General features: G+C 37.3%; 1 protein-coding gene across 1 annotated transcript; it reads right to left on the bottom strand.

Annotated features, from left to right (window-relative positions):
- Window positions 1-13,114: 13,114 nt before the first annotated feature.
- FGF10 (fibroblast growth factor 10) lies at window positions 13,115-72,245 on the bottom strand. Its single transcript, XM_088540312.1, has 5 exons — window positions 72,086-72,245; window positions 71,897-71,971; window positions 71,239-71,800; window positions 16,837-16,940; window positions 13,115-13,315 (listed from the first exon to the last, which is right to left on the bottom strand). Exons 3-5 carry the CDS (start codon window positions 71,570-71,572, stop codon window positions 13,118-13,120), a joined length of 636 nt encoding a protein of 211 aa, XP_088396438.1. The 5' UTR covers window positions 71,573-71,800; window positions 71,897-71,971; window positions 72,086-72,245; the 3' UTR covers window positions 13,115-13,117.
- Between the last annotated feature and the right edge of the window lie 71,934 nt (window positions 72,246-144,179).

Here is a 144,179-nt window from a genome sequence, read left to right on the forward strand (position 1 = left end):
GGAGCTAATCCTAGCTGGCACAAGTCTGAGCAAACTAAGTAAACTAAACTCTTGCCTCTATGGAATGTATAGGAAAACCCAGGCAAATTATCTTGTCTCTCACTTCCTGGTTCTAAAGAAGCAATCTGATTAACTAAAGTTTTAGAGCAGGAGTAGAAGCTGGTGGATAGTAAGGGTGGTAAGCAGAGAGATGAGATTCTCAGCTTATGAGTTTTGGCTCTGGACTGCAATTATCATGGTCTAGATTAAAATTTATCTGCAGTGACTGGATGACTTCCATGCAGTCCTCTCTGCCATTCAGGCAAACTAGGACCTTAGTGAAATAAAGCTATGAAGTGAGATCACAGCTGAGAGAAAATTTTCATTCACTGTCAGAATTACATGAATTCATGTATGGACTGAGCAAGAACCAGCTTGGCAAAGACAGGAAGAAAGATGAGGACACAGGTACAAGTGAATGGTCATTTATAAACAAGGCAAAAGTCATTCCAGGAAGTTAACAAAAGCAGCATTACTTGTAAGAGTTTGGAAGTGATCGCTTCGTACTACCTGGTATTTGTAAGGACTTCTAAGGAAAGAAGTTTTCTGAAAGATATAGAAATAGGAGATAAGTTATCATGAATGATAAATATGATAAGCAGTTTAAAAAACATAATCTCCAGAGGAAGTATGAAAGTATTTAGTTTGTTTAGTCTGGAAAAGAGAAGAATGAGGAAGGGGTATGATAACAACCTTCAAACGCATAAAAGGTTAGGACAAAGAAGATGATAAGCAATTGTTTTCTTCCCTGCAGAAGGCAGAACATGAATTAATCAGCTTAATTTGTAGCAAGAGAAATTTATATTAGATATTAGAAGAGATTTTATCATCAAAAAAATAGTTTAACACTAAAGTAAACTACTTAGAGAAGCAATAGAATTTCTATAATTAGTGATGTTAAAACTGTCAGATAAACTTCTGTCAGAGATGGTCTAGGTAATTTATTCTACCTTAGACAAAAGGGCTGAAACAGAAAACTCCTTGATCTTTTTCAGAACTCCATCTCTCCGATAAAGTAACACAATAGGAACTAGACAAGAAGAAAATGAACTGTAACTTTTCACAGAGATTGAGAAATTCCTCACTTGGTAGTTTTTCTGAAGCTGCAAAATTTTGTACATGACATTATAAACAGTGATTACAAACAATAAGAACAGCCTGGAGTTTCTTATTTGTTATGAATTAATAAAAATAATGGGCTTAATGATTAAATGAATGATTTCAGACGCAAACCTCCAGCTAGTTAGACATATTGTTAGGCATATTACAGATTGTAATTCATACAATGCATAGAAAATTGTAATTCAAAAAGCCATATGGGATAACTTGAGCGTATATAAGGATCATATAATTCCAGTTGCAGGATTTGTGAGCGAGGGAATTAAAGCTTAATAATAACTAACAGGCTGAAAAGAGAATTTAGATTTCCTTAAGTAAATTAGATTTTCATTAATAAGATAACTTTGAAAGATAAAATTAACTGTCTAGATATACTACATTTTATAAACATTCCATTTAGCAACATGTCATACTATACCATACTGCAGTTAAAAACATCAGCACTGTGAAACAGCAGTAAAACATATTAAAGGATTTGCTAACTGACAAACAATAGGAATAATCTGAGAAAAAAAAAAAACTGAAAAGATGCACTTACACAGGCATTCCAGGAATATTCACAGTAGGGCTGATGCTAGACAGGATTTTATTCAGTGATCTGGAAATAAATGTAAGCTTCTTGCATACACATATAGGTTAAGCCCATAACAAGCATTTTCTGGGTTAATCTCATCCTCAGACTTATAAATAAGGATGATAAAGCTAGAAAGTCCTGTTTTTCTTGTGCATAATAGGATTTTGTAAACAGTACAGATGCTGATAAGCAAAGAATCTTGAAAGCAAGCAGAGGAGAAGGGCTGTACATTATGCTGAACAACCAAAAGCTTTCTTCTTAGGTAATGAGAAAGATTGAGAGTGACTTGATTCCAGTCGTTCACAGAAAGTAAAACACTCGCTGTGACTGCTTTTTAAGTCCAGAGGAACAAGAAGTAATTGAAACTGAAGATGAGCATTAAAGCCTGACAAATATAAAATGTAAATAAAGTACATAATGGGAGCAAAATTAGGCTCTTATCTCTTCGAGGACTCCTGTCAAGACAAGATCTGTTTCAAGAAGGTATGCTTTAGTAAAGGACAAATTATTATGTAATGAGCTACAAACTTACTCAGCTATATATAGCCACAACTGAGAAATCTTCCAAAGAAGGAACATTGATGTTATGTTAGATGAAAAGAGCTGCAAAAGCAAAAATCTTCTCATAGATTTTTGAAATTCAGTGATAGAGATCTGTCTTGCCATGCAGGCTATCTTGGCTCCCTGTTCCCATTGGTAGTGCCTGTGTTGGCATGTTGTCCACATCATGTGCCTGGGGAAATATAAAGTGCTGCACAAGTCCAGTCAATGCTTTGACTTCATACGCTATGGGCTATATGTCTCTGCAAGAAAATAATAAGGCCAAGAGTCTTATTACTCTTGTTCAGTTTAACCTAGGTGGCAAAATCTGTTGCGGATTTCACGCTCAATAAAAAAAAAACAGGAAACGGCACAAGATTTCTATGTATTGCAATAGTACTGCCAGCTGTCCCCTGTTTAATTAGGGCCACCCTAGTTACATGGTGCTGCTTTAAATGTAATCTGGCTCAAGTTAAGAAAACATTCCATATTTACTTAAAACACAATAATGTTACCAGCAAAATGTTTACAACATGAAGAATCTGGGAGGGACTGAAATAAACAAAAATCACATTTAATTTAATAATTAGAACCAAATAGCAGCTTACTTCTAGGACCTGGTTTGAAGAAAATCTGAACTTCTCCCTCAGGCTGATGCACTGCCCCAAATTTAAAATGAACCTTTTCTGTGAGGTTCTGCAAAATTAATTTAACTCCTTCTTTCTAGTAGTCCTTATTTGCACTCCTGTGCTTCTTGTTTTAACCGGGTTTAAATTCTTCTGTTGCTTCTGTGATATGACGTCTCTGCTCGCCCAGTGATTTGCTGCAGTGATCCAGTATGCATGAAACCTCACTTATACCACCTTGTTGGGGTTAGGCTGTGTCTCTCAAGGTTAAGGCTCTAATTTTACTCTACAAGTCTGACATGAGCCCTTTCAGCCTCATGTGATATCATAGACCTGAGTTAGCACTTAAAAAGAGATTAGAGTCAGATTTTCAGTCAAAGATTTTTGCCTCTAGATCTATTACCCTCCGTTTCTTCCAGCTCTTCATCTGACACAGTTGATCATTACGTTTATGTGCAACATTGATCATTATCAAGATAATCATCTTTTCCTTCTCTGAAATATATGTAATATTTTCTTCTAAAGCGCTGTTGTGTTTTCATAATTGCTATGGTTTTCTCAGTGATTTTATTTTCTAAGCTAAAATAATGACATTCTGTATAGAGACTGTTTGAAAATGGCAAATAATAATTTATTTATTATTTAATTTAATTTATTTATTATTATATCTTCCTGACCCTATTAAAGGAGAAAGATGCATTGTGTTCAGGTAAGATCATGACTACATTCTTTAAACACTATGTCATCTTGCTGTTTGCTCCAGACACCAGTCATGTTGTGGTCTTCATTACATCTACTAAGGACACTCTTACTAGGATTGTTCTACTGTCACAGCGCTTTGCATCCTTTGAATCTCATTACATCTTTGACCACCCTTTAGGAAGAGGGTGCCATTAAGGCTTTCCCTGTTATGCCTTGTATGGTTTACCTCTCTCATCATACTAACAATAGTAGTTGTCTCTCTCTTAGTAGGTCTGTGTTTTCTTTCATATTCATTCTTTTGAACCGAGGAAAAAATTCCTCCATGGCTGCTACTTTATTTTATTATAAATCTCTTCTTAAAGTCTACCTTTTCAGTAAGGACCACAACCCCTCCTTTCCTTTAGAGGTTAGAGGTATGCATACCAATATTTAGATTTCCATGATAATAGAATTCCATCTGTTTCTCATTCTTTGTCATATTCTACCTCATGAGAAAAGTGGATTGTAATCATATTGGAGTAGAAAAATGTCTTCTCTCTTACCTTTCTACTTGGTACCCAAAATAACAGTTCTGGTAACAGCAGTAGCTCATTATACTGTTGCTATGAATAGTATGACTTTAAGATGTAAGGTTGTGTAGTATGGGTTTATAAGAGCTGTGAACACTATAGATGGGCATATTTTACATGGAGGGTGACTATGCTATCTTCCTATTTAAGAATATAGTGGCAGGTGATAACATCAGTGCTCCTACAGTGTGAAAAAAATGAAACCTGCATAAAGAGCTCAGCAAGGAACAGACGGAAGTATATATGTGTGGTATTTATGACTACAAAGTAAAAATATTTTTACATATTTTATAACTTACCGTTGAATCAATTTAAGAAAATGGAGTTTGGGTTGTGCAGCATATTTTATTTTATAAATATATGTTAACATATGTGTATATACATATATCATGTTATATTTTCTGATATATCCATGTCTTGTTTGATGTACAACAATTAACTGAAAAAAAAATCCCTGTTCTCCCTATATTTTAATTATTCTGAACCCTTGCTACACTTAGGTAGAGTCTAAACAGTAACCGAATAGTCTTAAACAATGGTTATTTCTATCTTCCTTACGGGCATCCTTTTCCGGCTTGTGTAAAATGGTGATACTGAGTGTGAGAAGAAATTGTGACTGAAGTCTCCCCAGTATAAGCAGGAATCTGTATGTAATACAGGTCCAGTCTATCACTTGGTTAACTACCACACATTTCAAAAAGGACAAAAGAAAATAAACATGAAATGAGCTCTAGAAATGATTAAGCTCCAATTACATCAAAGACTTACTTTATATAGAACAAACTGATTTATTAGTTAATTTATATTACTCTTAGTGATAGCTGAAATGAGTAAAGGTTGTTGGACAGTGTCTACTAGTCAACAGATACTAGGACACACCACATCTTGAGGAGGAGTGGGTTAATGGAGATGTTTATTTGCTGCTGTACTATCCTTTCAAGAACCACTGAAAAATATAGCAATTATCTATAAAAATTATCTGTTGTTTTTGTGTAAGTCAAAAGGAGATGACTATTGACCTTTGTATATTATCAAAACTGCCAGGGTTGGTCTCAGTTCTTGCAATCAATGTGCAGTGGAAGCTCGAGTCAGATCCAGATTGCTTCTCACTGTGATGGTTAGCAAAATAAAGAAGAAAATATCATCTAGCTAAAATTTCCCGTCTGAATATGTGCACTGCTGAAAAAATTTACACTGAGGCTACTTTTCTTCACTCTCTATCTCTCTAATTATTATTATTATTTTTGTTAGAAATATTCTAACTATTTATGCTACTTATGTATTCTTCCTGTTTGGCACTACAAATGCACTTGTATAAAGTAACTATGGGGGACTGGATGACTCTGGGATTTTTAATAGGATTTGCTCATTTTTCCATCTTGACCTTGATCCTATTTGTAATAACTGAAAGTTACTACTGCCCTTGATTGCCTAATATTTTGTATAGATTCAGTCAATGGCTTAACAGAAACATAGAAATTAGCACTGTGAGGGACCTTGGAAAAGAGCTAGTCCATCTCCCTGTCAGTGGCTACCATAGCCTTAAATCTCTGACAGGAAATTTTATAATCTTCCTAAACAATTTATTTTAGTGCCTTCAGTGCCAGGAAAGTTTTTCCAAATATTTAATTTTACATTTTGATTGTTTCAGTTCAAACCTTTGTTCTTGTCCTGTTCCACCTGTCTGTGGTGGAAAAAAAAAAGGAGCAAAGTATTTCTTTCCTACTTGCAGAATCTTTTTACATATATCAGAAGTCTTGTCTTGGTTCCACTCAAGTACTTAATATAGCAGAGCAGTCCAACTAGACAGATATCAAAATCAACACTAGAAGTTTTGACTGATCTCATCAGATTTGAAGTACCATCTAATGGTTCTGGGAATTTAACAGCTTCATTAGAAATAGGGTTCTACCTCAAAGTTAAATGAGGCATAGATGTAAAGGGCAGCATAGAAATGCTGCCATATGACAGTTACAAGCACTGTGGCTTTTGAGAAGAGCTCATCACTAGGATTATGAATAAAGGATTATTTTGCAGAACTTATTACTGGATACCTCATTTTTACTGCAGTTTAATTTAGTAATTAAAAGTTTTAGAGCAGAAATATTTTTATATTTCTAACATAGTGTCGTACTTTTCTATATGTTCTGTAAGTAGGGATTAGAGTCTACTACTCCAGGCAGTGTCTTGATTTTCTTGCATGCAGAAAGTAGAGGCAGAATAGATGCTGAGCCTCTGGCTTTCTGGGGTGTGCTGTATATAGATCATGCCACAAATGACTGATCTACTTGCAGTCAGCCTGAATGGTACTGGACATGAGCAGCTACTGCAGTACTGCTAATGTATTGATCTGCATAAAAGCAGTGACTAGGTGTGGATTTTGGAAGCCTAGAAGCAGAAATTACTGAATATGAGAATAGCCTTATAGTGCCAGACTAAAAACTATCCTCTAATATGTCTAATATCTCCAACAGTGAGTTTAAAGTATAGCAAGGGAAAGAGCAGAAGAATGGAGCTGTTTTGTATTTCCCTAGAATACAAATAGAGTCGGATTCTAAGAAGCTCAAGGACTTTCTGGGCCAAAATTCGTGTCTTGTGACTCAGTGAACAAGGTGAAACAACTTTCTGAAGCTCTCTCAGGCCCATTGGGCAAAACATATGTCAAGTCTGGGAAAATATTATGCGTATCAGGCTTAGCGTCATGCAAAAATACCTGTCACATGCATGCTGAAGAGCAGTCTGTTTTCTTGCGTTATAGATGATTTTCAGCAATCTTATGCAGCCTTCTACAGGATGCTTTTCATGCTTTTCGCATGATGCTCTTCATATGAAATTTTCTCATATGTGAACTTCAATACATAGTACTTGGTGCTAGAATGCACCTCATGCTGCATTTCATTTCAAGTATAATGAGATTAAAACCACTCTAGTATTAGAACTCTGACAAAATGACCTGGACAAACATTGTAAGACTGAGGGAAAGAGAATCACACTATAGCCATAGGTGACTTAAAAAGTCAGTAGCTATCTCCTCTGACTGGGTAGAATTTGCTGCACATTCCTCATCTCTGCACATCATCAGAGTCAGGTCTGCTGTGACTTTAAGAAGAAGAAAATGGTTTAGACTAGAGCAGCCAGAAGACTGGGACACCCATCTTCTGGAACTGACTTCCTCAGCCCGGAGGCCCTAGCATTCACTTGATTATGGCTTTCAATATGAATATAGGCTAAAACCTGCTGCAGTTTTCTGTATCAAAGCGCTTCAACTGCCCTATCACTGCACCTTCCCCCTGTACCTCCCAATTACTGCAAAAATGCAATAATTATGTCTATCAGGACTTTTCTCTCAAACTTTATCATTTATCTCTGAGCATTTAACAAACAATCTGTTAAATAAGTAATGAATTAAGTCTTATCTGTCTCTGTGAAGCAAAGATTTGCTTATTTAATAGAATAAGCAGGACTGTATCTCTTCTATTAAAGCTAGAATCTATTTAGCAAAGTATAATCTATGTTTAAGTGGATATAAACTTTATGCTGCATCATTAGCACTCAGTAAATCAAATCATCTGACCGCAAGGAAGAGACTCTTCTTTAATAAGATTGCAGATATCTCTATTGTATTTCATCACTGAAGTAAGATCCAGTGAAAGACCAACACTGATCCTGAACTAGCTACTGATTGAGGAAAGCAATTAAGCTTGTAAAGAACATAACAACACCATATCCTTTCCTTTCCTGAAAAGCGAAAGCAGAAGCATAACACATTTTAATTAATTTGTAACATTTCTTGTGCAGAGTGGTTGTTATAAAAGTAAAGCCATGATCAGAATGCCTTTAGATTTTTAACCTATATTTGCATGTTTAATATTAAGTGTATGGGTAGTTTCAGATGAGCCAACAGTAATAAAAGCACAGTCCCATCAATAGGTCTATGAATCACATTCTATATGGAATCAAAAATATGAGTCGGCTGCTTGTGGCAGTAATGACAGTATAGTGCAATCATCAGCCATGCAAGCTGCCTAGGTGAACCATTTATGAATCTTGTTTGGGGTGTATCTACATGAAAATAAAAGGAAGAATTAATAGAAAATTACCTTACAAATACTGGACAAGAATTATGCTGCAAATAGGGTAAGAGTAAGCTGAAAACTCCATTTTTCAAAATGATTAAATAAAGAATTTATAGAGCTGAGGAAAAAAAGAAACTTCACTTTTATTTATTTTTGTGGACTACTATATTTCTTCCCACTCACTGAATGAGTATACTTCACTGAATAAGGCAAAATTCTGAATATTGTATATTGGAAGAATCTGGAATCTGTTTTTCATATTTACAGCTATATAAAAAGCAGAGTTTCAGGTCCAAACTTGCATTTCATATAAGCCTTTTCCCAGGCTTATATGAAAACTTCTAACAGATGAAATGGTTAAAGAAGTTAATTTAGCAATAAGTTCAACACAATTAGATCCATCCAAAAAAAAAAAAAAAAAGACTTTAACATCATTAAAAGCATAAAAGCAATCCACTGAATAATTTGGATGGAAAATAGCAAGTCTGGATCTTGGATGAAAGGCTATGTTGAACTTTCAATGGTATAAAGGACCTGCAATATCTTGATCTGTTATTTATTAGTTTATCTTGAGATAAATTATATTCTGAGTTTGATGTAGATATAGACTCTGTTTTATTTTTCTCTCTGTAGTCTATTATCTAAATAATATCAGTGCTCTACATATTTAGCACAGAACAGTGCTCTGAAGTACTCCATGCTCATTTCTTCAGGTATCATGTTGCTTGTCTCTTTGTATTTGGGTGATGGAATGATCCTGCATGTATTTCTTATGTTACCACCAACATATCCAGTTATTCAATTGCATGAGTTAGTATTTACCATTAGTGACACAAGTATATACAGTTTTGTTAAAGGTTCTGGTGAGGAATTTCAGGAGTCCAAATGCTTCCCATTTGTTTTGCGGCAAGCTGGACTGCCGCAATATAATACACTCCTTAATCAATTAGTTGAGACTCAGTCAAAGTGCTAATAATCTTTCTTTGACAGTCACATGTCCTCTCTATGTTGCTGAGGTGGGCAAAGAACATACTACATTTTTTTGTTCCGGGAGGAGTGAGTGTGAGGATATTAATCAGGCACCTGTGATTCACTGTGCATCATTAGAAATTGACAGTTCCAAGTAGTTAATACCAAAACCTGTTACCCAAAACGTCTCAGCTAGTTAAAAAATGAGGTTCAAATAATCTCAGTGAGAAAATTAATCTCTAAATAATTATATGGTAGGTCAACCTCCCTTTTTTCATATTCAATTTCATGCCTATAAGGCAGTAGGAAAAGGACAATTTTTTGAATATGTTTATGTATTATTGACAGTTGCCCTGAAATTTTTTCAGACAATGAGCTTTTATTGAAATATTATCAGTAATCATACTCTGACTTTTTCACCATATAACATATATTTGTGTTATGTTTTACTTTTTCTTCTCCAATGTAGTAAGAAATTCTGCCCCACAACCTAACAAGTAAATAATGACACTTGATACTTCAGTGTGTGATGTCATCCTGCATTAAAGATCACTCCGTGCAGCAGTTGTGATTGTGTGAATATAGACAACCCATTTCAGAAGAGATCTGAAATAAATATTTGTGATCATACACTGCTATTTTTTGTGTTACTATCGCTTACTAACCTTTAGTGAACTTAATAACCTGAAATCTTTTGAACTAAGTCTTATATAAAATGCAACTATTTTTATGTATCTAAAGTTTACTCAAAAATGTGAGTACGTGTTCTTCTTCCTAAAGCCCTTCATTCTTTCATCAAGTGTGCTTGTTTTAAATTCATTGCTTTTTCCACTGTATTAACTAGGTGAACCTGAATACTTAGGTTAAGAATCTAAAGCATTTGGTTGTTATTAGTTGGAGATAGCTGACTCACACATGCAAAAAATTAAAGAAACTTTACAAATGTTCAAGTGATTTTTGTTTTGTTTTGGGACTATACAGCACCAAACCACATCCTGTAGTACAACAGATCTTTTGACTTTTTGTTTTGGTTGTGCAGTGTTTCAGGTTAATAAAAAACAAGTAGAATAATTTCTATCCCCAGCATTTTATTATTTTTATTTAAATATAACATAGTATACATTGTTGTTCAGTGATTTTTATTTACTTTTTCTTTTTTAAATCCCCTTGTTTTCCTTTTGCTCAGGAGTCTCTTCTGTTGAAGGTGATATAAAACAGAACTTATGGTTTAGATCTGTGATACTCTGGATAGACTGTCTGTAGTTCAGTCCTACCACAATGGGTGTTGAAGTATGTCTGTCAAGAGTGCAGGAATTATCAATTTCTTCGACGTTTTTTTTGTTTTGGTTAAATCACAGAAACCACTATTCATGTCGCAAATCGCTCCTCATATTTTCCATTTTCAGACGCTGAGCAGCACAGTGTTTTCAGTCCTGAAACTGATTCAAACATGTTTATGTATAATCAATCCCCTGACCTAGTAATCTAGGTAGTTCTGTCAAAAGAGAACCTCCTTTGTATCTTAAATGTTCTTAAAGTGGTTCTCCAATGCCCAAGCAAACATTAAATGTTCACTGTGGGTGGTCCACTATGTCCTGTCATTTTTAATTATTGATTACAAAATTTAAACAACAGAAACTCCCTTTTATCATGACAGTTAAGTTTTGCTAATCATCTGCAATTTCACTTATAATCTGAAAATGTTACTTCCCTTTTTTGAAAAATCTCATTTGCTAAGGAGCAAGCTGAAGATAAAAGTCCATGAAATACAATGTTAGTTATGAACTAAAATGTTCTGTCTCAATAACTTTCTGATTTTAAAACAGCTGGCTTTATTTGAGGACAGGAAATGCAATCTTACCATGTAGTGTTTTGTGGGAAAGTTATTTTTTGCCTTTTTTTAACAGCCAATATTTAAATAACAGATTAAAATTGAAGTGCTGGTTAAAAATTGACTTAAATAAGTTATATAAGATCCCAACAACACCAGCCTTTATAGAGGTTAAACATTTTCAAAAAGAAACATTAAGCAAGGCTCTCCTTTGTACCAAAATACAGTTTCCAAACAATAAAAATAAAATCAACTTTTTCACAACAAGAAAATATCGAAGATAAAACTGCAGTATCAATATAATCTCATAGTTATCACTTAAAGTATTTAGAACAAAATAATATTATACTACTTTGTTTCTTACTACAGACACTGCAAAGGCTTATTTATTTATTTAGTGGAATACAATGTGAAGACAGTGGTACAAATTGGTTGATGTACTGTTTTCTATTTACCTGCTCTAACAAAATGAATCTCAATATGGTTACATTGATGAGCTATCCAGAGCTCTCTAAGTTACAGAGTAAAGCAAAACATAAAACAAATCTTATGTACCTTTAATTGAGCAGACTTCATATGCTTAACTTTATTATACTGCACTTGCTCAAGTTAAGCCATGGGACTAGTAACACTTCATAACAATGTGCTGGATATTATGTATTTTGAGCCTTCAGTTACTATGATGGATATGAAAGGCATGCTAAAGCTGGACACCAGCATGGCTTTTTGGTTGGCTCCCATATATAGTATATATGTAACTAATAATCTCTGATAAATGCATGAGAATGATTTTGCATCCTCTCCCTCAGTCCTTATTTAGGTATTGCTCCCACTATATGCTGGTGACTCTATAAGCTGGTAACAAGGATGAATGAGTGTGTTAACTAAGGAAAACAGGACTGTGTTGCCTTCTCCCTCACCTTTCATAGGCCAAATTTTACACTTGAGCATTATATCCTACTTAATTCTAACAACTGTGATTTCAGTGATTTTTAGCAGGGCTCTGCACATCTAGGTTCCAGCCCAATCCTTGATGCAAAATCTTTCACTGATTGCAGTAGATTAAATATTAGTTCCAAACTGAAATCAAAGGCAAGTGGATATACACTCAGATGTATTGTTACCCAAGTATAGATATGGCCCCTTCTCTCAATTTTGAAACAGCAGAAAGACCCTTTCGACAAAGTATTCCGTGAAGTTTTTCTTGAGTGCTGAAACCCTCTCCAACATAGAGATAGCCAGTACCATAAATTCAAGCACTGCTTGTTTGGTCTTTTTGCTTAAGTGCAAGATAGTTTAGGAAAAAAAAAAAAAGATTATACACATTAAATTCTGCCTTTAAAGCCTTGTCCATTACCTATTCTCAGAGTACGTATGACGTTTTGACAATTTGATATTTATCTACCTCTTGTGAGTATGGAGAAAGGGAAAATAACAAAGAAGCAAATGAGGAAAACATTTCAAACGAAAAGATATTTAACATCCTATTAAATAAATAATTTAGAGAGAAATAAAAAGGAATGAAGCTAGAACATACAAGCAAACCATACTATTCGTTTTGTTAGAACAGTTTCATACTACTTTGCTTATATTCCTTAATCCTATCCATTCTTCCACACAAGGCTTCTCCATAAATGTTTTAATTTGTGCATATGATCCAAGTGCTTCCAGTAAACGCTTGCATGTCTAACTGTTTATTGGATCATTAGGCTTGAATTGAGCAATTAAGGTCTTTGTTATGAGTTAGTATTCATAAATAACTTTCCCCTCAATGATCATTCAACAGATTGTCTCTCGTCCCTTAAGTTCTATCTCAGAGATATAATAAAAATTGTTCACACTGGCAATCACTTTTCTCTCATTTGATCCAACTTGTATCTTGATGTGATACTAAACTAATTAAAAGTATTTCATGTGCCAGCATTGAGTACAAAACTTTCAAAGGTATCCCCTGCTCTCTTTCAAACAAGCAGATGTCTGCACTGCTTCTTCACACTTTTTCTTCAAGAGGTTTTTGAAATATTGTTGAAAAAGAGCCTTTGGTTCAGCTGCATCTAAAACAGTACCCTCATCTATGACATTACTACCATTGGAAGAAAGTGAGCTGAAGTGTTTTTCCTCCTTGTTTTCTGCCCTCTCTTTGTGGCTCCTCGTCCATTCAAAGCTACAAACATTTGCCTTCCATTGTGCTTCCAATTTAAGGATGCATATGTGTTATATCCATTTTCTTCTATTCTTTCCTTCAGTTTGCAATCACTGTTAAACTCCTTCTGTTAAAAAAGGAAAATAAATACATAAATTTACAATAAAAACAATGTTTCAGAGTTGCAACATACTGAAGTTAAATAGTTCTAAAAATATTTTGAACAATTTCAATGTTTTAAATAAGACATCCTCTTAGGATTCTACAATGTATTTACAGAAATATTTAACTGCGTCTGTAGCATGTAAAGCAAAATCAGATAGTCTGCAGAAATTTAAACAGTAAACATATAATCAATTACACAATATATAATTGAGGTAATAGAATGATATAATTCATTGTTGCTTGAAATGAAACTGCTCTGAACTGGAATATGGCAGCAATACTAAAATAAACTCCAAGTCATAAAGTCAAAGTAGCAATCTTGGAATCATTCATCATATTTCAGCTCTAGCAAATACAAACCTTAAATATCTTGAATGAGATTATTAATACCACATGTTAAATAAATCAGCATGGTGTAGGCCTACTTCTTATTTAAGGCAAGATCCTTTACACTACTGTGACTGTGAGAAAAGGCCTTCTGAATTGTTGCAAATCACTGCTGTGCTATTCTTATAATGGTTACGAGGCCTGTGTACTTTGCTGAGCTCAATAGGGCCTTAGCCAAAAAGAGGAAACACGGATCACTCTATGTCTTCCTGAGAAAATCTTCACTATAATCTTACAAGCAATTATGTTTTTGGTGCCAACAGTTAATGGTTTCTACTTTTCAAGAGAATCACTTGTCCATTTGCTAGGAAGGATATAAAATGCAAGCATGTAGAGAGCATATGGGAGAGACTTTCTTTTTCTATAATGTTAAATATGCTTACACTGATCTGTCTCTCCATAATGAAGACAAGAATACTTATTTTCACAAATAATTCCTACATATGAAAGAAGCAGTGTGATTAAGTTACTTATATTTCATTTAGAAAGCTTTTGAAGTAGGACATTTTAGGTAATTAAAATGACTCCCAAAATTAGTGTTTCTGCTGTTCCTGCGTTTCAGAAAACAAGAAGTTATTTCGCAGCTCACAAACAAAAGCATGTCAGAATCTCAGTGTCATCTACTTACGCACTTGTAGTGTTTTGAAGATGCCTATCATGAAGACAACAGAAATGTGTGTCTAAATGCTAAAACATTTTTTATGCTGCGTATAAGGTTTTCAGGAGCATTTTATTTTTGATGACGATCAAAGTCTTTAGAAATTCAGATAATAAGGATAATAATATCCATATTAACAATATGAATATTGTTCAGGTGGAATTGAAGGTGGAATATGGAGGACAGTAAAAAATTTAAAAATATATCTCCACTGCCTATTCATCCAAATTAGAATTTTTAAACTAGTTAATATTCAATAATTTGGTATAGTAAGAATTTTAAAGTCAATAATTAATGTTTTACTTAGTTTCTATTAAGACCACAGAACACACATTTTCTTAACAGGATTGCACATGCCATTCAAGATTAATTTTACTTCCACTCTCTTCTTTACTTTTGGAATTATTAATCAGTTGAAAAATGAATGTTGGGAAAAGCACCGTGAGGAGACGACGCTCTCTAAAAGGACTCTTAATACTCCTTGCATTCATAAAGCCACATATAGGTCATTTAACTTCACTTGTTCTAATATGCCTCTTCTATGTCAAGGTATTGATGGTTGACCATCAAAATTCTCAACCAGAGAAATTTCTTCCATCTGCTAACACTTCAGTGAAAAAATCAAATTTAAGGCAATCAAATTGCAGTATGTTTGATAAACACAGAGACATTATTACTTGACTTGTTTCCGCCGATGCAGAATTGTACTGGAATCCACTTTTATCTTTATTCTTAGAAGATACAGAGAGAACAGATGATGCTGTGATGTGGTTAAGAAATCTCATTGGTAGGGGTCATTAGTCCGGGACTGCTTTCCTCGTTTCAAACAAATTTCAGTGTAATCCAGCATGAATGTGTATTGTGCACATGCTTAAGAGTGTTTTTAAAGTTTTTATTGGTTCTGCTTTTCCTATCAATCTTCAAGCTGACACACTGTGGCAATATGAGTCTAACTGCAAGTCTTGGGCGTATGGAAAAAATAATAACACACACATTCTCAAAATCCCTGAAGTATTATGGAACATGTTCTGATAAGTCATTTAACTGTGATTTTATTATGTGAATATTGAAAAATTATCTCAGTTGGAAATCAGTGAATGGGACTTACTGGTAGCTGGTAGTACTTTGACAGTGAGTCAATACACCCTTATCTCTCTCAGTGATGCAGGATTGAGCATTGATCATGCTGCTCTCCTGTCCAGTGTAAGTTTAGAAATTAAATTTCACACTTAGGAGGAAATTAAGAAAGACCATTCTGTTCCAATCTTTCTTTCCTTAGTGCCATTACTTAATATGACTCAGGTGTTTAGAAGTTTAGAAGTAACCTTATGAATGATAAATGACTAGACACAGTACAGATGAAGGAAAAAAATATATGGTTCATATGAGCTGAACCCACCCAGTATAAATGCTTCCTTAACAATAACAACGAAAAATTATTTCACCCCACTTGAGTCAGTGGATTCAGTCTTAGTGGTGAGTCTAGCAGCCTCAGACTGGCATTGCTTCATCAGTGTCAGCATAAGTAGGTTTAGCTGCACTGCCTGAGATTAAACTCTGTGTCAATAGCCTTGAAGTGTGTCCATTAAGGCCTGTGGGTGTTTTGAACACTGAGTAGTCTGAAGATTGGCTCATACTCTTTATAGATGGCTTGAATAAGTTTAGATTTTTGTGGGTTCAAACTCTCTGCAACAGGCAAAAGTTGCAAAACTATAAATCAAACCATATGTAATACCAGACCAATCTGGTGTCCATGCCACCTTATGCAGGCGTTTGTATAGAGTTCTGTAGTCTGATTTATTAGATCGTGTTCCTGGCCACTAAAAATATTTGGATGGCTACTGTTTTTTACTAAACATCTGAACTTATACACATGCAGTATATATGGATAGTTTTCAAATGACCCCAGATTCTGCTCAACTGTAGGTCTATACGCCTCCTGATATAAAACTCCATTTTCCTGTATTCCTTGTAATCCTATATATTAATTAATATAGTTCATTTAAAGCAGACTACTCTGGCAATCTCTGTGCCCTCAGTCTGGGAATTTGGTATGTCTGCTCCACCAGTTAAATTTCCAAGCTTTGAGGTACTCTTCATTCCCTCCACATTATTGACAAATGTGACTCATAAATAGCCCTAACAATTACATTTTGAAGGACTTTCCACTTGGCCACTACTTGATAGGAAACCTACCTGAAACAGCTGTCATGATAAATACCAGCAGCTGCCTTGCTATGATAAGAGCATAACAAGCAATGGGGAGTTTGTATAGAGGGGAGGTGTTGGTTTATTAGAGGATAAAATGGTGGAAGAACAGCTAATTTCAGCTCTAATTAGTAGTAATGCTCAGACAAATGTGCTTTTGAGTAGGTAAGAGAGGGAGCTGTGCTGACTACACCAAACCATTTTGAAGGTTAAAAAAAGAAAGTACTTACAGAGCCATACACTTTTCCTTTTTTGTTCATGGCTAAATAATAGTTGCTTTTAATGGACTTAACTGCCACAACTCCAATTTCCACAGATGTTATCTCCAATATGCCTAAAAAATAAAAATTGAGATATTTAATCACTTCATTAAAGGATGTCTTTTACTATAGAAAATGAGCAATAAGCCTGAAAAATATCAAGCTTCTAATAAACTGACCAACAAACTTTAGCAACATTCTTCTGCAAAACATTGCAAGAATATACACAAACATTGTTTCAATTAACATGTTTCCCTTGCTAACCCTGCATTATAAATCCCACAAATACAGAAACAGCTCCATTTTTCTTAGCATAGATTTTACTAAAATTTATCAGAAGAGACATCTGAACCACAGCATTAAATTAAATCTATAGCATATGTCAATAGAATGTTAGATTTACCCTAGCCTTCAAAACCAGTGGTAAACTATTTATTCCTTGTAGGATGTTTAGATAAACTAAATCTCTTGGCTGTGTTGTGCTGATAAATTCATTTTTGGCAAGTGTGTTGACATTTTGGGATATAGTAAGACTAACCCTAACGGCCACATTATCTTTGTCTTTCAGATATCAGAAACATTTTGCTCTGTTTGTAATAAATATGATTAAGGGTTTTTTTTTCTCTTTAAAACAAACTCTTTCTGGGATACTGGATGGCTCAAGGGGCCAGTAATAGGAGACAGAGCTTTTCATGTCTGTATTTTCAGTCCAAATGCATACTGCTTTGGGAGCAGTGGAAGTCATGACAAGTTGCATAATGGCTTCAGAGATTCCCTTTCAGTTATTAGGGCAGTAATTGAATGGCTATGTTGTTTGGGCAGCATGTTTTAATCTGGGGTAAATATAGCTCCAAACAGATAATTTTTAAAATACTTTATCAGATAAGATGCCTGGCTCTAACTTTTCTCCTGATACTAAAGTTGTAGTAGTCAAAACAATAGCCCATCTAACCCAGTGGTCACACAGTTGCCACTCCTGGAGAGATTACAGGAGAGGTAGAAATTTTACAGAAAAACACCTCGGACCAGGCCAACAGAAAATATGAGGAATAGATCAGCTGGAATGGTGATAAAAAGCCAACAACTTTAACAACAACAACAAAAAATATTTATGGTAATTTCCTTCCAAATATGTGCTGTGTCTTTTGCCTTCCTTGATTTTCTACAGGAGCATTCAATTATGCCCTAAAATATCTGTGCCCAAAATCAAGCACAAGTAAGTGGATTACAACTACTGGAGCATGAGAACGTAGTATAAACACTATCACAATACCTCCTTTATTTTTGTGTGACTGAAAGATTTTTACTTTTCAGTGAATTCCTTCTATGTTCAATTAATTGCTGTAATGTCAACTGTGTTACTAGTTAAAATAGTCTGGGTCCATCTCTAACAACAGCACCCTCCCTCCCCCCCCCCAAAAAAAACTGATTTTGACTGATAAGGGTTATTATTACTTGCTTTATGAGGAAACAGATTAAAACAGATTTTTTTGTCATATTATCATTGTAACAATAACACTATATTAGGTCAATTCAATCCAGTAAAATACTTGGGAAATTTTTGAGTGCAGCTGAAGTAGAATAGTGCTTAAAAATGGAACTATTGCTGAATCAGCCCCTTTTAAATGTTTTGTGGATGAATGATCTTGTTATACTGCTTTTCAATGCAGTAACAAAGTCTATGCAACAAAAGTGTTTGTATAATCCATGAAAATATGGCAGATTCATTTTTACATACTTTGATAACCGTGTTATACTCCATTACAATCCTTAAGGGGCTGGTTGAGAAGAAGTCATGAGGAGAAATATTAGTGCATTTACATTAAATACTACAGGAATTAGTCTGGTTATAATTTGTGCTGATTTAATGGACCAAATGTAGCTGAATTCTTCAGAACTAGCATTAGTTTGATGAAATACAAGCATGAAATACCTAAGATCCATCTGATCATTGTATTTGCATTGTTTCCTGTTTTTGAAATTGTATTTGAAAAATGTTGCATTACTTTTGGAGATAAGTAGGCAAATTCTAACTTCTGCAGTCTTTTGTGGGAAAGGGCAATTTCAGCTGATAGTTTTATTTCAAATAAATGTAATCTATTATCTCCTGGGTGCAAGGGATCTAACTTGGTACTTATTTACTCTGCTTTTATTTATAACACCCAGAGACTTTTATGCAGTTGTGTGCTTGTTACAAGCACTGATCTGTCTTTTGCCTAGGTTGCAAATTATTCAGCATTATTTATAGATTTTGCTCTCAAGAAGATTCACTCGTGAGTTTGACAGAACTCTGTTGAAGCTAATGGAAATCTTTCTACAAGTTTCAGGCAAAAATTCCAGCATTTAGAATTTGACATGGATCTACAAACAGAAGTTATAATGTCTTTCAGGAACTTTGGACCAGACTGGATTCAAATGATTTGACGTAAGGCTGAAAATACATTTTCCTTACTCTTGTGTCACTAAATTTGTCCAGAAAATCCAAAGAAAAGAAATTGAGGCCTTCACTGTAAGGCTCAAAACTGTAAATAGTGGTTTTACCATCTAATGTAACCGACTTATTTGAGGGTAGAATAAATTATGCTCTATTCACCTACTGATTTTGTTACTGGCCATGAGCCAGGCTTGGATTTCCTAGTGCAATAAGAATAATAGACAATTTCCATGGGTTCTGAGGATAATACTCTGTAAATTAGTTTCATATTCTTCAAGTGCTATAGGTTTGAAGATAAAGCCTTATACATAATCACAATCTGAAAGGATGCCAGGATATCATCAAGTCTACCCCACTGCAGGCAGTTAGGGTAGCTGCTCTTGATGGATAGTTGTTTCAAAAGTTGAGATTCTACAACCTCCCAGGTTTGTTATCTTTGATAAATTGCTCCTACTTGCTTTTCTCTGAAGAATGAAGCACAAAAGACTTGTCAAACTTCGACTCTTTCAGCATCACCTGCTTCTTTCTTTCTTTGAGTACTGGACCACTTTGTCTACTCTTCAGTTTACACTAATGTACTTATAAAATGCTATCTTCATTTCCTTGTATGTGATTTTATGCCATGTTTTGAGCTCTGGCATTTTAATGGTTTAAGATTTATGAATACAATAAAATGTATAAAGAAAATAATTTCCATTTAATAACTTGACTTGCAACTAGACTTGATAATGAGAAGTACAAAAAATTAATATTCTACAGTGGGGAAATTCTCATTAGTAGTTCCTCTCTTCTAGTTCCATGGCCTTTAGAAATTTGAAAAGGTTTATAAGTTAATAATAATGATAATAATAAATACTGTAGCTGTCATTATGGTTTTAAAACAGACAATACACATTTTATAGTTGTATCACACAAACAAAACAAAAAAAACCTCCAGAAAATCTTGGAACCTTTATGAAAATATGTCAAGCAATTATTTAGAAAACAGATAATTTGGCAGAGTATCAGATATTTCATCAAGGCACTACAGCATTGGACCCAAACAAGCTCTGCAGAAAGAATAGAATCACTTGATTTTGGGACCAAATTGGACTTCTTTGCATTGTGAAACAGCGACCAATTTTCTGTAGCTGTCATTTCTATAATGAGTTACTAGAATGCACTTTAAATGCCTGAAACACTAGACAATGTAGAGAAAGAGGATCATTTCTATCTTCCTTCCCCATTCTGAGCCTTCTGCTTTCAGAGAGGAAATACACGTGGCAATCCACATGCAGTCCCTCCCTCCCTTGCCTTCTGCTTGCAGAAATACCGCAGATGAAGGGTGAGTTCAGTTGGATGGAATGTGATGATGACTGAGAGCTTCTGTAACTTTTCCCAAATGGTGACAAGACACTGCTGTGCCTTCAAAGGCAGCTGCTACTCTTGAATAATTAGAGAGAAATAGTTTGGGCAACATTCCTGCAAGATAATTTACTGAAGTTTGACTCTTTTTACTCTACTGAGATTTTTTGGAGGGATTCCTTTGACTGGCAGAGGCTTAGGTCAAATTCATTGGTTATAACATGTAATATTAAAGATGTGATAATTCAAAAAGCTTCCCTCAGTGGATGGCTTAAAAGAGAGTGGTCTGAAGAAGTGAGAAGATTGGCTGGATATTGCCATGAAAGAGATGAGCAAAGTACAAGGCCATTGAGTCCTTTGCCTTTCTGCTTCATTATTTACATGTACACAAAGCAAATTGAAAACAGTCCCAAAGGAAGAAAAAACGCTGTTCTCATTTTTATTTGTTTTGCCAAAATGCTGCTGACAAGATAAAGGAAGGTGGTGTGTAGAAGACAGGACATACCTAAGAAGCTGAAACTGAGGTGAGGAAGTGCCTTTTGGAAGCACTTTTAATACATCAAAGCAGTTCCACTGATCTATACTGATTTTAGGGTGGTCTTTGTAAGCCAATTTAAGATACAAATCTCACAACAAAATTATTTCCCTATATCCAGGCATATCCAGTAAAACCCACAATGCCATAATTATGTCCAGAATCCCAAATAAAAAACATCCTGAACCACAACCTGAGCTTTGACTTAAAATCAGAGCTTTACATAAAGCTAAAATCTGTTCAGTGCTTTTTATTTTTATTGTTATATAATGTTTGCCCAGACTTCCTCCCTGTCTGCTGTAAATCAGAAGTGAAAGTACTGAGCTAACACAGCATGTCAGATCCCAGCATTGCAGGATTAGATATCTTGTAGAATAGGCACAGTGAGAGTGTCAGAATTCATTATGTGAATTGTTATTGGGAGAGAGGAGCTATAATTGACAACTGATACTGAACCAAGGCATGGTGGCCATTCATATGCCAAAATAAAAAAAAAAAAGAAGGAAATGAAACAACCATTCCACACTTTGTATACATAAAATTAAAAACAGGCTTGTAGTTACCTGATTTGTTAGCTCTGACGACAAAGAAGTTTCAGCCTTCTCTCCCTTCCCCCAGATACTTATTCTGTGCTGAAGTTCACTAACCTTTCAAATATAACTGTTTGTGGAGCAGCAATATAAACAAAATCACTGGAATGATCTGGTTTGGAAAGAACTCTCAATAGAAAACAAATCAATCTAAAATCCTAAGGACTAAACAATCCAAGTTTTTGCAGTCATTCCTACTAGGTCCTTCTATAATAGACCTTCTATTGCTATTTTATGGACTATTTCCAATTGGCTATTTTTTCTGGAGAAAGGTTCCCAAGACTGGACTGGTATTCTAACTAAGACTCGATGGGTACTGAATAGAGCAAAAGGATTGCTTCATGTGTTTATAAGAAAACTTGGATCCCAGTTCAAATCCTAATCGAAACTTGGCAGCTCATATGTATTTCCATTTAGTAGACAGGACCATGCATTCAGGGTTACTGCCAAGTCTTAAATTTGTAGGTCTTCCCAGAAATATACAGGAGAGTGTAGAGCTTAAAAGAGATCAGTAGAACTGAAGAAACTCTCCCAGTATATGAATATACCTATTCATAATCTGTGTAGAATCCTGAGTTGTCTTTCATGATCATTATGTTCACCCTCTGCGTTTTATCATTGGCCTATGAATAAGACAGCAATCTGAAAAGAACCGGCTGGAGTAAAGGCTGTGCCATTTGTCGCCCATCCTAACACACAATGAAAGGATAACAGGCAGTAGCAGTGCAGAATAAACAGTCAAAAGGCATGGTGACTGCTAGGAGAAGTACCCATCCATCATCTGCAATCTCAGGAAAGACAGGCCTTGACTGCTGCAGTGGGGGAGTCTGAAGGATTAGAGGGTTGTCAAAAGTTCCTAGCAGATACAGTATTCTGCAAGATACAGATACTGTATCTGCAAATGAGGCATTTTGCAGATACAAATTTGCAAATGAGGCCCAAATTAGAATTAAACTGGGTTAATTGCTGAAGAGGCACTAACAGGTACAAGCTGACTGAAGGAGCTTTAGTACCACAGTAGTCAAAGTACAAACAGGTGAGAAAAAACATCCTTATGAGATGATGCGTGGAAGCTAATGGCTTAAGAACCTCTGTGTACTGCAGATAGTCTCTACTGCTTGTCTCTCGGTAGTAAATATCCAAATGAGAGCTCTGTTGCTTCCTCCTGCAAATATGTGACATATACTGTAGCTGTTATCCAGGTTAGGGCTGCTCAACTGCTTGTCAAAATGAGACAATTGTTTCTCTCACTAGTTCTTTTATTCTGTTATTCTGGGGCCTTATTTAGTCTTATGATAAATCTCAACTTGAGTCCCTATTTTGCAATGAGATTGCAAAAGCATGCTCTTCCAAGGACTAGCTCTAGTCTCAAATGCTTATCATATTGTGGAAGGTGGGAAATGGAGGGCAACTCACTATACCACGGCGCTGGGAATGTGCAGTGCACTGCCCGCACCAGCCAGGGCCTCTGGAAATCTGTGTCAACAAAGAGACCCTAGGTAAAGGTTGCAGACTCAAACAGTGACTGCCACGTGGTGCTCTACCAATAACTCACTGTAAGTCTAAGGGGTTGGATGCATTCAGCTTTGTTTGTTAAAGAACACTAACTTCTGCACCTGCTCAAAAGAGATTTTGAAATTTTAAGGAAAATATTCTTGTGGCCTACTTTAATTATTTAGCAAAAGTTGGAAGGTTTGAAACTGATTTTGAAAACATCAAGATAAAAAGTTGGCAGTGAAAAAGAAATCGCTTCTTGTGCCAGTTAATGGCAACAAGTGATAGATAAACTCCAAACTGGGAACTAACAAGTAATGTATGAGAAATGAATCATGTAATCATAGATATAAAAGCCAAACTCTATTTTCGGTTATAATCTAGAGTTATACATTGGATGCCTACACCACGTACAGTTCCTGGCACTGTCCTACTGCTACTGTTTTTCTCTGAAAAGTGTGGGATCCCATTCTCTATGCAATCATAAACTTGCCAAATACACTATCTACCACAACATTTAATTTTTGGTTCTAGTAAGTTTTGTCTGTGTTTGCCTGACAGGAAAGAAAGGGATCCACGGTATTTTAAAACACGGGATCCATGTGTTTATAATGCAAGACTAAGTGCTGCAGGACATCTATAACGGTCACTCTTCTTCACGTAATTATTGCAGGTGGCAGTTACTCATCAGCACTTTAAGCACTTTTCTTCTATAATGCCACAACTATTCCTATTGCTCAGTCAGAACAACATTTTTAAGGAAACTTCATAATGATTGTGGGCACAGAATGAATATTTCTGAAGCACAGATTAGGACAACTTTACTGTAAGGGTAATCAATATTAAGAAAAAAACTGCAAAAAATATTTCTGTTGTTTATCCTTTGTAGTTTTCTCTCCCATCCTCCAAATGCTTGTTTTCTTAGCAAACCTGCATGTGATCAAGTAAAAGGCAAATGTTTTTGGCTGATACTCAGTTACATTGTTTGGAACAATGCTGTGACCAGTCGTAGATTGCAAGTAGTTAATAATTCTTGTGAGGTGCCTTGCAAACAAACTACTGCCTGAGCTTTCTCAGACAAAATATTTATTGAAAGAGACGATTAATATTGGCACTTCTTATTGGATAATCTTGGAGTAAATAAAGAGACAAAGTGCGTGCAGTAAGAAACTCTTTGTGAGTTGTTACTACATAAGAAGATGTTTAGTAATTGAAAAGAACTAGATGATCTCTGATTATCAGTTTGTCTCTTTATTTATCTTATGTTATAATCTACCAAAAGGAAACCATTCAATAACTGCATTAATTTTTCATATTATACTGACCTGTGATCAGCTTCATATTTTTTAATTCTAGGTTTGTACTTTATTGTGCATATCCTGTATGCTTTCTTCATCATCAAAGGTAGGCAGAAACACTAAAGCAAGTAACAAGGTCTGTGCTCTTGCACACAGATGTAAACTATTGCCTGCTATAGTGTGAGCACCTGATGTATCTCTTTCACAGTGTTTTCATCTTTAATACTTGACTGTCTCCAAACCTGGCTGGACTGCGTATCTTTAGTCTTCTAGCACAAACAGTTTTTTTTGTGTAAACTCTGATGATCAGTGATAAGTACTGTCTTCTTAAACATTCATTCAACACCTCATCCAAAAGCAAGATGACAAAATCATCAATCTTGAACAGAAACTTAAAAGGCTGATCTGCAGAGCACAATCACTTCACACCCTTTGGCTTTCATTATCCTCAAGTCTCCTAAATTGTTTTCCATCCTGCCTGCTGACACCCTCAGATAACAGTTAACAAGCATGTTTTGCACACAGGATTACGTGATCTAGTTGCACACACTTGCGCCTCATGTGTTATCCTTTTGTAAAAACTCTGTTTCCTGAGTCTGAGTTCCTGAAGTCTTTTCTTAAAATATATGATCCTTTTGCACAATATCCACAAAACTACACAATATGAGGACAATATGATAAAGAAGGTTTCAAACATTCTTTCCTCCTTTTCTACTCAATCTTCCATATTTAAAAACAAGCAAGAAATCCTAATCAACCATCCAAACCTAGGCATCCGCTTTACCTTAAAGTGAATGTAATATCAGTTGTGATTCCTGCCAAATCCTTGTTAGATAATCTGTAGAAGGCTAGCATGTACAGAACCTTCTTTCTCCTCTACTTTTATCTCAGCTATACTTTCACCTAGGCTCCTGTTCAGCAGTGCACAAGGAATCTATGTGGTTGGTGAAAACTGACTAATAATCATATTCACATCTTGTGGGATCTGCTGATGCATCCATACCTGACTCTTGGTTTAAGTTTCTTCTGATTAGTATTTAACTCATAGACTTTAGACTTTAACTCATAGCCAGAAGACTAGTTTTGTCCTTTCTTGGTTCTAAGTGTCTGACACATTGCAAAAGCAATGTGCTCTCTGTATGGTCTCATGGCAAGGGAAGGGGAGACATTCTCTGATAAGGCATGAAGGTTTGTAAGGAACCAAATCTGTCTTGCCCTTGTCTGCAGTGCCTCTCAGGAGTGGAGTCTGGCCTGAATAATCCATCTGAATAGAGGTTTTGTCTCTGAAGAAAATAGTTAATACCAAAGGAAGCTAAGAGTGAACTAAAGTATGTGCAGTATGAATTATCAGCAGTGCTGGATGCAAATCCATTTGGGGAGCTAAGTCAGTTGGCAATGCAGACTTAGCCTTAGACAACTACAGGGATGAGCTGTTGAAGAGCAGAACTCTTGCATGTTAACACAGACTCCTGAGAAACTTCAGAGCTACAGTGCTCCACAGGCAGTCTGGGCAAATATAATAAATTTAGAACTTTCTATGCCCAGTGATTTATTGCTTGTGCATGAACCAAGTCTATATCAGCTTTATGGTACCCATGTTGTTCACTTATATATGGATAGCAATAAACAAATAAATGATTAAAACAGGGAAAAAAATAATTTTTTTTCAGGAAAGTAATCAGTATAGTTCTGGAGGTATCTGTATTCAACATACAATGCTCACATGATAAAGCCTACTGATTTTACTACACTACTCATGATAGTAAATATGAAGGGGAACTGGGAAGAACTGCAGAAGAATCTCAGGATACTAGCCAACATGGCAGTAAAATACCAGATGAAATTCAATGTAGATGAATGTGAAGTGATGGATACAGGGAAGAGTAATGTTAATTTTATAAGCCTGGAATGATCTATGGCCTAGCTATTCCTTCTCAGTTTTCTAATAAATAAGTCCTATGAAGACTTCAGGTCACTACTAAGCAGTGGTTACAGAAGCAAATGAAAGTTATGCACAGGAAAGGAAACAATATTTAAATCCACCCATGCTTGCAGTTTGAATACCATGTGCTGCCCTAATGTCAAAAAAAAAGCCTGGAAAAACTTCAGGAAAGGACAATGTATAAATATAATATATATAATGTCAAATATAAGCAGCAGCTATTTTTTGAGTAATGACTCAAGATACATCTAAAGAGCAACTGGCATGACCATAGGTCTAGAAAACAAGGTTTGTAAAGGTAAATTAAATAAATTAGTATGGCTTATCTTAAAAAGAGGTGACCAGAAACAGAGGGTGTAACTTTCATATACTTGAAAAGTAATTGCAAAGAGGAGAGAAACACTTCATACTCCTTGTCTATGCAAGAGACGATAGAAACACTGATGAATAACAAGAATAACTGAACAAAAGAGTAAGAGAGGTATTAGGTATTAGGATATTATTTTAACAAGGATGGTGACTTGAGACTTCTTTCAGCCCTATAAATCTGTGGTTCTATATACTAGAAGCTAATCAAATGCTTCTGAAAATCTTGCGCTTGCTGTACTGTTGGGCTTGGGCATTATTCCATAGAGTACTTGCAACACTTCCAGAAAAATTGACTTTCAGCATCTCTGAAAGCTGGACTCTTACCTATACTTTATACAAGATTAAAAATGTATATTTCACAAAGCAGGCTTAGAGATGGAAAGTGTTCTACATAACAAACTTGGAAAATATAATTCTTAGTGTCTATGTTCCTGTTTTCACTTCTGGTGAATTATTTTCTTTCTGCTCACCATTTTTGCATACAACTAAGAATCACAGCAGCTGCTTTTAAACTGTCACTCTATCTATTTATTTATTTTGCTGTTTTGCAATCTGTGTGTGCCAAGACGATGCTCTTGGAGCTTCTTGCTGTGTATAAAAAAAGCCCACAATAATCAACAAAAAGACACTGCTAAATCTACTGCTATGCATCTCTACAATCATAATTCACGTCCAAGGTATTATACGTCAATCAGACTGCCTGACCCCAATCATTCCCGCCTGTCCGCTGTCAAGCATCTATGAAAAAATTAGATTCCCTGAAGTAGGCAGAAGGAAACAAATCCAGCCTCTGATTTAAAAAAAAAGGAGAGAGAGAGAGAGGAGAGAGGAGAGCTCTGTATCAGAATAGAAATTATATCACCAATATTTCCTTCTTTTTGGCAACATAATGACACCAATAAGTTTTCAAGTTATTAGTAATTTTCATATTCCTTATGTTTCATGTACCTACTGAACCACAGGTTGTACTCTGTGAATTCTTTAGCAAGATAAGGAGGAAGAAATCCTAGTTTGCCGGTTCGCTAGCACCAAAATACAATAGTTTCGATACAAGAAATTCCAATAATTTGACACAAGGTTCTACAAGCCATCAGAGCCACTACTGCAAATGTCAGCTTACAAGGCCCCCATGCACAGTGCCCTCAACAGGCACTGTTGTGCCCTCAACAAGCATGGTTGTTTTGAATATCAATCTCTGATTTCCATGATAATTCCAATGTTGTGGGACATACAAAAGACAGATTGATGGCCACATTGCCAAATTGAGGCAATTCCTGAACACAGTCAAGCAAATTGTAAGACTCCAAAGACTGACCTAGACTTATCTAATATTCGTCCTTCCTTTTTAAACACCATTTCTACAGGAGATATCAGGCTAGTCTATAACTGACTAGACTGGCATAACTCTCTACTGGTTTTTCGTAGCATGGGAACTAATCATAGAATCATAGAATGCTTAAGGTTGGAAGGGACCTCTAGAGGTCATCTAGTCCAAACCCCCTGCACACGCAGGGTCACCTAGAGCACGTGGCACAGGACTGCGTCCAAGCGGGTTTGGAAGATCTCCAGAGAAGGAGACTCCACAACCTCTCTGGGCAGCCTGTTCCAGTGCTCTGTCACCCTCACTGTTAAAAAAATTTTCCTTAAGTTCCTGTGGAACTTTTGGTGCTCCAGTTTGTGGCCGTTACCTCTAGTTCTGTCAGTGGCCACCACTGAAAAGAGACCAGCACCATCCTTTGCACTCCCTCCCTTGAGGTACTTATAGACACTGATTAGATCCCCTCTCAGCCTTCTCTTCTCCAGGCTGAACAGGCCCAGCTCCCTCAGCCTCTCCTCATAGGGCAGATGTTCCAGGCCCCTGATCATCCTTGTGGCCCTGCGCTGGACTCTCTCCAGCAGCTCCACATCCCTCTTGTACTGCGGAGCGCAGAACTGGACACAATACTCCAGATGTGGCCTCAGCAGGGCTGAGTAGAGGGGCAGGATCACCTCAGGTGTCCAAGCACATTGGGTTTTGAAGATAATTTGTCTCTTTCCTGCTTGCTTGGCTATTATCTCATAACCTCTAGAGCTTAGTTTACATGACATCTCCAAGTCATTCGTTATCAAACCTGAATGAAAATTTCTAGCATGTGTGAAAGGCGAAGACAACTAACATGAATGCACAAACCTTGCTTCCTTAAGAATTCTGGCTAAGAAGTAACAACTAGACTACAGCAAGTCCCTGGTGGATTTATTACAGGATGACCCTTCTAATGTCTTCCTACTCAACCTTCATAAAGTATTTATTACAGTATTCTTCAAAAAAAGACTAATACCTGTTTACTTAACAGACATAGTACCAAGTGCTATTTCCCTTTATATACTTACACATATTCATATATACAACTGCATTAGTGTAGAGTATGTTTCTATACATATCTTAAGAATATGTATTCTTCATCACCCTGAAGGAGTGTGATGCTCATTCTGGAATGGTCAGGTAACAGCCGCTAGGATCATTTTTGTGTCCAGTTCTGGGTCCCACCGTACAAGAGGGATATGGAGCTGCTGGAGAGAGTCCAGCGCAGGGCTATGAGCATGATCAGGGTCCTGGAACATCTGCCCTATGAGGAGAGACTGAGGATGCTGGGCCTGTTCAGCCTGGAGAAGAGAAGGCTGAGAGGGGACCTGATCAGTGTCTGTAAGTACCTCAAGGGAGGGAGTGCAAAGGATGGTGCTGGTCTCTTTTCAGTGGTGGCCACTGACAGAACTAGAGGTAACGGCCACAAACTGGAGCACCAAAAGTTCCACAGGAACTTAAGCAAAAATTTCTTAACAGTGAGGGTGACAGAGCACTGGAACAGGCTGCCCAGAGAGGTTGTGGAGTCTCCTTCTCTGGAGATCTTCCAAACCCGCTTGGACGCAGTCCTGTGCCACGTGCTCTAGGTGTCCCTGCATGTGCAAGGGGTTTGGACTAGATGACCTCCAGAGGTCCCTTCCTTAAGCATTCTATGATTCTATGATTTTTACAAGCCAGTGAATCTCATTGCTTTAAGTAACTGATAATTTTGCAGTATTTACTCTTGAATTCCACTTCAGTCTTTTATTCAGATAGGCCACATGTTTATTAAGAGCAAACTTTTCTCAATCTTAACTGATCTGAGTATCAATCTCTGATTTCCATCATAATAATTGAAGTGTTTATGAACATATAAAGGATTGCCGTACAGTAATTTCCATTGGAAAAGGCCTTTGGAGGTCATCTGTTCCTAACTCCCTGCTCAACAAGGACTACTTCAAAGTTCTATTAAGTTGTTCAGATTTTTCTTTTTGGTATCTATGCTGCCTTTCATGTGGCTGTTCCAGAAAAGAGTGAAGTGAATTCCATGACTGAGGATCCTTAAAATCCATCTTTGTCAACAATCTCTTCCAAAAGTCTATCTACCATGTGCAAACTGAAACCAGTAGAAGTCAGAGGACAGAAGAGGAATTAGATTCAGAATATGGTCCTGATTCCCCTGTAAGTGAATTAGAAGCATTCAGCTTGGAGAAGATCATGGAATTTTCACAAAAAGGTGGCTAATGGAGCACAGTAAAACATATGCAAGAAGACAATGACAGATGATTCTGATTTCTCTTCCAACATGTGGATTAGGTTACATCCACACAAGCACTATGCTTTCATCTCAAATAGTTGTGAAGGTGAAGGCTTCTGGAGGTCTCATACTCTAATTATACCTGACTTAGAATTCACTTAACTTAGACTAACACACATAGGAAGTCAAGTTCTGTTAGCCATTCCACCTTTCACCTTACCACACATCTGGGAAATATTCAGATCAAGATCATAACCTTGCATCTTGGCATTAGCTACCTAAAAAAAAACATTAAGATATCACCAACAATTTGCCTTTGACTGAGAAAATCAGAAGCATATTTGAGATGTAAACACTGCTGTGACACTAATATTTCTGGTAATGATTAAAGGCCACTAATTTTATTAAAATAGAATAAACCAAAAGTGACAGTCTTAGTCCATGCCCATTTTAAGTTAAAACAAGATAAGGAAATCTCAGTGGGGTATATCATATTCTGAAAGAGGTGGAAAGCTGGGAATATTTAGATGAGTATTTTCAATGAGATCTACAAATGAAAAGCAGTATGTCTATAAAGTACTGTAGCAAATTTGTGGTTACACAGCAGAAGTGGGGATAGGACCCAGATCTTCTTGCTATAACAAGCCTCTCTATCACTTCAACTTGGAATTGTCCTTAACAGTAAACAGGCTAGACCTAACCAAGCCCTGGAACCTATGCTGTAGCATAGCATTCATTAACCACTTTATTTCATATTCATTAGCCATTTTTGTATGTCATCACCACCACCATTATTGTTTTATTCTAAGAAAAAACATTAGAAGTTAGATATTGGTATACGTAGGAGTTTAAGGGGTCTTTAAACTTTAAGGAGCTCTGGCTAGATACACTTACAGAAACAGAGAGATTTCAGGCTGCCTTTCCCCTTTGAATTCCAAATCAATCTTTAGATCTTGGCTCCAAAGTTGGGCCTAAATTAGGAAGGATTTCCTGTTACAGTCGTATTTGCGAACCTTCCTCATTTCCAAAGTTATTTTCTGTGCTGGGGTTTCTGCTCTTTTTAAAAAAAAAAAAAAAGAAAAAAAGGAAAAAAAAAAAAAGCAATGACTACCTAATGTAAAATACACAGAGACTGAGCAGTGAACATTTTGTGGGACCTGAAGCCAAGAAAATTCTTCAGGAATAAAGAACAACATTTTAATGAAAAATGTTGATCAGCCTTTGGAAGCAGCTGTCAAAGAAAATTGGGGATTCTCTATATCTTGATTTGACTGATGCCTTTTGGGGCTTTTTGTATAGTTAAGTATTATAAAAATCTGCTGTGTATGACCAAATTATTGACTATTTATTTATTTACTCCTTGTCTTCAAGTTGTACTTTCAGGTTAGAGTTATTTTGAAAAATGAAATTTCTCTCCAGGAATAAGTGTTCCCCAGGCTATCAAATTTTCCCATCAATAAACCGAAAATTACTGACTCTCTTAAATCATGAATCTGTATGTGCTGTTAAAGGTGTTGAAATGAGATATAGCACAGGTTTAGAAAAGCATCTGTCCCATATGTTTATTTTCTTAAGCCTATGATGTGTTTCAAATACCAGTGTAGTCCCCTTCTCATCTTCCCCATTACTGTGCAAGTTCAGAGAAAAACAAAGAGGCTGAACTGTAATTAAAGCTTCCTAGCTGCTTTGAATTGCAATGTAAAGTTTTAGTATAGTTTTATTTATCAGAAATAGTATAATATCTTAGCAAAATACACTACTATTTTTGTTAATTTTTGACCACCTATCTACTGCAGACAAAATAATTGAGGGTGGTGTAAATAAAATATATCTGCTTTGGGGACAGCTGGAGCTATACTGGCTATATATATGTAGGACTTTTTGTGAAATATTCAGCTGTATAAACTAAGTGTAACAAGCAAGTGCAGGGCAGAAAACCCTAACTGTGAAGGAATTTGTTTCAAAATGAAAATAATGATTTTATTTAAAGCCAGATTTGAAAATCATTGCTCTTCAAAAAAAGTTACATACATCTCTACACTGATTCATGAAGGTACTAGGTAGGTAACTCTCTAGAAAGGGTAAATACAGAGACAAAGACTCCAGTGGCAAATATCACACCCCAAAAAGGAGGTAGAGGGGAATGGAGGAACACAGCCTGCAAAATCCAAATATTTATTTTTAAATTAATTTATAGAAAAATTACCAGATTTAACTAGGTAGTCAGCTGTTGAACTTTAATACTAAAAGTTAGTCATTTAAGGACAAAGCGCCTTCAATCCTGCCATCTTTACCCATCAAGATTCTCCATCCTCATTGTTTTGCCATGTCTGGAACTACAGGATAACACAGTGCGACATTGTAAAATGACAAAAAGAGCAAGTCTACAATTAGTTCTAACTGCATACAGCTAAAATAGTGAATACTGACTTACATTTAAAGTAACCTTGGCATTCATTTCCTTCAAACAAGCAGCTGAGTGAAATACAACTTTTTGAACATCTGTGACAATAAAATTCAAAGAAGTGGTACATATGTATGATGTGCAGAAACAACATGTAAAACTGCATGTGTAGGTACTGGATATAGGAATTCAAGTGCTGGAAAGGAAAGAAAAATACCACAGTACAAACTGAAAACAGCTCTTCTCAAATCCTTGGAATCCATTAGCACTTATGAACAGAGAAACTTCACTAATATCACTTAGCAGTGATACTAAAACAACAATGTAAAGTTTCTGAGGTGGTACAAAGAATTTGTCAACTTAAAACAATTAAGAATCAGAAGAATCAGTATTGAGTATGTGATGAGCGTGTGATGCATTTCCAAAGCAGGCTAGGAGATTGCACTGATTTATCTAAATCACATAATTTGAATACAACATCTTAAGACACTGACTCTGCAGATAAGACCAGAATTTTCTTAATTTCCTTTTGCTGACCCTCTGTCTATTCCATCTCACTTGTCTCCATGCCTTTCTTTTCTCTACCTTTTCTCTGATTTGGTTTTCCAGGAAGAGAGACTACTCTGCCTCTAGTACTCTTTCCTTTAGCTTACTTAGCACTTTCACTGCTTAACAAAACTATGTCTGAAAATAAATAAATAAATAAACAAGCAAAAACTGTATTTAGAGCCATCATGTGATTCACAGGAAATTTCTTTTATGATGGGATTAGCATCAGAGATTTCTAGGTGTTGCCACAATGCAGATACAATGCAGGTTATTTTGCTAGAGATTATTGCTTAAGTAAGCAATAAAATCGATACTCCTGCAATTTAAACACTCAGCTAAGCACTCATATTCCAGTTCAGTACATAGCATAAGTAAAATGCAGCAATTTATCTCAAAGCCACACTGTCTTGAGAAACAGCACATTGGTGCAATTCCTGCTGGATAGCTCCTGGGTATTGACCTCTGGATTCCAGGGGCCTCCTGCATCCTGCATTTCCTGTGAGATGCTCTGGAGTCGGTTCATAGGGTGATCCAGCTCTGTAACTTCACCACTAGTTAGTTGGGAGCTACTTTGAACAGCTCTGGAGCACCGTGGAGAAAAAATACATTCCAGAAGAAATCCCACTCATGCTGTTGGAGTCTTTCTGCTTCTCCTGCATTATGGCACTCTGTCTTTATGAGGTCCACTGGTTTGAGTGACCATTGTGTCTTCAAGTGGTATTTATGAACTGCTATGTGCTTGTGATGACCTGACCTGAACAATTTTACATATCCTTTTATGTACAAGCAACACAAAATATAAATCATTTCCAAATTCAACAGTAAAATCCAACAGTTACAAGTCAAATCTTTATCTAAGTTTGAACCTTCAATATCTACATGCATCTTGTTCATAACATTAAAGTACATATAGGAAAACATTGAGTTCTTTCATGTGTATATCTGTGTTTAAATCTATCACCAGATTCATTATTTTCTTCATGATGTAAAAATATACACCTAACTGTGTCAATGTTAACTAGTGAAAGCTAGTGAAAGTTCATGAAGACATTTATAAATATCCCACATACAAGTTAGGAAACTATTCCTAAGATCAGAAGCATATACAAATGGCTGTGAAATCCCTGGTATATTTCATATCAAAACCCAAGTCATTACATAGTTATCAATTTTTTCATGCTTACAAATTATTTTGAATGCTTACAAAGCACAATATTTGATAAAAAATATTTCTGATACCTAAAATGTCAAAGAAAAAGAAAAGTTGCAGCATCACCCATACAGACAAAGTTAAAATGACCTCTTCTAAATACTTAATGTAGTCAAGGGCACAGGGTGAATTTGCTTCTCTTAAAATTTGATATATTTCAGCACAGGCGAGAGGCACCATTCATCTTCTCTTCTCCTATTTCTACCCACAAGACAGATGTCAATGTTGTCTAATGGATAGATCTGGTCTAAGCTATTTCCCATCTGGAGACAGTCCAAACAAAAGAAATAACAGCTCAACTAGAGGAGCGTGCCTTTTAAAAAGTATTTGAAGGTTTTCACTAATTATCATGATCTTTTCAGCTCAGCTATGTTTATTCAGCTTATAGCAAAAACCATGAAAAAGATGTTTTGATATTAGTAACATAGATAACATACACATATATCCATATATGCTAAAGACCCTAATATCTATTTATAATTAATATTAGGCTCATTAATACAGGTTTGTATTCTCATGCTACAGAAATTTTCCTCATCAGCTATCCCAAGGCATGATTTTTCAGGAATCTCATCACTAAGCAGAAGCATCACCAAGAGACATGAATAGAGAATAACTAAGGAAAACTGAAATTAAGAGACTGCACTGCTGCTTCAGCACAGGGCTGAAGCGTGCTCATATAGCACATTCACAGGCCTACTCTTAAAGGCATCATAAGGGCATCATCAAAAAATTGGTCTGTACATGGACACTTCATTAATAAAAAAGAGATCACAACGAAACATTTGGCTGGCTTTTCTGAAAAGGAGTTGCGAAATGTAATTATGAAATGTAGTGTCTCAAAGTGGACGTACAAAACAACTGGAATATATAGCTTTTTCCTCCTGTGAGTAATGTTCAGGGCTAGCAAAGTCAGTCGTGATAGCAGTTTTTGTAGATGTATATCTGCTATACTTAAGTTTCAAGTTTGTTCTCTTACTTGTCCACATAAAATATATTCTCTTTGTAGCATGGAAGTCTTGTCAACATTGGAAACAATCTACTGCCTGAAAAAAGACTGGTGTCCCTTAAAACATTGTGAATAATAAAGATCAGATCTTACTGGATATTGCAGAATTAGTAGTAGATATTACAGGACACAAGGACGTTTACATCTCACCATACAGCTTTGCCATGTTCATTTCAGCTTTATTTTTTTTCAGTACAGTTGGTAAGTGAGAAATGCACCATGACGTCTAGGATTGGCATGAATTATCGAAGTTTGGTTCTGTGTTAGCTCTGCTCCCATTAAAGTTCGCTGCTGAATTTCTTGCAACCTTTCACCCCGTACTTTTATAGTAGTTTTGTCAGTGTTCATTATTGAAGGTTTGGCCTTGAATGACTCCCTCCAGGTATCAGGTGCTAAGTAAGTTTTGAAAGGCAGTTTACAGTCACCCTCTTTCGCTCTACCAGAATAGGGTCCACACACACCACCAGTAAGAACAAGCAAATGCTGTTTTTCACTGATATAAGACAGGAACTCCCAGCCCCAGCTCATCTTATTGCCAGTTTCTTGTCTCTGTGCAAGTTCAAAATGAAGGTGGTAACAGCTGTGTCAGATGTTTTAGAAAGCTTTATAAAGAATTTATATATTCATACAAATACATAAAGCTATTTGGACATCCATGCTGTGAGTCTTTAAGATGTAAGAACAGACAATCTTCTGATTTCAGTGTGTTATACAAAAATTTGAATAGCTTTTGGCCTTTGAATCATGGAATTTGCTTAAATAATATTACAACACTACCCATTATTAAAAGCATCCACCACGCTCTTGTTTTATAGGTGAAAACATACAATTCTGTAGCTATTTTTAAAATTAAAAAAAAATCTAATTTAAATATCTGTCTTAGTTTTACACAAATATTTAATGGGAGAGTTCAGACATATGACAATATACACTAAGGCTGATACTAAAACTATGCAATTTAAATGAAGCAGTATATTTACTACTGCATGCTAATGAATGTTAGTGATCTCAAACTACTAAAATGCTAAAGGATGTTGATAAAATACCTTGCATCAGAGTTTGAACAGAGAAAATAACTTTTTCACTGTGATTTATTCAGCTTATTCTTGTCAGAGACTCATTCATTCAAAGCTTAGAAGCATTTGGGATTTTGAAAGAAAGCAACACATATAAAAGGAAGAAATCAGTGGTTAAAAATAAGGTGTCATAAAATGAGATTATTAGTTTTAAAAGCCTAAAGGGCATGGCAGCAAGAAACAATCAGTGCAGTTCACTAACCACAATTACTTATTTTGCATAATAAATTAGTTCAGACTAAATGTTTAACATGTTTTGACAAATTACTGTCTATGTATCCAACATATTTAATGCAATTTAACTGACAAAACAATGTTAAATTGTTGGTTTGAATGTTCTTATTTACATGCTAATTTCTTTCCAAATGTGGTCTGACAAAAGCCATATGTAAATGATTAGCTTGTAAACTTATCATCCACCATTTTCTAGAAAAATGAAGAAGAAAAAATAGGAATTTGAATAATTGTTCTTAAACCATATAGCTATACATAAAAAAATTCTGCAGATGCTTCGTGGTTAGCAAAGAAGTGTTAAACAGCACAAAGCAATGAAAACAGACAAAATAATGAAAAAAGAATAAAAAAAACCAAAACAATTATTATATTTTTTTTCTATTGGAAAGCAAAGCTGAGATAAGCTACTTCATGTCAATCAACTACATCATATAAACTGTTCAAAAACTGATATGCTTAAATGTTGTTTAAATTTTTCTTGAAAGTATATTTCAAAACTCTCTTTTAGTACGAGGTTTAAAACTCAAATTCCAGTCTAAGCCTTCAAAGCATCAATTTTAACCTTTTTGCTTCTGTACCATTGCGCTCTCGGTGTCTGCAGGCATATCTGTATCTCTTGCCATATCTGCAGGGTTACTGCTCTTTATCTTCCTGCTTAGATATATTAACAGAGACCACTCACATCCTATTCAGTTTTTCTTTTTCTTGGTTAAACAAGTCAGGTTTTATCAATCTGGTAGAACTCCATTACAGAACTCTCCAAAGATTCTACTCTGCCCCAACTCCCCTTTCTTTTTCTCTCTTTTTTTTTTTTTTTAAGGAGGCTTGTACACTTTATTTCAGATTATATCTTAAAAGTACTGTATAAAATGAGTCACAATTTCTCCTCCTCTACAGGAAATATCTAACATAGATTGCTGGAGACTTGCATTTATATTTTTCATGGCAGCATCACAGTAGCAAGAGTGTCCTCTGAAATACTTCATTCTGGATGACTTATAGTTGCCCTATAATATATATTCTTGTTATTAATCCATATGGGTATATCTTGCTCTTAATACTACTAAATTTCCTTCCAACTCTCCAGTCAACAATGTTATCAAATGTTTCCTATCTACTACTACTGCTTTATATTAACAAGACTTCCCAATGTCACATCACCAAATTTAATTTGTTGTCTGAGTTACTACCGCATTGAAAATGTATCAACTCTACTAAAGCCCAGTCAGATAAATGAGATCTAATCTGGATCTTTTCCTCATTCAGAAAAAAAACAATCACTAATAGAAGCAAGGGATGAGTGTAGTAAGGGAAAAATAAGAGAAAATGATTGCTCTTCCGGTGTAAAACTGCCTAAGCTGAAATTAACTTACACATTTACACAAGTTCAGACTTTATCTATAACTGTATCTGTACATGCTCTTGTACAAACTATCAAAAGCAAGTGCCTTGCTTCTTTGCAACTACAAGAGGACTTTTCCTAGCACAGAAAGCTTGGACTGCCTATGGATGCAGGGGTCTGTGTGTATAGAGAGACTATGGTATTATTAATTTTATCTAATTAACATTTTAATATCAAGATAAGAAACAGCCCTTCCAGATCTCATTCAAGATATCTCATTTTGCAGAGCTCTGTATTCACACTCATTAATGACTCCTGGTCTCAAAGGTTTCTATCCTAAATATGTATTGACAAGATTCAACAAATACCAAAGTGAGCCCCAGTTAACATTGAGATAGAGTGATGAGATCAATTGGTAACGGTATTCTCTGCATATTGGAATATGTGAATTGAAAGCAGAGACTGGTATTGAAAGTCGAGACTGGTATAATGGTATTTACAGACTTTCAGAAAGCAGAACTCTTCTCACAGGTGAGAAGGAAAAGATGAGAATAAGCAGTAACAGTTGGAAAAGTTGCAGTAACAGTCTATAATGACTAACAAGGCTAGCAAAGCCCTAATAAAACTTTCTGGAGACAACAGTCTTCAGAATTCATATCAATGGACTTTATTCAATGAGTCATAGCTTTGTACTAAGACTATCTCTTTGTGCAGATAAAAATATTTTAAAGAAAAATCCTGGGCATAATAATGCCCGAGTGAGAAAAATGAGTTGGAAATTGTTTCAGGGAACAATTGGTGGGAGATGAGAGAGAGCAATCACAGTGAGATCATCTCCAGATGTCAGAGACCTGAATCTTTGAGGGCAGCTATGTGTCCAGTAAGGCCCTTTGAGACTAAACTGTGTTCAGAATAAGATGTTATCAAGTTCAAAGTTACATTGAAATTGCTATCCACTATCATTTTTCAGGAGGATACATGCTCATCTCCGAGGCAAAGGAAGAAATTTGATCCCTTGTCATCCATCCTAAGTATACAATTTTTTTTATGGATCATTAAAGTTTGGAAACACAGAATAGGAATCTTCTAGAGTATTCTGAGAAGGGATATAACAATCTCTGCCCTTTCCAATCATTTTATCTAAGCTAAAACACATTTTAATTCAAAATCCTACTTCTAACAAATATTATGCCAAGTCAGCCATGTTAGAAGTTGATTTATCTGGAACTGTAATTAAACTTGATTCAAAAACTCTGGGTAAAAGCTAAGGTAAGGAATAACTCTTGAAGACAAGCAGCTTGAAAAACAAGATAGAAAACTCAGGTCTATGTTTGACAGGGTTTTCCTTCTCAGAAAGGTACAAAGGTGGGTACCTGCTAGGCACAAAAACGTACCTGCTTTTTAATACCACATTATAACAAACTGGGGATGGACCCTCTATTTTACAAAACAATCTACATATAGAAATGACATCCTTGTAACAAAGTTAACTGCTTTTATCCTCCAACTGTGAACCAGAAGTGCAGTCTAAGTAATCTAAGAAAATAATCTTTCATTTAAGATTCATTAGGAATTAGATTTAAAGTTCACTGGAGTCAGTGGAAACACTTCCATTACTTTAGTCTAGGCACTTAATTGCACGTATGTCAGTGACGTCCACTTTCTCACAACTCAAATTCAACTCTCAATCAGAATAAATATTATGTTATCACAGTCTGAAAATAAACACATAAAGCAGAAAACTTCAGAAAAATAAAGCACATCAAAATTCCATGTTAATGTATCTTGTTGATCAGCTATGTCTGTGCAGATATGGCCAGCAGTTGTTTTTTATCATTCTGCAATGAAGGACGCGTTTCCTATTTGACCTTTTAAGGAGTAATATTTGAATACCAAAATGTAAATAACAAAAATAATACCAAGCCTTCCTGCCTTAGAAACAAAAACTTGTGTAATTCAGTAAAACAAAAGGATCAAATCCTCAACTACTCAAAATAAAAGCCAGAAAAGAATACTCTTTCATGCCTCGATAAGATCTTATTCTGTGTACTCAATATTGATTATTTGTGCAGCATATGAGCTTTTAATTAGTTTCTCAGACATTGAGTTGTTCGGATTTTGTGAGCAGGATGATAAATAAAGGCACCGGTGTCACATAAGAGCCTAGTGAGGTTTTGGTTTCTGGAATTTCTGTGATTTAATGACTTTCAAGTGCAGATCTTCAGAGCTTTTGTCACCCACCGAACACTTACTAGTAGTCCACAAAGAACTAATGCCCAGAAAATGTCTTTCCTCTCTGTCTCTATCTGTAACAACAAATTAAGAGGCAACAAAAAATTACAAAAAAAAGAAAATGTCCACAATTCCAAAAAAAAGCTACGGCACCCAAGAATCTGTTCCAAATTACTGTTCGTTTGTAAACTGCAATGCTATTGCTGTGACTGCATAAAATAAAATGCCACTGTAAGACAAAAAAGTGAAGGTTCGTACTGCTGCAAATGAGGACATCTCTCTACTAAGATCTATTTCATACTAGGAAGACCTTTGGGAATGCCTCTGCCAGTGACTTCAATGTAGGGCAATACTTTATGAACTGAATATTTTGTATGAGTTGGAGTTGATATGGCATCTTAACACTTGAAGACTGTGAAAGTTTGTTGAAGTTTCCATCCCAAGCGCCATTCTTTTTCAGAAGTCAATTATTTAAATTTCAGAGCAATAACACCCATATCCCTGGCCCTGTTCCCAATGAAGTCAATGACAAAACTACTGCTCGCTTGAAGGAGAGCAACATCAACTCCTGCAAATCCAGCTGCTGCTTTCTCACTCTGGTGTAGTACAGTGAACAGATGCACAAAATCCACCGAGGATAACGACTTTGTCAGAAAATTAACTTTTGTCAACTTAGGAAAGAAAATGAAAGCCATATATTTTGCTACTATGTATCTATCACTGATAAGAGATTCTATCACAGTGTCATGGGAAGGTAATTTTAATTTAGATTCTAAAGAAAGGCTTGGATTTTAAGCAGCAGTTCTTTTGTGCTTTCCACTGAATAAACAGGAGGGTAGATCAGAATTATGCAAACCGTTTAGAAATCAAAGAAACTTGTTCTCTTTTAAGGTTTATTCTCAGAGTTTTCCTTCTAAAGGAAAGTAACTAATCGTGTCCAGAGCAAGGCTTGCTCCAGAACCCGTTCCTGTTCTAGTTAATCTTCTCTCAAATTCAGGTATAACTAGACACAGAAACTTTTTGTGATCCAAGAAGTGAATGTCTCATTTTGTATTGAGAAGGTCCTTACAATAATTACAAGAAATTCTGATATCCCTAGTTGGATGAAAGCTATTCACATCCCTTCTTCTTGCCCATTTTTTGCTCTCTGCTTTCTAACACACAAGCAAAGGATTCTGGACTAGAGACAAGGCTAACAAAGTGCACCTGGCAAAACTAGCCTTGTAGTACTGGAATCTAAGTCCCTAATAAAATAAATATACATATATATACATATATATATAAATCACTTATATATATATGCATATATATATATATAATATCAACAAATGACTAGCAATAATGAAATAACAATTTGGCATCCTTTAGATGAACTTACAAAGATCTTCAATACTTCTTTTTATGAGAAGACTAAATCATAAACTTTACTACCAAAGGATACTAGCTGGGGTCCCTAGCTTGTAAAACATATCAAAAAATAAGGGCAATTTTTCTTTTGATTGCAGCTGTCCAGAACCAAACTTTCAATGGATGTTTTATTGGGGAAAAGCAAGTCTCATTCATTGTAGCTTGTTTACATATACACTTGCACTTAGTTTTAATTCACAACCTCTATTATTCTAAAGGTTGGAAATGTAGAGATGACTTGAACCAAAGTAAAAGGAATTCTGAATTCCAAATTCAACTGACAGACTTGCTTCAGTATGTATTTGTAACTGTCCCTATTTATTTGTTTTTTTTTTTTTGCCTGAAACAGTATTTGTCAGAGAAAGATAAATGGCACTATATGAATGGAGATGTTTAGAATTTTCTTCAGAATTTAAACTTAATATTTCTTGTTTTGCTTGCACTTTCACTATGCTAAGCAGTAGCATTCACGAAATAACAAAACATGGTAAGATACCAATTTAGGTCCATCTATAGGGTAGATATATGACCATGTAATTTTAAACAGTTAAAATTATTTTGAAAATATTATTGAAATTAAAAACAAACCCCCCAACTTAGCCAGATTACAGAAGCTGGCATGTCATTGTGAGTTTTTTGCAAGGACACCCACACTGCTAATAAGTTTCACAAATCAGGTGAGATATTTATATAGTTCTGTTAGGGGCTACTGTTTTAGAAAGCATTTTGGTCTACAGGCATGAAACCTGCAAGGCACATCATGAAATGAGGGACAGCTTTCTACGTGCTGCTGCTTAAAGTCTTAAGCTGTGATGGGAGTGGGGTCACGGTACTCTAAGCCCTTGACAAGAGAAGAAGAGATGACTGCTGGATGTCTCCAGACACAACATTTGTCATCGAACCAGACCTTAATTGAAGCCCTTGTGCCGGTAGGCATAAATGTCTTTCACTTCTTAAGTCTTATTTTAAGAACTCCTAAGAGGGGATAGGATAGGATACATATATTGTACCTTATTCTTTCCCTTCTCTCTTCCCCCCAATATAACAAGAACATTTTTTCCTCCAGTCAAGAGAATACATTGTATTTTGCCAAAGAGGTATCTCCTAGCTAAGCTAAGATCCATTTCTTTTGGATTGGGACCAAAAGACTTTTCAATCCCTTGGAGCATATTAATACAAAAGGCAGGTACGCTGCTTAAATTCCTGGATTCATATGCACAAGCTAATGTGGGACACTCAGTCTGGTTCGGGCCAATCTTTATATAAGGGAAGACACTGTCAAACAGATATTTATCAATTTCAGGGTGACTCTGCTGCTCTCAGACTTTTGTGCTATGAGTTTCTAAAAAGTTCTGACTTAAGAAGACAGAGATGGTGGATTTTGACTGCTGTCTGCCCCCTGCTATGTACACAGAACCATGCGGTACTCTCATTTGCAGGAGTCAGCCAGAGGGCTCTGCTTTTGTTGCTTCTGCTGTGCTTTCTGCATGGCTGAGGTTTTCAACCCTCAGAGAGTCACCAGTTTGCCTCCAGGCTGCAGTTTGTAATGAAAGTCTCAGTGCCAGGACTTTGTACATTCTATTCTGCCTCTAGCCAGGATGAGGAAATCTTTAAAAGTAATTATCCAATTTTAAAGACAAAAAGTAACAAATGGGTATCCAAGGAGCTGTAAGACTCAGTATGGGCTGTTTCCTCATAAGGTTAATATTGGCCTACACACACCACACTATCTTAATCACCACTAAGCTTAGTGGTGATTAAGATTGAAAGCTCTGCAGTGCAAAAGAGAAATAAATCTGTATTGAGGAAAACTGCTTTGGTGGGAAACCCGGCCTGTACACATTGCCACCCACAAAGCCATACAAGGGTTACATGGGTAAATATGTGTCTGGCAGCAAGAGTTGAGAGGGAAACCATCTCCTGAAGTCCAGGAAATATTTCAAGATTACACAAATTTTCTCATTCTGCATCATTTAGGCTGACCATGCCACTGCTACCACAGGAATCAGATGGTGGGCACATTTGTGATCAAAGCAAAATATGCTGTGAAACAAAAAAGATAGTGACAGAATACAATTCAAAATCAACAGTATTAAGGGGAAAAAAAAAAGAAAAAAAAAGGATGATTTTCTTACCACTAGAGTCTCGGAGAAAACTGAGATTAGGAAAACCCTAATCAGGGTCATGATAACACGGCAAAAATAACATAAAAAATATTGTTTTGGACAGTGTAATGTAATGGACTGGATAATGTAATGGACAAAGCCCAGAAGAGCAGCAACACACTTCCCTTTTCTTTTTTCAAAGGTGAATTCTTCACCAGTGATCCAGTCACTGGACAATTATCAGTGGAGTGAGGAAATTCCTAGAGATCCAGAGATCCAGACCACCAGATCCAGACCACCAGAATCAAGAGGGCAGCCTGCTGTGACAGGAGAAATCCTGTCACAACAACAAAAACTGTGTTGTTCCCAACATATGGTCTTGATCCAACCATAGATCGAACTGCATTCCCACGGCAAAGGGATTGTGATGTGAATCTCTTTAAGCTCCTGTATTCACTCTGATGAAATGTTTTCATATGTATTGACAACCACATTAACAGAGTGTCTATGAACTATTTGATACTGCATCATTGCCAATATCTTTGAAAATTTAACTTAAAACCTAGAAAATCTACAACTACATATAACTCAAAACTTAGGGATATTGAAAAACTATTTTAAAATTTCTCCAGCATGAAGGTAGCATTCAGAATGACATGAAAAATGTAAACTTTCTCTCTAAAAGCTCCATAAGACTACCAGGTACAGGGTGAAAGTTCTCTTGACCTGGCATAATCATATGACTTGTCATGGATAGCCTGAGAAAGTTTAGGAGGACAACCAGAGAAGAACATAAATACAGAATGACATTAACAACGGTGATGATAACAGGTGAATTTTTCTGCATTTTTGAACCATCATTAATAGCAGAAGCCTGAAACTAAGAACACTGCATATGAAAAAAGTATGACTTCACTTACCACACCGTTGGTTCAGTTAATAATCAAGTTTATTTCTCACATAGACATGTAGTTTGATTGTGTTATCCTGCTCTATCACATGCAAAGCTCTACAAGACTTTTATTGCTTCTTGTGCTTCCAGAACTAATTAATTCCATTAATTAGCTTATGTTGCTGCAGCTTTGAAAATGTAAAATATAAGTGCTAAGTATTCTGTTTAACAGGGTGATTAGGATTACATTTAACTTTACAACTTTGAGTAAAATACTTGTAGCATTCAGGATAAAGATTTTTTCTTTTTTTAACGATAAGGAAGAGTGCAGTGCTGGCTCTGTATTTCTCTGGCACCCCTCATACATAACAAAATAATCTTTGCTCCATAACCTCTTTATCTGTAAAAAGGCAGAACAGATTGACAGTTTTCTCCAAGGCTGTAAGACACCTTGGAATGCTGTGTTTGAAGGCAATGCTGCAACATCATTTCAACTAAATGTTCCTCCTGTGTATATAGGAAAGACTCCATCAAAGCACACTGATGAACTTGAGTACCCCATGGTGTCTGATGTATACAATGCAAATACTTTAGTAGCAGTGAAACATTATCCAGCTGTCTCTTCTAAGCTTTCAATCCTGTTTAGCAGGAAGCCAAACGGTCCTAGGCTGTTACATAAATTTGGTGACATCTGAAAGAAGTGGTGTGGTCAGTTGGACAGACAAGTTCTGCATGGGAATATGTCATATTAGGAAAGTTATAAAGCAGCTGGAGATTTAATACAGAATCTGTGATGGATAAAATCCAGGGCTACCGGCTCTGCTACTGCCTGCCCTTAGTCACACCATCTCTACTCAGCCAACACATGCAACATATTAACAACCCAATAATTAGTACACATTCCTATCTGCTGCTTAAAACTTTACTCCCAGATGCCGCTTTGGTCTGATCTCAATTTTATTACCTTTGATGATTCCCTGTACTTCATAATACCAGGCTCCATTGCTATTCATTAGATGCAACAGTGACTAGGCAGACAGTAGCTTACGCCAGGCTTCTATCAGGAATGTCCGTGCTCTTATTTCACGTGGCTAACTTTTGTAAATTCTTGTAAGTCCTTCTTCCAAATCCCTGCAATATGTGTTAATGTGTTTGTGCATCTAGGCAAAACAACTGCAGCCATAAGAACAATCATACAGCGAGGTAATAGTCAAAGGATTAGTTAAGAAAAAATCACTAAAAGCTATTTTTTAGCAAACCACCTTGCATAAAGTAATACCTGTTATTTGACCTATTCTTTCTTTAATTACATTTATATGCGCACACACAGACACACACACACTCTTTCTAATTCTTGAGATTTTATTCCACAAATAATATTGCAAGACACCTATCATTCTTCTACAACTGGCAGTCAGATCTGGTCATCTTGTATAAATAAAGAACTAAGAAAATGCTCATGAGAAGCATTCTCTGTTTATAATTTTAAGCAACCAGATCTCTCATCTCTTATCTTATTGCTCTTGTCCTTGTCTTTCCTTTCTTATCTACTCCTAACTATTTTGTTGCTGTGTATATGAGAGTGAAATTATTTGGCACAACTTTCTGGACAGCAGCTATAAATGCTTGAATGTGTGAAAAACTATGCACATTTGGACACCATCAGTGGATACCCAGAGGCTTAGCTTCCAGTATGAAAGATTTTACAGTTCTTAAAATACAGAAGGTAAGATTTCATACAAGCAGTCAGGATTTTGCTTAAATAGGTGTAAACTAAATAATGGTTTAAAACATCTTTACCTGCTTCCATGTTTATTGGTACAGCAAAATATACTATGTGGAGGGGGGGAAAATATCTGGTTTGTAACAAGTGGAAATATTAACAGCAAAGCTAGAAATTGTGCAGCTTACTATATATTGACTTTAATGATTTTTTTTTAGGACTGAGCAAGCATTTATACAAATCATTCAAGAGAGAACAGGGCCCATATTCTTGTTTATGTGGAAATCTTACCAAATCTTAATTCTTCATTTTGAATTTGTATTCAGGGCCACACAACATAAAAAGCTTATGTTTAAAATAAACACATAATATTACAGGAAACAGTTACATGAGGCCTTTACGACAGCAGTATCTTTCAGATGGCTAAAAGGCAGTAGATGTTTTCCACCTTGGCTTCAGCAAGGCATTTGACACTGTCTCCACGGTATCCTCACAAGCAAGCTTGGGAAATGCTCAATAGATGAGTGGACAGTAAGGTGGTTTGAGAAGTGGCTGAATGGCAGAGCTCAGAGGGTTGTGATCAGTGGTGCGAAGTCTCCCAGGGGTCAATACTGGCTCTAGTATTGTGCAATTTATTCACCAGTGACCTGGATGAAGTGACAGGGTGCAACCTTGGCAATTTTGCTGATGATAAAAATCTGGGAGTAGTGCTGCCATTTAGAGGGCCCTGCACAGGCTAGAGGGCAGATAGGAACCTCATGAAGTTCAACAAAGAAGGGATTTGCAAGATCCTGCACTGAGGGAGAAATAACCTCAGGCACCAGTACATGCCGGGCCGGGGGCTAATCTGCTGGAGAGCAGCTCTACAGAGAAGGACCTGGATATCCTGCTGGACAAGTAGTTGCCTATGAGCCAGCAATGTGTGCTCATGGCCAAGAAGGCAAATAAGGTGCTGGGATGCACCAGAAAGCACAGTGCCAACAGGTCCAGGGAAGTGATCCTTTCTCTCTACTCAGCCCTGGTGAGGGTGCTTCTGGAGTACTATGTCCAGTTCTGGGCTTGCCAGTACAAGACGGACATGGAAATGGTGGAACGAGTCTAGTAGAAAGCTACCAAAATAATTAGTGTCTAGAGCATGGGACTCTCCAGCTCGAAGAAGAGTGTGCGTGTGGATGCATGAATCTTATTGGTATATGCAAGTATACCAATAAGGAAAGGGTGGGTGTAGAGAAGCTGGGGCTAGACCATTTTCAGTGGTGTCCAGTGATAGGATGAGAGACAGCAGGCACAAATTGAAATATAGGAAAATCTATTTGAACATTAGGAAGCACTTTGCTGTGAGAGTGACTGAGCATTAGAAGAGGTTACACAGAGAAGTTGTGGAATCTCCTTCCTGTGAGGCATTAAAACCCACATGAACACAGTCCTGGGCAATATGTTCTAGCTGATCCTGCTTGAGCAAGAGTAGATGATCTCCAGGATTCCTTTCAACTCTGACCGTCTTGTGAAATGCATTGTCCTATTAAATTTTGACATACTTATTATTTTTTTAGAAGAGAGTTGAATTGTACCTTCAAATCTTGAAGATATTCCTAGCTATATTTCCAGTCTAGTCTTCTCTTTTTTTGGTATGTTATTTAGAAAGCTGTTGTCTAACCTTGCACAGTCAATATGAATGTAATAATGGTGCAATGGTTTCACTTCTAATATATATGATGAGCAGTTTTTCAGCATGGATGTTCACATCATGTTCCATTTCAAGTTATATCTTACAGTATCCTACATACTCATGGGAGGGGATGAACAAACAAAAACAACAAACTACTCAAATTTCTCAGATTGGACAATGAAAAATTAAGTGTGAGCATCCAGTGAAGGTGTCAAACTAAACAAGGGACAAACGGAGCTTGTTTACCACACTCTTACAAAAACAAACAAACAAAAAATACTACTTATGAAACATATGCCTGGTCATCTTGATAATGGAAAAATAAACAACAATCATAACTCATAAAAGCTGGAGTGTGCAGATTTTGTCCAACTGAAAGCACTTTGGGAAAATGCAAGGAAACCAAGCTGATCCTGCAAACTCTTCCATTGCCATGAGAATTATCAAAGTGACCCTAATAGGGATGTAATATAAATAATGATAACCCTTTAAATTGTACATGCACTGTAATTTACACGATATGGAAAAGGCTGTTCTGGGGACCAAAATCTCATCTGATGCAAGACCACATGTGCATTAATTCCCATGGGTCAACTTGCACCACTGAATACTTTTATTTTTTAACATGCACGATGTGCTAAAAAACCCTTTTCTCAGCACATTACTCTCTTGGCACGAACAACTGAACAACTTTCTCACCTGTGTAAAAGGGGAGATGGCTACACAGATTATCACTAACAGAGATTAATAGCTCCACTTTAGACGGTTCTGTTAGAAAACAAACTCTTTCCAAGTTGTTTTCATAGAAGAGCTAGCCATCAAATAGCAGCTAATTGCTATTTACAGGCATTATTATATCAACAACAGCTTAGCCTGTTTCAGTTAATTTGTAGAATTCAGCTTTCCTTCCACCCACTCTCCCCATGAACAGTATTAAATATAAACTCAGTTTAATAATACTCTGCCAAAATTTTATAATTTCATTAACTGGACTACCTAACACTCTTTTATTACACAATGCACTAGATGATATAAACATAATTTTGGCATATGTGCATTTTAATTCAAAAACAGAGTTGGACAGCACAATACAACATTTGGCAAATGACAATCTTATCTTGGCTTTTGTAGTAATAATGTCTAAACAAAAGTAGACATTTACTGGCAAAAGCAAACAGCAGAACTCATGGCTTTTCCTTTTCACAATTCACAGTATCATGCTGGCATTTGTTATACATTTCTAAGCACATTTTGACATCTAAAAATGTCCCACATCATATCTCAATGTAATGACTGTTTTACATTATATTTTTGTATCTAATCCACTTAAAAATGATGATCCAATTATTTTTGGTACAAAAGAATTCCTTAGAAATTCTAGTAATTAAATCTAGCAACTTGGAGAATTCCTTGAGTGTCCTACGATTTTTTTTTTGCTGTGATCTCATCTAGGGAAATTCAAGACAGCTCCTATGCAAGCAGTGTCCAAGTTGCTTGAAGCTTACGAGCCATATCAAACAGATTTAAAAGATTATTGAGTTGCTGCTCTGAAGAAGCACGAATGAGGTGAGACAGAAGTGAATTGCCACGCTTTAAGCTCACTGGCTGACCTTCGAACCCTTCCTCAACTTGTTCCTCCAAAGCTTAAAGCTGCCTCTTCTTTTTAAGAAAAATGAATAAAGAAAATGGTTTTAGAATGTAAGAAAATGCCTTAAGAAGAGATAGAGTAATAGAAGTGAGCAAGTACTTGCACAGTCATTTCTCTGTCTTATACAAGAGATAACTGATTTCACTGGATTTTGCAGTTTGCATTGAATAAAACAATCTTGAGTGAGATATGATCGTACTAAGAATTTTTTTTGTCTGAAAAGTTCACATATCTGTTTTTAAACTGATAGGCTAAAGTGATTTTATTCAAAGTTAACAATGTTGTACCAGTGTGTTCTCACTGCACTTTTTTAATACACTTGTTTCATCAGTTTTAGTATTTTCTTTATACAAGTTAGTTTCTAGGTTGATGTGAATTTTTCATGGAACAACAGAGAACAAGAAATTGTTGAACTAGCAAAATGTGATCACAGAACCTCAAAAACTGTTGATAAGAACAGGATGTGCTGGTGTTCTACCAATATTAATTCAAACTATTAAAAAGAAAAAAAAAAGATTAGGCACTTCAGATAACAACAAAAAGCGACTGGAAAACCACATAGATATAGATGCTAAATATTTTGAGGATATGTAGGAATCTTCTAGTACATATGAAAGAAATACCGTGCACAATACGTGGAGGTGACCAACAAACTTGAACGCAAAACTGACTCATCTGAAGTAGAGTCATGTGTGAGAGCTTCAAAATCCAAGCACACAGAGCAGGAGATGGGCAACTGCAATTCTGCTTTGCTAATGATAGTTTCTGCTAGAATGTTCACACAGTGTACTAGGAGCGGCAACTGATATGGATAGTACTGGAAACTTTCAGGTTTCTCACCTGTGTAAAAGGGGAGATGGCTTTGTAGCCTCTTAGTACAGTTTCACCTATAATCCACAGTTCCCTATCAGAGAAGAGCAAAAAGCTTGTTCAGGCCCAATTGCAACATTTCACAGAGACGTCATTGATTAAAGCCAGACATGCAGACAGTAAAAGAAAAGGAAAACAGAAAACAACAACAAAAAAAGTCATGTGGTGCCCATTATCCCCATATATCAGCTGCAATGGTCCACACTTCTATGACATCCTGAAGCATCAAGGGAGTTCTAAGAATAGCTTTGGTTGATATATCTATCTATGAATGTCAGGAACAAGTGAAATTATACCTAATGGCTTCAGGAAGCACTGTATTGAAAAGATCTGTCACGATATGAAAAAAACAAACAAACAAACCACCAACACATCCTCCTCAACACAGAAACAAGAGATCAGTACAGATTATATCAAATGCAAATACATAGAAACATGAAGTACATTATTTCCTAAAGAGGTGTTTTTAATACAAATATGTGTGTACCATAGAAAACAGACTACTATGAAATAAAGCCCTGGTTCCTCAGCTTGTGCAGTATTCAGAAAAAAAAAATGCCAGCTGTTTTTCTACTCCTGAAAAAAGGTGAGAGGAGACACTGCTTTGTGAACAAGCCTATTCCCTGAAGCACATTAGTCTTAAATTAGTGGCAGCAACAGGGGATGAAGCTAAGGAAGTGAAGGTGCAGCTCTGTCCATTTCCTTCTACATATAATGACAAGCATCTATGCCCATTTCTACATGGAAAGCAACACTTCTGTGTGAGCATTAAGCCATTACTTGTATTCCTCCTAATTCTCCGGGATCTCTATTCAATCATAATCTGTTACAGATGATAATCTTAAGGATGGAAGCTACCACAGGACAGGTTTGAACTGCCTGTTCCTGCAGCTGTATGGACATGAGCATAGCGAACCTCTAAAGGTAATTCGGACATTTCACACGCTGCTTGCCTGGACCAGAGCCCTGCAGACAGGCCTGTGGGAAATAGCATTTTCATCCTCTGTGTTCAACATAAGGTCAGTGAAAAAGCTGATTATCTGGCAAAGAATGCCATCACTCTCTTCTGAGCATTCATATTCTTACTCTCTAAAGCCTTTCCTGTTTAGAAATTAGTAACTGTATATAGAATTTGCATGGGGAGCTTTCTGACCAAACATTATTTCATCCAAAAATATCACAATATTCTTTTTTTTTCTGTAGAAAATCAAACTTTCAATTTCACATCTAGAAATTATAACAACATAATTATTACTCTAAAAGAAAAATAGATACAAAAATGAAATGAATGAAAAGAAATATGAAAAGAAAGATAGAAATATTTTATTTCTTATTTAAGTTATTACAGTAAAAAGATATTTAAATACTGGCAGTTTTCATTACATATTTCTAAATGATTTTGACAAAACACCATGTTTAATCTAAAGCCAAATTATTTTGGAATATAATTTTGTAAAAAAAGTTTTAATATTCCATATTCACTCAAAATGGAAAATGCAGGAAAAATGCTAAAAACTGCCATAAACCAATATACTAATTTCAAAATTAGGGAGAAGCCTCAGATGCCACATCAATGAGAATAGTAACTTATGCAATAAATTCTTTCAGTTCACCTTTTCTGTATCAACTGTCTTCTGACCATCACTCTTCAGCAAGTACTACCATTTCAGCCCTCTGAGCTGTTAAATATACTGTAAACAAGTACCATTTCCATAGACCACATATCCTCTAATTACTGGGAAGCCTTTGCCAAGTGACAGATGTAGGGCTGGTTTGCAGGATTTGTTGGTTTTGGCAATCTTACAATTCTCCTTATGAGGCATTTCCTCTAGAGGTGGGAAATTATTATTGTCCGTACTGAGCATCGAGGGCAGACTCTCACCTGAAACACTGTGTACAATTCTGGTTACATATGTTTGAGACTAGCTGTACAGAAGTGCTCTAGAAAGACAGGAGATTAAGGCATTATCTTACAAGAGAAGATCATGCCTACACAGAACCACCCAGAGCTGGAAAATCCTGAGAAAATATTTTAAAATAAATGGCCCCAGGAAAGACAAAAGCTTGAGTTTGGAAAACAAGATAGCTATGTTTACTGGGTGCTGCACTCAAATGAACACTCTCCAACAAAATGTCCAGTTCAGAGGCCTGTGAACAGCATTGCTTCCTGGCCAGAGGCAGCAGGAAACTGGTGAGGCTAGGTCTCAGCACACTCTTCTCTCTTCAGCAATGAACTTGCATATTAATCTTAGTAGAGGGAAAAATAGGGATATTACTGCTTCCCATGTGGGAATTGTGGGGGGGAATGAATGGTGGGACAGTGAAAGATACCATTAGCATGAGAACAGGAGGAGTATACTGGATGTTCATGTGTGTTGACCAAAAATTAGGAGTGCTTGTAGCCTTTAGCAGTGAGATTCTGGAGAAGCCCTGAGCTTAGGAGTAATATGAGCAGGACCTTCTTTGTATTACTGAACATGATACATTTCTGAACAAATCTCTAAGATTCTAGACTTGTGGTAACAAGGCTAGAGTAAGATATGCAGGAAGTTTCCTTCTGTGCCTTAAACATATTTTTAATCCATGGAAATGCTCTACCTAATGAATGCCTGTGGCTATACAGTGCACACAGCAGGATCCTCAGTCACTGCGGGGCATGCAGCAGTACTGGCTGCCTCCTGATCCTGGATGCATGGTCTCTGTCATCTTTAAAGTGATCCAGAAAAGTTGATGTGAAAAAAAAGCTTTTATTTTATTTTTTGTACCATAAATTAATTGGTTACATGTTATATGGCTTTGCAAGACTTCCCTCTTCTAGGCAAGGGTCACAAGATTCCTTGCCTAGCTAAAACTCTGGACATTTGTAGGTAGGAGAGGCCATCCAGAAGGCACCTATGAATGAAGGACCAATCTAGAGTTGATAGCATGTGCAGACTGTTGTTTCATAGAAACTGCTGCAGCTATCCAGTAGGAGGTTCCAGTATTAAGGGTTTAGCTTTGAAGTTTATACAGATTAAGAAAAGAGAGGGTTCTGAGGTAGTTGGAGGGCACAAAAGACGAGGAGCTTATTGTGTGAATTCAGAGTGCTCCTGCCTCCCCACCAGTCATTCTGAAGTTTTCAGTACAAAGAATTCTTTTTTAATTTCCTTTTCCTCTTTATCCCAGGACTGACCTTTCCCTTTGGCTACTTCAGCTGTTTGTTAAGCTGACATCTGCAACCTTTTCCATGATTGGCACAACCCATAAAATCAACTGCTATTTTCTACTGGACCAGGTTCTAAGGTGGTATTATTGCTTTTATAAGGTGCTGAAATGATATTCTTGATAGAAATTGAAATCACAGTGTGAAAAAACTGGCTACTTTATATTGCCAATTTGAAAGAAATGAGGAATGCATAACCAAGATCCCAGACTGCTGCACTTATGTATAGGGCCAAAACGGCATTCTCTCTTTTCAAAGAGTCTGTAATCTGGTGATTTTATATCAAACAGCATTCCTCTTAGCAGAGTTACTCTTTTTTCTTCTTTGGCATCCTGAATCCTACTATGAATTGCAATTAAGGAAGAAAAATATTCTATAATACACATTATATGACTTCACATCCTACAGGGCAATACCAGTCAAGGGCAGTACCAGATTATTTTAGAGAATGGAATGATTAGATTTGAAATTTTTTTCCTACCTAGACCGTAGATATGGTCTGGTAGCAATATCCCTAAAAACTTTTATGTCTGGATTACTAAGAAATCCAGAAATTCAAACATCACTGATTTCAGCAGGAATGAAGACATCAAAGGATGCTGCCTGTGCTGGCAGAAAAACCTCCTGTCTCCAGATGCTCACCACTGTCCCCAGATGGAGCTAAGCTGCTTTCCAAACACTTCTGTGTGCACTTGCTTTAGACAAAATCAGCCAGGATGGTTGAAAAATCACCTTTAGGCCAGTAAAGCTAAACTGGCTTCTGAAGCCAGTTATGGAAGGCTCGTATGAACTGCTGAGAACTGCTATAATCTCAAGCAGAGCAGCTAAAAACTTCCTGGAGGAGCTCTCTTCCTCCAGTACACCTGCTTCTATTAGAGGCTGTCCACAGCCTTAGATTTCTAGGTGTTTTTGTAAATAACTACTTGACTTAGTGGTTGGTGTCATTACCACAACTTTGTTTTTTTTCAGCAACAGGAAGTCTTACATAGCAACAGGCACGATGGACTCTAAAGGGATCCATCTTTCTCAAAGGTGGAGGAGACATGCGACATGAGCTAGTAGGGCTCACTGAGAGGCCTTTAAACTAGATTCGAGGCAGGGAGTATCATCAGGGAAGCAGGTTATGGGGTAGGCAATGGCCTGTCATGCCACTCACAACCGCCTAATTCCATAGCCTGTGTAGGCCACCCTAAGCCTGAAGCCCCATTTAGATGGGAAAATAAGAGAACTCCTGAAGGCCCACATGGTCAAATTCCAGCTGCCCCAGCTAGAAAGAGAGGCACATTGGGTGCCCTCAAACTCAAATGCCTCTATGTAAAGCCACACAGCATAAACAAGGGAAACTGGAGATGTGTGTGTGATTGCAGGGCCATGATCTTTATGCAATTACTGAGACATGGTGGAAGAGCTCTCATGACTGGAACATGGCCATGGATGGCTTTAGGCTTTTCAGGAAGGAGAAGCCAAGAAGACAAGGTGGAGGAGTTTCTCTTTATGTGAGAGAGAAACTGGAATGTAGGGAGCTCAGCACAGGGGAGGATGAAGCGCGGTTGAAGCCTGTGGGTGAGGATTGAAGGGCAGGCCAACAGGGGCGACACTGTCGTCGGAGTTTACTACAGGCCTCCTGAACAGGGAGAGGAAGTGGATGAGGCCTTCTACAGGCAGCTGCAAGAAGCCTCATGATCCTGGTCCTGGTCTTTATGGGGGACCTCAGCCACTCTGATGTCTGCTGGGGTAATCACACAGCTAGGAACAGACAGTCCAGGAGGCTCCTGCAGAACATTGCAGATAACTTCTTGATGCAGTGGTTGATGAGCCCACAAGGGGAGAAGCACTGCTAGACCTGATACTAACAGAGATGGTCTAGTGGGAAATGTGAAGGTTGGGGGTAGTCTTGGCTGCAGTGACCACGAGGTTGGAATTCACGATCCCGCGAGAAGGAACCTGGAAAATAATTGGATTGCAACCCTGGACTTCAAGAAAGCTAACTTTGACCTCTTCAGGAAGCTCCTTGGAGGAATCCCATGGGCAAGGAGGGATCCAGGAAGGGGGAAGGGGGGTGTAGGAGAGTTGGCTAATATCCAAGCAGCACTCTCACCAAGGTCAGGATTGGTGCATTCCTATAAGAAAGAAGTCAAGCAAGGGGGGACAGGAGATCTGTGTGGATGGGCAAGGAGCTGTTGGGTAAATTTAATGAGAAAAAGAGCATGACATAAATGTGGAAGAAGGGCCAGGCCACATGGGAAGAATATAGGAACATTGTCAGAGAATGCAGGGATGCAACAAGGAAGGCCAAGGCCCATTTGGAATTACAGTCAGTGAGAGATGTCTGGGACAAGAGGAAGGGCTTCTGTAAGTACTGGTCCCGGTGCTCTTCAACTTGTTCATCAATGTTCATCAATGACTTGGACGAGGGCACAGAGTGCACCCTCAGCAAGTTTGCAGATGACACCAAACTGGGAGGAGTGGCCGACACTCCCGAGGGCTGTGCCGCCATTCAGAGAGACCTAGACAGGATGGAGAGTAAGGTTCAACAAGAACAAGTGCAGGGTCCTGAACCTGGTGGGGAATAACCTCAGGCATCAGATCAGGGGTTGACCTGCTGGAAAGCAGCTCCTGGTTGTCCTGGGAGTCCTGGTTGACAACAGGTTAACCATGAGTCAGCAATGTGCCCTTGTGGCCAAGAAGGTCAATGGGATCCTGGCCTGCATCAGGAGGAGCGTTGCCAGCAGGTCGAGGGAGGGGATCCTCCCTCTCTACTCAGCCTCTGGTGAGGCCGCACTTGGAGTATTGGGTGCAGTTCTGGGCTCCCCAGTACAAGAAGGACATTGAGCTTCTAGAGAGGGTCCAGCGTAGATGATTAAGGGACTGGAGCATCTATCATATGAAGAAAGACTAAGCGAGTTGGGCCTGTTTAGTATGGAGAAGAGAAGGCTGAGACCAGATCTGATCAACATGTTGAAGTACCTGAGGAGTGATTGTAGGGAGGATGGGGCCAGGCTCTTCTCTGTGCTGGCCAGTGACAGGACAAGGGGTAGGGGGTGCAAGTTGAAACACAGGAAGTTCCACCTCCATATGACGAAGAACTTCTTTACTGTGAGGGTGACAGAGCCCTGGAGCAGGCTGCCTAGAGAGGTGGTGGAGTCTCCTTCCGTGGAGATGATTGAAACCTGCGTGGATGCCACCCTGTGCCGCATGTTATAGGTGACCCTGCTGGAGCAGGGAGGTTGGACTAGATGATCTCTAGAGGTTCCTACCAACCTTAACCATCCTGTGATTCTGTGACTCCCATGATCTCAGTAGTCTCTCCAATTTTGTTTTCGATTTCAGGTCTGTTTCTCCCGACTTTCTCTGGGCAACCATCTTTTCTTCCCAAGTGAGTACCTTTTCATAGAATCATAGAAACACAGAATGCTTAAGGTTGGAAGGGACCTCTAGAGGTCATCTAGTTCAACCCCCCTGCACACGCAGGGTCACCTAGAGCACGTGGCACAGGACTGTTAAGAAATTTTTCCTTAAGTTTCTGTGGAGCTTTTGGTGCTTCAGTTTGTGGCCACTACCTCTAGTTCTGTCAGTGGCCACCAGTGAAGAGAGGCCAACGCCATCCTCTTCACTGCCTCCCTACTTATAGACACTGATCAGGTCCCCTCTCAGCCTGCCCTTCTCCTTCTACTTCTGTCTTTCATACATTTGTCATTTAGACGGAATAGTCTATTACCTGTTTTCAATAACTTCTGTTATTTTTTTCTTCTACATTCTGCATCTTTAACTTGCAGTAAAGTTCTATTTGACGTGTCATACACATATGGCTATGTAGGAGACATACTCTGCTGTATAAACTAAGCAGAATAACATGTTGCACTTCAGTTCTCATTTCTGCTAAAATCATAAATGTAATTGGTATACTATGAACAAAAAATAGGGAATGGAGAAGACTTAACAAGGGTTTATTTTGCATAGTTTTACCATATATATATTATTTTTTCTGTAACTATGGAGCTTTTTACTGCTACTTGTCAAAAGTAAACATTCAGTTATTGATCTAAGTACAGAAGTATCGCTATGGTAAAAGAGTCTATTGGCCTAACACAGGACTTTGTGGTACTCTCTTGCTATAAAGACCTCTCATCCAGTTTAAAAGGTCACTTTACCATATCAGTTATTTTTGTTTAGAGGTATTTTAACTTTTTCCTCCTAATGGAAGCCAATTAGAATAATGAGGGCAAGAGGTTAGACATACATCTGGTCTCGCTGTTTACCATAGAGGTTTATCTTTTGCATGTTGCTGACAATAATTTGGAATGGGGGCCCAGCGGAAGAGAAAAACACTTCCTCACCCTAACACTTGCATTTTTTTTTTTATGAAAATGGCAACCTCCATTTTTCATTTGACATATGAAATAGCTCAGCCATAAAGACCTGTGTTTTTCAGCTTTGTGTTTAATTGTTGGAACCAAGAAAAAGAGGTGAAGAAAGAAGACAGATCTAACTTGGGCTGACACTGTTTAAAAACTAGGCTATGGCAGGCATGGCTCTCATTATATTTAAGTGAATTAGTCTGTTTCCTTTAAAAAAGGGAGGAGGAAAAAAAAGGAGAGATTAACAAGCCACCAAGGACTTGCTGTAAGAATTTGACACTTTTAGTGGCTTGTGACATACAACTTGTGAGTATCAGCTCTGCTTCAAAATCAGAAAACAAATCTACCATTTGGATGAGGAATGAAAAAAAAACCACCTCCACCTCCGCTGCTACAAGGTCATGCTAAGTAGAATTCATAATAAAGCTATTTATTGGAATAGAAGAATGAGATAAATTCTTTAACTAACTAGACTTTGGGATTTTTACTAGATATCCAGAAGTTTCTGCAACATTTGTCATCCTTTACTGGGTGGAGAAAAGCATAAGCTGTGGTGCTGTGGTTCTTTTTAAGGCATGGGTCAAATGGGCTCATTTCAACTTATTCTCTGGACGGTTGATATCACAAGAGGTTTTATATCATACGCTTTATAGAGAAAACCCTCAGAGAGGTGCTTACAGCAATAACTACACAACTGAAAATACAAGCTTGTTTAGCAATTACTAGGACTTTTACAGATTCTTGGGAAAATTTCATCATGTAGGATGAACACTGGCTGCATAGTCCTGCTAGCTCTTCATGCATTAATAGTATATTTCAGTGAGTGTGCCACAAGGGTTCTCTATGCAGAACTTAAATAGTTTGGGACACAACATATATTTATAAACAAAGAGGCTACACATAGCTAGATACATTCAGCTGACTGATTACGGTGAAAGGCAGAAAGCATGATCCGATTGGTGGGCTTGCCATGAAATGTTTCCTATAGCGATTAGATGCCATGCACTGGGGGAGAGAAAGAATCTGAAACTGTACAAAATGTTTAGTGGAAAAGCTAACACACAAATATAAATCAAATAACAAAAATATGTTCCCATTCCCATTATGCACTTAATGAAAAGTGTCTGGCACTCTCAGCAGTAACATCCTGTATTAACCATGAGGTAACAAAAAGTAGTGAGATGTTCTTATGTACTAGTTTCCTACTAATTTTTAGAAGACATCTTCTGAATCTGCACTGGTGTGTGAGCGCAGGTATTTGTACACTTACATCTGTGGCTCCCCTTTTTAAGGGCTTTAGATTGTCATTAAGGTTTGGAGGTCTTTGGAAAAGAGAGCTAAGCTAACACTTCTTCCATCAACAAAGGTTTTTTTTCTGGTTGTTGTTGCATTATTGAATTAAATAATTCAGAGAGTCATAAGGATTTTGCTGAATATAAACACCATGGGGTTATTTATTTATTTGTTTCATTTAGGGCACAGGAATTATTGCAATTCAATCTGCCTGAAAGGCTGGATCAGGCTTTGTTATGCCAATAGTATAACTGAAAGCCAAAATGTTGCATCTTGCTAACCCTTATGGTCTATTGTGTACATTTATAAAATCAGCAAAACCAAAAGGGGAAGACACATAGACACATAGAGATTACTATAGATATTTTACAATAGTGCTTGTCTCCAAATCCTCATCTTTGCAAAATGTTTCCTGTTTCATAAGCAGAATCAGCTGCAAGCAGCGTCCACAAATACATGTGTGGCAGAACTGAAGGAATAAAGCAAGCATGGTGAATTTTGAGAAAATCTGGATAATGCTTTGAGGAATTATTTGGTGTGTGGTCTGAGGCAAGAAGCCGCAGAGAGGCGGAAGTTAATCTTATGTACTCCCCAGCTGCAGATATGTCTTTTTCAGAGCAGACTGCAGCAGGAGACACAGAAGAAATGACCAAGAGACCAGATTAATACCACATGAGCCAAGTGTCAGCCTCATTATATGTGTTTTCACTAAAGTTGAAAAGACTTTAACTTGGATGGCTGTCATTTCAAAGAGAAGTTGTGACATGTAAAAGTAACTGCAATAAATTAAATGGAAAGAATAATGCCTGTGACACCAAAGGGGAAGTACCAAGAATGAAAAAAATAGTAGGAAAAGGAATAAAAAAACAAATAATTCCAGTAGCTTAACTACAACACATACACAGCATTTCAGGAAAGCAAAGGCTGTCCAAAAAATGTTTAAGAGTACCAAATACTTAACATTAGGCAGAAATCATGTTCAAATTCCTATAAATGAAAGGCATAAAGGTTAAAAGAGAGAGAAAGGTCATCTACATTTTAACTGTTTTAATAATAACCATGGAAATGATACAGCTCCTTGACATAAAATATCCTAATGCCTTTTAAGTTAAACCAAGTTGGACATCTCTCATTTTTATTATGGTCTTATAGCACAACCAGATCTAGAGTTCAGTTTGACAGTGAGACCGAGCCAATTTACCCCTACACCTACAGTGCATGGTCAGGAGGTACTTCCTGCATTATACTAAACAACACATTTGTTGAATAATTGTGATCGTATGCTTACAAGGGAAGCTGTAGAATATCTGTTCCTGTAGAACCATAAGTTTTTGCTAGTTAAAGGACAAACACCCAAGTCTGTCAGAGTTAAGACAGAGCTAACCTCCATCCATCCCTCCCATAAAGAGGACAAAACTGCCCTTGCTATCCCTTATATCTAAGCCTTACTGTAAAGAGCAAATGATTACCTTCCTGGTGGGCTTTTTTTCTGGCACTCATCACAACATTATGGCATGTTTCACAAATAATTTGTTTTCATAACACTCTTGATAATATAGGAAGTATGGCTATGCTGATTTTATATACAACAAGGGGCTAAAGAGAGATTGAAGTCAAATACATTTATAAATTTTGAGGTATAGTGGATAACAAACATATATAGGACCTGATATTTCACAGTACCTAATACTTAATGGCACTTCATGTACTCAGAGTTTAGTTCCTCTAGACAATCCTCGTACCAAATTGTTCAGTCTTTTCCCTCTCCCTTGGAAGCAGGCAGATTCTTCTGCTGTGTTGCTATAGCATCAGCAGGAGAATGTTCCCCCATCCTTCTATGCCTGGGTATCTTCTTCACAGCTTTATTTCTACATGTTCCCAGGTTATTCATTATTCTAGCTCTTATGCATTTCGGCTTGTTTCGATTAAAAAAAAAAAAAGTCTTTATAGGTCTTTAAAAAGTTTAATTAAGAAATATTTCTACAAAAATGCAGGTGTTGGACCTTTTCGTTCTCAATGCATTTAGCTGCAAACTTAAAAGACCAGCTGTTCTGTAGGGTATATGTCTAGCTGACAAGCATTTCCTTAACAAAGCACTAGAGTAAGGTATTTAACACATAATTTAAAAATGTTTTTAATGACTGCAGTACGTTCAGTTCTGGTAGTTGCCTGTTACACAATTATCAACCTCAAAGCAAATGACAGTCACTGCTCTTCATTGGTTTATGCCATTTTGGAGAAGCAAGTACTGAAGAAGCACCACAAATTAATATACAGCTGTTATACCAGAGGATGTACATGATTGGGTTCCAATTCTCACTCCTTTGAACACTCGGGGCACAAGAAGCTGAGAGAGAAGTCCCTCTTCACATAATGCTCAGAGCAGAGATTTTTGTTTCTCCCCCTAACCCTGTTCTGCAGTATTTCTGCAGTGTGTTGGCGGGAGGAAGCATTATCGCTGCCAGGATAGATTGCCAGTCTGCATGACCTCAGCATCACCCTCCATCTTCCTTGCCCTGGGAAGAGGGCCACCAACAAAGCAAAACAGGAGGAAACAGTAAAACTGCTTGAATTGAACACGTTTCTGAAATGCAGAAAGAGCATAATTTGCACCTCCTACTACTAACTTCAGTAGATCTGGGTTTGTCTTCTTAAGTGTTTTAAACCATGCATCGCCCTTAGAGTTATTGCTTATGTGGGATCATGACTGTGGAAGCAGAGGTGATGCTCCTCTGTGAATCAATCTAAGAGAGAGACTTGAACATAAAGTATTACTGTTTGCAATATGTGTGCTTCCAAAATATATGCTTTCACATGGCATCTTTACCTATAAGCAAAAGAAGAGCTGAAGCAATTTATCATTACAGTCCATGTCTTGTATGTTACTCATTGCCATTGGTGAGAACCCATGAAAACTGGTAGTTTAAGGAGCTTGCAATGGTTTTCACGCCTGGTTGCACCTCAGACATCCATTGAAACCCAGCTCATTCTAACTTTGTGCTAAAATTTACTATTTTATGGCTAGGGCTTAGTTGTACTTTGGCCCAGCCCCTGGCCGATTAGTTTGTCATTGACCCAGATTCTCCAGTAAGGTAGCACCAAAGCCACACATGCATCTTTTGAGTAAGGAGGCTACCTTCTCAGTATATGAACTTGAAACATACGACCTTGAAGCAGAGAACCAACAAGTGGCCATAGCTTAGCTTAGCTCTGCTTCTTCTTCTCATAGTGCTGTCAGTTTTCAGTGCTGGGTTATCTGTGAATAGACAATAGAATTAATTTCTGTATTGTAATTATAGGCATTAGCATTCATACAAAAGAAAGGTGTCCTGCCATCGGGACATGAGCCACATGCATTGTTCTGTTTTGCCTAAGAGGAGAAAAATGCGGTGAAAATAGATGAGGATGAACTTCAGCGGAAGATTTTTTTCATACTTTTCCCACTTCCAAAAGACAGGTGCCACCAGTACTACAAAACAGATGAGAGAGATACTTCCTCAAACATCTTTTTTTTTGTTGTTGTTGCTGTTGTTGTTTGTTGCCTGTAACATATTTAATGAATGTAGTGAAAAATAGAAAATTAAAAAAATTACTCTTTAACACAGATTTGCTTGTGGCTGCTTACATAGCTTATTACATCCAGAGGAAAGTGCACCCACTTTTCACTTTGCAAGTAGTCAGCACCAACTTTGACACGAGCAATAAGGCATGGTATTAAGCCTCTTGGAGAGCAAGATAAATTGGAGAACCCCAAAGCATGGACCAAGAACTACCTATAGAGCAGGTAAAATGACGGTAGAACAAAGTTGGGGTGGGGGAACACAGATGACTTTGTGCCCCAACAGCAATTACATACTCCTGGGCAAAACTCAAAGTACCTTAACGAATCTATGGCTCCACAGGTTCAGGCTGCGATCAAGCTGAGGTTGCAGTTGGATAAATTCAACATCACTAACAGTTCAATGCTGCCAAAAGGGTAGGCCGTGCTCCCCCTCTCACTACTTCTCTCCCACTTCTGACACATGCTGTCCCTATTTCTTTCTTGTCGTGCTTTCTAGTGTTGCTCTGGCACTCATCACATTTCCCAGACCATTCCTCTAATGTGGGCATGGTATCATTCATTTATTCCCAAGCCCTTCGTTACAATTAAGTAACATCCTGAATACTTCCAAAACACTTCAGCTGCCTTTTCCCAACTCCCACATACGCAGACTACAGCTGCACAGATGTGCAGTGGGAACCTAAAAGCAAGCTTCTATTTCCTTTATTGCTGAGCAATCTTTTGAACCTCTGATATCAGTAGCAGAAGGAGGAAGAGCAACTGGACTCCTCAGGCCCCCCATTTTCACCTCTGTTCCCTGTGTAGGAGGAGTCAGGAACTACAAAACCCAACCATGTCTATTATCTTTCACATATGTTTTTCACCATTAAAGAAGTAGGCATCATATTGCTCTACTAAATCAAGGTTTATGAAAGATCTGATCTTTGTTTTTATGTAAGATTCATGAGCGTTTGTATTTCTAGTATCTGTAGCCTTTTCCTCTCTTGCACAACATCAGAAACTGTGTAAGGGGGAGGGAGAAAAGGAATGAGACTTTTTGCTCTAAGTTTCAACATTTCCTTTTTTCTTAAAAAGTCAGCCCCAATGTGTGTGAAAATTCCTCTTTAACTGTAGAAGATATACACTACTGACAGATTATTTAGAGGTAAATGTGAAAGGGGACAGGATAATAATTCTTTAGGCTGACTATAAAATAGGAGAATGCTTTACAGCTGACACTGTGAGTATATCAACCCAGTAATTGGATGCACGTGTTAGTAGCAGTAAAAAGGCACTGTCCAGTTGTCCACCTTACACGGGAATCTACTTTGAGTGTACTCTGTGATTTACAGTTGCAATTAGAACTGAATGTTCAAAGAAAGAACACAAGTAACCTAATTTAAAAGCAAAGAGTGCCTTGAACGCCATTATTTAGCGTGTGACCTGGCTCACTTGCAACCAGTTCTTTTCCCCGCAGCTTCCATTTGTTGCACTGTACTCATGAAGTAGCGCAATCAGCTTTAATAATCCATTCAACTAATGAATTCAGTTTTAATATCCATCCAATGATTAAAGAGCAAGTCACTGCCTCTTCAGCCCTCCCCTTGCAGATTTTGATTTTCTTCATAAACACAGAGAGCTTTCCCAGGCTGACTTTTTCAAACCATCATGTAACAGTGTTTCCTGTCTCATTTTTACTATGTTGTAACTAACAGAGATGTTTTACAAGAAGTTGGCACTCGCAACGAAAGTGATTAATACTGTTAATAAAGGATCTTTCCAAAGAACAGAACTAATGGTTCTAAGTACCATAAACTAAGTTTTTGTGTTCAAAGCAGCTGAGCAATTAAAGGCTGTAAGATATTAAAATAAGTGCAAAAGAAGGAAAATCTTTTTGCTAAGTAGTGCAATTGCACTAGTGCTACTAGTACAAATACCAATCAAGAAACGTTCACATGCTCATGTTACTAAGCACATCTTCCATTTTTGATGTTTAGTTTTCTTAGTCTGAATCAAGCAAAGCTTACTTTTCCATGCAGTCTTATCAAGTTGATACTGATCATTAATGCTGATAAGTGTTGGAACTATTTCTTTGTAGTTGTCCTGTTTAAAGTGGCAAAGGGATCACTAGAAGATAAAACCTAGAATATTAGGATAAAGTATTTCAGTGTCTGATGGTAGCTGTAAGGAATTACCACCAGTGCTCACTATATGCAAATGCAGCAAGTATTCAGTATGTGCAAATTGGAATTTCAACTCCATGCTATTTTGGGGAGAAAAAGACTGCAATAGCTTGATTCACAAAGCTCTTTAGAAAACTAAGAAAAAAAAAACTAACAAAAAGAGTTCCTAAACAGAGCATTATAACAAATGCCACGTTGACTAAATTGTTTCTCTGTTTTGTTGACACTATTTCTATCATCCCAAGAGTTAAGCTTATGAATAAAAATACAGTATTGTTTACAAGGATGTTTTTCCTATTAAGAACCCTCCTTGTGTGGTTGTATTATTTACACAGACAAAAAGTCAGGAATCCTCCGTGCGAGGGGCTGTAGTACTATTCATACAGGTGCCTGCTGCTTCTAGCTTGAGACACAAAAATTAACAAGATTTGCACACAGAAGGGCTTTTCCTCTTCTAAAATGAAAGGCTCCCTTGAAGAAATGAGAACTCGCCTATTGCAGAATCTGATCTAACTCCCATTTGAAGGGAAAAGGCCCCTATTCACACACAGCTCAGACATCTGAAAGTCATCTTAAAATGCCTTATTTCAAAACAGAGGATCTTATCCTACCACTGAATGCATCCAATATGTTTTAAAACTGTAAGTACATTCTGCAGCGCTCACTCCACTAACACCAGGTTCAGCAGCACTTTTGACCAAGAAAATACCTGAGTATCATTCTGTTGCAAGAGTGTTCTTGCAGAAGTTCTTCAGAACTTCTTGTTCTTGTTCAGAACTTCTTGTTCTTCAGAAGTTTCAAGAAGAACAAACCTCCAAATGCCCCTAACTTTTTTTTTTTCCTCTCTCCTCTCAAGGGGTTATAAGTTAGGTTCGTGAAGACAAAAGACCTTCTTACAACTGTGTATTTTAAACGATTTATGACAGGGCTACAGTACCAGCACACAGGGTCTACGAGACAGGAATGCAGAAGGGGTAACAGGAGAGTGTCATGTAGACACTAAATAGTACAATTCTTTCCACATTCATAAATCTTATGCCTGAGGTGTGTATTCCTGCTTATAAATTATGTAACTGAGTCCTGAAGGAAAACAAAACAAAGCAAAACAACAACAACAACAAAAATAAGATTCAAAGTGGGAAACCATCTAACCGTCTACATAAGAACATATACACTTCCTATTAAACCTCCAAGATTCAAATAACTTCAGACAATATTATTTCTCATTTTAGTCTTTTTAGTTGGTAACAAAATATAACAGGCTGCTATAGAGAATACAACAATGAACTGTCCAGTATGCTGTCTTCACAAAAATGTGAAAAGTCTCATGTTAATTTACAAACAACAGCTCTTGAAGAGTTGATAACCCCAAACAGCCTATTGAATTAGAGTTCAAGAGCAAGAGATTCTGTTTTACCAAATATGCTAATCTATTTGAAGATGTGTATCTGAAATTAACAGAGCTGTCAAGCATTATGAATTTATTATACCCAAAAACATTGCTTATAGGTACAACGTCAGTCACAGGAAATAACTTCCAAATAGGTGAGAACCTGGATGTGCACACAATTAAATCCACATGCTACTGATATGTTTTGAAGCCTGGGATTTTGTTTGTGTTCAAAAACTGAGTATCAAACTGCATATACTTAATCAGGACACTGCCTTTTAGTGACATTTGCAAATATGCAAAAGTATTTATATATAATGCATATTTGCACACTTAGTAATATATAGTATAGTAATATTTGTTTTTTCTAGCAATTAGAGAAATTACAATCATTTGGTTTATGGAATTTAGACAAGAAATTTTCTTGCTATGATTCATTATGTTGCTAATCTGATCTCACATTCACTAAAGTAAAACCAAGGACTATCAGGGATGGCAGCAGATTCTAAAGCTGTCTATTAAAGATAATTGCATACTCAGGGGAGAAGCATGGAGTAAGTTGAAGCATGTGAAGATTAGCTGATTATTTCATGCTAGCTGCCCCAGTGAACACTCTTATTCTGCACTGATGATGCCTTTGTACTGTTTAGATTAGTCTGTTTTGGGTGTTGGAAAGCCCATTGGTAACCTCGTGGCTGGTGAAGGCCCATCTAGCTTTGCTGGCACACAATGAGCTCGTACAGCTGAGGGTCTGGCCCCTTCTATTCTGCCTCCTATGCGTGGAGGTGACAGCAGACAGTGGCTGTGCCGCCATCTACTGTAGGTTTTGCATAGTACTGAAAGCAGGCCTTGGTCCAAAGCCTCTAAGAATTGTCTCATTAATTCTTCCCGCTAACAGCCAGTCTAATATTGACATAGGCTCTGTAAACATGTACCTAACAGCCTGATCCTGTGATGCCTGCTCAGGCAGAGCTCCTACTAAAGACTGCAGGTTGTTGCTGTTAATCATGCGTTATGTGTTGTATCACCATTTCTCTCCTGTAACTATATTTAAAGTCCATTTACTTCATAGCACTGTTAACGGTTGTCTTGCAATTCAGCTAAAAACGTATGTTGACAGCATAACACTCAAAAATAAGCTCAGGTTGTCATGAACCAGCTTATCATATATCCCGTAGCCCAAACCATACTGCCCATTAAACCCAAAGAGATCCACTGCCTTCAGAAAAGCTTTCTGGGTGCAAGTAGGGTCAGAACCTGCCCACATGAAGTTGTTTCTCCATTTTTACATATGATGAAAGCTCCTCCTGGTCATCTCAAATGTCAAGTTAAAGCTAATGCTTTTGTAATTAATCTTTGGAGGTTTTATGGTTTTGTTTTTCCCCGTGAGCACTTTAGTCACCAGAAAGCAGCACAGCTGTCCTTATTCACATATACAAATGGACCTATCAAGAATGGGGGCAAGCGACTTCACAGCTGTGGTGCTGAGGTACGAGCTAGTATTGAGTTCTTGCATTTCAAGCACAAAACTCTATATGTAAGGGATAATAAAACAAAACCTAAACTGTCTAGCATACATCTAGTGACTGATGCACTCCAGCTCTACTAAATTATGCAAGTTTCCCAGCGCTCTGACAGAGCAGTCAGAAGCCACCTCTGTTCCCATTAGCCTATAGGTAGAGTAAGGCTGGTGTAATAGCTCCATGCTATGAAGTTGGAAAACATCTGCCAAAGTAAACTTTTATTTAGTACACGCCACATAATATTTATAGAGCAAATCTATGAATGCTGTATGAGCCATTTTAAAAGCTAGGGACCAAACTGTGTTTTCTGCATGTTTATTCTGACTTTCTCCAACTGTTCCCCTTACTTGACAGCACTTAACTGGCAGGCAGCCATGAAAGCTGTTGTCTAATTACACAACATATCATAATCTTAGAGCCCTACAGATAAGGTTTTACTGTGGCATAAATGTATTTTAAACATTATCGTATGAGAAAAGAAATTAATCCCTAAATTAGAATATTTCAAGCAAAGTCTTATATGTCAAAAGTCATTATTATTTGTTTAGGAAAGTGTGGTTTTGAAAGAGGAACTTATATTAGAGATTAAATGGTCTTTAATGTTAAACAGGCTACAGTTTAGTGGGCTGGCTGGCTAACTCTTTATGCCTGGCAGAAATTTGTTCAATGTAATTACACATTTTAGAATATCTTAATGATACCACGTAGTTGCATAGAGTCAGTGTAGCGGAGGATTATAACTGCAATCAGATCTGACAGCTAGAAGAGAAGCTATGAAAAGCCAAGACTTTGGGAATCGCTTACAACATTTTGATACAGACACCCTTGAAATTAAGAAGCAGTAACAGTACTTAAATAGTCTCAGCCTATATGCTTTTACAGAAGACACAATTTCACCCCACAAATTATAATGAACATTAAAGAAGAGCATATAATTAGCCTTTCTCCTGCTAGCAAAAACCTGTTTGCATTTTGAAGATGCTAGGCACTGTGTCTGATCTAGTGAGGCAAGTGGAGCTAGCAAGCTGTTTGCTGAGAAGAAAGGGCTCCTTTCTCCGTTGCCCATAAAATTGAGGGCCAGGATATGTATAATAAAGCCACTGGTTTGTATTTATATGAAAAAATACATTCTTTTTCAGTAGATACTCTGCAGATGTGAGAATAACCATGGCATCATCAAGAATGCCGATTTTTCCTGATGCACTGTCTAGAAAACTAGGAGGAATAGTCATATCCTATAGTTACGGGAGTTTTCTGGAGTGCAGACCAACAGACAGGGCCTTGGAGGATGTATATGTGCCGTTTAGCTCTTCATGGCAAGATCCTGTGGGATCTCATGCTTGTTCACAGCTTTACTTACTGAGTTGTTCTGACAGCTATGTGGGGCTGAGGATGAGTAGCTACTTATCTGAATACCCTGTTGTAGGGTTGGCCCCTTATACCCTTTTCTGCAGCAATTTTCTTAATTGAATGGCTGGCTATTTTCAGAGATGCATACAGAGCTTTCAGAATCCACTTTTAGGGGAATCACACTATCCTGCTCTGTAAACAAAAATAATGTAAGAAAGACATACAGTGCAAAGACCTAGTTAAACACAAATTCCTCTAAAGGAAGCCTTCACCATATCTCTGTTTTTCAAGAAACTGGCTTTCTATGAAATTCAGCTGCTTTGACATCTAAAGTCTTTATAAACATTAAGCGCATGATAAAGTATGAAGCTGCAAGGTGGAGCAAGTGAAATAGTGACATATGATACAGCAACCCTCTCCTCCCTGTTTGCAAGTACATATTATGAGTATTTAACAGAAATACAAGGGAATTAAGGGTAATGTTTATCATACAGCATGGCAACCTGCTAAAGCAGTCCATATTTCACACATTAGCTAATAGGAAGGATACTAAACATCTCTAGAATTTAACAACAGGTTTATTCCTAGGTTTATCTGGATTTACAAAAAAAAAAACCAAAAAACCCAAGAACCAAAAGAGCAGTTCACCACCAGGGAAGCAAGTAAGAAAGCCCACTCAGACACTTGCAGAACAGAGCCTGCTTTTCAGCACACTGCTCTAGAGGGAGGCAGTCACTTAAGAGTTACAGTGCAATATATCGTGATTTACTACAGTTATTTCCATTTGAGATTGCACAGGCAAGAAAACCAAATAAAGGCTACATTTTTCGCACTGACAGCCAAAAACATATTACCAGAGACCCGCTATTACAAGAGACCTAATTAGTACTACCAAAAAAAAGCACGAAACTACAGCCATGGAAACAATCTTATGACTTTTATTTTGAAATTATTTCTTTAAAAGAAAAAAAATGACAATGAAATGTGTGTGAGGTCTGTGCGAACCCAGCCCCAGATGTTTAGCATGGGGCGCGCGGTGGTTGAGCGCGCTGCAACCCGAGCGCGCAGCGCGCACGCCCGCCACGAGCACCGCGTTACCGCGGCAGCTAGCGAGGGCGCGCAGCAGCACCGCTGAGCGAGCCGCGCAACCGCCCCACGCAAAAGCAAAGCTATATGTATATGTAAATGTGTGCGTTTTTTTTCTTTTTTCCATAGGGCTCAGGAGGAGGAAGCGCGGAGTTCTTTGGTGGCTCCCTGAGCAGAGCGTGTGCGTGGGGTTGAGCCCATGCATTGTTTTAATAGAGCGTCCTCATCAAGGCGCTTTAATGACAGCAGCTAATTATTTTCAGATCCGGCACACAATGCCCCCCCACGCACACGCTCCGCGCCACATCCTTGCAAACCTTTCTAATTTGCTCCCCTGCCCGCCGGAGAAGCAAACTGTGTTCGGCGGAGCCATTTGCAAAACGGGCGCAGCCGGCGCGATGCGCGGAGGCAGCCGCCTCCGCGCCGGGCTCTGCGCGGCTGCCTGCGCGGCTCGGCGCTGCGCGGTGCCGGGCGGAGCGGAGCGGTACTTACTGAAGGGGCAGTTCTCCTTCTTGGTGCCGCTGACTTTGCCGTTCTTCTCGATCTTGAGAAAGTACTTGTTGTAAGAGTAGAGCTTCCTCTTGCGCACGTCTCCTTGGAGGTGATTGTAGCTCCGCACGTGTCTCCCCGCACTGGAAGGAGAGGAGAAGGACGAGGGGAAGGAGGAGGATGATGAAGAAGAGTTGGTGGCCTCCGGGGACAGCATGTCCTGGCCGAGGTCATGGCAGGTGACAGGCACAGAAGACACCAAGAAGAGCAGCAGCAAGCAGCAACAAGGCAGGTGGGAAAAGGCTGAGGCACCATTTGTCAGTATCCATTTGCACATTGTACTGAAACTCTGGGCGCTGGAAAATGTCTTATCAAAAGAAACATACTGGAAGGGTAAGACCTGGTAAAAGGCAAGTGGAGAGCCGGTGGTTGCTGCTTCTGGTTAGATCCCTCTGAGCTCTGATCTGGCCTGAAGTAAGTGCACCAACATCCATAACTCAGGGGACAAATCGCCTCAGAAGTTGCTGCCTTTTAATCCTGTGAGTCCTCCCTCAGAAAAAAAGAGCTGTTGGGTTTTTTTTGGGGGGGTTGCTGTGGTTAATCCTCTTTCCTTCTGCTCTTCCCCACCCCACCCCCCCCACATACACACACACTCCCCAACCTGGTTTGAGACTTCCCAGTAGTTATTTTGTTCTCTTCCTCACTCCTTTCTTCACCATCTTAGATGCAGAAAGGTCTGAAAAACAGATGACAGCAAAGTGAGCAACAGTAACAACAACAACAATAGCCGGCAGAAAGGGGTGTTGGAGGGGATGTTTCGCACACCCCCTTTGCACACACACGCACTCACACTTTGTGGCTTTGCACCTTCTTCTGATCCCCACCCCCTTGCTTTTTTTGCAAATCCCAAACCAGTTGCACAACTCGTCCTTTCTCACTGACAACCCCAGAGGAGGCAGTTTCTTTGTTTTGCTTTGAATTCTCCAGAACAGTATTAAAAAAAAAAAAAAAAAAAACGGAGAGGGAGAGAGAGAGGAGAAAGAAAGAGAGAGCGCGAGCAGAAAAAAAAATCCCAACTTGTCTCCCCCTCCTTTTCCTCCCTCTCCCTCCCCCTTTGGTTGTAAACAGGTTGGAAGCTGTAGCCTAAATGTCAGCGATTACAAGTCCGAGGTGGGATGTGCCTCTGGTGGTCAGCCCCTATCTGCAGGGGGTCAGGCAGCGGCGGGACACCCGAAACCCCCTTGCAGCTGGATGCCCGCTGCGGAGGGCGCCTCGGGAGCTGCCCCGGCTTCCCCGGGCGGCAGCGGCCGCCCCCGCCTCACCGCTAATTGCTCCTGCAGCGCTGCCACCAGCGGAGCCTCCCGCCTCGCTAATCGCCCCGTCTCCCTCCCCTCTAGGGAGGCCACCCCCAAAAGAAAAAAAAAAATCTTGTTTTCTAGCTTGGGTTTTTATTTTATTTATTTTTTGGTAGGGAAGTGCTGGATAGAGCCACCTGGAGCTTGTTGCCTGCTGGACCTCCCCCCTTTCCCCCCGCCGCCGGAGGAGGGGTTGCGTGGAGAGGCTGGAAAGGAGCGTGTGCTTGGAAAAGCAGATATGTGCTGGTCAGGGAGAGTAAAAAGGGAAGAGACATAATTAGCTCCTTTTCCTCTTTCTCTGCCAGCTTCTATGGAGGTCCTTCTCCCTGCTTTAATGAATCACTGATTTCTCGCTTCCGTTGCTGAAATAAAAAGTTCGCACTTTAGCCTGTTCTTCCTTTTAAGCCTCTCAAGATTTATTGTGTCTCTTTCCCCACCCTCAACCTCCTTGTCTCGAATGAAATCAGGGTCCTAAATGACCATTTTCTAATTGCTAACATGAGTCATTTACTGAATCAGCGTCTGACTTCAAAGCAAAAGGGGCTTTATTAGAATTGCAAAGGTTTCCTCATAAAATCTGTCTGGTTTGCTGTCTCTGTCTTTTTTTTTTATTTTTTATTTTTAATAATGCAGTTTCCTTTGCCAGAAAGAAACAAATTTTCCATTTTGAAGGCTGTTTTAAAGTGATTTTTCAAACTGTTATTTTCATAGAGGGGCATATGTTGTTTTTTTCCTTCAGTTCCATCTTCAGTTAAGAGATTTGTCATTTCGCATGCTGAATGTTACAACACATTCACATTTCCATCCCAGCACTAAACTGTCAACTTAGCCAGTAATTAACAGGCATCTTCCACATGATGTACTATACTTTCACACCATAATAAGGGATCTGGGATTGACAGGATATGGGCAGCATTCAAATATGGGTCAGCGTTTTTAATATTGTAAAATAACTGGATGGGGATGCAAATAGGTGAAATACCGTGCAATGGGAGACTGCAGTCGCAAAGAAAGGAAGTGGTGCAGAAACACAGTGAGTTACTGAATAGATAAAACCAGAACATTTCAAAAAGAGACACAGTTTAAAAATGCACATCAGTGGAATGCAATGGAAAACCGCCTAGGCATTTGGCATTTGGAGTCGATCTTATTTTAAACAACAGAATATGCAGAAAAGGACAAGTATTTCTAAAATTAGGCTGATTCATTAGATTAGGATGTTAAACATATTGTTAACTTCACAACAGAAATTAGAAATGATTTTCTCCAATTATGGTGTTTATTCTGGAAAGAGCTGGCTCTTGAATTTATGTGTTCAGCTTCTGGGGGTGACATTTAAACAGCCTTAAAAATGAAACCATTTAATGTTAGAATCAATATGTTTTATGATGTTGTTTATGGTGCTTCAGACTATTTATTCTGCATGTATTTGCACTGACTGCAAAGCATTTTATAAAAAAAAAATGGTGAATCTGATTTAGGCTTTCCTTTTGTGGCAACTAATAAAAAAGAAATAAAAACAAAATGAAAAGCAAAAGCTTTCTCTGCGGCGAATGTCGGACAGCACACATGTGTGTCCACAAAGATAATTTCAATGTTTTTTTGCAGTCTAGGTTGTGAAGGGTACAATGTAAGATTTCAAAGACTCAGGTCTTTCAATATCAACATCTTAAACCATAAATAAATGTATTAAATTTATACATTTGAAGAAACATTTTATATTTGCTCTTTTTTTTTTTTCCTTTCAAATGTTGGATAATTCATTAAGCTAGCATTTTAAGTTCTTGGTAGTGAAAGGAGAAAACCGCAGTGAGAGCTCAAACAGATATGTTTAATCCCTACAGCTTAAAAAAACCCGTGCCCCTTGTATTTACTCTTCTTAAAGAGTTATGCCTAGATATATTCTTAGCTTGTGCGTGGTTGTGTGAATTAAGAACAAAAACTAGATCTCCAAAATTTCATATTAAATCTCATCCTGGCAGGTGCAATAACTGGTGCAGTACTTAAAGCTACTGCAACACATAGAGTTCCTTTTCTATCCTGTGTGATGACAAGGAGGGCATTTACAAAACAGAGTCCAAATGAAAAGCTGACATAGCTTTTTAGATTATATCTCATTCTTTTTTTCTACTTTCTGTATAGCCTTTCTTTTATAGCACAGCTGAATCCCTAAATATCCCACTACTCTGTATTGTCAGATCACCTCTTGGGTTAGCCTGAGAAAGCCTGAGAAAAGTTCCACAGGAAAGATGCACTATTTAACGGAATTCAATCTGTCCCAATAGATTTGAATCACTAACATAAATGTATGAATGTAGATTATATCTCTGTAATGAGGCCTGAATCATTCTCAGTTACTTCAAAGGACTGAAATTCAACCTTCCTTTTTAGCAGCAACAATCAGACCTTAATGGGTTCCTTTATTAATTGTTCCATTGCTAAGTTTGAAAAGCATCTACCTTCAGTACAGGTCCTAGACCAGAAATGGTACCTGCTGCTTCTAAAACAGTGTTTCTGTTTTGCCTCTTCTTGTGCTAAGATTTTGTGACAGTCTTCTGTCACTGTAGTCTTACAAACGCTGAATAACGCTTACCTGTCCACAATGAAATAAACTAAACTGTTTCTAAAAAATGTGCAAAGCCTCAAGAATATACTTTAAGGATACTTTGGGGACTATTTTCATTCCAAAGAATGTTCAGGGAAATGAATTGCTTGGGTAACTTTTAATGAAAAATTATCCGAACAAAATGGTTTTCTGATACAAGCAATTGTTCATATCATATTTTTGTCGTTTGATCAGCAAGGATTTTCTGTTTTGTTTTTCTTTGATAAGTAGATGACTAGAATCAAAGGAGAATTTCAAGGCAGTTGGAATAGATTTTGCCTTGTGTGATTTCCCTTAGGCAAAGCACTATTTTCTCTGGTGGTGTAAATACGTTCTGTCTGCGCCTTTGAGTGTTAATATAATCAGCTCACTCTCAGATGTCACCAGCCCCTCACTTTGGATTGCTAGATAGTAATCATGACCATTTGCTGCTTACAGTATGAGTAGAGATGCACATATGTCTTCCGGTCATGGGACCCACTTCTGTTTTTATTCAAGGTGCTGGGAATTTTGCCAGTAATTTGACTGAGAGTGACTTGGGCCAGGAACATCACTATCACAAAGGCGTTGTTGCCTTTGTGGAGGCAAGGGATGCTGGATGACAATGGTGGCTCAGATGCCTCCATCTTTAAGTCAGTAACAAAGTGCTGAATTTGGCAGTGTTGTAAAACAGTAATTTCTGTTATAAAGCAAACGTGGTATGGCACATGACATCCATGAATACCAGGCAGCAAGGACACAAGCCATTCAACTGAAGATGCTTGCTGAAATTGCTACACTCTGGAGTTCATATCATTGAGCAGTAAGAACTGAAAGCCATTGAGTTTTATCTGAATTAAGTATGGCTTAAAGCTTGAAAAAATATTACACTAGATTTCTTCTGAGTAATCCACAAAATCACCAACATTGCTCTTGTCTTTACCTATCACTTTTTCATGGCTCTCCATGTCATTAAAACAAAAACAAAACCAAAAACACAAAAACAAAAACAAAACCTGCTATTAATCTCACGTAGAACAGAGTACAAAATAAGACCTTAAGACATCAAGGATCAAGACTGAAGGGGGTGAAACTCTTTCTTATGCTATATAAACCTGAAATAAGATGTATAAAGCCAGAGTACTATTTTAGAGGCCTATAATGAGATTTAGTTGTGTGTAAAACATGTTCCTGGGCTCCTCCATGTACATTCCTTTCAACCTAACCATGCAAGACTGGAAAAGAACTCAAGTATTTTGTTTTTCATGGTCACTCCAGCCGACCAACTCTGTCCTTTTAAAAAAACATTTTTAGCAGAGGTTAATAAAAAGCTTGTTTCCACATTTGCTTTTTTAATTCAACCATTTACATCTCCATGTCTGACATAACAACAGACACGTGCAAAATGATTCTGAAGTAAACAAAATTTAATTTGACCAGACCTTGCTCTGCGCTGCCTATGGATCTGCTAGTGAGAATGGCTGAGTGCCATGCCCAGAGAGAGACCAAACTTCAGGAAGAGTAAAATGTTTTTTACACTCTGAGATCTGGTGGAAGAATAAAGGTTGAGCTAAGTTACTACTGCCCCTGAAGATAAATAATGATTACCCAGCATATATTGACTTTTAAGACTCCTTTTAAGGAACAAACTCAAAGTATTGCAGCTCTTAGAATTACACAGATCATCTTCTTGTCAACAGACATATACATTGTGGGACTGCAGGATTCCGTCACCAGGACTTGTTCTGTTATTTAAATTAGTAGGGCATGTTTGTTTGGTATGAGTGTATTGGCAAAACTGTTTGAATGCTGCACTTTGAACATACAATTAGGAAAACTGTTTATTCTTAAAATGCTAATTATGTCTATTCTCTTAGAATATGTTTATGGATATGCTATGTCTGGAAAGAAACTACAAAAAGTTTTGTAAATAATACATTTATGCCAAATCTGAAAATATCTATGTGATTTTTGTTTGGTTAGTAGAGCTATTAAAAAAAAAGAAAAAAAAAGAAAAAAAGAAAAATAAATTGGTAAAAGAAATGCTTTCTACAAAGGTCAGCTAGCAGAGACTGCAGACCTCAGAAATGGAACTGGAGTCCCATAAATAGCTTTGTGCATGGGTTAAGGGTTTGTGCTGGGAGCCAGTTTTTCACAGTCTACAGCACAAAACTTATTGAAAAGCAATATTTTCAGGGAGTTACTTTAATCTATTTTTCTTTCTCCTTTCATACACAACAGCCATGAATAGAAGTCACTCAAATACCTTCTACTAATATGAGCACTTAAAACTACTAGAAACTGCCAGAAGGGAGCAAATGTCAGGTCTTTCCAGGATTGCTTTTTTTTCTCCATCCAATCTCAACTAAGCTACATTTTTTATTGAGAAACCTGTTAGAGAAACCTATCAGGGCTTGAGGGGAATATCTGTGCAATACTCTGACATACACATCCTTCCACATAAGCCAGTACACCTGCGTGTTTTCTTTGAAATGGATGATGTTGATAACTTAAGCCACTGAAGCTCTATGTGACCTTTTCCCTTTCCCTTATTGGATTCTCTCACGCTGTCTTGAGAACTCAACTGATTTGGTGGATCTGACCTTGAACTATCATCTGAAAATGAGCTTGTGTGCTATGCTAAGACTTGAAAAACACAATCTCACCCCTTCCACTAGGAAACAAAATGGTGGTGAATTCTTTTATTTTCCCCTCATGCTGGTTGTTCTAACTGTTTCTAACTTCTGAAGTTCCACTGTAAATGTCTCCTCTAATCATTCCCAGGAACCAAACCTTCCACTGAAACATGGGGTTGCCTCACTTGTGACATCAAAACTCCTGTTCCCTGGGCAAAGCTTTTCCAGAAGTAGAGATGACTTGGTACTTAAAAATACACAATTTTCTTTGTATCTTTGGACAGTTCCTATAATTTGTTGGGAAAAGTGTTTGTAATTGGGTGCAAGCAGACAAAACCAGAACAGCTATACAAGCTTTTTTTATAAATGGGGATGCACAGCCTGAAAGGTGCTAGCTATCCAATACTCTTTCTAGATCCAAACAAGATACCTTTTACAAAGGCAACAAAGCCAAAAATCTGCATCTTTGCTAGGTGCCGTGCATCTTGAGTGCTACTGGAAAGGAGTGAAGAAGTCATTTTTAGGCATTAGTGGTGGAGTTATTTGAAGCGGAGCTGACAGCTAGGAACATCAGCCCAACAGCTGAACATGCTTGCCTCACCACAGGCAACCAGAGTAGCCAGCTGGGCTCCCTCTGAGCTAGTTAATAGCTCACACATTGCAGGGGGAGCTCACACATTGCCTCTTCTTTGTCACTTAATTTGCAGCAGTCGCTAGAGCTACTTGTGTGAGTAAGCACCTCTCAGTGAGGGCGGGCTGATGGAGTTGAGCCCCTTGCGAGCTGGGAAGCGTGTGCAGAAGGTGGTGATCAATGGACAGTTCCTGCTCCAGCCTGGTGAGTGTGCATCACGAAGTCCCTGCATGGCACTTGCCACCTTCTCCGATACGGTCACAAGCCTTGAGACGCGTAGCAAGCTATGTCTTAGTATAGCAGTTGATTCATGTCCATGCAGAAGTTGTGCAGGGCTGACCACCACCCTGCCAAGGACTTTAACCGTACCTTTATACATGTCTATAGGACAAATATGTTTCACCTTAAAGAAGATACCTTAAAGGGAGGGAAAAAAAAAAAAAGTGAACAGTCTTGAAATGGGGTCCTAAGTACTTCACTGTATGGGACAGAGTAGTACACTTAATATTGTTATAGAACATCATGACTCATATTATTTAGTCCTGGATTTCAGAAAGAAAATATAAGGTTCTACTGCTCTGCTGGGCTCTCTACCAAATACCATGGTTCTGAAAGACAGCTTATTGTGGGGTTATGATCTTTTTTAAATATCATTTTCTTATTTTAGAAGGTGCTCTGCGGCAACTAATTGTGGTTTGGAAAAATCATCTTAATTAGATTTACTCTTATTAGCAGATAGTTTAGCTTTTTTATTTTTTTTAAGATCAAAACACAAAGGATAACAGTATGATATCTTCTTTCAAGCATTATTTTAAATGTTTATGGTGTGTTAGATATTTTAGCGATTCTCTGAAAAGCAGTAATCCATTTTCCAAGTTTAAAGACATTATTTTTCTTTCCACCATGTGGGCAACAACTGGCCACACAGATCCACATAACCACAGATTTTAACCACCTTCCCAATCACTGATGATAATAATTAGCTTCTAAATGCCAGATTCCCTAAAATTGACATCGCTTTTGATGTAACCTAAACAAAAGGAAATTTGAAAATGATGGGAATTGTTTTTTGCATGCCAGTAATTGGTAAAAATAACTCTTATGAATATTTCTAAATATTAAAATACTGCAATTTTTCAGCATCTTCAGTGCAACTCAGCATTATGTAGCCCCTAACCAGGCAGAAATCTGCCAAACCAAGATATGTGCTGACAAAAACATGGAGCAGATGCTTTCCTATATTAGTTAATTCTGAGCATTATCAAAAACAAAAGAGCATCTTGCACTCAAAAAAAGAGAGAGGAGCAAGTAAAAGGAGAAGTACCCCTATTTCTTTTTCTACAACTATTTTGTGATGCTGCCCTGCTTCTGGTGTATTCCTTCCAACCCTGAGTCACAAAGTTATCCATTTCACATGAGGACTGGAAAAAGAATATCATCTTGGAGCCTTTTTTTTGTTTGTTGCTGTTTATGTTTTTATCGTTCAGATGCACAAGTTGCTTAATCATGCTAAGTGTTGTCTGTCATCTGCGGAAAAGCACTGTTTAATACAAAATGCCATCTAAGCTGAAGGAAGCACACAGAAAGGCTCAGTAGAAAGCTCAACCTACCATACCCACATATGATGCTGGGATAATGACATTTGCTTAGTTTTTGAGGCATTCAATGTTAAGGCTTTTATTATAGATCTTCAGTATGTCTTCTGAAGTTACATGTATCTGTCGTACAAATAATTTAATAAATCAGTGGTGATGCTTGTCTCAGCCTGCCCCACGTCAGCTTGTATTGGTACATATGTCAAAAATGCAGCTAAGTAATTCAAGTAATTAACAGTAATTTTATCATGTATGGTTAGTAGTTAGTTATTAACGTGGTAAAAAATTGGTCCCTCCAGAAAGTGCTAGGCATGAGAGTCAGCTAATTAAATTCATAGTCACTATTATCCAGAATTTTTTTAAAGCTTTTACAAATAATGTATTAACTCAGACCATACAATGATGTTAACAAGCAATTCTTCTGGTCCTAGTTCCCTATAGATGTGCATTCAAATTTTGTCAACAAATTGCATCACTGGATAAGTCACCCCAAGTAAGCTCTCTTTTCTGTCATTACTGAAAAATATAAAATTAAGGCTCTGAGTTCTTAAGGTTTTGTGTTCTTCTCTACAGTTTGCAGTAAAAGGTCCTCTTCCAGAAGTCTAAAACTAGGACTTTCTGTACTACTCCATGGGATGATTTTCTCTCTAGTGTCTTTCAGAAGCAGCATCCTTCAATTCTCTTGCTTGTGCTTTCGATCCTCTGTGGGAGCTAGGAAGAATCTGTGGACTGCAATGGAAACCTTCATCCAAGACCTGTTCAGCTATACTCACTTTTGCAGGTCAGAAAACAGCCCTTCTATCCCATGCCACAGAGTACCTACAGAGCCTGAGAGGTGGCAAAGGATAGTTGGTGAGTCCTTTCCATAGTTTTGAGTTTGATGTATAGATCTGCTTTCTGAATACTGAGCAGGTTTGGGGGAGAGGGTGTGACCTAGCCCGAGCTGATCCTGAATCAATATATATCAGCTATTTTTAACCAGAAAGAGTTTTGTCCAGTATGACAGGAGCCACTCAAATCTATAATAGGATGATTACCGAGACTGTGAACATAAGGGAAATAAAACAGAAGCTAAGTCACGCAGTCATAGTGTGTTTTGCTAGGTAAAATGATGTACAATGACTGTAAATCAGATCCTCTAATCTTTTAGAAGTCTTTGAACAAAATTGTGCTTGGCCCTGCAAAACACAATAAGCCAATTTCTTAAGCACCTGAATAGTCCAACAAATCAATACAACTGTGTGTATTTTTAAACCTAAAAGTGTGTACTTACTCTTAGGGCAGGATTATTCTTCCTTGCCTACCAGATCTTTGTCTGATTTTAGAAAAGTTCTTCAGATATGGAATTCATATTATGGAAATCTGGCTATCAGGAGTGAGATTATCAAGACTTTTACAGGATCAAAACCTACTAAAAAGGTGGGAAAAGAAACAATGTTTGCATGGCACATTTTCAAATTTTGAAAAATGTTAGTATTTTCATAACTTGAAAGAATAGCCCTTACATATCCTGCCAGGAGAAGGTAATTATTAAGGAAACCATGTTGGTTGCTGTTGATGAGCATTCCAAGGAACTGGTAGGTTTTATGATCTTTTTCCATAAAAAGTTTTAAAAGCAAGTTAGAAAGATGTGACTTGGGTTGTTCTAGGTGGACCTGATCCAGTGCTGGGATCAGCTTAGATGTTCCCTGGATTCCTTTTCTATAGTTTTCATGATTTTGAACAAACCAAGTGAGTCTTAACTAAGAAGTTAGCATACTACTTCACTTCTAAGTGACATCTCCTGCAAACTACAGAATGATCTAGAAGAGTGCAAGCTCTCTTTCATAATAACTTGTTTTCCATTTCTTCTTTGGAGGATCTTTTCTCTCTAAAAGTTTAATCCTGTAAAACCAGGAGAATAAACAGGACTCCAATTTCAGTTGATTCTGGGCAACTGACTTCAACAGATTCTATGTGGTTTTCCTGTGCTGACCAAATTGCAAAGAAATACATCAGGGTGTGGCAATTCTAGAAATGCCCTGGAAATCCCCAGTGACTAAGGAAGATAGTAATTAATAGTCATTAAGTGCATGTTGATTTTTTTAGTCCTGCCTACATTTTTTCCCTCTTAGCATATTTGTGTCATGTATGAACATACACTAAGAACTTGACTTCAAAATTTATTTTACCTCATGCCTTGAATACCTGTTGGAATCACTGTTAGAACACAACTGAGTGAAAATCTATAGGATAGTAGCAAAAGGCTTCTACTTCTACTCCTAATCCTTGATTTTTTTTTTCGGGCTTGATATGCATTCATGTAGTAGAGTTTGCTGTTTTTTTGTTCTCATTTTTAATTTTTTTTAAGAAGAATGTTAGCGATTCATTAGACTGTGGGACACACATTTCTCCTAGATTAAAAATGACATTTGTTTTAAATACTGTTTTTCCCCCCCATGATAATTGCTGGATGATTTTGATTTAGAGGGACAAGTGAACATTAAAAGTCTATAAGACTTACTATTACATTACTGTAATATATGAATAACTTTTGTTTGTTAAATGAACATTTGAAACCAATTAGTTTGAAAAATGTCTTCTTGCAGCTGAGAAAAGAGGACTTCTTCAAATAGTCCTTGTTCTGGTGCCTTGGTCTGCTGTAGCAGCAGTAAAAATAGGAATTTTTTTCTGCTTGGGGATGACCGTAACAGAGACTAGGCAGTCAAGATTTCTTTTATTTCTCTGTTGCTTAGAAGGAAATATTTTTGGCTGAGGATATTATCATCCCTTATAGAAAAGAAAAAGAAAAGTCAGGAGAGGGTATCTGACTCTGGGAAACTTCTGTAACAGTGCTCTTTACTCACCATCCTTATTCAAGGTTAATTTTTTAAAAAGTGGGTCCTATAAATGGTCCTGGACCAATTCTGCAGTCTGTTTACTGAAAGAATTCATCTTGGCTGTCAAAAAGGTAAATATTCCATAAATATTCCATCAGTTTCAAATAACTCTCTCTTTTATTGACCTAGCTTTCTTTTTTTTTTTCTTTTTTCTTTTTTTTTTTCTTTTGTATTTCTCTATAAAAGATGTGAAAAGCAGGGAACTATACCAATACTCATATCTTCAAATGGTTGGCATTCAAATAAGCAATTCAATAATAAAAACCTTAGGAAAATTTAATTTATGCTGCTATAAATATTGACTGAATCAATCTCTGGAAATGTGTAAGAGTACAAACACATAGACACATAAACACAAAAGATTTTTTTCAACATTCTTGAAACTAGCTGTAATAAAAATGATAGCAAGTTAAGAAGCTGAACTTCTAGTCATAGCCAGTGTTTTACTTGTATAATAATAGTTACTAGTTATATCTTATGTGGCTGCTCAGAATGTGTTTTCTTATTGATATATCTATGGTATCTAAAACATTCTTCCTTTAAATTGAAGAAAGAAGCAGAACTGAGCAAATCGTCAGAACTGAATCACTTCCAGAACTGCCAGGAATTGCTGGGTGGCTGGGGACAGCAACATGTGTATGGGTGACTGTTGCTAGGGAATATGACTACCATCAACATTTGGCCATAATATAGGATTTGGAAACCATCATGTTTGTTATCACAGTTCCTAAATGCCATATGCTTGGCTCCTCTAGAAGAAGGTACAGCATGCTGATTTTTGCCTGTTGCTCATATACCTACAACAAAACATTCTGCCTTGAATAGGGCTCTGGTGGACTCATAGGTGCTTTTTCCATATTAGAGGAGTTACATTGAACTGCCCTGGGGTAATATTATTTGCCCAAAGGTAGTGCTGTAGGATAAGTGATATATTTCATATGCCCTTTTTGCATTTGAAAGGGATAAGATCACAATAAAACATGAAATCGGTAGTATTTAACAATAAAAGCATTATCAATAGATAACAAAATGCTTTACAGAGGAAATCCATTTTCCAAACTAGAAACAGGCTATGACAGTGACCTTGACAGTGACCTGGCCAAAGCCATGCAGCAGGAAGAGTTAAGAGCCGAGTCTCCAGACTCCTGTACCTATGCAATAAACTGTATCTGCCCAGAAGTGCCAATTTACTTTGGATTGTAAAACTGTTGACAAAATAGGACCTACTTTGCTCATCTCATATAGTTCAAAATTTTAAGAATTTTCCTTCTTTCTTTCTCAATTACAGCTTGACTTTCTTTATAAATGATTGCCAGCTTTGTAATATGGTAACTTTGTATATGGTAGGCATTCTTGCACATATGGAGTAAAATTTGCATCCAGGATTGCTAAGGATTGTTCTTCTACAATCCTTTCATAACCATTAGTGAGGAATAAAAACACCATGGTTATCATATCCAACTTGCTTTCTAACATATTCTAACATATGCCAGAAGGAAGTTCTTCTTTCCCCATCCTCCCATCCATCTCCCATATAATTCCTGCAGCTAATCCAATAGCTTTCAGTTAAGATCAAGTGGAAACTCTAACGGAGGATGCTAGTTTGCACTTCAAGGAAGAACAACTCCAGAGTGTGACATTCACTGGCTTGTGGACTGGAAATACACAAATCTATACCATAGCCTTACTAGAAATAAATAAAAAGATGCTTCAGTATAACTGTAGTAGTTGGTTCCTAAGTACAGAACTCTTATTTTTGGATGAAATAATGATGAAATAACATTTTGTTTTCTGCTTTTACAGTATCTTCGAGATTTTAAACTTTTCCATTACTAAAAAGAACAAATACTCAGCTTAATTCATATTCATAACCAACAGATGCATTCAAAAAATATAATTTTTTTCTTTTTTTTTTTCTCCTGTTTGTGCTATGGTAAATTCATTTTTAGCTCTGAAGAATAAAAAATTAATTCTATGTGTCATACAGAACACTCAGGTTCTTTATTAAAACTAAAGATAGCAGAACTTACTCTTGTAATTTGCGTCTTAGAGTATCAAGGGTGTGGAAAATATTACCGTGATATAAAATGAGGGCAGACATTTCTATATCACTAGGTTTTGCATTAGTCAGAATAGAGTGGAAGAAGACAATGTTGCAGTGAATCAGGTCTTAGCATGCCAAGTTTTCATATTCCTTTTTCTTTATTTAAATATACTTGCTTCATTTTTGTGGAAAAAAAAAAGAAAGAAAAAAGTGCATATATCTAGGTATATGGTTGTTCTAAAAATGTGAGATGTTATTTATTTATTTATTTTTCTCTCTGTGAAAAACTTAGGGAGCTTACCTAAGGAGGAAATTTATGAATAACTAAGACAAGATCAAACTTCCAGTTTGTCTTGACTTAAAGCTTCTTATAGTTGTAAAATTTAATATCAGAAAATATTTGAGAAAACCAGAATATTTCAAGATAAAGCCCACTCTGTATTCATTCTGTGGTAATGCTTTTGGCTGCTATGCCAACATGTCTCATGTAGGCACTGGCATCATAAGCTTTATGATTCCATCTTCCAAAATTTCTGATCCAAAGACCTATGACAGCTGCTGTAAAATGATCTCCATTAATATGTGTTTTCCATTTCTGGTTAATAGTGTGTTAATTTGAGGTTATGCACAAGTATTTTCAAGAATAGTGACCAGATTGCAGCATCCCAGGCTGTTGTTACTCTTTGCAGTAACATAACTCAGCTGGCGAGTTTTGACATCTTTCTGTGCCAATCTCAAGATTACAGAGAGCCTCCACCGAACGGCTGGCCTGCCGTCCTGTTGGCCAAGGTCCCCTGTAGCTGTAAGAACAGTAGCCGCAGAGAAGGCATTGACAGGGAATCTGAAAGATTTGGAAAGGAATGTGCTGTGAAGAATGGCTATTTTTACCCTCCTTCTCTCTTGTGGGTAGCTGATGACAGATCAACTACCAAGCACTTTAGTAGAGAGGAAGAATCTCTTTCTTGCTTGCAGATTGTCTAAGACCTTTCAGTGCGCTAAGTGCTGCATAGCCGTATATTAAATCATAGGTCTCGACCCACAGAGACTAGTCTAGAATCTACATTTCCTGGGTGGATGACACAAACCATCTTCCTTTAACTATTATCTTTGACCTCCATTAAAAAAAAAGAAAAAAAAAATGAAAGAAAAAGAAAAAAAAATCTTACATCGCTACAGGACAGATTTATCCCTGAATTAATATCATGAACAAACGGTCTATAGTGCATATCTTTTATATAAGACTGTTTTAAACAAACTGAAAACTGCACTAAAGTGCAGCACAGTTAAGACAGCGCCTATAAATCACTGGAGAGAGTCAAGATACCAGAAGATGGGAGCACCACCGCATATAGCCTCTCAGTTCCATTTCTCTCACTGCTGGATCTGTGCTGACAGAAACACTTTTTATGGCTTGCTTGAAATACTGCCCAACTGTCTTGGTGGGGCTGGTACAGCTTGGATCAGAAGAGCTATGTACGCTTGACTGTTTCATCCTAGGAAAGTAGCAGAGGTCACTGTGTGCCTAAATGACTGTGACATTGGTATCAGTTTTGTCCTGAAGAGTCCCTTAAAGCACCTGCTGTAATTGATGCGTTATGTTTTCTTTTATACTTCTTTAGAAAGCATGTAGAGTTCTAGGCTCTGGATCCTGACTTAAAATATACTAAATCTACTTCTTTGCTAACATTATTTTTAAAAAAATCTAAGTCACAAATTATTCAATAAAAACAGATTCATCTGTAACTGATTGGCTGTGTCAGTCTTAAGAAGACACCTTTAACCAAATGGCTACTGCTCACTACACAGACACACATTTCCTTTCAGGTTTCTTTTCCTTTAAAATACAACTTTAGCATGAAGGGAAAGTCAGTTTGCTTGCAGCAGACTAGCCCACGTGGGATTTCCTACTTAAAGAGACTGGTTTTGCTCTCCAAATATACTAGACAGTACCAACACAAAAGCCAGTTGAAAAACATCACATGCATAAAGCTTACTGAGTGACTATAAGTCTTTTTTGATCTTTCAGCGTGGACCTCTGAACTCAAGAAAATAAACAAGCCAGATTATGCCCTAATTGCTCCTAGCGAGGAGAGCTGCAACACCTGGGTGTGTGGTTTCCCTTTATAAATTAAAAGGTCAAAATGGCCCCTCCTCCCTTTAGGAAAACATCCTGTGCTTTCCATGGCCTTCAGCAGCTAATCAGCCCTGTGTGCATGGGTTAGTGGTGTGAGGGTGTCCTGCCCCCCCCCCCCCCCCCCCCCCCCCCCCCCCCGTCTCCTTTCTCTCTTCTTTTCCCTCCTTTTGCTTGGGATTTCTATCCTCTGCTGCTGGTTTCTTTGGAAATATTCTTACTCTTTAAGCACTAAAGGGACAATTTTTTAGCAACTGGGAGTACTCATACAAGGTACTGAACCTCTGCATGGATGTGCTGAGTTCTCTGAATAAACAGATGTGCTCTGCACATATAGCTGGTGGTATTAATACTAGTAGTATTAAAGTGCTTTGACTGTCTGTGATGAGAGACTCACCCAATGAAGATGAAGTGCACCAGCTTGCTGTTAACAGAAGAAAAGTAAAAAGGAAAAATAAAAGTGTTTTTACTAGAACACAGCAGAAAGGTAAGGTGTGAGTTTACATTTAAACAGAAAGTTGAAAAGAGAAGAGCATGAAAGAAAAAGTTCTCTGGTCTACCAAGCTTATAGTGTGTCCTTTTTAGCAGAAACCAGCAGCTGAAGACAGAAAGGAGCTCTGTAACTATCTGCTGTGTCTCTAGTTTTCTTTTAGGCTGTCTTTCCAAGTGTATGTTGTTTCTTACTATTAGTAGATTCAATAACAGGATGATTGTGTCAATTGTGTATTTCTTTGCAAGTGTAAAAAAATATTTTCAACTAAAGTGTTGTTGACATTTTGCTTTTCTAATTTTCTATGAAAGTTCTGCAGATATCACATATACTTTTTTAAAATAAATTTTTAGAAAAAAAGCATTATTTCACACTAAGTAGTGAAAAGTGTTTCAGAGAAATACACAATTGACTACAGTTTTGCCAACAAATAGACTAAGTCCTTATACAGAAAATAAGAATTTCATAGATAGGTATTTAATGCTTTTATCTAATGCATCTGGATGCTATGCCATAGCTCACAAGCCATACATGATATCAGTTGAGTAAGTAGATATTAATTAAGTGATATTTTTATTGGTAAAAAGCACTTTTTTCTGGGAAAAAGTCATCTACATGCAGTAGATGGAGGCTGCTAATGAAATGAGGGTTTTGTGGTATAGCTACAGGTCATTTTAGAATATCTGCTGAACAATTATTTTGGCATATCTTGATTGATTATTTTTCCTAGTCCAGATCCCAAATGTTGTTTTGAATTGTCTCTTAATTTGTTTGTTTAGTGCATGTTTGCTGCTTCCCCTCCCCCCTCAAAAAAGATCAATAGCTTTGTGTCACCAACTGGTCCCATTGACTCTCTGAGTTGGGTGGCTGAATATCTACATTCATTGAGTTTAATTTCATTCCAGAGTTATCTGATTAAATCTCCACATGCTATTTCTGCTCTACCAATTCATTTTTTGCCCCCTAAAAAAGATGGACTGTTGTTCTGAGAGCAGAATGATCTGGAGCACCAGAAGATCTGTATTAAATTTACAGTTGTAACTTCAGGGAAAGCTCACATAAAAGGAAGTGGGGAAAACATAATGGTGACTTTTAAACAGGTTTTAACTTCCAAGGGTTACATGACTTTCTTCAGTGTAAAAGTTCTTTAGGCTCTTTTAACTGATAGATTTTATTACCATGCCTACAATATATCTAACTTCTCTTACTTAATGTGATAATGATACTTAAGTATGGGGCAAATCTCCCTGTCTTCTTTCTGTGCAGCTCCTTATGCTGCAGTGTCCCCCATCCTTGTTTGTGCTCCAGTTCTTCCTAGAGGCCTGCTCCTAACAATGATGATAATTAATGACTGTGTTTCAAGGCTTCCCAGTACATCCTGTCATTTCAGAGCCTGTCTTCTATACTGTAGGCTCTGAGAGGCAGTATTTGTTTTCATGTTTTGTCTTATGCAATGCCAAGCAATTCATTCTGCTCAACAAACAATAAAAATGGGTGAAATTTTGCTCACTGTTATACTTTTGTAAATCTTAAGCCTTTTAAGAGCGATACCCCAGAGGGCTGCGCTGCCATCCAGAGGGACCTGGACAGACTGGACAACTGGGCGGTGAAAAACCTCATGCAATTCAACAAGGCCAAGTGCAAGGTCCTGCACCTGGGGAGGAATAACCCCAGACACCAGTACAGGCTGGGGACTGACCTTCTGGAGAGCAGCTCTGCAGAGAGGGACCTGGGTGTCCTGGTGGACAACAAGTTGACCATGAGGCAGCAGTGTGCCCTCGTGGCCAAGAAAGCCAATGGGATCCTAGGGTACATTAAGAAGAGCGTCTCCAGCAGGTCGAGGGAGGTGATCCAGCCCCTCTACTCAGCCCTAGTGAGGCTACATCTGGAGTATTGTGTCCAGTTCTGGGCTCCACAGCACAAGAGGGATGTGGAGCTGCTGGAGAGAGTCCAGCGCAGGGCCACAAGGATGATCGGGGCCTGGAACATCTGCCCTATGAGGAGAGGCTGAGGGAGCTGGGCCTGTTCAGCCTGGAGAAGAGAAGGCTGAGAGGGGATCTAATCAGTGTATATAAATACCTCAAGGGAGGGAGTGCAGAGGACGGGGATGGTCTCTTTTCAGTGGTGGCCACTGATAGGACTAGAGGAAATGGCCAGAAACTGAAGCACCAAAAATTCCACAGGAACTTAAGGAAAAATTTCTTAACAGTGAGGGTGACAGAGCCCTGGAACAGGCTGCCCAGAGATGTTGTGGAGTCTCCTTCTCTGGAGATCTTCAAAACCCGCCTGGACACCACCCTGTGCCACGTGCTCTGGGTGACCCTGCGTGTGCAGGGGGGTTGGACTAGATGATCTCTAGAGGTCCCTTCCAACCCTAAGCATTCTATGATTCTATGATTTAACTCCATATAGAGAGGAGCAAATTAGCATATTTCACAGGTATATTGATATGCAACAATGCCTGTGAAAAAAGCAAGTCCATCACAATTCATTTATTAAGCCATGCAAAGCAGCTGTTTCTCTTTACTGTGTAAGCAAATATTTTTCCTGTTAATCTAAAGCATTCTACATGGTCTATATTGTTTAAGGAGGAAAGCCTCTTGCTGCTGCTTCTTTATCACTGCCTCACACTCTTAATTTATTATAACCCAATTTTGAATAAGTAAATGCAGTCCTCTTTTTCCCCAGTTGTAGTGCAGCTCTTCTAAAGAATAAAAAGTTTTGTTTGACACTTTTATTGTCCAGATGGTTTGTGACGTGTACAAATGTTATATTTGGTAATACACTGACTATCAAAACATGTCCTGTTGCTCACTTAAGGGTTATGACTTGATGCATAGATCTATTACAAAGATTGATGGTCTTCATAAATACTAACCTACCAATTCTATAAGTGCATGGGGGTTTTGTTGTTGATGGTGTTCTTTTAAAGATGCTAGATGGCACTGCTAGTCCAGGCTTTATTTTGAACAGCTGGGTTTCATAAAACTAATTCTACAAGTTACGAAAAGGGCATGTAAAGTATTACTTAAACTTGACAGCTAGCGTACTTTGAGAAATATACACTATGATAAATACTATAACGTTTGCTGTAAGAAAATTCAGGTTTAAGCCTATAAACTCTAGTTGACTGCACTTGAAGGTGTTATACAAGTATTATTGTGCTTGCATTACGCCCTGTGTTTTTCTCCTTCCTTTGCCACCTTATTTCATAGTTGAAGATCTATGTTAGAATGGAACTGTGGATAAAAAAGCAAAATACATAACAAGGTTAATCCCAATGCTTTTTGGATCTCCAACTTTTCAATTTCAATTATTTCATAAATTGTTTTACTGAAATCTTCTGTTTCATAAACAATATTCCACCCATGTTGAAAGACAGAAAGTAATTTTTTCACAGTTCAGCAAAATATCTAAATATTCTTTTAATCATAGTTTCCAGTTTCCCTTATTTGCTCTAACTTCTATTTAACATATGGTTCACCTTTCTTCCCTAGATTTTAGAGATTTGATGCAGTTATCTGCCAACAGATGGATGAGGTTTTCATTTTAGAAGTGTACATTTTACACTTAAAAAAATGAAGAGAGGGGACAGAAAAGAAATCTTTGCCATAAAAGACTCTAGTAACGTGGAAAGCTGTTCCTGCTGTGTAAAGATTTGTGGCTTGAAAAGTTTATACAATGTTATTGACTATTCATTCTCTGTTTAGTTAGTATCAAATTCCTGTCTTTTGTTTATTGTGCAGTAAGCTTACAAAGAAACTGCAAATTCTCAGCCTCTTGGGCAGACAGTTGGATCCCGTGTCTGAGGGTCCAGAGCAACCAAACGGAACCTGCACCGTCCTGACCACGGGCTGGGTCAGTGGCTGGGGCGTAAAGACTCACCTGAGTAACTCGAGAAATCCCTTCAATCTCCCCTTTTGATTTGCCTTTCACAGGCCAGTACTTTTTATTTCTTCTCATCTGTCTGCTATCATGTTAACAAGCAAAGGAGAATCTCAGCAGTTCATTGACAGCATAATAAAATGGGATTTAGATTTCAGTATCTGAAGAATAGCTTGCTTTTAGAGTTTTAAGCTTTCGTCTCTTGCTTGCATTGCCCCAGTGATCAAAAAATCCCCCTGAGCCTCACCACGTACATCTTCAGGCCTATGAATTGTTCACCCAAGTTGTCCAACTGTGATGGACAGAACATAGAGTGTATAAAGAACTTCAGCCAAAGCACCTCAAATATATTTTTTGTGGTAATATTACATTGTTAAACAATGGATATTCTGTGAGACTTTTCCTCAGGTAATTACTTCCATCTAAATAAAACTGAAGATGCAAAATCTAATTCAACACAGTTGAATAGAGAATAGCCCAAACTCATTCCAGGCACGAATCAAATGGACTGATGAGGTGAATTTGGCCTTGTGCGTCTGCATAGGAAAACTCATACTTCCTTTTGGAAACCCAGTGCAAATGTAACCCAAGAGTATTGCTTTGAAAATCTGTGCTAGGTGATGCTCTCAGGTGAATATTGTCCTGAATATTTAATGACTGCTGAGAGATGTCTCTTGACAACATTGTGCTTAGTTCCTTGGTGAAAATAAACACTGCTCTGTAAAAGCAAGGCAGGAGTGAGCATTAGCAGAACAATATTATTTATTGTTGATGGAACAATATAGTGTAACAAAATATTGAAATACCTGCAAGTTAATATTACTTTAAAAGTTTTTTTTTCCAGTTTTTAACAAGGCTAATCAAAAGCACTCAAATAAACTGTGTTACTGCCTTTAAATGATGCTTCTATATATGTTTAAATTAATCCCGATAGCCCTTTTATCTGAGCAAGAATAAAGAGAATTGTATCTATCTGAATGCCAAATACTGCTGTGGAATGTGTATTGTGGCGAAAGTCCACCTATATGGTTTTTGTGAAATGCCATTTTGAACAAGGTACTCTGGCAACAAATGACAGTGATATCTATGCTACATTTTTGTGTAATAGTTTGTCAGCTGTTCCTAATTCTGCATAATTTAGATGCTGTGTACTAGAGAGGTGTGCATTATGTATCAATAATGTATGTGTGGATTAGTTTCATGTGAGAGAAAGCGGAGTAAATAAAACCACTCTAATGTTCTCTATTATTAATCAGTGCAACAGAATAACATTTAAAACATCCAAGTGTGCCATAGAATTCAGGTGAATTTTAAAGACTTGAGACCTATTCCACACTAAGTTTGAGATTCCTATTCAAATAATTGTGATGCTAAGTTAAAAAAAACTGTAACAGAATTTGATTTCTTATGAAAATATTTGTCCATTTTTCCTGTTGTAATTTTAAGCCATGTCAGCAAGGGAGAATTTCAAAGCAGGGCTTCTGCTCTTCAGAGAGTCCCATAGTATACTAAGGCACTCACTGAGAATTTCATTGGCTTTATGTACAGAAATCAGGTCTTGCCAGAAGGCTTTCAGTGCATGATCAGAACCAAAATTGGCAAGTGCTGAACATTTCTTAAGGAAGCTGCATTCTTCTTATCAGACTGGTGTCTGAAAAACAACCTGGAATTCAATATCAGTTCCATATGGAGAGAAACCTCAAAACAGAATCCAGAGCAGCTGAATGCAGTCACCCAAGCTAGTCCGGGTGAAAGGCAATGAACAAAGATGGGTTTAGTTTGCTCTTGTAGGACTCTATATATTTTGTTCAGGATTTCAGAAAGACGTATTTGGTCATCTTAACTTGGAAGCCTCAGGGGATGCCAAACAATTGGAATACTTAAGTGTGGCCATCGTTTTGAGAAGTGGGAGTGTGGGCTCGTATGATGAGGTAGCTTTGTGGGGGAAGAGGAAGCATGCCTTCACTTCCTCCCCCTAGGAAAGGGGAACTGCAGAACAGTGTGGAGCCATGCTCTTCCTTGCTCTCTTTTTTTTGTCTTTGTGAATTTTGATTTTCCTCTTTGTTTTAGAGGAGAGAGAGAGAGTTTGAAAGAGTTTGAAAACATTGATTCCTCTAGTTTCTTCTATGTCATCATCAGAATAACCAATAGCTGCTGGGCTTTGATTCCTCTAGTTTCTTCTATGTCATCATCAGAATAACCAATAGCTGCTGGGCTTAGGCACACTGGGGATGTGGACTCAACTGTGCCTTCTTCAAGCACCTATGCTTGACCTGTTTGTCTTATCGGCAATGGAATCTATACCATCTTCCTTCTGAGAAAATCTTGGGACAAGATGGGTTGTGCCCTAAACACTGTTAACAGCAGGTCAATGTGAACCATAAAGAGATTCTTCCTAACAAGCTCAGAACTGGGACCGAAGTGATTGACATATGCAATTAGAAGAGAGGGTCTCAGTAGTGGAGTTTAGGATCAACATCCGTTGCATAGTTAGGTGGGGAGCAGTCTAACACTTTTCAGTGAAGCCAAGAACAGATATTTACAATAACAGAGGCATCTGCAAAGTTTAGGGAGTTGCTGAAGAAGGATTTTCAGGGATATTATTTTGCAAGTGCCTAAAGAATACCAGGCACCTAAATACTATTTGTCAAACCTGTGCTACTGCATACCTCTGAAAATGAGGCTTCCTGGAGCTGGATTTTTGAGATTCAAGATACATTGACTATATTAAACTTGTATGTTCTAAAATATAAGTATGTAAAAATTTCTTTTGAGACCTAGGTCTAAAGCTAAATGCCTGATCTGGCCTGCAGTGAAGTCAGAGGGAATATTACCCTTACCTTCAACAGAAGCAAGGTTGCCTTTCATTTGTGTGCACACATAGTAAATCTGAGGTATCAACAAGCCCTTCCTGACACTACAGTACTCTTTAAAAAAACTGTTTCATTTGTTTCATTTTTAACTAAGTTAATTAGTTTCAAACTGAGTAGGATGCTTTTATACCCTCTTAATATTCTCTTTGCAGTGTGATGGTTGCCTGGGGTTGAAGTGTTTTTGATTAACTATATGTGATAATGAAAACCATGAGAACAACCTTATGCAGAAGTTCTCTCTTTCTGATGTTACATATAAAACTGCGGAAGTTGTACAATATTTAACACAGCCTTTTCTCTCCTCCTGCTCTATTACCCACCCCCTTCAAGTTGGAGCTTGAGCTAATTATGGAAGTGTTAGAAATGATTGTATGCTGAGACTTAAGTCTTTTGTTAGATTGGTCTATGTAGAGAATTTGGCTGTTTTTGCTGGGATGTTGAAAAAGAAGAGTTTGATAAAGATGCAAAGCGACTGTACCACTAGCTGCTTTGGTCACTGTGTGACTGAAGGTGATACTCAGTTGAGTATGTTCATGCTTAGGGCTCGTTAGTGAAGCAAGTGAGAAGCATTGTTCCATTTGTAGGTTTATTACTTTTTCAGCTAATGTTCTTGACTGTTGTACCTTTTGTACATCCTGAGGCCTGTGAAGTGGAATATAACTAGCCTGCTGGTACCGATCAAGACACTCAAATGATAGGGAGTTGAGAATACATAACTATTTTTCTACTCTGGATTCTGTGTTATGGGTCTCATTTTTCATTTTAATTCCCATAGCGAAAATACTTTTGGATGATATGGATGATTGCTGCATAATAACATGCCTACCAGGGTGTAGTCCCTGGTAAAGATCTGAAGGGAATAGATTCCTCTCTCACTAAAATGTGCAGGAGTTTTGCAATTTCCTTTCATTGGGAAAGGACTGAGATTCTTAAAAAAAAAAGAAACAGCCATAATGAGCAGGCAAATTTTGTTGTGTGACATGGATATACATTTGTAATTTGTGAACTGCAAGGGAATCCAAGTTTACCTCTTAAAAATATTTTTAAAGTTGCTAAGATTGGACCAGACCGAAAATCCTCAACTCTTTCTGCGTGTCACTAGCAGGAGCAGCTCTGTAGACTATTGGGGTTGATGGCAATCTCTCCTACTCTGTAGTTCAAGTTGTAGCAAGTTCACAGTTGTTATTCTAGCTTGAACTGGTGAAGAGAAACAGATGAAATGGCCAGAGAATCTTTATAATAACATAGGAAGACTTTGTGAATCAGATGCCTTAGAATAATTGTGGCTCAGATGTTGAAATAGGTTATGTAGAGTTTTTTTGCTGGAAATTTTTATATATTGTCAAAAGGATACCACGCAATGCGGTTTTGGTACTCCTGGGATTTTTTCTACAGACTATCACTGAAGCAGAAACACATATATTAAACGTGATGTGTGCTGCCTAGAAACATTCGGATATTTGTAGTTTTTCCTTGGTGTTTATTTTTTTCAGGAGTAGAACTATTCCAAAAGTGGATAAGAGAAACCAAGAATAAATCAGATTTTGTTGTTTATCTTATGCTTACAGAACTGACCCCCAGAGTAAAGCCATTTTAGATCAAAAAAAAAAAAAAGGAAATGTGAACATGTTCTAAGCATGAACTGTCCAAGCACAGTTCCACAGCATTTTAGACTGATGTGTATAATTAAACAGATCTGTGCTATTAAGGCTTTATAAAATGTTGTATAAAAAGAGCTTAACTTGTTGCTGTTAGGCGGGAGCTCTTTTGTTGGTGCTTATTCATTAATTAATTTCATATCGTTTTGCAAATATGTAAGCATTTCAGTGCAGGACTCTATATAATTACCCTCTCTGTAGCAAAATCAATAATGTGCTAAATAAAGTCAAAACAACCATTTCCAGCACAGAAAAAGAATAGTGGATACTACAGATCCACTGTGTCCACCCCCATCTGCCTCATTAAATCCTGCATCTGAAACCACTAAGTTATCTGTTCCTTTACAAATGCTGTGCTACAAAGGTGCTAAATTGCAGGGATCAAATTGACTCTCCATACATTCAGATTAGTGCTTCTCTGAAGTAAACAGTGTCTAAATGTTCAAAGTAGGAGTAGTGGCTTTGAAAAGGTGTTTGCGATAACTGTAATATTAGTTTTTACCACAGCAGTATCCTGATGGCAAACAGACACATCACAGCATGTCACCTCTTGGCAGATATATGCTGGACCATATTTAGCACCCCTATTCCCCTCAACAGGGGTTCCTTAGAGTGTAAATCTGGGTAGAATTTGTCCAGTTGTGTCCAAAGAACATTGCTATGAAAGTTAATTCAGCAATAATTTTTACCAGTGGGAGGAAAAATATAAGATCTTGCCAAATATGACTTGATGCCAATTCTCAAATCACATTTAAATATTAGTAGCCTGATGTTTTAAACTTTTTATTGCTTTAAAAATCCAAAGTAATACTTTGTGAGATGTGAGAAGTATGACTCAACTTTCTACTGACTAATTGCAAATGGCACAAACCAATACTTTAGGAACATTTGTGACTAATTTAATGTTAGTTGTTTGTTTAATTAGATGACCTTGAAATACAAGCCCAAATTATTTTATAAATATTTAGCTTTCCTATAAAGCTATATCCAGATATCAATCTTTTATTTGGAACCATCTGCAACAGTTGAACTTTTTGTGCATTCAAATTTTTGTAAATTATTCTGTTGCTTTTGCTCCAAAAACATTCCTTTTTTACCAAAAATTGAGATTAACAATCCAATATATTAATGACCCAAACTCTGTGGCACATAGCAAATGTTAATGGCACACTGCTCACATGATTAAAATCAATCTAATCAATTAAATTAGATGATAGTTAAAATTCCTTGTAGCTCATATACTCCTTGAAAATGCAATTATTGTATTAGGTAGACAAAAATCACAGATGATGCACTGATTTAGATTATACTAATAGTGCTTTCTGAATTTGTTTTTTATACATAAAAATATGTGCATTCTATGAGAGAGATATTGAAGCGAGATAATTATGTTTATAAGGGTAGTAAAATAACACAATTGATGGAAAGGTTCTGGTCATAGATTTGCATCTGCCATTAACCAAAGAAACATTCTATTGGAAGTTATGAAGTTAAAGAAAGAAGATATATATCTTTCAGTGATCTGCAACACTATTAATTTTATCTTCTGCTCCTTCTTTTGAAATTCACTTTAACTATAGCAATGTCATCTGAAGTTAAAAGGTAGACTGTTAAAAACAAATTGCTTCTTACTCTTTCACCTGTTCAAGTTAGATTTAGTAAACCAAAATATACCACATGAGATTAAAGGTATATGTTTCCTGACAAAAAAATAAATACAGCTCTGAAGAGTTTTGTGGCTTCTCTGATGTGGTTTGTGTTTCTTGCTGTTAAAGTTCAGGACAAACATCTGTTGTCTGTATGAATTTTCTTAAAAGTCTGATGTCAGGTGCATGGATTAGGACTTAATCCTGCTAATCTTTGCTCAAGTGAACACTAGTGATCAGTGGCTACTCCCAAATCAGGATATTCAGAATTGGGCCCTCTGTTTTCTGAATAACGTACATAAATTGTTTAGTTTGAATAGCTTGTGGAATGCAGTTTATTCATATATAACTCATGTAAATGATACTCTGAGTAAACTATTGTCCTTAACGTAATTGCTCTGGTTAGAAATAGAAGAATTTTTAAAAAGATATAGCCAAATAAAGATGGAGAGATATACTGCTCTTTCTCCCTTGGTTATCTTTGTTACATTTTTTTTCAGATATGATAACTGACATTATGTAGAAATACAAAGGAGTTTCATAAAAAAAAATCATGGTGGTAGTTTTGTTCATTAGATCTACTTTTATGGACTAGTTTGGAGCTTAATGCATGCTCATCTTTTTACTATGGTTTGTATTTTGAGAACGATGACTTTTTCAAAGAACTCCCTGAATCAGACTCCTTACACATGTTTAACTTCTCCTGGCTTTGCTCTTTGTTAGAAGCTCCTTTTTCTGTATTTTTAATCAGAGTATCTTAAAAAGTTATTGAGGTTGGAGTACCTTTGTAGCAGTCTCTGTAAACTTTATCTGCTTAGTGTAGGTTTAGAAATTGTTACTAATTAGGGCACTAATTTCTTTTGGCTTCCCCTGTTGTTTTTCCCTCACCCTTGGCACTTGAGTGGGGAGAGGAGATATTATAAAGGGGATGAAAAGCTTTAACATACTCACCCTGCAGGGCAGAGGATACGGAAGATCACAGTTGTCTCTACCTCTTGGATCTGGATCTTATTAATGTCATCAGGCAGTGAATCCTCTGTAGCTGTAGGCTGGACTTTTCCTGCTGCTAATAGGCCTCAGAATGAACTGAAGTTCAGCAAACTTTCTGCAGCTAAGTAAACTCTGCACTACTCAAAAATTTTCTGCAGAGCCTAGGAAAACAGCAAATGGGACAGTGTTAGTACAACCACCCCATGGACCTGTTTGATGTCTGCAAATTGACTGAAGTGTTAAGGGCTATCTTTTGGGGGCTGCTTCTCCTCACAGCCACAACCTGCCCCTCTGAGAGGGACAAATTCAAGCAGCCTGCGTGCCTGGAGGTGATATCCCCGTGTCTGCTAAATCTTTGCCTGTCTTACCTACACCAAGCTCTGCCTTTGCTATCTAGCCTCTTCCTGCTCTGTTGTATGCAAGAAGAACAAATTAGAGAACAGTGAGGGATGCTGAGTGCCCTCCCTGCAGGATATAAGAAAATATCCAAACTAGAAAGAGAGAGGGGAAAAAAAGAACAAAACAGGACTCAACAGCCCCAGGATTCTGAAGTATTTCTTTGTTTCATTTGGCTGCTGCTAGAGAGGGAGCTCCCCTCCATGAAATGTGTTCATAATGAATTTGATACCTTTCTATTGTAGTGTATTATCCCATTTGTAAAGACAATCTAGACTGGGAATGCAGTTTCAACAAGAATCCTATTATAATACACTCAACCTGAAATGCTTGGGAAAATGTAGCTTTAATATCTACACAATTCTATATCTTTCTCTGTGAAAAATGGTTGTCTGCTATTAGAGAGTTTTTTCAAAAATGCACAGAATTTAAGAACATCTTTGTTATTTAACCCAATCATATTGCTTGCCTAATGCCAAATGTTTTTGAAATGTCATCAAATTGCCAGTGAGAATGGACGGCAGGAATGTAAAATAATTTCTGTTTTATTGGAGGTCTCCAGCTTTGTTGTTTTTGAAAATCTTGGACTAAGGTAAGAAGTCGAGCTAAATATGAGAGAGTGGGGTCTACAAGGGTATTCTGGGGAGACATAGGAATTACAAGCGACTACAGATGGAAGCATCATCTGAAAGTGATACTATATTAAACTACTGCAATATCAAGTCACACACACACACACAAAAAAAAAAACCTTGGAAAATCACAAGATAAATTCTTTTTTTTCCATTGCTGTTTTATATTTCTTGAAAAGGAAATCTGCTTATCTATGCATAGTCTGTTTATCTGTGAAGTGGTAATAAGAAAGCTTAACTTTAACTGAAAAGTGGCATCCATCAAGATACTTCATAAGCATCGATATTTTAAGAAGTCCTACTTTCTTCTAGGTGAAACTGGGGCAAACAGAACCCTTGTTGGATATTGATGTGACTACTGGCAATGGAATCTGAGTTTCTAGCTTTCTGTTACCTAAAGAAACAGGTCTGAGTAAACTCTTGTGGATCCTTCAACAGTAGTGATACCCACAGAGAAATAGAGAAGGAAGGGGTGAAGAGGTACAGCAAAGGAAGGATCATCTATACACTCCTAAAGCAATCAGCAGATTAGGGAGATAGGCAGCACGAGTCTGAATTGCTTACAGCACAGGGCAAAGAGATTTTAGTTTCTGTTGTAATAAATAGTACTTCATGCAGATCTGTAATCTTTCATCTGAAGAATCTCAGAGCTTTACAAATGAATACTCCACCAAATGTTTTCAAAGATTTCTTAAAATTTAATGGGACCAAAATTAGGAACCTAAAGCATCTTTTAAATATGTCCACTTGGGTAGCAGCAATATGTGCAGTTTGACCTATGAAGAGAACCACACCGGTTGGTCTTATTCCAATGGCTGTGAGGATAAAGCGAGCAGAACACAGCTTGCACACACTAGCTTTTAAGAATGAGTTAATGTCTCCCTTCTGTCAAACAGTGCACTGGTATTTAGTGATTAAATTGCATTTTATTTGAGGAAATAATCCAGAGCACAGTGCCACCTAGCACCATATTAGGACATTGATTTGTACTGGTTGTAGGAAAGAATGTGACCTATCCAACAGCCCTGTACACCGCAGAATCCTAGCCTGGAAATCTTCCACCCACGTTGGCTAGACTTAGCTCTAACATCGTTATGAAATGTCAAAGTCAATCTAAAACGGGGGTATTTGTGAGTGTTTTTTAATTCCTTGCAGAAAACCGCTCTATTTGAAGTTTGATTTAGCAAAAGGATGGTCAAGGGGGAAAAAAAAATTAGGCCTTTGCAATGCAAAAGCCTGTTCAAGGTTTTGATGGTGGTTTCTGTGGGATGTAGTATTTTGAGACAGATTGTTTTCTGAAACGCAAGTTCTATAAGGAAAATTAAATAAGGCTTGAAAGTCTGATTAAAATTCTGATTTGATAACCCCCGAGTCAACCTCAGATACTTCAATACTTCAGTTTTACTTAGCTAATTTATGATGTTGTTGACTTTTAAGTGCTCTTGGCCTGTTCTGGATCATGAACTTGGAAGTTTTTTAGCCACTAAGTACAAATTTTCTCCTGGAACTGAAAGTTGCTTTCCTAGGGGGGCTTACTGGAATTGGAAGCCACTTTACTAGAGCTTTCCAGATGTTGCATCTGTAAGAAAAAATGCATTACTGTAAATAAATAAATAAATAATAATAATAAAAAAACACCTACTTTGTGGTTCATAGAGAAATAAACATTTTGCATGTTTTCCACGGTATCTTCTGTATATATTTCCTGGTGTTGGTGTGAGTGCAACGGCAAAGAAGCTTGCTTCTATCAGAAAATAAATCTAAAATGTTTATTCAACAAGAGTAAAGAATCTTCCTATAAAGAATCAAATTCTGATGTCACTGAAACCAGACAAAGTAGGATTTCATACGTAACAATATCACATGCTGTTGTTTGAGTAACTTGGACTAGATGATCTCTAGAGTTCCCTTCCAACCTTAAGCATTCTATGATTCTTCAAAATACATCTCAGTCCAATCTCACAGATCAGACAAAAAATATTCTCTTCTAGATAATCATAGATATTCTCTTCTAGAATATCTAAATCTCACATCTAGACCTATGATATTCTAGAATAGAATATCTATGACTATACTGAAGGCAGTGTATTTCTAATTAAAAAAAAATCCCTGATTAGACTTGAGAATCAAGATGGTAAAGATGGGCCTTTAATTTCACTTTTTGCTTTTGGGAAAGTTCCAAATAAAAGTCCAGATTGTGCTTTTCATAACTATGCCTAGATGCTAGATGACCGAGGAACTACTTCTATTTGCTTCACATTGGTACCACTAGTTTTGAACTTTTTTCAGCTGAAGCTTATATTGTAGATTTTTTCTTGAAGTTTGGGTGGTGTGGGATCCACATGGCTACAAAATAAATGTTTCAGTAAAATTATACTTGGAAAGATGATAAAATGTTGGAAGGAAGATATAAACTGATAAAAGAGTTTGTTAAGAGTGGGGAAGAATGTTGTGAGGAAGAAATCTTTAAAATTCCACACCTTCTGTGTGAGAATGAGCAAATACTACTGCAGATTATTTCTTCAGCTGTGCTGTGGACATGGGGATATTATCCATGGGGATATATTGCCCATTCTTTCAGGGAAATTTCTTTGGTGACAGTACAGTTTGGAATACTACAAGTGAGATGAACAAAGAGCAGATCAAAAGTTGCTCTTATGAAATACCAGCAAGCACAGGAAACTTGCATCTCCTTCTATTTGTTGAATATTGAACTTTTTAGAAACGAGCCTCCCCAACATATTCAACCCAAGGATATTTTCCCTCAGCAATGATATTCTTATCTCATTTTCTTTTATTTTTTTCTACTTTTTTTTTTTAATCTCAGGATAGAAAAAGGAAATACGAAAAGCAGCAGTGTCAGACAAAATCGTGCTAAATTTAGGTAATGCATTTACAGAATCTAGCAAAAGGCTAGAAATTTAAGATATAGTTAAGAAGGGCTTGAAATTCCATTAGTATTATTTGTTTGCTGGATCTGATGATGCAGGCAGTGTTTTTTTTTTGTTTTTTTTTTTTTTTGAAGATAAGATATTACACAGGCCAAGTGTTAACAGTCACACTAAGGCAAATTCAGCTCTTAGTTCTACCAGCATAAATGCAAAGTTTTACAGTTGCCTTTCAGTAGGCCCTAGGGAAGAACAATGCACATCCACTGGGATTTCAGAATAATTTGTTTTCGTTGCTCTTGAAACATTGAAGTGAATGATGAAAATGAGGAAACGAGTGCTGGCAAGAGGTTAGCAAGAGGCAAACGGGTAAACGCTGTGCAGACATGTCCATGTCCTGTTTCTCCTCCTTTACTCATGACCTGCAACGCCCTGAACACTTTAGTCCTGGATCTTTGCAAAAAAGGAGTTACAAGCTGTGCCAAACTCTGTGATGCTTTTGTGCTCTGAATACATCTCCTCCAGGGGCTAGGATGAAACCACCGCATTCATTTGCACTTGAGTAAAAACTACATTGTTTTTGCAGTCATTTGGCATCATGTTCAAAAAATATAAGGTCAAATTCAGCTCTAGTGTTGCAACTCAAATGATTTCAATGGCATTTTGCCCACCTACATCAGAGCTGGATTTGGCCCATCATCTGGATCTACTTAGTGAATACTGTGCTAAATGTTCAATGCCTTGCACAGGGTTTTAGTTATGTGCTTACCATTGAATTAAATGGAAATTGTATTCTTAGGATCCTACCCAAATTATGAAACTCTAGGACTGTGAAGGAAATTGTATTTTTCTTGGAGTTTATGAAGCACCAAGCACACTACAGCTTAAATTGATGTGGTGCCGGGTGCATCTTTAGTATAACATGATAAACATGATGAGATACCTTATGTTCTCTTCACTGAAACACTAGTAATAGCAAATAATGAAGAGATCACAGATGAAAATTTCTGACATGGGGTTACTTTGCTTCTGTTTCAGGATAAGTAATGACTTCATATATTAAACAGTGAAGGTGTACTTTTCCTAAGCATGATCCTTCTGATTCCTTTAGAGAATATCTGAGGATTTTCTTGTTGTAGGGTAAGGGAGAGAGGAGAGGAAAAAAAAAAAAAAAGGAAAAGCTTGTCACTTCCTGTCTCGAAAATTCAACTTCATCCTGTTGCTTATATGTCCACATCTTCTTTAACTGCTTAAAACAAGGGCAATATAATAAGTCAAAAGCATTTGGGAATAGATTCACTATGTGCCACCATGTGTCCAGATAGAATTGATTGAGTGATTTTGGTCATTTTTAATAGAAAATAGAAAATTCAAATACAGGATGTTCTTCTTAGAAAATAAAATGCTTTTGTAAATATCTTGCCTTTAAGTTGCCTTGGGAAATATTTTCATTTCTGGCGATCAAAATGTCTGTCTTTGGTGGGAAACACTCACTGACTCTAGTTCTTCTTGTGCTTGACTCATATAACTTCAAAATCTATGTGAAGACAATGCTCTGGACTTTTGGAAAGAGATTTTCTAGAAATCTAGAACAGAGACCACAAAAAAAAATTCTTTCAGATTTGACTAATCCAAATAAAGGCGATGGTGTAAAATGATTTATCCAATAATTATTTTCATGTAATTGCAATTTGTCTGCCCTTTCCTGATCTGAATTAAGGGTGCTTGTGACACTTATCTGGGATGTTATTTCATGAAGTAGCAATATGTATAGAAATTCTTTTAGTACTCACTGCTGACTCTTGCCCACCCCACTGCCACATATTCTCTTATGGAATATGTGAGGAGTAAGAGTAAACCCGGGGGAAACATGGGTGTGGTGATCCAAGTAGAGGTGGATTCTACATCTGATATACATGTAGAATACTGCTTAATCTTGGGGAAATGATCCTCTAATGTCAGTGGGAAGATGTGTGGAAAATGCTAACAACCCAAGGAAGACTTCCTAGTGTTTCAACCAAAGTAAAGGTATAAATGAGGTAGAAATAAAAATATATAAAATGGGCATTGGATTGTGGCTGTGAATCACTGGCGTCTGAAATTCATGATTAATTGCCTCTTCAGAAGGCAATTATTTTAAATTGTATTCTTAAGTGGTATACGGTTAAGAATAGTGAGGCTGACCAAGAATCAATCAGGCTGACCAAGGATATTGGGTTTACTGTAGCCTGTGTTTCATAGTTAGTGGCAAGAGATCAAGAGCTGTGTGGAAGCTGCAAGTAAAAGATTTATAGGGTAGCTTGGAGCAGGGAATCAAAAAAGAAAGAAGCAATTTTAATTACTCTTCTCAAATTATGCTAGTGTATTTCTTAAAATAACAGTAAACTTGAGAGATTTGATTTGATGCATCACCTGGATCATCAGAGATTGTTATTGGCAACTGCTGTTATCTATCATGGTATAACCTAAAGATAAAAAATTAAATGAACTGATTAGACATCTTTTACTGTAATAATTAAAACAGCATGGCAAAAACTGCAGGACGTGGTTTGACTCTGATTCCTAAGGCACATACATTTCAACATATTTAACAGCTTTCCCAATGGTTTGTTTGTAGCAAAATTTTTTATATATTTTGTTTCTGGTTGTAATTAAACTGGCACATGAAGACTAAAATTAACACACATGGAGGTTAACTTTAATTTTGTGGAATTACCTTTTGAATTTTCAAATAGACAGTAAGTGATCTATCCCAAGTCTCTGGGAATAGAAAATGTTCTCAGCTAGCTAGGCAGCTTCAATTGTCTGTATCAAACAAAAGAGGTAAGATTTTGCAGGAACTAGAAAATACTGTGCAAATTTGTTAAATTTGGAGTTCACATCCTAACACGCATGAACACAATGCAAATTCATAGTGATGCAATATGTACCTGTGCTGCTGGGCAGAGAGCAGGTGGCAGCTCCAGTTATAGACGTGGTCATTAAAAAACCTAGGGAAAAGGACTGGAGGACATTCAGATTTAACAATACTTGTATACTGTTTTGATGAGTGAGCAATGGCACTCTTGTATGAAGTAATTGAGTGACTTTTGACAGAAGAAAAGCAAAAAGCAAAAAAAAAAAAAAAAAAAAAAGATTTGAATTGGTGGAGAAAGGACTTTTATGAACTAGATTGCATTTAAATTTCCAAACTGATTGTAGACACTCACAGCTTCTGTATGGGAAATTACTTTTATGCAATGCTAAAAGCTGCTGTGGGATTTGCACTTGAATAAATTGAGCTTGATTGGTGCAGAGTTCGAAGGCTGCAAATTAAACTCTTAAAGTCTTAGTGAAGACTATAAATGCTAGAATATAAAAATAACATTTGTTTTCTTTGCTAGGGCTCTATTATTCATTACTCTCACTGAGTTTATTTTTGCAATTCTGCTTTCTTGTGTCTTAATAAAAAGGCACTGATAGTTATCAGAGTTCTCTTCAGGTAGCTGTCATTGAAAAGTGTTTCTGTATTTCTGCCCTCAGCACATAATTTCTGGTTATAAGGCAGTTCTGTGCTATAAGCAAAGACAGCAGAATCCTTTTCACAAACAGAAAAATGCACAGCTCTTGATTAGAAAAAAATTCCAGGCAAAAAATTCAAAATTTAGTCCTTCTTGGAGATAGCCTAAACCAGTAATTAAGAAACAAAACAGTTTATTCTTGTACGAAAAGCAAGAACTCATTCCTTTGTCATTCTTCAGAACCTGGTGCAGAGATTTAACAAACATCCCATAACGATGAAGAGGGAATCTGGAACTATCCCAGCATTTTTCTTATAACTAATAAGAGATGGATGATCTGTGGAGAGGAAATGGCTTAGAGCTTTAGTGATCTGCTTGCAGTTGATAGATCCGGCTAAAAAATGCCATAAATAATCTCAATTGAAGAACAAGCAACAGTATCTGGCAGAACTTTAGCAGCAGACTAACACAAGTTATCTGTGATAAGAGTTTCACCAAGAATGAAACTTCTGTAGGTATTGTCATTAAATGAAAGGGAAGGATGGTAGAAAATGGGTTGTAATCTGAAATTCAGGCCTCAGTATTTAGTGATTTTTACAATCCTTAATAGTGGAACTTTTTTTCTGTTCAAATGGGATAGGAGATTAAATTCTGCCTGTACTACTAGAATGCTAGCTTGTTGTGTTCTAATGAATAATTTCCTATCGAGAAGGAAGTACTATATTATGTGGCTGGAGTAGGAGCAGAAAGAGGTTTCTGGCTTGAATATCCAGAAGTATTTGATCATTAGGACTTATAAATGGTTGAGAAGATAACTTCTAAGATTAGATTGGTATGGTATAATGATCTGGAACCCCTGACTGATAGTCTACAGCTGTTTAAGCGAACACCAATGCTGTTTTGCACACTAGGTTCATATAGCTCAAATAGGCCTATAATGACAAGCTTAGAGAAGAAAAACAATTATGGATCTTCTGAGCGCTTCCTGGGCAGCACGCTGCAGGATTGTTTTGCAACTTGTTTTGAACAAATAATATTTTACATATGTCTCCTCCAAATGGCTTTCCATCATCTATCTTGCTAGATGGCTTATTTTCTAATCTATTTTTTCTTTTTCCTGTTTTATTCTGGTTGCATATGTGAACTGGAAGTCTTTCTCACTTTCTCCTTTCTCACCACTTTTCTCCAGCAAAACCTACCCTATCAAAGCCAGGTCTTCTGCTTTCTTGCTAAGCCTCTGCTTTCCCAGTGCATGTTCCCTGCCCTGGTTTCCATTCAGGTCACCTTTCTGGCCAATGCCATCCTACTTTTAAGGCTACATACCTCAGCTTGGTCCTTTCTCCTTGTAGACTGCCATGTCTTGGCCTGGCTCATGTCTGCTGAGCCACAAGAACATGTCCCAGCATTGATTGTATTCCTGCAGCAAGAATGGCAAATTGCAGGCTGGAAAGAAGGGCTGCTATGTACTGTAATAGTGGCCTTAGTGTGGGTCAGCTGGAACTGCTTGTGTAGATACACTTTAACTCATCTCATCCCCTCTGTTTGGGGAGCTCTGCAACTTCTGTTCAGCAAACGCACTTGGAAACCTCTGCTCCAAAATCTTTTCTCATGCTAAGTTTTTAGTAGAAACTAGCCCATTCAAAATAATACCTCTCAGGTCTGGAATAAAACGGTTGAATGCGTATGAAATCCATATTGAAAGTAAGAATAGATTGTACCATAAACAGACCCATTCATAGCACTACAGTAATACCTATCCTTTCCTGAATAATTAATTATTTCATTAAGATAGATTTGAAAAACCGTGGTGCATAAATATTGTTCTAGCCTTGTAAGTGACTTTTTAAGTAAAGGACTAATTGAAGGATACATTCTAATACGCAGAATACTACTATAACTGTTTTGTATTTAGAAATTTTGATTGTACTGCTAATAGTTATACTAACACTGAAGTTGTGTGGCCAGGAGCAACATTCTTTTTCTTTCCCAGATATCTCTCTACTGATGTGTGTTATAATGTAAACATAGTTATTTTCTTTCTTCTGGCTTGAAATTGAATTAGCCTTGTTGCTTCCCATTGTGGCAGGAACACAAGGAAAGTCCTGTTCCTTCCTGTGGAGAGTGATTTCAAAGCTAGATATATCACTTGACATTTCTTAAAATTGCTTTCTCTGTTCCAAAGCAACACAATTTACAACCTTCTATATTTACAGTGTTTCATAAAAAGAAATTGTGTTTGGCTTTGTTGAGTGAAAACTGAACAGCTTGAAGTAAGGCATCTGCAAAGTAACATGGCTTGTGCAAATACTTCAGAAAATCAAATAAAATAATCATAATCAAATGTTCCTGAACTGTATCTGGATCCTCCAAGCTAAATTGTGATCAGAGAACACAGGAAAAAATGCTGCAAAAGTTAGCATGGGTTTACTGGTGTTCTTTCTTCTGGGCCAAAAGTTTAGATTCTAATTCCTACTATAACCCTTCCAAGATCTTTATGAACAAATTTCACCAGAGCTGATTTTGATACTATGTTAGATTTTCCAAACAAAGCTCAACTTCATCTTAAATCTTTTGGTTGTTTAAAACCCAAATGCAAAACCTCACGAATCTGTAAGACATAACCAGAGATATCTCAGACTTGGAAAGGTGATCAAAGTGCCTTATGGCCATTCAACGCCTATTGCTCAGCTTTGTGCTGCTGCTTTATTTTAGGCAGAATTCCTCTGCTGGTTTTATTTCTTGCAATTCACTGCTTCTCATCACTGAGGAATTTCTATTTCTTGACAAAAATAGAGTGGATAATGAAGACAAGTACACATATTGAAAACTTACATGGTTCACATGATTTTGGTAGTGGTATTTCTGCTGCAAACTCTAATGACAGAAGAAGATTCACTTTTCATGCATATTCTTTTGGGAAAACAGCTTCTGCTACTTCTGTAATCCCTTCCTCATAGAAAGTTCATTTTTGCTCATCTTTGTTTTGTCATTGTACTATGCTGATTTTATGTTTGTGTACACACACATGATACAGGAATAGTTGCTTTTTCACATCAGCATTCTTTTTCTTCCTTCTGTTTCCTGCGTAAGGGATCATGGAGGTTTTCCTGTGTGCCTAAGTTTCATCCAAAGGGAATGGAGTGTGCCATTTTTGTTAACATCCTGGACTGAACTAAAGGACGACAACATCCCCTTTTTCTTACATCATGCTCTCACTAAAGAAGCCTTTCAAGTATCAATATGCTGCTAGTTCCCTATCTAAGAAACTACAAAGAATTTACTAATCCTTTTCTGGATGCAGTGGTACGCAGAAGCGAGAGATAATTTATATATTTTTTGGCCTTGACTTTGAATGTTTTAAAGTGCAGAACTGTGGTAATCCAGAAGGATTCTATGAGAACCTGGTACTCTCGCCTTTAGGATGGCTCCAGGCACAGTCTTCTCTGTGCTTTGAGCTGCTGCATCTTCTAAGATGAAGCTGCCTTAGGCCGCTGATCCTACGCTTCCTGCATTGGTTCTTTCCATTCAGCATTCACTCTCCTTGGCCCCGCTACCTCAAGTCAATCAGCACAAGAAGAGATTTCCTTAAGTTCCTGTGGAACTTTTGGTGCTTCAGTTTCTGGCCATTTCCACTAGTTCTGCCAGTGGCCACCGCTGAAAAGAGACCAGCACCATCCTCCTCCCTGCCTCCCTTGAGGTACTTAGAGACACTGATCAGGTCTCCTCTCAGCCTTCTCTTCTCCAGGCTGAACAGGCCCAGCTCCCTCAGCCTCTCCTCATAGGGCAGATGTTCCAGGCCCCTGATCATCCTTGTGGCCCTGCGCTGGACTCTCTCCAGCAGCTCCACATCCCTCTTGTACTGTGGAGCCCAGAACTGGACACAATACTCCAGATGTGGCCTCACCAGGGCTGAGTAGAGGGGCAGGATCAGCTCCCTCGACCTGCTGGAGACGCTCTTCTTAATGCACCCCAGGATCCCATTGGCCTTCTTGGCCATGAGGGCCCCCTCATGGTCAACTCCTCATCCACCATGACACCCAGGTCCTTCTCTGCAGAGCTGCTCTCCAGAAGGTCGGTCCCCAGCCTGTACTGGTGTCTGGGGTTATTCCTCCCCAGGTGCAGGACCTTGCACTTGGCCTTGTTGAATTTCATGAGGTTTTTCACCGCCCAGTTGTCCAGTCTGTCCATGTCCTTCTGGATGGCAGTGCAGCCCTCTGGGGTATCAGCTACTCCTCCCAGTTTGGTATCATCAGCAAACTTGCTGAGGGAGCACTCTGTGCCTTCATCCAGGTCATTGATGAATAAATTGAACAGGACTGGACCAAGGACTGACCCCTGGGGGGACACCGCTATTTGCAGGCCTCCTACTAGACTCTGCGAAGAAGGGAGATTCAGATGTGACTGTGAATAATCACTGTTGGAAGAATAACTTTCTGGTCTTCCCAAGAAAAAAAAAAAACAGCCATAAAGAATGGCTCCTCTCTATAAGCCCTTCATAATCAAAATTACTCCTCCTCTCTTGGCTCACTGACTCCTGTTAGGCTGCTCATTTGAGTTAGGAAAGTAGAATTCTGCCCATATGAAATTTGAATCTTAATGATCTACTTTGGATTCAAAATTATTATAGTCCATCTGAGTGTGTTTACAGTTCCAACTAATTCTTTGCAGGTTCTTTAAACCACATTATGTAATATGTGTTTTTACTTTTATTGTTCTTCCTGAAACTCTAATGTTCCTGTTAATGCTGTTCTGAAAATAAAACATCTATGTAACTAGACTATCATATTTAACATTTTTGGGACAGTTTCAGATGTAAAAAGCATGTGAAGGTGAATTGCATAATGGAATGAAGAATGCAGACCTTCCTCATTGTTCTCATGAGAAAATAATAGTCATAATGCTTAATCCAAAGCCAGCTGAAGAGACCTTGCAAAGTGAAGGGGAAGCCTTCCTGTTGGCTACAGATCCATTGATTCTCTACTTGAATAGTTTGAAAGCTGTTTGCTTTCATCGGCATCACTCTGCAATGCTTATTGAAATTCTAGGATCCTCCATGTTATAAATACATGCACGAGGATGTAAAGTTTCTTTTGGTATACTGCTAAATTCCTGAGAAAATAAAAAAACTAATTTTGGAGTATTGTGCACTAAAGAAGAGATTCGGAATCTTTTGGAAGGCTTATGCTCATTAAGTGAATTTGAGTGAGGATCCCAGGAACGGCCTGAATGGACTTCATTAAAAAACATGTCAACAATGGATTTTGTATAGGATTTTGTGATCTGCCAAAATGAATGAGGGGCCTCCTACTAGACTGTTTCTTTTTTTAATCTTTGTTCTCGATCATTTCTTTAGAGAAGAAAAAATATTTTCTTTGTTTGTTTGTTTGTTTGGTTTTTGGTGGTTGTTTTTAAGGGGTCAGTGCTAAGGATACCCAGGAAAAACAAAAGGGAACAGAATAAGCCAATAACAGTTTGCAGACATGCACACAAGCTCTCCATTGCCAGGATGACTTAGTTTTCCAGTTAATTTTTTGGCTGATGTAGGAAGATAGTACATGCTTGGGTATTTGAAGTAATACACAAAACTTGCATGAAAATCTTTAAAATAATCAGAGAACAAGAAAACGAATGTGATTATGTTTTTTAATAAAAAATATCATTAGGTCATCTCAGAATCCCTGTTGTTCAGTGATCAACCCGTTCACATGCTACTAGAGAAAATTTATTTAACAAATGAAATGTCCAAAATTATTTCAGCAGATTTTGTGTGCAAAACCTCCTGGTGAGTGCTTGTGTATACGTTTATCCATTTACTGTTCCATAAAAAATGAACTGTTGCAGCTCTTGACTTCATCATATCAAGTTATTGCTGAGCATGTTGCAGACTATAGTTCAGGACCTATGATGTCAGCCATGAATCATTTGGGGGCTTGTTTTTTTGTATTTAGAATGTATCGTCGAACCTTATCAGCTATGATTTAACACTCTAATCAATTATACATAAAATTAGATCTATATTGTGGCTCTATTTTGAGTCTTTGTGAATTCAAAGAAAAACTATTTGTTATTAAAATGTGACTTCCCATGCTTCTAAGGCTCACTTCTCAACATCAATCAAATCCAGAGGCCTCTCTAGTCATTATGCATTGCCTCTGAGCTGGGTTCTACTAATTATTGAAGAAATGATGTCCTATAGACCTTGGAGAAATGTCTTTTCATAAAAAGTAGAAGAACCTGCAATCTTTCCTCACAAAATGATTTGCCACTGCTAGGTCTCTTCAATACTTCTGCGCTCCCCAGCAGTTTAGAGCAATAGATTCGAAAGGATATCCATAGAACAGTCTGGGAATTAATATTTCTGTTTTTCTGACTACTTCCTCTAAGAGTCCCTTTGAACCATATTTCACTCCCAGGCCTAGGCTAATTCTTTTATTCAGTTTTTCCAAAATCTCTGCACCCTCTTGAATTTCATCCTTTCTTTCTTTAGGCTTTCTCCCCTTCAACACACTGTATTCTGGTTGTGTGCATGTATGGCAAAAGGAAGGTAAAAACTTTGCCTATTGAGTTCCATTTTAACTAGCTGGACCCAATGACAATGAAGCCAAGACATACGGAAACAGTCATAGTATAAACTGTCTAGGGAATCTGCATACAAGTCTTGGTTAACACATGGTAAAGGTTGTACAGCTGTGTTTCTGCTGAGTATTTGTAGAAGTCATATCTCAAAGTCTAATAAAATGCTTGAATCCATTTCACTTTATCAGCATAAACATTTTGAAGACTCCTTTTTACTGCTTGCAGTGAAAATATTAATTGATTTTAAGCTGATTAAAATGTATAGCAGTTCTTAAAAGTGAAAGTATACCATAACACCACAGCAGCCAACTCCTGCATTTCTCATCCAGGTGAAAATCATGTGAACTTTAGCAATGCTTTGTCTGGATGAAGGTTAAACAAGGTTTGCTGGAAGCACTGCTAAACAGTTTACATGCTATTTTTGTTTATTCCTGCATACTATTGAGTGGAGTTTTCTTCTCCGTGCTTTTAAATCCTAAGAAGGAATAAATAGTTCTTTGTTTTTAATAAAGATAGAGACCTATGATTAAATCATCTGTCAGAAACATCCCACAGTAAATTTCTTTTTAATTACATTAAAAGCTCCATATGGAAGTAAGACTTTGTATACTGCAGGAGTTACTACAGTGACATTACAGCAAGGAGTAACTATTTCTCCTCTGAATGCAGAAGTATATGCCTCGATACACCTGCTTGAAAGGCCTGCACAAGAAGACCACAACTAAGTGATTAAATCTGAGATGTCTCATGCAATACTAACTAGTGCTTTCTGTTGTAAAACTGAAGGAAATCTGAGTCATTGCAATCTTAGAACGTAATGCCAGACAAATGAGAACCAGACCACAAACAATGAAGCCAAGTACATCATTATAGGGTGAGTAATGTGAACAACTTACATAAACTATGGCTGAAACTCAGAAGTTAGCAGAAGACCATCACCCTTGATTGCATCAAGAACAATTAAAAGTTCTTTAGTCTGCAAGTTGTCCATCAGGGAAAAGAATCTTATCAATCTAAGTCATGATCTTTAAGGAGGGCTAATTTTTATTTTTATTTAACTATTTTCCTTTATCTTACCTTTCTTCCTCTGCTATGAATTGTGTTTCATTTATCCAGTCTCTTCCCCAAAATGGAGAATTAACTGTGTATTTGTCTTCACCTCATCTTCATTCCAAGGAAGGTTTTTTCAGCCCAGGATCTTTCATGGAACCTTTCTTCTGTCTCTCTGAAGACTTTCCTTGTCTTACTAACACACTTTCGTGGGATAAATTTTATGTTCCTCCTTTTTTTTTTTTTTCACTCCACTGGCTCCACTTAAAAGTAATCCAGGGGATCCTAACAGTCTCTTGAAAAAAATCAAGTTATAGCTGCAAGGTCCGTAGAGCTTGTGTTTTTACTCTTCATTTAAAGGACATAGAAAAGATTTATCAGCCAGCTCTTGTTGATGCCAGCTAATATCACCAACAGGCTTTTGCTGTCTGCAGTGCATGAAGTCATTCACTAAGAAGCACCATTTATAAGATGCACACCCATATGATGAAATAAACCACAGATTATCAAAGGCTTTAATAGTTTTAGAAGATTCTGGATGAAACTGAAGAGAGAAGAGGCATCAAACTGAGAACAAAACTTAAGTTGTCCAAGACAATGTTGTAACATTTCTAGCATGTTGTCACACAGCCACATTAAGAAACTCTCACTTCTCCTTAAGTTGCCTCAGAAAGACAGTGGAAATTCTCTGGTGGCAGGAGGTAGCAGACACTGAGGTCCTACTAAGAACAAATGCACCAGGGGTTTCTCTTATGTACATTTGAAGTGCCTGTGATCTAAATGTGTGGAGGCAGACTATCTCATAAGACATTTTATGATGAAATGAAGCGTGGTAAACAGACTTGTGGGAGTCAGCTTAAGAGTTATAAAGATTTTCTAGAGATAATCCTTAAAATCTAGAAAGTCTACTGATTTATGAGCTCATGATGCTGCTAAGAACAACAACAAAAAATGACAGTGGTGTAAATACATTTGAAACAACTAGTGTCCAGCTAGCTGAAGAAAAGAAAGCCCATTTTTTTTTTTTTTTTTTTTTATGAAGGAGCTACACTAAATTAAATCTGACGATTGTGTGGGGAAAGCATTCCATGGATTTCGTAATTGTAGGAGAGCTCCTCATCAGAATTAATGTAGTGGGGAATTTATTTGCTGCCATCATGGATAATAAGCAGAACAGAACAAATAGCCTCTAATCAATTGCTAGCTCTACTCCTTACGGCCTCTTTTTCAATTTTCTAATTACCGTCCTAAAAACCTTAAGAAAGACCAAAAATCTATTTCTGCTTCTGAATTGTCTTCCTTTACAGGATTTGTCACAGTCTTAGAGTGGGAGAGGAGAAATAGGGATTTGTTGGCTTCCGCTAAAGAGATGTTTGGTGGAAAAGACACGTTCTTGAAGACTTGCTGCAGCAGTTATTTTTCTCTAATGTCCTTGACACCTGCTTTATTGCAGTGTTACTGCTTGATTTCAGATATAAGAGGGGAGTTTGGAACCCCTGGCTTATTGATATAAAGCAGAAGCTGTTATCTAGCTCAGGAAAACTGCAGACTCCTGGAAGGAAAATCCCAGTACTTCTAACTATTCTGCTCCAATAGGCAGGCATGTTGGTGATGGTTTAGAAGCTAAAACAGTGTATATGTAACTATTGAAATTTTTGTGAAACTATCTTGTGAAACAGTACCTTCTCTACATTATGTTAACTTGATGTTAACACTAAATTGGCTGAAAGATGCTAGAATGAAGGACTTGTGCTGCTTCACATGGGTTCTTGCCTAAATGTTTCTTGATAAATCCTGCTAGGAACAACAACAACAACAAAGGCTAAAGACACTGCTGCAATCAGTTTTGAAGTTTTGACAAGCTAGGCATTTCATCACCTTCAACAGGTTTTATTATGATTCCTACAGAGAGAAGTTTTGATACCATTGCTTCATCTACAGTATCATGCAAAATAGAATATTTAAAAGGAGAAAACTACACATATCATGGTTTTAACTTGAAGTAGCAAAGTGTTTTAATTAATACATGACTGTTCCTTGAATTACCTGAAGAACTAAATGTTCTTTCAAATCTGACACAAATGAACTTGGAGATTAAACTAAGATTTAATTATGTCACTTCTGATTTCTCTTATTTTCTAAAGTAAGAGACCTATAAAATCTCTATTTCAATTGTCCATCACTTTTCTCAGGATGAATAGTTCAGGACTACTTCTCCAGCTCAGATATAAATTCCTGGAATCTAAATCCTGGAATGTAATAGCTATGCTAACTTTGTGAGCCAATATAATGAATTTTCCTGAATATTCATTATCCTGAACTCCTTATCCTCTGAAATTCCTCCCTGCTGGTGTGCTGCAAAAATCTAATGAGAATCAAACACTTATCAAGGATCTTCTGTGCTCTGAGTAGACACAAAAGTCTTCTGAACTGGCTAAACTGAAAAAAAAAAAAAGAAAAAATGACTCTTGACTACATAATCTTAGTCAACAATAATACCAACATTTTTACTTTTTTTTTTTTAATATGTGTTGAGTTGCATCATACCTTGTTTTGATCATTGTGCATGTATGATTTCAGGATCATTGATACTAGGCCTGTGCACAACTAGATTCCTAAAAATATACATAGGTTCTGGGCCATGTAAGGCACACAAACTTCCTGTCAAAGCACAGAGCCAGAAGATTGATTTGACAGGAAATTTGTGTGACCATGCAAGGTCTAAAACCTGTTTATATTTCTAGAAATCTAACTCATCGAGTGCCACTTGAGGCCTATGTTTTTAACAGATTGAAGATCCAATGTTAGTCTCCCATAATAACATAAGTTTCCAACAGTATTTTCTGAAATAACACTGATCTTTTTTTATTTTCAAATCTTATCTGAAAAGAAGTTCCAGGGATTTCCAGTCTTAGTCCCGCTAAATTTGCAGTGTCCTTCATTGTCAGATACTGATTTTTGACCCTGTTTTGTTTTATTCATTTAGCTCTTACATCTTCACAGCATCTGTCATCACTAGTGTACTGTTTGGCACTTGCGTCTTTATGTTTGTCTGTCCCTCCAAATTATGCACCTATGTTTCAGTTTCAATAGCTGCTTGTTACTTCTGCTTTCTCTGTTTTCATATCCCATACTAGTGGCTCTTCATCCTTTTTTCTCCTAGGTTTCTTGTATTCACATTCACTAAGTGTTTCTTTTTTTTTTTTTTAATAAATCATACCTGAGAGTAGCTACTCCAATTTCAGTAACTAACTGAATGTATCCCACACTTACTTGTGGTATTAAGAGACAACTTCTGCCTATGGGTTAACAAAAGTAGGTTTTTGCCCCTTTCTTCAAATATCATCAGGACTTACATTTATATTGTCTGAAAACATGGCACAAAATCAAATAACATTTTAAGAGTATAGACAGGCCTGTGACTGAATAATTTTAGTAGGAATAAAAGTCAAACGTTACTCAACATTTTTATTGAAATAAGACAGCACACTCCATTTTCTACTAATTAAAATAAGAGATGGATTGAGAAACAGACAAGTTTTTGTCCAAAGTTACAAAAAATCCAAAATCTTCTTTATTTGTGGAACTGAAATTCTATTAACAACTTTTTTTTTGCCAAAATGAAATGCAAGTGCTATTCTGCACTTGCTGTCCTTATGTCCTATAGCTAAAGCAGGAAGCCTGGTCATATTGGTTAGTGGCAGTAGGCAAGGCCACAAAGCTCTGGTGTGAAGGGACTAAAAGGACCCCTCAAGTGCCTCGCTCCGAGGCCTGCAGCCTCTGAAATGCTCCAGACTCAGGTGCTGGAAGCCATTGTATCCTAGCACCTTTCAGGTCTACCCCAAAAGGAAAGAACTATTTGCAAAGTCAGAAATGTTTTTTCCTCTTCTGTGATTTTTTAAAATGAAAACATAATTTAGTACCTGAAGAAAAAACCCTGAAAGAAAATTCCAAAACAATTCTAATAAAAATCCCTTCAGAAATATTCCTCTATAACTGGGAGTCTTAAGCCTACAGTGTGAAAACAGTTCAAACCAGGACTCAGCTTGGGTAATAAGGATGGTTTAACAGGAATCAGTTGAAGGTTTTCATTCTGATAAGGCCTGAAAGCATTTCCACTTCTTTGGACCTCCATTGCATTTCAGAGACTGTTGCAGGCAGCTGGTGAATATGTAGGTAGCTCTGCTAATCTACAATCTTCCCCAAATGTCATTGTACTGTTGTACTTTATTTATTCTAGTGGTGGAAGAACTACTTAAACAGACTTCCAGGTCCACTAGAATTCCACTAGAATGTGGAATGTTTGACACATCTCTGCACAAAGTTGATTATGGCTTTGTTGGTGGAATAACATACATGAAGGTCAAGCTACAAACTGTGGGACCATGCTCAAAAGCCGTAGCATTATGTCCCTAATCACTATTATCTAGCTGTGCAAGGAATTATTAGGTAGTTAACAAAGTGATTGTGAAATCCTGACCACTGGCAATGTCTGTCTCTCTGAAAGATTTAAGGGTCACATAAATGGTTTTATAGCTGCAGTTTCATAATTATATTCATATTCTTAATGAAAATATTGTAATAAATACAGTTACAATTGTTTAAAATGATACCATGATATTTTCCTGGGTACTCAATTACCCTTTCACTTCTCAGTTGCTTAACAATAGTGTGATGTAAGATAGTTCATAGAATATTTGCAAAAAGTTGGACTGTTCTTCAGTTTAAAAAGGTGGAAAACTGCTTCTGCACATATTTACGGAAATATAGTTTATACTTCAACATATTCAATTGTGTGAGTAGTATATTTTATATACTACATACTACTTATTTTTACTATCTAATATATAATAGTAATATTTAATGGTGTTAAATAACAACAACAAAAGGATGTTCTACCTACTACATGTTATTCCTTTATAAACAGGAGTTTATCTCTTTATAAAGTTTATTATTTGTATAATGTTTAACACCTTATAAACAAGAAACTCGAATGGTGTTTCAGGACATCCATTATATGACTACCTGTGAAATGGCACACACACTTGTCTTCCTTCAGTCATTCTGAATAAATAATTGCCAAATAAATATTTTTATAGTATCTTAAATTTTATGATACGCTGATATAAAAATCATATAAAATTTATATTCTATAAAATGATTTTTGCTTATATATTTATAAAAACAACTAAAAATCTTTAACATTTTTATTTTATAAAATAGTGTTATATAGCAATGACATTAAGCCATGGTATTCATTTTTTAAAATGATGCTAATACCAAGTTCAGTTCTTTCAGGCACATGTGAAAAGTATGCAATTAATAGACAGATGCAAACTTAATAGACCTGATGCAAAAATATTGCCTAACACCATCATCTGTTTATCTTCTATTCATCATTCTCCCCAAACCTTCTAAAAAAAAGCCTGATATTTATAGATGAATGTTGTCACTTCAAGGAGTCTGCAAAGACCAGCCTTCTCATGAGAAACACCATGCTATATATCCATTGAATTTATCTGTGAGACTGGGCAGGTTGCATCAGCAGCCACGTTGACCATAGTTATGGTGGCTATTCTGTGAGGAGAAAGTTGCCAAATCCAAAATTATGCAGTGATGGCTTGTTGTCTGACATTGATATTTATAAGTGAGTAAGGAGTGTGTTGCAGTTCAAACGGCGCAGCGACCTGGTTCAGGGACGGCACGGCGACCACCCCCAAGCCACTCGGGCCATCAGCTAGTTGACACCAATGTGGTGGATGGCAAATGGCGTTTATTGATGGGTAACAAGGTGTTATATAGCTAGGTTTACAACGTCACATCCGTCTGCTTACATCATAAACTAAACGCTATTGGCTATTAGGGGCCCTATCTTTCCGTACAGCACGATATCTTCCGGCCACCGTTCTCTAACTATCTGCAACAGGAGTGATAAGGAAATCTGCCTGCTGTGTCCCATACAGGTGTGTTCAGAAGGCATGCATTGCAGATATGGCAAGGCAGGATAAGAAGAGAAGGACTGCAATTACTCGCTTGTTTCTTGCTCACAGAGGAGATACGTACGTGAGTGACTACTCTTCAGCAGGGTGGCCAGTGAAGTTGACCACTGGCAATGACTTCCAGGCAGGAAAGGAATCCAAGGGGATGGCATTAATCTCTCTCTATCACTTCCAGAAGAAGATGGCGAGCAGAGATGACTTTGTGAGGAAAGAGCTTGTGCTCCAAGTACAGCTTGTACACCAAAGGCTATATTCAGTCACTGTAGTGTAGTTGTAGTTCATAAGTAACAGGAAAGAGCTTTTTCAGAAACAAGTGTGTGCCTTCAAGCACATTAAAATTATTTAGTTAAATTCTACTCTGAAAGAGGAAAATGATACCCTTTTGATTTATTGTTGCTCCTGCTTCTGCTCTTCAGAGACTTCTAGTCTAGTTTCATATTGCTTTTCTACCAAGGCCAGCCAACACAGCAACATGAATCTTTTTCATTTAACTAAATGTAACAAGAGAATCTGAAATGAAACCTTCAATTCTATAAGGGATTTGAACAACTGAGTGATATTTTTGCTCTCTAGAGAGATATTGTTGGCCATTTGGAATCATTGTCCAGATCTGTTGCAAATCTAATGTCGGTTTGGCCTGTTTTGTTTGCCTTCATGATCATAACAGGTTAGGACAAGTGCATTAGGCAGGAGTTAAAAAGAATTAATCTGTTCCTTGGCAGACATTTCTACATGTGTTAGTTAGATTCAAATCTGGGGCTTTGGTATAAACTAATGAAAAAAGGAGCGCAAGAAAAACTCATGTTAATGACCAAGTTCTCTTGGGTAATCATCCAGAGGTTACAAGATATGCGAGGTTTAGCAATAGTCAATTCTGCAGATAAGATAACTGTCATATAACCTTTTTCATATCAGTTTTTTTTTTCCTGTTTAGTAAAGTTCTGGATTTGAGCTAAATAATTGTTCTTGAAACAATTGCCTACAATGAGCCAACTCTGTTGAAATAAAGTGTTTTTGAAATTTCCTCTTGTTTCCTCTTGACTTGGGATTTCTGTTGTAAAAATTGGTTATGATATGATTTTAACAAAACTTTGTATTGGAGGAAATTTAGACGTAGAACTTTTTTAGAGGTGACTTTTTGTCAAAACAGCAATTTGAGATATAATTCTGGCAGAGACAGTTGCATTATGAATATCTCCAGTATGTCCAAATAACCAATTGCATTATTTCACGTTACACTTTTTGCTATGTTTTTGAGGTGAAAAATTGGAACTTCTATAATTCTTTTTTTTTTTTTTAATATGTCCATTATTTAAAATGTGATGAAGCTTTCCACAGCAGTATCTCAGACAAAAGAAAGCTAAAGGAAATTCATCATTTTTCACATCAGGCATAAAGAGGTAGGGATCTTTGTATTAAAAGCATTGTATTTTTAATGGAGTAACCCACTCTTTGCTAGATATACTAAAATACTAAGTGAGTAAAGATTATAAATCTGTGTGAGTATCATTACTTATGTGATACCAGTGCCTTTGTGAACACAGGAATGGGACACCTCAATTTCACTCGCTGATGTCTCAGAATTTTGTGGGCAGGTGTCATGATGTCACTGAAGTGGAGAAACCATACTGAACATCCAACCCAGGTAAAAACTGATTATGAAAACCTCTTCCATGCCTGCCACATTAACAGCCTGATAGCAAACTTTTTGTTCTTCTAATCGGGAAGCACAGATTCACAGAATCACAGATTCACAGAATCACAGAATGCTTAGGGTTGGAAAGGACCTCTAGAGATCATCTAGGGCAACCCCCCCTGCTCCAGCAGGGTACCCTAGAGCACGTGGCACAGGGTGACATCCAGGCAGGTTTTAATCATCTCCACAGAAGGAGACTCCACAGCCTCTCTGGGCAGCCTGTTCCAGGGCTCTATCACCCTCACAGTAAATAGGTTCTTCCTCATGGGATTAAACTATCTCTGTTTCAGCTTGCACCTCTTATTCCTTGTTCTGTCACCGGCCACCACCCGCCCACCCTCCCTACAATCACCCCTCAGGTACTCGAACATGTTGCTCAAATCTCCTCTCAATCTTCTCTCCTCCAGGCTAAACAGGCCCAGCTCGCTTAGTCTTTCTTCATATGACAAATGCTCCAGTCCCTTAACCATATTCGTGGCTCTCTGCTGGACCCTCTCTAGAAGCTCAATGTCCTTCTTAACATCTACGACAACATCAGTAAAAGTCTACTGGACTAACACTGAGCTTTGCAATGTTTTAAGCCCTGCCCACATCATTGGCACCTGCAATTCAGAACCTCACTCTAATGCTGTGGCTGAAACACCTCCCTTCTTTTCCTTCTTTTTCTCTTCCTCCTAGCTGCATGTTCCTTTTTCCATTCCCTTACTCTAGCTGAACAGTAAATATCTGGACCAACTCCAAAAATATTAAAAGTATCTATCTACAATATAGGCTAATTTTACTGGAAGAAGCATAAATTTAAGTTCCTGGCTTAACATGGTCCTGTTTTTCATATTTGATTTTTTTATTTATGATGCATGTGTTATTTGTGTGCTATCTGGAGCCCATCAAAGATTAGTCATAAGAGCTGACAATTTCTCTTGCAAGACCTCATTCCTATAATGTTCATGCTCTTCTGTTTCTCTTGTACTTTTCCCCCTCTGAGGTAGATTCAGAAATACACTGATGAAAACCTGAGGGTGAAGGACGTGCTTCTTTATTAACGTCTAAGTACATGCTTCTTTATTAATAATATTGATAAGCATTTCATCTTCTAGTTATATGAAATACTCTAACAAGGACACACTTCTTAAAAAAAGTGATGAAGTTTTGGACTCTCACCAATTTTTATTGGAGAGAGAGAGCGCCGAAGAATATGTTTTCAAAACACTGGCACAGGGAAGTCCGGAAGCATTTGTATATTTAAAATGCCCCCTATCCTTCTGCCATCCACTTACTTTCTCACTGAACAAGCTAGTTCTAACTTTTCAAGACTTCAGAAAACGTTACTAAGAATGCAACCTCATTACTATAGTACAGAAAATCATGATAATTAGATGTCAATGGCTCCCAGTCAGCTTTCAAATAAGAATAACATATGTATTCCACTAGTATATCCATTTTGAATAGTTTTGAACTGCTAGAGGAACAAGGTAAGTGAGGCCATGCAGAATAACCACACAAACCAGAGCTAGCCAGTTGAAAACTTCCTTGAGCAAATTGGCTTTCCATTGGTTGCACAGAGGACATTGTAAATATAAATTAAAAATCATACCAAAATACCACATAAAAGTAGATTTTTGTAATACTGTGGATAACTTGGATAACTTAGAAAACAAGATTTGGCAGTAATAGGTTGTCTGGGTGTATAGACTCCCTCCTCCACTATGTCAGAACGTAGTGCTGAGAGGAACAAGAGACCGTGCCTTGCCCCAGAGACAGGATTGTGTCCCAGAGGCATTCGTTTGATCTGCTCTTAGTCCCTAGGGAATACATCCTGCGAGGAATATATCCTTTCTGTGAGAAATGATTTACTAATGCATAACCTCAAATTCCTTGATGCAGTTTTACCCTCTTGTTCATTCTGGCTACCAGAGAATTTCTTCTGCTCTGTTCTTTTCATTTTCTATCACCTTTCACAAAAAACTTTTCTTCTGTACAGTTACATACTTATTGCTCTTTAATTGCAGCTAAATCTATTATTTACTGACAGCTAATGAAATCCACAAGGCAGCTCAGAGATTACTTGAATATTGCCAAATTAGCTAAAAGATTCTTGTGAATGGATCAGAGTAAAGTTGTCTGTTAAGCATTTTTCTGGGGAGGGGAGGAGAAGTTGCAGTGAACTTAGGAGACTCTCTCGGAGAGCTATGAAGAGGGTTATGTTACACATGGCAGGGGAGGTCTCAGACATTGAAGTGCAAGTGTCTGAGTAAGTTATGAAAACTGCATGGAGTTTAGGTGCATCTCTGCACTAGTGCATCTTGCAAGTGCGTAAGAAGGTCCAGAAGGAATTGGAAATGGGGAGTAATCCTGCACCCCAAAACGAACAACTACAGCAATGTGAAAAAAAGTGTACAACTCCCAGGTTGCAGGGCTTTCATGAGTAATGCAGCATTTGGAGCAAATGGAGGAGGGGGCAAGAAGGATGAAAATGTAGCTGTTACAGTATATTCCAGGAATGGATTAGGCATAGGGAGCAGAAATCTGTCCCTAGGGAGAAGTAGGTGACAGCTGTGGGGGGAGAAAAGCAGCTGTCTAACAGGCAGGGAATGGAGGAGTGCTGAGAGGGCTTTGGCCAGGGGAGGGAATTGGCACTGTAGTGAACAAACTGGAGAAAACTCACAACCCCCAGAGAAGAGTGAATTGAGTTTCTGCTGCCTCTGTTGCCTCTGGGCAACCACAGAGAAACTCCTGGACTTCCTTGCGCAGAGTTTGTCCTTGCAGGCCTGAAAATAACTTCCTACACAATTTTCATCCTGGAGACAGGAGGTGCAGGACTTACCTCGGCAGGCTGTGAAAACCCCCATGATACCAATAACATTTATTACATTTATTACAACATATATACAACACCACTTGTTCCAATGTACTCCTACAAAATCCTATATAAGGTGAAGTCTTGTACAATCTATGTCTCCCTCTGTTCATTTACTGCTTTTGGATATAATTCATGCCATATCAGCTATTAACAGTGGGAAAATTTACATGGAAGTTACCCTGTGATTTTTCATTTTGAGTGTTGCGGTTTAAAAAAGCAATGAAGAAGAAATATTTGCACATTTAGGAGTGTTTTATTTTTTTCTATGATTTATTTAATATTTTGGGATGCTTGCCAGAACATACAGGAAAAGAAATATATATACAAGAAGCATATAGAGTAGTAAAAGCAAATAAATCCATGAGGCAAATTCTTTCTTTCCCAAAACACTATGAAATCTTGGTTAAGATTTGGGCACTTGTGATCTGTCAAAGCCATGTTTGAGAAACATTAGCACATGTGACCAGTGATTGTCTTTTGTATCACAATGACTCTGGTAGGCATGATCACAGATGTATTTTATACAGCTAAACTAGTAATAGAAACACTTGAAAATATCTGCTGTCTCCAGAGGGAATTTACAGTAAATAATAATGAAGTGTTGATTTATATCAAAATGAGATATTGGTTTGAAAAGTATAAAAGGACAACAAGCTGAAAGGTTGTCTAAATGCTTTTCAGTTTTTATTGTTACAAGAAAAGGAAATAATCACTGAGACTATCTGGTTGGAACAGAAGAGAATGAGAAAATGAATGCAAGATAAGAGATGTTCCTGATTATTATGTAAAAAATAGCAGTTTCTCTGAGGTCTTTGGGATCCTTCCTCTGCAAAAACAGGATAAGTATGTGTCTTGTTTTTCAGATAGGTGTGAGTGATTTTTGCTGGTGCTCTGAGCTGCACAAATGCTTACTGAGCGGAGCGCTCTGCTGTACTTGAACTTTGAACTTCCGACTGATCATGGAGGTGTAAGAGTGCATTCTGCTGTTGGGTAACCCCCACTTGTGTGATGGTCTTTCAGATCAGAGGAGGTGCAAATATTTAGTGCTTCTTTTCTGAGAAATGCCTTGGAGCATGACCTACCCTCACTCTAGCCATATCCCTAGGTAGTCGGATATCTGATGGAAGGAAAGATACATATATACAAAATGTGCTAGAGAACCACAGCTAATTTTACTGGGACACTTGTAGATATCATTTCCAGAGCCAATTAAAGCTCAAGTGAACTTTTGGGCATGAGTATCTCTGTACCACCGCTGGTGTTCATAGCTGCCTAAAAAAGCACCTTGTAGAAACAGGAGTGATCAGAACATGATTTTGTTTAAGAATTTCAGATAAAGCAGCATTCCGTCTTGAAATTACTAGTCCTCAATAAAAATGGATCTTCCTCATTTTCCTCAGTTCTAGATCAGTAGGAGTAAAACCTTGTTTTTAAATGTGGGCCACGTATATATAGAAATACCTTTGGACATTCAGACAAATTGTCTGAGCAAAATTCTGCATGGCTGAATGTTAGCTCAATTGCCTTTAATTAAAGACACATATATTGGAACTGGACAGTCCTCAGACTGCGACATGAATCAGGACCTCGTGTTATAATGGGAAAAGCTGCTGATTCTGAGGACGATACCTCTCATTTATACAATCCCAAGAGTGACAAATAACTACAAACTCTGGCATCTGGAAGACATAAAGAAAAAGCTTGATTCGCTCTACGATGTAGTGCACTTTGCAGTACAAGTGAAGCTGGTGTAACTTTAAAAATGCTCTAGGTCCACAGAGGCTGTATGGAATTCAGGTGGGAAGGAACTGGAAAGACAAAAGATATGTTTCGCTCTAATCCTCCTGAGTGCTCTTCTGTGAGGAAAGGATGATGTGCAAAGATGGGTGTGATAACATGTCTGAGACCATTGCTGTAACTCATAAGTGAAAAATGATTCTGCCCCTTTTTCAGGGATTCTGCAGCTATTGTAAGCCTGTTACCTGGGAAGTATATTTTGTAGAGTACTTACAGTACACCAGGTTTATTTTTCTTATATCCCCCTCAAAAAGAATTTCTGTTTTCCTATACTTATGTGACCTATACCGCCCTTTCCTTAAATCTGACTGTGGACATTCGCAAGCTACAGCTCTAAACAAAATAAGAGGTGCGCATTCCAGAGACTCCAGCATTGAGTCTAGAAAAGATAATGGTATTTTATACAAATCAAGAGAGAACTGAAGTTCGCCATGGGAGTATTCTGCTGTGATTACCATGAATGCAGAGCAGTAATGTTTGTCTGTAAGGTTGGCTCTTGGAAAGTCTGGTTTTGTGTTGTATATGTAATCAAAAATCATGTTTAATCATGTAAATAAGAATTAATTAACTTGCTATTCATGTTGTAGTTCTGCTGTAATTTCACGCAAGGCATATCACCATCAGTTCCAAGTTACTGCACATAGTCTTGTATAAATGGGAGGATCTCAAGAAGCAAAATTTCTCTGGGTGCCACACATTTGTTTTTACATTCTCATTTCCTGTGGATTGCAGCTTTTAAAATGAAGTCTTTTCGACCTGCAATTCATGATTGCTATTTTTTTCCATCTAAATATGCTTAGATTTCCCAAAATTAAAGAAAAAAACAGCCAAGCTGAGTTATGATAATATAAAAATATCTCTTACGCCATAGTTTCATATCTGAGAAGGACTCAAGTCACATCATTTGATCCAGATGTGGGTCTAAAACATCCTTAACCCAGACTCAGGAAACACTAAAATTTAAGACGGTTTCCACAGTGTTTACTTGGCCAAGTTGTGCATATGTGCTATTTTCTATTCCTGGTTTCCTTATTAAAATGAAACCTTAATGCATCATTTTGTTATTTATGGCCTACTATAAAAACTACAGGATATACAACATGAAGAGTTAAAACTGAGAAAGTTAAAGCTTAATATCTGGCTTTCCTGACTTTTGTGTGCATCTTGCATTATTCATGTTACCTTGTAAGTAATTTCTTACACAAATTTACTTGCTTTATGGAAAATGCAAGAACTGCAAGGCTGCTTTTGGCCCTCCCAAAGCTGTTACTTTGTTACCTCCTTGTTCACTTGACATGATTTCATGTGTGTTTACAGCATGTCTCTCATCTGAATTCTGACCAAATGGTTAAATAAACAGTGATTATTCTAACTGCCTAGTATGAAACCTGTTTATAAAGAAAAGAGGAAAGCAGTTATTCATTTAAGTTGTTGCTCACTTTAAATCTCAAGCTGATGTTGTAATAGATGGGAAAGGACTTTTACACGCAATCCTGCTCTTGCTCCATGTGTTTGTGGGAGCTTGCAAAAGGAAGTTTTACTTTCTTGGTGCTGGAGTTGAGAAGGAACTGTGAACTCCTTCTGCTAGCAGTGACCATGGGGCTGTTGCAGAGAGCTTGGTGCCTTGCTGGGCACAGAGACAGGCTAGGGCTTCCCCAGCATTTCATGAGGCTTCCCTTGAACTTTTCTCTTGCATTTGTCATGGATTCATAAACCAGCCCTGGCCATTTAGTTCAGGCAGAAGGGAGAAAGGGAGAGAAAAAGAGAATGAAGGACTGCAAGAGAGGATAAAAAGAGTTGGTCTAGTGCAAAAGGGATGCAGCAGTGGGAATGAGTAATGGGTAGAAGAGCAAGATTGCTCTTTTGGCAGCAGTTTGGTATTAGATCAGTCTAGCTTTAACATCAAGCTGCATCCTTAGATAGAAACAGAACAGTTTAAGTTTAGCTCAATGTTAAATATCAAATAAGGTGAAAAGCTACTTGTGAGAGGGAAACTAACATGTAGGGAAATTTCAGCTTCAAATCACTTAAAAAGTCAGTAACAACAATTCAAATATACATAGGGGGAATATCTTGGAGAGTGTTAGAAAATAGCCCTATCTTTAGTATCCATGATTGGATATGACTTTCTGTGCGACCAAACTACAAATGAAATGTCTACTTTAGATATTTTAATCATTTAATCATTAATTTCACAAAATGAATGCCATGTCATCTATCAGAAACATCCCCCACTTTGTGATTCCATTACGTGACTGTCTGAGCATTAATACAGGGTAGAGGGAAGCAGAAAACCTGATGGCAGGGGGATAGGAACTGTCAAAAAAACTGCTCACTAAAAAAAATATTTCTGCTTTTAAATTGTGCTATCATTTGGGAGGATTACTGCATGTGTTTCACTGTCTTGATTGATCCAATATAACTCATACTCTTGAGTTATGAATGCAGCTGTAATATGCAGACTTAATAAAATTAATATGTTCTGTCTTCTTCCATGACTAAATTCCTGTTTCTTTCCTCATCACTTCCTGTCTTTTCTCTCCTTTCTTCAGGGAGAAGCAAAAGAGGCTGAACTTTCCTATCTCTCTCCAGTGACATTTGTTGTCTCCTCTTCTGGCTTCCCTTGCTGCCCTCTCTCAGCAACCTTCCTCTGCATCTGCCTATCAGTTCTCTTTCTGATGTAGATGGATATTAAAATTAGTAAGGTCTTACCGAATCAGAAACTGCACTGTAGAGAAAGAAAATGAAGGTTGTCAGGAATGTAAACAAGGTGTGAAAAACAGATCTAAATTATAGAACTATTGCAACACTTCTTGTGTTAATTGGTGATTTATATTGTTTTTCTGTTTTTGTTTTGTCCAATGCAATGCAAAACATATCGATGACAGATACCTGTTTCTCTGTTATTTTAAGTGTAAGAATTATATCCTCTTAATGTAGCTACAATACATCAGCACTACATGAATGGAAAAGAGATCTCATGGAGTAAGGCTCATCAGTGAGCTTTCCTAGAAACTTTTTTGGTATTCCTCTAGGCTATATAGCCCACAAGTATGTCTGGAAATCAACCAGGTGATGCTCAGGCTACTCTGTACAAGGAAAAAGAAAATTAAGATAAAACAACTAAAACTAATGCATGAAATGCTGATGTAGTGGGTCTACTCTTTAGTGGTTATCTCCAAAGTAGAGGATCTTTAATTCTTTGTGAGTAGGATTTGCTTATAATAAAATTGCAAAATCTCTGAATGTGTCAATACAAAGGAAATAGCATTTGGGGAAAATTCCCTCAAGTATTAAATTCAGAATTTTAACCAATTTAGCCTGTATTTCTTAAAAGTCCTTGTTTAGACAAGCCCTTTGCAATGTTTAGTGAACACATGCATAAAATATACTATCTTCAAGTTTTTCCAGGACTGTGAATTATTACCTAATTATAATAACTACTGTTTTTAATTGCTTGTTATGCCAGCTTGGCAAATCACATGGTAAAAAGAGGAAACATATCCCAATTTTTATATCTTAAGAAGAGTCTTCTGATGCTTGCCTTTTGCCAAGGCTGATCACATGGAGGCGACAACTTTTTATTGCTACTTGCCAGTTGTCACTTATTTAACAAAGTTCATCTTCCCAAACAAACTTGCCTACAAGGCTGGGTGAATAAGCCTGAAAACTGTGCTTCTTTCTATTCCTATTTTGCGGATGCTATCCCTGCTCAGGTTTATGTGGTAGCTGTGGCAAGCAAGAAATGCATGCTAAACATAGAGCAGACTCTTCCTAACATTTGAGATCTAGTATATTGAGAGATCTAAGTTCATGCCTAACTTTTTTTTGGGCCCCTCATTACAAGAAAGTAATTGAGGTTCTGGAGCATGTTCAAAGAAGGACAACAAACATGGTGAAGGGGCTGGAGCACAGACTTTATGAGTAGCAGCTGAGAGAGCTGAGGTTATTTAGTCTGGAGAAGAGGAGGCCCAGGGGAGACCTTATCACTCTCTACAACTACCTGAAAAGAGATTGTAGTGAGTGGGAGTCGATCTCTTCTCCAAAATAACTCCGATAAGGTAAGAGGAAATGGCCTCAACTTGCACCAGGGAGGTTCAGGTTAGACATTATGAAGAGTTTCTATATGGAAAGAGTGATGAAGTGTGGGAATAGGCTGCCCAGGGGAGTGGTGGAATCACCGTCCTTGACAGTGTAGATGAGGCATTTGGGGACGTGGTTCAGCATGTATGGTGTTGTAGGGTTTATGGTTGGACTTGATGATCTTGAAGATCTTTTCCAACCATGATGATTCTGTGAATCTATATACATAAAACAGATATTAAAAGAGATACTGAAAGCGTGTAGCTAAATAGTCATGGACTACTTTTGCCAAAACTGTATCTATGAGAATTGCATTTGGCTCTGTATTAAAAAATAGTTCTGGCAGAAAAAAAAATAAATCTATGAAGTCTTATGAAGAGAAAAAAGCATTCTGTCTCTCAGAGACCCTACTTTACTTGCGGAGATTTATATCAAAATTAAGAGATTTGGAAAAGCAGCAGAGAAGTTCTCTTCTCTGCTATCTAGCAGGGTTCACTGAGGTTTCAGCACTTGCCTATTTTTAATTGTCTCCCATGCTCAAAATTTTCAACACATAAAAAAGTTACCTCTTTTTCGTAAGCTAAACAATAAGCAATTATGTATATGCCCATATAACCTAAATGAACCAGAGCCTCTTGGAGATTTCTTTTTGAGAAAACTTGTACTAGATCTCTCATCATGTCCTCTCTACGCCCAAACATGCACCAGTTCAAACTCCAGGAATGGCTTGGCTTAGGAAGAGCTTATTGATTTTTTTTATTATTATTATTATTATTTTTAGTTTACTCCAAAGTAGCTTGGTTAAATGAGAAGAAAGAATGATTAAATGGCTTTTTGAACAGTCCTAATAGCATTATGTCTCCACAGTTTCTAAGCACTGGAGTTTTTTGGCTACTGAGAGATATAGAAATGATAGAAATGATTTGAGCAAGACTCTTACTGTGTAAGAATTTAATAACTGATGTACAAGTTTAAAGCAATACTTTAGGTGGTGTCTCTGAAGTATATTGCACTTCACTGAAGAATCTATTTGTATTAATTGGACACTTCCTCAAGCAAAAGCTGACTTTCTGTAAGAAGATGTATTTCTAAAAATCTTATATACTGCTAGCAGCAAGTTGTAGCTGTATCTACTTACATTAGATATACTCATTACACTGGAAACATTTAAAGGTAGACAAGAGAGGAAATCAAAGTTCTAGGAACCTGGATATCACTAACGAAGCAATGAAAACTAAAATAATTTAAATAGATGGGTTTTGAATTAACTCAGAGTGCATTCAACTGCTCTTCTTCATGGTTAGGTCGCATGATGAGTAAATGATATTTGGCTTTGACCTACTTGATCCTATTCTCCATTCCAAACAGAAGCGATAAGGTAAACAAAAAAATAATTTGAAACTACAGATTAGCCTTGTGAGATATCTTAATTTAAGAAAAGTTAGTTTCAAACGTTTAAAATCTGATACCTTTTAGTAAGGAGCTGATGCAGCTCCTGTAAAAATGGTCAGTTGTCTGAGATGGCCAAGATTATTTCCTGTGTTTTTGCAGCACTCATGATGGAAGAAGACTTTCCAATTTCTGTAGAAAATTGTAAGAAACAGAGGCATAAGAAAGAGTCTTCATAACATACCAGATTTAATGTAAACTACAGTCATATTCTTTCTGTTTCAGTTGTATACTATATATCCTACAAATGTATACTGGATATACATTTTTTTAGGTGATGAAGTTTGCATTCTGATTTGCCACAGAGAAGGAGGAGTCAGAATCACATGCAATGTAGAATGGTATTGATGAGCTCAAGCTGCAAAAGCCCTTTTGCCATTACCAGTTGATGACCCATTAAAATGTCAATATTCTGCTTTAACTAGACCCAAGCTATGACTCAGAAAAATGGAGTACATTTTTATTGAGTCAGCTTTCTAGTTATGCAATGAGCTCTATGAAATGTAGATCTGACTATGTCCAAAACTCACAGTTGAGGAACTCAGATCTAAATGATGAATATTCTTTTCACGCAGCCTTCCTGGTACTCTTCCTAATATTATCCAGAAAACACCATTTTCTGTCAAAACAACAAAGCAGCAGCAGTCTCATGACTTCTGATAATAATTAATTAAGCTACTCCTAAGTTCCACTGGTTTGCCTTCTAATATATTTAAGACAGTTTTTTTTTGCATGGTTTCTTACCTCAGTTATGCCTCTGTTATATCATTTTTGCTACATAGTAAACAGAGTAGAAATTCATGCCAGTTTGGCTAGAAGAAACTATGTAAAAGAATCACTTGAAAAAATGTCATATAAATTAGTCATATCAACACAAGATGAAAAAAGATGAAAAATCTGTTTTAGGTTGAATGATGAACAAAGATCTTTCTGTAGAGTTTTTTATTTTTTATTTTTCCTGTAGAAAGAATTCAAATATGAATTGTACTTCTGGAAATCATTTTTACCAACAGTTAACTGAATGTTATTGGGTCAGTAAACAACCAATGATATTTCCCAAAGTAGTAGTCAGCTGTTTTCTAAAATGTAGATATTCATGATGTGTTCTTGAATCCTTGAAAAATCGGCTTTTGAAGTGGTAAATATTTTTTGTCAAAATAACCACAGCATATAGTAGATTTTTGGTATTTCTAGATTAATTTCCTTTTAACATTTGTTTTATGAGAAAAACCTATAACATGGTCAAGCTAAAACTTTTGAAAATTTTGAGAAATCATTTTTGAAGGAAAATTAACAGCAATTTCATACATAAGAATAATAGTTGAGTTAAAAATTACATTGAATCACAGTTCAATTTGTCCATGAAGTAATGCTATATATTGTCCCTTTGAGTCCTACAAAATCTTTTAATTACAGAATATGAATTTCATGTATGCCTCAGACAATATATTAGCTACTTCAGTGGTGAAGCTTGCTGGAATTCACATGGGCATTGTTCTGCAGACATGTTGTCATGAGACTTCTCCCTTCTGACCTGTAAAATTACCATATTTCAGCATGACATTTTTCTATTATTTCCTTTATTTCTGTCTATTTCTCATTTGAAGATGAACTGTTTCTTTCCTTCATTCGCCCCACTGAGGTCTGGAATTCCAATATTCAAGGCCCTAACACTCTCATTTTCCTTATCTTTCAAGTACAGAAATTTCCGCTGACTTGGATCCGACTTTTCACTTTCAGCACCCTTTCAGATAGACACTGCCTGCAGTCATAATTTTATTTATTTTTATATTTATTTATATTTATATATATTGGCATCCAGTCACCACTGACCTGATCAAGTGTAGTAGCACCAGATGCTGAGGAAGCCAGCTGGTTGCCAACATGACATCAACAGGAGTTTTAGCAGTACCATAAACTTTTACGGTCAGATTTCATGTGTGAGGTTCTTAAAATCTTTCTGTTTGCAATTGCACTGCGTCAATGGAGGCTTTTCCATTTGATGAATAGTGTGTAAAAATGCTTTCCACATGAGAGTATGCACTGTTACAATAGGCAGTCAAAAGATGCCTTTCTTATGCCATTATTTCAAAACTGAAATACTTAGCTAGACTCCAGTCATGATACGTGTCTCCGGTTTCAAGTTTCACTGTAATTAATTCTGTGTGGACAATGCACCCTTCTGGTCATGGACAGGATTTTTAAGCCAAGACTGTTTCCTATGAACAATATTTGGCTAAACCCATAAACTAAACCTGAGTAGCTTCTTGAACAAGTAAATATAACTTTGATTCAGCTATACAAGTGGTTGTAATACTGAAAGATTTCTTAAACAAACTGAACGGTACATGGATGTCCCCTGGTTGTGTTGCAGAGATCAATTTTCAGAAGCCTGGATCTGAGGACACTCTTTTTCCTAATACTTCCAGCCTCCCTTGTAAGCTCTCCATGCAGTTTGGGATGCAGATACACCATATTCAGCACAATGAACTATGCAGTGATAGTTTTGTTGAGTGTGCAATGCCCTAAACGTGTCAAGGAAACAAAATATGAAGACTTAACTCTAGGTGGACTCACAGTTATTGGAAAATGGAGATAAGCAAGCTTTTGGGCTCTGAGGTCATTCATATATACAGAATTTATGGAATTACAGAATCTATGCCAGTACACTGCTGGGAACACACGTAACTTATGCTCGTGAGATAATGCAAGTCTTAAGATGTGGTGGTTGAGTACCATGAAATATAACTCATGGGTGAAAGATGCACAGAAGTGCAGTTTTGTTTAGTAAATACTGGATGGACAAAATGGACCTCGGAAAGCTTGAGACCTTGGATTTTGAAAAATGTTGGGTTTTTTATTTAATGGGCATATTTCTCCTTCAGTGAAATAGGTGCTTAGAGTACCCAGTACTGGCTATGTCTGTGTCTCCAGTCCTGTGTCACTCCTATGCTCTGACCACTATGTTATACACGTTGCATTAACCAGGAAATGTCTTCACATACGGAAGATCCAAGTTTCAATTTTTAGTTGTAGCTCTGCAGCGATAGTGTACCAGCACTTGAGTTCAGCCTTCATACTGCCTGTTACATGGCAGAGGTATAAAAATTAACCTTAATTCATATTTTGAGCAAGCATGTCTAAATCACATATTAGTAACATGAAAGGCAGTCTTGGTAGCCAAGTTTATATAAGCAGACTTACACTACCATCCTTTTTTTGCATTATTTTTCTCATGCACCTTTAAAAGGACCTAAGCTTCCAACTTTACTCTCAGCAGAGAAAAAATGTAACATTCTTGGGTCTGCTTTTCTCCAGCTTTACTTCTCTTCATGACTATTTTTTCCTTATTTTCCTAGTTCAAGAAGAACATAAAAAATTGAAAAGTTATTATTTATTTACTTACAATCTATTTATTTCTCCCCATATCCACAGTATCTCTTGCATGGAAAACACATGGAAACTGAGGTCTTGCTGGACCTATAAGTTTCCAACTTGAGACATACTGTATTCTCCTGTACCTGTGATCTCTGAGACTACAGTTTAAAAATAATCTAAAGCGTCATGCAAGAACTGGGATTCATTGCATGAAAATTTAATCAGAAAGTCTTCATAAATAACTTTCTGAAAGTTATGGAACATTTTATTTATGGGAAATTTGTTTTTCCAGTTTCATGATGGAGACAGCGTTGACTGACTAGACTTTATAAAATGTGTTTGCACACATTGCACACAGAAGAACTGAAGTTCTTAATAGCATTATTATTGTTGCTAAGAACTGTTGTTAGTTGTGTGAACAAATTTACCGGGTAATTAGATACATGTTCGGGATGTAAATTAAAAGCCCTTGAAAACTGACTCTGAGTTCAAGAGCTGGATGTCATGTCCATGTGGACACAACCTAAATGATATGGGTATGCAAAATGTAAAGTATAAAGGAGCAGGGATCAAACAATGGACTTGACATGAATGATGTTTGGTGTGCCCTTTTCCTCCGTGCAGCAGCAGCTCTTACATCCTGTCTTGCTTCCTATTGCTAGCTGACGAGAAACAGACATTCTCTGTCTTCAGATGGCAGGCGGACTGAGACACTAAATATCTACTGCCTTGACTTTTGTCTGTTTGTTTGAAAAGGGCCGTCCCTTTATTTTCACTGCATATGCTGTGTGTCCTGCAGAATGTGAAATTTTCTATCAACAAGTGTTTATAGAACATGTCACCAACTATAATGGTGTGCATCCTCCAAACTGAGATTATTGAAACTATAAAGCAGAAATCCATACATATGAGACTAACACTGAAAAAAAAAATCCAGTTAATAGTGCTAAATAAAAAGAACACATGGTCGAACTAAACACTCACTGACAAATCCAGCTAGTAAAAAAAAATCAGCATTATACATCTGCAACAGAGCCAGTCCTTCATTTTGCATGGGTATATGCCCAGAAGAATATAGCTGTCTGTGCTCAAGCTTAAGGTGCAAGATCATGCATAAACCAAAGTACTCTGAACACCCACACAGTCTGTGCATTTGCTATCTTGTGTTTTTCCTCTTTTGGGAATCAAGCCCAATGGTTTTCCAGGCAGGGAAACTATGATGTGAGGAGAAGAGGGGAAGTGGACTCATTCATGTTCAAGCTTTATTCCTAAAGACAGCCTGGGTCTAACTAGCTTTGAAAAACTACAGCATAGTAACCCAGGCTGTGTCAACAGAGTAGTAGAACTTGGTCTAGGCAGAAACACTGAAACCCCAGTTTATTTAAACAAAAGTTATATTTGTCTGCAGCCTTACATTGCACTTGCTTGCATGGGGCCTGAATTTTTCCTGGTGTTAGAGCAAGGCTTTGAAAGGGGCAAGAGGCAGTGCTTTAAGTTCAATGGATATATGTAAGGAAATCTGAAAATTTGAAATGGTCTTTCATATTTTTCTAGAAAGTTTCAGATAAAGCAACCAAGTCAAAGGTCACATATTTGAGTTTTTATACTCTAGCTACAGCTAAGATTAATATGATGAAAAAATGAGAAAAATAAGCTTTTCCCCCGTTTTCTCGTATTTTCCCCCCTTATTACTCTGTGTTGCTAGCCTTTAAATAAGCAAAATTGTGTCAATCCCATTAGGAGCTCATAGGAGAGATTGGATTGTAGAGGGGGGATTGACTCACTGAGTCAGTATCCGTATATTTTCACCTATTTATTTATACGCTACAGTGTCCGTTACTTTCTCTTACATAAAAATACCTTATAAACTACAACAGAGAAGTAAATAACTCTTAAAATAAATATGACTCATAACATGTTATTTAAAATACCTTCTTTCAGAAAGTATATTTTGTTTTAAATATATCAAAAAGCATTTGACCATGCTACTTTATGCTAAAGAGAATTCTAAACTCAGTTATCTCAAAGCATATCTCAAAGGACACAAGAAAACCTCTGCATTTTTTCTTGTTACAGAAATAAAAGCAAGTATGCTCCCCTAGTCACCAGTGCGATTGGTTGCTGACCAGAAGGGTAAAATGTATTGAGTTTTTCACCCAACAAAAAAGGACGCAATTACTGAATGACAGTCAGAAAGCAAGCAGGGCATGTAAGAAGCAATAGAAGCAATTGAAGAATACAGTCATCGTTTCCTCAGTTGCTTCTTTTGTTATTATTTCCCATTCACAGAGATTTTGTTATAGTTTTTTGTTTATTTTTGCAAAACACATTTATTTTCTATTTAATGGTCACGTACATTTGTTATGAATAAAGGGCCAAAGAGGAATGGCTGCATTTAAAACCAGTCTCAGACTGTAGTTACTCTTGACTCATGCTCATGATTCATTTGCAGATTCTCGCACATGCATTTGTAACTGTTTGGTGGCTCATAAATCCCTTTTATTACCCTGCATGGTAGGGCTACCAATGAGAAAATGGATATTGTATTAAATAGAATTCGATGAAAAGTGAAGTGACTTCTTGCATTCATATCACTGCTTTTCAGTGTGAAAGTTATAGATGATTGTTAACTGCAGAGAATGATAGAGAAGCGTAGGTCAAAATCAAGACAAAACCACATTTTTGCATCTAAATAAAAAGGACCTATGTTCACCCTGCTAGACTGTATACACAAAAGAAGTGTTTCTATTGAAACATGAATGATATGTTTTTAGTCCATTTTAACTTTTCCTTCTGTTGTGAAGCAGCTAGAAAGAACCAATTCACTAAATCATGCAAGGTGAGGCATAATGCACGAACACTTCTATGCGAAGTATTAGGCAGAGGAAGCAGTCATTCACTAAAGAAACCAAAAATAACTTTAAAATTAAAAATAATTTCATTGTCTTTTTCATGGTGACAGTGCCTGTTTTGTTCATGATGATTCTTGTCTAGCTGGCTTTTTAATATAGCATGTCTGTGAAAGTCTTGTTATTAGCTTGTTGCTTTTTGTTTGGTTGAAAGTACCTTTACCTAAAAGTGAATGTATTTGTAAGGATACCAGACATATGAATATAATCCATAGGAATAGGATCCATAATAAATCCATAGGTCCCATTGCTACTAGATTTTCTTTAAGTTCATTTGCTCAGAAATGGAATCACAGAGATTCATTATTTGGGAGAATGAGTTCTAACGATTAAATAAGGGATCTCCTGGCTCCATGGAAGTTTGCAGACATTCCAAACACTTTCAGGTTAATTTCTGCCAAGGGAAGCAGTCTTCATTTTATTTTCAAGAGGCAAATGAAAAGGAGGAGTACAGGTTCTGTTACTACTTTTGTACCATGTACAACATCATATGGCTGTAGTCTTCATAGAAGCCTCTGTGTAGTAACTTGTAAAATTTTAAAAGCAATGGAGATAATTTTATGTTCTGCTTATCACCTTGTCTTCATATGCATCCAAATACTTAAGATAATATTTCCTATCTTAATTTAGCACTTATGTCTAATATTACATTACAAAACACATACAATTATGAATAGTGTGCAATGGAGAATTTTTTAAAAAATCATATATACCAAGGACTATCTTTAGCCTGCCTCAAGCATCAGCAACTAAGTGATACTGAGGGAATGCCAACAAAAGTTAAGCAGCCTTACGCTGAAATATGTTGAGTTGGAGTGTTCCTAGGGTCTCATGCAGAAATATTAACTTGTGTAGCAGTGCTATGGCTATGTTATGTAGTGCTCCAACAGAGCTAATCATCCTAGGAGGAATGCCATAATGATGTGACAATAATATTTATGATTCTGGAGTTAGCTCAGACATCTCTTTATCATGCTGCATTGTAAGATGTAGACATAACCTTCATGGCTCATGATATGCAGGAAGTCAGATTAGATAGGTGACCTGTAGGTCAGCTTGGGCCCTCAGTTCTATTAATCTATCTACATATCAGAACTAACCATAAACATATTAGAGGAAGCAGTAAAATAGCTCCATTAAACACCACATTAAGGGAACAAATTTCCACATGAGCCTAGACAAAAAAGGCAAGGCATTTCAAGTCTCCTGTTTAGATAAGGTCAGAAGGAAGAGAGGGAAAAGATACTAACATGTTCATTTTTTTCTAAGGTTAGTAGAGAATCTCAGATCATAAAACTGGGGAATACGTTGCTGTGAGGAAAGAAACAAAAAAATGTAGAAAACCTGCAGCACAGAAGTTCTTTCCTAGGTTTTACCCCTGTCTGTGTTCTTCCTACTGTATTCCATATGATATCTTATCAGCATAGTATTTGACCATCTTCCGATAACACATTACGCAACATGACTAACATATGCCACATGCTAATTCTCACATTTCCTCTCCAGTCTGAGATGCAAAAGAAGTGTTCATGGTTGAGACAGAGGCAGAAAATAAATGTTGAAGAAATTCCTTTAGAACAAAAGGTAGCTACATGCTTCTTGTCCTTCAGTAACTCATTTCATGATGTCATATCAACTCCTTTGAATGTGTGTCCCCTGCACAGACAATCATTACAGTTTTCCTAGTGATTTTAATGCCTCAGGAGCAGGAAAATTGTAAAAAAATACTGAAGTTTTAGGTGACAGTTCTAATATGTGGAGTTTGGGTTAATGAACTCTTCCAAATTTGATGAGTTGTTATCTTTACTGTAGAGACTACGCTGCAGGTTTGGGCTATTTACAGTAGCCAATATTACTAAAAAAAAAAGAGAAACTGTAATGTTTTATACCATGTGGAGTTTCCTAGGCACCTAATGCTTCATGTTCAACTGGAAGGTGATGAGTGTTTGACTAACTGAGGCTAAATCATCACCTGCCAGTAGAGGACAGAATTATTTGACCAATGATACTCCAGAAAGCAGAAACTGGGTATAACAAGTTTTGTGTCAGTAAGCAATACAGAAACAGTCCCAAGCTCTGCGCTGTAGTGATCAGTTCTGAATATAAATATTCAGCTGAATAAGATTGTACATAAAGGCTTGTCTTTGCTAAAGCATTGCCCAACACTGGGACTATTCATCTATCAACAACTTAGGCCGTTCTGCTACCAATGGACCTGCCATGATAAGTGTCTTTTTGCATTATGTTCTTTTCTGATACTGAATAGCATTTATTTTACTTTTCTTTTAGAAATATTTTATGTGAGTTGGAAACCACGTATGCAGATGTATTCTATTTGTAGACAGAAGTATCTATATTAGTAGTCATTTTTTTTTCACATTTTTGGCTCATCTGCTTGCCTAGGCTAAGCAGCTCTTTGAAGTGACCTAAACTGCAGGCATACAGTCTCAGAAAAAAAATGAGCCCTATGGAAACAGGTGCTTCTCTAAAAATACTAATTAAACAAAATCCATCTCTGCCTTTCTCTTGTTTCAAAAATAATTGGTTCTTTCTTGCTCTTGCTTTTTCTTTCTTTTTTTTTTTTTTTTCCTCAACTTTGACGTTTTTCTTCTTGCTTTATAAAAATCCTGTCTTTCTGGTTTCTTTCTTCCTTCTGCCAAGATGATCTGTTAAGGTCATTACCGAATGTGGGGCTTTGGAAAGAAAAATGGTCTCCCTAAATTTTCTATGACTAAGTCACAGGAAAAGAAGACCTCTGAAGAACTTAGCTGTACCATAAGTGGAAAAATCACAAATTAATATATGACACTATCACAAAGGGGATTGCTTTAGGTAACACAGACTTGCAGACTTAGAATGACATGAGAGACTGGTGAACCCTTCTTTCTCTACAGAACATGGAAGACTCTCACTTCTTTACTGCCAGAATAATGTTCCCAAGGAAATCTGCATAGTCACCACTGCTGCAGTGCCGATATCTGTTCTCTCCTACTTCCACTGATTATTTGTAAATGACACTTTCTCCTTCTTTTTGTGCATCTTTAGTCCAATGGCATGGTCAGAAGGGAGCCATTAATGATCTTGAGCCCAGGCATACATAGCATATTGCATAACACTCAATCAAAAAAGTGCCTCAAGCAATACATATGTTGTATTGATTCCCTAATTTTATGTCATGTTAAAACATAAATGTCCTATGATATATTCATTAAAAACAAATACATGTAGAAAAAAATATTTTCCATAAGGAAGGCCCCCTCCCAAGAGGAAAACTATATTCACTTCTAGAGCATCAGTGTGAGATGAGCTGAGTTTAATTAAACTTAAATTAAGCCCATTCTATCACTGTGCAAGTAAACTCAGGAAACAGCCAAGGGGGATTACTTTAGTTGGCTTTGAGAAGCACACTCAGTATCCAAGATGAAGAATACTTGTTAAGAGAAGCAATTCCCAGATATTTACTGCCAATTGGCTTTTCAAAAGACTCAGTTATATCTGAGGAGCAGGTCAACAGAGTACAGAAGGCTGGATGGCAAGTTTTATCAATTTGTCCACAGTGAAGTAATGAACATTTAAGTGTCTTCTAACACTTTGGTATTACGCTACCTAGGTATTCTGGAGCAAACAGGTCCAAAAAATAACATCTCTCACCTTGATGACTAAACATCCTGAGATAAAGGAAGACATTTCAGATTTATTGCCTTTATTCTTTTGGAATACCTTATTTGTCCTTTCTTCTACTTATTTTCTTCATAGTGTTTTGCTATTTACTATTTGCAAAGAATTTATGTTTCTTTCCCAAGGGCTGATGGACATGGGAACGTAGCATTGTGAGCTGAAGCCCAGGTGAAAGCACTTAAGTATGTGATCATATTTTCAAAAATGTCATCTCAAATAGAAGATGCTGGTATCTCAGCTCTTTGGAAAAGCAGGTGTAATATACATCTGCTTAACTGAAGACTTAGAAAACCCAAAGCACTCAAAATCCTTGCTAATTTTCCTTTGTGTTTTTGTTTTCAGAAGTTCATTGTACTACGTCTCTTGGTTTTCCAATCCTTTTGAAAGTATTGGAAAAAGCCTGATACATGAGTCCAATGCTAATTGTTTTCATCTTGAAATATTACTCATCTTTTCAAAGAAAAGCATCATTTCTAGGCAACATTGTGTTCCTTATTTGCGAAGTTGTTTGTTGGCTTCATCTCACTCCCATATATACATGCCAAGGATGAGTAGCTGTATGCATCCAAATGCATTACTTTTTTACACCATGTGTGCAAATTGTACAGAATTAATGTATTGAATGAATGTAGTTAAGTGCTTTTCTTCCTCATTTTATCTTTTTCCTTAAAACATGCATATTTCCTCCTCAGTGCTCCTCTAGCCAAGATTCTGAGAGCTCAGAGGTAAGTAGATGAGTAGAAAAAAAATGTATTTATGTACTTGACTTGCTGTTCCTGAATACGTGAAAGTGAGGATTTTTTTTCTTTCCCCTTATATTTCTCCTAGGTAGGAGAGAAAATCTCAGATATTTCAAATACAGTAAAATCTCAGTTTTATATGCTGTCAATTGGCATTCTCTGACATGGAACTGCTTGATTTGGGATTATGTCCTAGGTTTCCATGTAATTTTGTTAAATATAGGAAAATTCATACTGCTCCTTTGTTCTACAGGAAATTGAATTATTTGCCAGGCATTTTATTTAGGTCAGCCTTTTCAAAAAGAGACAGATATCCAAGATCAGGATGTGTATATATTAAGCCTAGTTACCCAATAACACTGTTGAATCTTCTTGCTCCACTCTTCTGAGAAGAATCCATAGCTAGGAAGGAAAGAGCAGAAGGAAAACAGAGGCCAAGAATAGCAGACCTCCCACTGGGATCATAGTCTTTGCCTTGTTCTTTCCATTACAATGACTTGGAATGGCAACAGAGCCCATGATGTATCATTACATGTGACTGGATAGTCCTTGGAAAGCTGGTCAAGAGCACATTTACTATTAGAAGTGGTCGCATATTTTGTAGATGAAGAGTATTTCTGAGTGGTACAGAAGAACATCTAAAAAGATTATCAAGGTTTTAATTAAGATTTCTAAATGAAAGATTTCTTCCTTATAAAAATGCTACTGATGAAAAATGTAATTTCAGTGTTCAAATAATATTACTGTGACTTTCTGAAATAAGCTGTCCTGTGTACTTCTTTTGAGGCAGTTCTAGGGGTCTGTAATGACTAATAAGAATAATCTGCAACACAGAAAGTGTCAATGAGTCATTTTTCTTACATGAATAATAAGCACTAGCTGGGAAAGCACCTGAAAGTGATGCTTCTGCAGATATTGAGTATTCTGAGGGTTGTACACACTGTATGTGTAATCAGTTCAAATGCGCACCCAAATACAGACACTTCTGGCAGTAATGAAAATTAGCCATTCATTTCTTTACAGAGTTCTCTCAAGGCTTTAAACACGTCTATTTTACATACCTTCGAAAATAATAGCTAAAAAATCTTTTCTAATAACAGGATAATAAAAGACATCATATAAGAGTGAAAAAGAGGTTACAGAGTGCTTTCCAGAGCTCCTATCCAAAAGTGATAGGCAAAAAGACTTGTCATGTTAGCAGATGCTCTGTACTTTCCAAGCACATGGATTGCATCCTCCTATTAGGGATATCAGCTGCCAAAACAAATGATGGATATGTTAGGTGAAGAAGAAAACAACTCCTTATTTTTTGTGGTCTTTCCCACTCTACAGACAACTGGGCTTTCCTGAAATAGAGGTAGTTGCAGCACAGTTGCAGTACAGTTGCTCAGCTGTATTACTTTGGAGTAGAAGGATTTTTTTTCACCTTAAGGTGACAGTCCGCTCATCACATATTGTCTTTATTCAAATTTCATAACCCCCTTTTTTTTTTCAAGAAATGCAGACCATAGTGAGATCTCAACTGGAATTTCTTTGTGATGAATATGTAGAAAACAAACTTTACTGTTATGCTGTAATGTTTACTTAATTATACTCTAAAGCAAATGTTATTTTATAGTCAATCTATATATTTTATGGTTAGGGAAGTGATTTTTAAACGATCAGTTTTGAGACACATATTCTGTGCCCATGCAATACTTTCTAATATACTTTGTACCACAGTCCTTCATTTATCTTAAAGTCTAATATTCCGACGTCCTCTATGTCCCTTAACTTTGGCTCCATAAATATGAAGTGCATTATTATGTGCCTCTGTATTCTGTGTTCTTCACCCCATTGAATATGAATACATGCAATCTGGACTTGAACTTGAATTTTAAAAATATTTCAACAGGCTAGATTCATTATATGGGAAA

The sequence above is a fragment of the Tinamus guttatus genome, unplaced genomic scaffold, assembly GCF_059628265.1.
Source record: "Tinamus guttatus ecotype Peru unplaced genomic scaffold, ASM5962826v1 Tinamus_guttatus_pri_ptg000059l, whole genome shotgun sequence".
NCBI lineage: Eukaryota > Metazoa > Chordata > Aves > Tinamiformes > Tinamidae > Tinamus > Tinamus guttatus.

Coding starts and splice junctions, on each gene's coding strand:
- FGF10 (XM_088540312.1), bottom strand. CDS start 71,572: ATGTGCAAATGGATACTGACAAATGGTGCCTCAGCCTTTTCCCACCTG. Junction 16,941..71,238: donor GAAGGAGAACTGCCCCTTCA/GTAAGTACCGCT, acceptor TTTATTTTTTAG/GCATATTGGAGATAACATCT. Junction 13,316..16,836: donor AAGGAAAAGTGTATGGCTCT/GTAAGTACTTTC, acceptor CTTTTTTAACAG/AAGGAGTTTAACAGTGATTG.